At 40.0% G+C, this 144,179-nt stretch overlaps 1 protein-coding gene across 2 annotated transcripts; it reads right to left on the bottom strand.

The window, feature by feature from the left end:
* Positions 1 to 27,636: 27,636 nt before the first annotated feature.
* On the bottom strand, positions 27,637 to 136,346 carry Usp25 (ubiquitin specific peptidase 25). 2 transcript variants are annotated; one of them, XM_085832213.1, is made up of 26 exons: positions 135,918 to 136,346; positions 113,152 to 113,229; positions 109,477 to 109,621; positions 98,648 to 98,771; positions 96,499 to 96,661; positions 91,804 to 91,890; positions 87,682 to 87,819; positions 83,461 to 83,537; positions 76,708 to 76,781; positions 74,009 to 74,157; positions 70,637 to 70,764; positions 70,258 to 70,353; positions 69,099 to 69,260; positions 68,435 to 68,661; positions 65,274 to 65,344; positions 63,857 to 64,085; positions 61,587 to 61,787; positions 51,887 to 52,026; positions 47,832 to 47,945; positions 45,836 to 45,931; positions 36,852 to 37,030; positions 35,642 to 35,720; positions 33,225 to 33,304; positions 30,547 to 30,670; positions 29,331 to 29,526; positions 27,637 to 29,020 (listed from the first exon to the last, which is right to left on the bottom strand). In XM_085832213.1, the coding sequence occupies exons 1-26, from the start codon at positions 135,960 to 135,962 to the stop codon at positions 28,848 to 28,850; spliced, it is 3,375 nt and encodes a 1,124-aa protein (XP_085688339.1). In that variant the 5' UTR covers positions 135,963 to 136,346; the 3' UTR covers positions 27,637 to 28,847. The 2 variants fall into 2 exon arrangements, with proteins under 2 accessions (XP_085688339.1, XP_085688340.1); XM_085832214.1 differs by lacking the exons at positions 45,836 to 45,931; positions 47,832 to 47,945 and having other exon boundaries at positions 27,638 to 29,020; positions 135,918 to 136,345.
* Between the last annotated feature and the right edge of the window lie 7,833 nt (positions 136,347 to 144,179).

Raw genomic sequence — 144,179 nt, 5'->3', positions numbered from 1 at the left:
CCAAACATTCTGTGACAAGAAGCTAGTGTGCTTTCTGGTAAAGAATTTTTTTGGTCATTCCAGAATTGCACAATTTGCTTAAACCTGTCTACCATTTAGTAGGTTACAATTTGCCAAGCTCACAAAGGAAAGGTTTGTTAAGGAGGGAAAAAAAGTCCAGCCTCTCCTCCTTTAGCCTTCTGTATCTTGTCCAAAAGAGACTGGCCAAAGCCAAATGTTTAAGGGTTGGGCTCCATTGCTCTACTTTAAATAGGAGTCACAAATAAAACTGTCAACCAGTAAGAATAAATGCAGTGAGCATCCTGCCCACTGTGGTAGACTTAGTCTAGCCAGCATTGCCAGAGCAAATACATCCATAGAGCTCAGTCAATGACTGGCAAATTTTGACTCAAACCCAACCACAGCGAGTGGAAAAGCAATTAGTCCTCAAATCCCCTCAGTGAGGCTTCAGATGTGTTAAGCACTGCCTGCTATTGCAACCTAAATAACATTTCTGACATGTTTGCTTCCCTGACATCTGAAAGTAGATCTAATCACATAGTTTCACGTTAAGAATAAAAAAAAAAAAAAAAGGAAACAATCAATTTTCCTTTAAAGCTGGACTCTCAACAGATACACAAAGACAGCTTGAAAGCAAACATGTTTAGGCTCGAGGGAGGACACAGTTTACTTCAAACCCGTGAAAAGGAAAAGAAACGAGATTCCTTTAAAGGAAAGCACATTGCTAGCCAGTAAATTTCAACTTTGGTGGTCTGAGAAACCCAAGGGTGTTTAGAGTACAACAATTGCTTCAACCATGGAAACGTGTGGTTGTGTGTCTCCTCAGGGGAGTGGTTTTGACCTGGAGTGTGAGGATTATCTCTGATAACAAATGCCTACTTCAGACTAAATAAACCAGAAGTTCTAGGAATAAGCCCCAGGAGACTCTCAAGTCCAACCCTGTAAGCTGAAGCCTTCCAACAAAGAGAAGGTTAAAACATTGTGACGAATGTTCTCCAAATTGCCTGAAAATTGTTTCTCTCCTAGGACACCTAAAGTACACCTAAACTTATTGTGTAACAGTCTACAAAAGAAATATCTGGAAATGTATGATTTAATACTATCTCAAAACTCCTTGTCATTAGGGACCCAATGGAACATTTGAGTAAAATCATAAAATTTTTTGCAGGATCCATAGGGATAGAAAAATATTATTTAATCTGAGCTCTAAATTACAAGAACAGTCTTGCTTAAGTAAGGAAAACTACATGAATCAAGGCAGGCTTTAAAAGAAACTCCATCTCCCCTATTCCAATTTAACTTATAGGAAATCAGGAGAGCCATAAAAGGTTAAAAAGCAGGATGGATGCTTAGGCCACAGTGCAGGAGACACAGAGTGAAGAGTGAGAATGGGATTGGCATAAATTAAATTTTCTTGTGCCATCCATCATCTTTTCTTAAACCCACTTTTCGTATCATATGATAATCTCTGTTTGTCTATGTTGTGGTGTTGAACCAGATTCCAGAGCATCTTTCTAGTAAGGTCTCTAGCTTCACAAGCTCAGATGCTCACAGAAATTGACCATGTAATACCACATAAAAAGACCTGGAGGGCATTATCCTGAGTGAGGTAACCCAATCACAAAAGAACTCACATGATATGTACTCACTGATAAGTGGATATTAGCCCAGAAAGTTAGAATACCCAACATATAAGATACAATTTGTGAAACACATGAAACTCAAGAAGAACGAAGACCAAAGTGTGGACACTTTGCCCCTTCTTAGAATTGGGAACAAAACACCCATGGAAGGAGTTACAGAGAAAAAGTTTGGAGCTGAGACAAAAGGATGGACCATCTAGAGGCTGCCATACCCAGGGATCCATCCCATAATCAGCCTCCAAACGCTGACACCATTGCATACACTAGCAAGATTTTGCTGAAAGGACCCAGATATAGCTGTCTCTTGTGAGACTATGCCATGGCCTAGCAAACACAGAAGTGGATGCTCACAGTCAGCTATTGTATGGATCACAGGGCCCCCAATGAAGGAGCTAGAGAAAGTACCCAAGGAGCTAAAGGGATCTGCAACCCTATAGGTGGAACAACATTATGAACTAACCTGTACCCTGGAGCTCTTGGCTCTAGCTGCATATGTATCAAAAGATGGCCTAGTCGTCCATCACTGGAGAGGCCCATTGATCTTGCAAACTTTATATGCCCCAGTACAGGGGAACGCCAGGGCCAAAAAGTGGGAGAGGGTGGATAGGGGAGTGGGGGATGGGTATGAGGGACTTTTGGGATAGCATTGGAAATGTAAATGAGGAAAATACCTAATAAAAATATTTAAAAATATAATAAACCATTACGTGCATCTTTTTAGATAGCTACATTGCAGTCAGTCACTTGAGACTACATTGCTATGCTGGCTAGTTTTATGGCTACTTGACACAAGCTAGAACCATTAGAGAGGTAGGGGCCTCAACTGAAGAATGCCCCTATAAAATCAGATGTAGCATTTTCTTAATTAGTGATTAATGTAGAAGGGTTCAGCCCATTATGATTGGGTCATTCCTGAGGTGGTAGTTCTGGTGTCTGTAAGAAACTATAATCGGCTAGACATGTGGAACAAGCCATTACCAACACTCCTCCATGACCTCTGTATCATCCTGCCTCCACTTACCTATTTCCTTAGTCCCTGTCCTGACCTTGAATGTTGAACAGTGATGTGGAAGTATAAGCCAAATACAGCCTTTTGTATCCAATTTACTTTGGTCCTGGTGTACCATCGCAGCAATAGCACCCTTAACCAAGACGATTCTTCATTACTTCCTTCTTGAAACACTGCACTGTTGTTCCTGAAGCATTCCTATAACTGACCTGGACTCAAAGAGTGCAAAGGTGCATTTCCCCCCAGAAGACTCCATGACATTAGTGGCAACAAGCATCCTGGTAAGTAACCAATGTTCTACGGATATCTGGAGGAATATGGTAGCTCCAGTAAGGCATAGTGGTACCAGGGATCATTTGGTCAGAAACACAAATGTACATGCTACCAGGGAATGGATCATTTTCTGGAATAGATGTTTTAGGATGTGGAACAGGTACAGTATTCTGATTCTGGGGATAGAGGAATCCCTTCTATTCACCCAGGGAAGGTGCTTTTCTTCATTTGAATGGTGCCACTTCAGCAACTGACACCTTTTGGGCTTGTCTTAATTACTTGCCTATTGCTTTGAAGGGATGATGTATTAGTCCGGGTTCTCTAGTGTCACAGAACTTATTATGGGTAGTCTCTATGTAGTAAAGGAATTTATTGATGACGTACAGTCTGTAGTCTAACTCCCAACAACGGTCAGCAGCAGCTGTGAATGAAAGTCTAAGGATTTAGCAGTCCCCCAGTCCCACAAGGCAAGTAGGCAGAAGAAGATTGGGAGTGAGAGTAAATCTTCCTTCTTCCAAAGTCCTTATGTAGGTCTCCAGCAGAAGGTGTGGCCCAGATTAAAGGTGTGTGCCACCATGCCTTTAATCCCAGATGATTTTGGACTCAGTGATCTCCCTGTCTTAGTCTTCTGGAATTCATTGCCACTATGCCTCAAGATCTCCATGTCAAGATCCAGGTCAGAAATTTGTATCTCCCAGACTCCAGATTAGGATCACAGGTGAGCCTCCAATTCTGAATTGTAGTCCATTCCAGATATAGTCAAGTTGACAACCAGGAATAGCCACTACAGATAACAAGGCAAAGGTAACTTATAAAATCAATTACAGTTTGAAAGGGTGAGTCTATGTCCATTATGGTGGGGGAGCATGACAACAGGCAGTTACGCATGGCTCTGAGAGCTTACATCTGATCCACTACACTTGGTGCATATGTGCCACGCATACATACATATATACATACATACATGCATACATAAATACACACATACACACAGAAAGAGAGAGAGAGAGACTGAGAAAGACAGAGAGACAGGGAGAGAAACAGAGAGAGAGAGAGAGAGAGAAATAGAGAGACACAGAAAGAAAAATTGCATACACTAGCAAGCGTTTGCTGAAATAGCTGTCTCTTGTGAGACTAGGCTGGGGCCTAGCAAACACATAAGTGGATGCTCACAGTCAGCTATTGGATGGGTCACAGGGCCCCCAATGGAGGAGCTAGAGAAAGTATCCAAGGAGCTAAAGAGATCTGCAACCCTGTAGGTGCAACAACATTATGAACTAACCAGTACCCCGGAGCTCTTGACTCTAGCTGCATATGAATCAAAAGATGGCCTAGTCGGCCATCACTAGAAAGAGAGACCCATTGGACATGAAAACTTTATATGCCCCAGTACAGGGGAACGCCTGGGCCAAAAAATCGGAATGGGTGGGTAGGGAAGTAGGGGGGAGGGTATGGGGGACTTTTGGGATAGCATTTGAAATGTAATTGAGGAAAATATGTAATAAAAGATATTAAAAAAAAAAGAAAGAAAAAGAAACAGAGAGAAATACACCCAGATAGAGGAGAAAGGAGAGACAGAGAGCACTGCCCGGAAATGGCATGCGATTTTGTAATCCCAAATCTCACCCCACATCTTCCAACCAGACCATGCCTCCTAATCTTTAAATATATAAACCATGTATAATATATATTACATGGGGGTTTTCTCACTCCAACTACCATAATGCTACAACTTGAAATGTATTACTTTCCTGGGAAACCACAAGGTTCTCATATCTTCCTGGACTGACTGTTGGTCTAGAGTCTCACTATAAATCAGGTTCAAATCAGTTAGCAAGAGCCATACAACTGCCTGGATTCTGTGCCTCCTTGAGAAAAAATTTTAATTACATTTTTATTAAGTATTTTCCTTCTCACATGATTTCAAAACATATTTAATTGCTTATATAAATTATTACTTAATCAACTTACTTTTTAAAAATTTTACTTCTTTTTACTTATTCACTTTGCATCCCTTTCACTGACTCCCTTCAGTTATCCCCTCTGACAATCCTTCCCCCATCCTCCCTACCCTTCTCCTCTAAGCTGTGGGGAGCCCTGGGTATCACCCCTCAGATTGGCACTTCAAGTCTCTGCAAGGCTAGGTGATTCCTCTCCCACTGAAGCCAGAGAAGGCAGTCCAGCTAGTAGAACATACCTCATGTAGAGTCAATAGCTTTTAGGGTAGCCCCCATTTCAGTTGTTCAGAACCATAAGAAGACCACATCAAGCTGCACATCTGTTACATATGAATAGGGGAAGTCTGGGTCCTGCTCATGTATTTTCTTTGGTTATTAGTTCAGACACTGAGAGCCCCAGGGTCCCAGGATAGTTGACCCTTCCTGTGGAGTTCCTATTCCTCTTTGGGGCTGCAATGCTTCTTCCTCTTCTTCCATAAGAGTCCCCAAGCTCCATTCACTATTTCCTTATAGGTGTTTGCATCTGTCTGAGTCAGCTGTTGGGTGGAGCCTTTTAGAGGGCAATATGCTCTTGTCTGCAAGCATAGCAGAGTATCATTAATAGTGTTAAGAATTGGTGCTCGCCATTGGGGTAGATTTCAGGTTGGTTCGGTTGTTGATTGGCTATTCCCTCAGTTTCTGCTCCATCCATCACCCATGCCTGCGTTTATTGAAGACAGGATAAATTTGGGGTTAAAAGTTTTGTGGGTGGGTCGGTATCTCTATCACTCCACTGGGGTTCCTGTGTGGCTACAGGAGATAGTCTCTTCATGTTCCATATCCCCAATATAGTTAGTCACAACAAAGGTCACCCTCATTGATTCTTGGGTGTCACCCTTATCCCAGGTCTCTGTCTCATCCTGGAGATGTCCCCTACTTCCTTATTTCTGTCAGTTGCATATTTCCATTCATTTTCATGGCCATTTAGCCATCTCCTGTCATTCCCCATATCTGATCCTGAAACCCACATTCCTCTCTTTATCCCCTCCCTCAGTGTCCTCCCTCCATCTGATTCATGACTATTGTATTCTCCTTTATAAGTGAGATTCAAGCTTCCTTGATTGGGCCTTGGTTCTTGGTTAGCTTCTTTGGGTCTGTAGAATATAATACCTGTATTTTATGACTAACATCCCTTTACAAGAAAAACATAATAATGTATGTCCTTTGGATCTGTTTGTCCTCACTCAGGATGATATTTTCTAGTTCTATCAATTTGCCTGCAAAATTCATGATGTTCTTGTTTTTATTGGCTGAGTAGTATCCCACTGTATAGATGTACCATATTTCCTTTAGTCATTCTTCCGTTGAGGGGCATATATGTTGTTTTCAGTTTCAGGCTATTTCGATTAAAGCTGCAAGTGTCTTTGTGGGATTATGGGGCATTTTTTGTGTATATGCCCAGGAGTGGTATAACTGGGTCTTAAGGTAGAACTATTCCCAGTTTTCTGAGAAAACACCAAATTGGTTTTCAAAGTGGTTGTACAAATTTTCACTCCCTCTATCAGTAAAAAGTATTCCATATCTTCACCAGAATGTTCTATCACTTGAGTTTATATAGTAGCCATTCTGACAGGTCTAAGATGGAATCTCAGTGTTGTTTTGAGTTTCATTTCCCTGATGATTAATGACTTTGAACATTTATTTAAGTGCTTCGTGTCCATTTGAGATTCCTCTTTTCAGATTTTCTGTATGGTCATGTACCCCGTTTTTTAAATTGGGTTATAAGTGTTATTTGTGTCTAACTTCTTGAGTTCTTTGTAAATTTTGGATGTTAGACCTCTATTGGATGTACGGTTGGTGAGCATCCTTTTCCACTCTGTGGGCTGTCCTACTGACAGTGTCCTTTAGTTTACAGAAGCTCTACAAGCTTGTGAGTTCCCTTTTATCAACTGTTGGTCTTAGAGCATGAGCCATTGGTGTTCCGTTCAGGAATTTGTCTCTTGTACCAGTGCCTTCAAAGTTATCAAACTAGCCCATCACATCTAAACTCAGCCCCCCTCAAAATCTGAAAGCATTGAAAAATTACCACAAATGTTTTTGTCAAACTGTGTAACAAATAGTGGTACAAATAATTTCTAGTAATTTCATCATTAGCACAGTCTTCACTGTTTATAATCTTACATATAGTCTGGTCTTCTTCATCTCCCCCCCCCCCCGCCCCAAATCAGAATTGATCACTAATCACCACTCGTAATAATCTAATATTTTTCTTCCCTGATTCTCCACTTTTTTTCCAAATTCCTTTCCACGAAGGAGTGCTAAAGTGTCTAAACAACAGAGTTATCAATAACTGTCTCATTACAGGTAGCAATTTTTACGTTATATAACTTTGGATTACTGTGGTAATTTATCTGAAACAATCAGCTTACCAAGAGGAAGCTTCAGTTTTGTATACTAGTTTGAAAGGCATCAGTCCAGGATAGTTTGTCTTTTTAGCCCTGTTGAGGAGCATACAGTCATAGTGAAAACTGTACAGTAAAGCACAGCTGCTCACCTTCCAGCAAACAGAAAGCAAACACTTAGAGGAAGGAAGAGGCCAGGGTCCCAGTAAGGCTGTCCAGGGCCTGCTGCCAATGACTTACTACAGTTTGCCACACTTCCTAAAGCTTTCATCACTTTGTCAAAGCACCATCAAACAGAAGTCAAGTCTTTAACAAATCAGTTTGAGGGGACAGTTAAGACCCAAGCCAGACATGGAATAAACACAGTATCTTCTGACATCCTTTGGTGCAATTTGAGCAAATAAAAAGCTGTACAAGATTTCAAAATCCCAGCATGGATGAGAAAGAAGCCAGACATGGAATAAACACAGTATCTTCTGACATCCTTTGGTGCAATTTGAGCAAATAAAAAGCTGTACAAGATTTCAAAATCCCAGCATGGATGAGAAAGAGGGTCCCAAAGTCCCTCTTTCGAGGAGGAACATTGGCAAGATGGATGCTGAAAGATAGAGAGTCTGATTTCCTCAGGAATATGGCTCTTAAGAGTCCACGTATGTCTTAGTAGATCCCATACACACATGAACATACAGCACTCAGTGGATTTTAAAATGAATCTATGAAATTGGAAGAGATGGTAATGGAAAGGTTCAGGAAGGAGTGGAGGGGAGGGACCATGGGCAGAATTTATCAAAAGAGCTATATGCATGTATGAAATTCTTAATCAAAAGTCATTTTTATTAAAAATTAAAATAACTACGAATGGAAAAAAGAAGCAACTGCTGACAGCTTATTTAGTCTTTAACCTTCTTAATCTGCAGAAATATTTATTAATATTTTTGTGACTGGGTGTTACTAAATTCAAAGCTATGATTCCAGTTGCAAGGGATTACATATGAGTCTGGTCATGGCATTTTTTGAATATGTATATGAAACATATTTTTATGAAGCAATATGATTTTGTGACATGTTAGAGTTTCATTGAGGGTTTTACTATGCATAGTGTGTTTTACTGGTTTTCCTAGAAAAGGACTCTCTTGAGAACAGTAAACTGCTATCTAAATCGCTACTCACCTGGGAGAGAACTTTCAGTCCAAGAACTCGGCAGACAAGATCGTGGGAAGTGAGAATTGCAATTTATATTTTCTCTGAGCTTTCATTTCAGAACAATGTGTATCATCTTTCAGGGTTTGCAGAACAGTAAACTCCGTTTAGTGTTTTATTAAGGCTATATTTTTCTAAAGGCTGGAGGAAGGAATGTGAGTGAATTTTCCTACTGTATCATAATGAAACCACTCTACTCAACACCTGAGGCACCTGAAGCTAGGTGACTAATCCGGTGATAGCACCCTCCCATATCATGGGTACCAACACTGTTAATTCCCTGTGTTTGTGTTCATTGCCTGTCCCATGCAGGAATGGCATGAAACGCCAACTAGCATATGCTTTTCTCCTGGTGCTCACCAAAACGTGTTGCTGTGAAGTTGCTGACCCTCAAAGTTCACAAAACACAAACCTTGCCAATGTTAAGTACTGGGGTTGGGAAGAGCTACTTGAAAGGCCACAGAGCGAGGACAGGCAGCAAACAGGTGAGGAACCACCAGGAGTCACTGTCATGACAACCATGATGACTGTGCCTTCATGAAAAGGAAACCATGTGGCAACACAAGTGTGGGTTGGACTTGGCAGTGCAGTTTTATGGAGAGACATTAACTGAGAAAGAATTAAACAAACAAACAAACAAACAACAGCAAAATAAATGGACCTTGTTTTCCACAAGAGAGACACAAGAGAGACTATTTGATCCCAAACAAATCTTAACTACACTCTTACTTTCTCATCAAAGTTTTTTTTTGCCTTTTCATTTATAGTTAACGTTAATTCTTTTTTAACACAAAGCTTTTATTGTATTTTTCCACAATCTGCTTTTTTTTAATCAAAAGCTGTATAATGACCATAAGGAAATATGCCAATTTTGTTTTTCAAATGGTTCCAAAACGATAACAAAAATAAGAGTTGAATAACTTTATGTATTATTATAATTACCAAATAATAATATAATTAATTATTACCAAATAATAAGATAACTTATTATTAAGTTAAGTGTGTGTGTGTGTGTGTGTGTGTGTGTGTGTATTCATCAGGGGCTAACCCTAGGAGCTGAATGAAATATGCTATCATACAATAAACATAGATGCTTATTTACTGTTTTAGCCAGCGATCTGTGCAGAAATAACTCATCCTGCATTTGCAGGTTTCGCTCCTGAACCTCCACATATCCTCTTCTGTGTTAGTCACACTTCTCCTATTATGCCGAGAGACAAAAAAGCCCTACAAGTCATAGTGACAACTATAGAAGCTAGGAAGGACCTTCCTCCCCGAGTGATAGGGTGGAAAAGCCCTAATGAACCATTCACTATGGATGGTATGAACCAAAAAAGAAAGAAAGAAAGAAAGAAAGAAAGAAAGAGAGAGAGAGAGAGAGAGAGAGAGAGAGAGAGAGAGAGAGAGAGAGAGAGAGGAAGGAAGGAAGGAAGGAAGGAAGGAAGGAAGGAAGGAAGGAAGGAAGGAAGGAAGGAAGGACTTATGTCTAGTGAATACTAATTCTGTTTATTACCAGAGACTGATGCATCCTAACACAGACCCAGAATTATGTTTTGTTGTATTAAATAATGGCTTCTATTCTGAAAAGCTGACAGCTGCCTGGATCACACGGGACATACAACCCTTGTGCTTCTTAGATATCATTCAGGAGAAAGCTGCCTTCTGTCCTGCAAAGACTCCTGTTGCATGCTTTCTCATTGTGCTATCATCAAACACCTCCTGTCTGCAGATTCAGAAACATCTATATTAAATAAGCAAAATGTTGTGAGTTCCTCATGAAATGCACCTTTTTAAAAAGAATCATTGTGGAAGAGACTCAAACACTATTGATGGGATATTTTGGAAATAAATTAATAATGATTAACTGGGAAGGTAGCAAAGAATGCTAACAAAGAAAAACAAAAAATGAATGAATTTTGTGTAGAAATTCAAGTGAGAAGTTAGTACACTGCTGCTTATGCTTTGGACTGTTCACTTCCCAATCCTCCCTGCTCTTGGGGTTGGAGGTGTGGTGGCACAGTCAACAACACAGAGCCTGGGAGCAGGTGAGAAATACCCAACAAACTCTCTGAACACAGCAGCAAGCTCCCTTAATACCCTCCACCTGCGCCCCATTGGTCCCAAGAAAGCGTCTCTTCTAAACAGCAGTTCTTGATTGGCTGGCATTGCTTACACCAGCGATCCTTGGTCCCTTAGGCGGTCCTCAATTAGGTCCTCCTGCAAGAGATGCTTTTGCAGCTTGCAGCCCCTGGCATTTACATAGAGGTGGCCCAGCCATTCTTGCTACAGTACCCCATGGTTTTTGCAGATCACCGCCAAACCTAACACAGGTTCAAGAACTGCTTTATCTGTCAGGGTTCTGCACCCACAGTATCGAGACTATGCTCACTCAAAGGCATTATATCCTTGGGATACCAAAGAATTTAGTCAGTACACACAGGTTAATTGAATGCCTACCAGATGGGATACTTCAAGCTGCAGTAAAAATCAAATAATATCTATATTTTTCCCAAATATAAATTCTTTGCAGAGACATGCCTCCTTCTTCAAGCATAGCCCACCATAAGATGGTCAAGGAAGACAGTCCCATTGCAAGTTTCCATCACTCTCCACAGATGTTCCCATGAATGGATGGCTGATGTGTGCAAAGATGAGTGTGGTTTCCCTACAAAATTGCTGGAAAGTTATTGGTACTCTGAGCCTTTCAAGTCTCGTTGTGACTTAAAATATCCTCTGGGGAGAGTATTCATGAGCTTTCATAATGCAGAACTTTCAGGAAAATGCTGACTGTTTGGACCTTTTCCAGCCCGTGCCTCCCTCCTTAAACCAAAGCAAATGAGCACATAGTCAAATCGTAGACTCAGCTTGATTGAAGAAAGTGTCCTGATTAGCCATATTGAGGACATTTCAACACTGACCCTAGGTTGTATGTGGGAGCCAAAAGTTTTCTGAGATCACTTTTTCCTGGTCATGATCCTGGCTGTAAATATCCATACTACTTCATGTCTCACTGAGCTAAGAGAGCTGAAAGAAGGAGAAAACGAGAGCCACATCCACAAACCATAAAGATGGGAATCGCTGTTTCAATGCTAGGTCTTGGGAGAGCTTAAACACCAACAATTCTAATGTCTCCCTAGAATTTTTTTTTTTTTTTTGTAAAGCAACTTGGTTTACACGGATCAGGATATCTTGAGGTTATAAGCAATTGTGTCAAAGGAAATCTTGGTGCTCACAATTCTGACAAAAGTCACAAAGTTCTGCTGTAAAGGGAATTTCTGGCAACACAAAACTTTGAGTTTCTCACACTCAATACTGTAATAAAAAAAATGTCAACTTGGCAGCATGAGTAGAGAGAAAACAAGCCAGTTAGCAGTGATTGCTTAGCACATAAGCACAATGCACACAGGGGCACACTTTGGAGCTGGTTCTACCTAGAAGTTCTGTAGAAAAATTCAATGAGCCATTTCTACAGCTTCCATCAGCGACTTGCCAAAGAGTTGGGCACTCTTGTCCCTTCATCTTTTGGAGGGTAGAGGGATAAGAATGCACATGGAGGGACCGTGTAGCCTAAGCTGGAAAATGCTTTTGGGGACACATAATAGGTATGAGTGCCAACACGCAGTTTCACCAAGTCACATCCATCTCTACCTAGAAGGCCTCAGGAGTTTACATTTCGATCTGCTTTATTTCTTCTGTCTTCTTTTCTTCCTCCCCTCTCTTCCTCATGCTGATCTTTCTGTCACTTCCTTCTGTCCCACTACCACTTAGAAGAACCTTTGCTTTTCCTTCACACCGTTTTATTATTATTATTATTATTAATCTTGTGTTCAGAGTTACCATACATGTAATTTTTGACAGTCTCTTACACTTATGCCATTGTACTTTGTTATAATTTGTGCTTCTCCCCCATTCCCCTTCCCTATTTTCTCACCCCTCCTCTCTCTGGTCTTCCTCTTCATACTTAGTAACCTCGATCTCACCTCATGTCATATTCCAGTTTTCCATGCCCACCCTTACTAAAATGTCTCTCTGCCTCTGAGATCCCACTTTTAGTTTCATAAGTTATATCCACGTTTACATAGGCATATAAATCCAGATTCGGTACAAGAGGAAACATGAAGCATTTGTCTGAGTTTGGCTTCTGTTAACACAACGATCTCCACTTCAGGGGGATTTTCCTTCAAATGACATGGTTTTCTCCTAATGTACCAAAACATCTTTCTTAGGTTAGAGAAATGAAGGAGAGGTATCTCCCCTCTCCCCCATGATGTTCAGTAGTGACTCTAAACACATATGTACAAAAGACAGTAAGAAATATCAGGGATAGAAAGAGATTTTAAAAGTCAGTGAATGTGAGAGCCCAAGTAAGACTGTAGTAAGATTATTTGTTTGTGGGGAATTGCAGGCTGGTATCCAGTCAAGCTGAAGTCTGAACCCCCATGGTCATAATTCACGTACATGACACAGTAGGCGTTCCCTCATGCTCCTGGAACTCTAGCCCCTGCCTAAGTTACCGCCCACCACAGACCCCACAAGAGAAGCATGGTCAGTAGTCACATAAGCAATGGCCCAAGCTTCTGACCTTCAGGCTAAACTCCTCCCCAGTTACCTAACAATAGTGAAGACCATAAAAGGGGCTGTTAAGCCCCCACCTCGCTCTCTTACTCTCTTGCTCTTACTCCTTTGTTCCTTTACCTCTCACTTCTCTCACTTCTCTCTCTCCTCTCTCTTTGTCTTCTCTCCTCTCTCCTTTCTCTTTGCCTTCTCCTCTCCTCTCTCTTCTCTCTCTCTCTCTCTCTCTCTCTCTCTCTCTCTCTCTCTCTCTCTCTCTCTCTCTCTCTTTCTCTCTCTTTCTCCCTGCATTTCTATAATAAAGCTCTTAAACCATAGAGAGTCTCTGCTCCATCAAGACCTGATGCACACTCTGGTCAGTGTTGGGAACTTCTTCCCCTATTCCCTCTCTCCTACAACCCTGGGGCTTTAGCAAGGTAGCTCCACGGTCCCTGGTCGGGGGCTGCCCCTTCTCCACCCCCCACCGAGTGGGGTCAGCCTTAGATGCTCATCCGGGATGAGTGGAAAAGTGTTCTACAGCTCTGCCTAAAGTCCACCTGCACAGAGCACAGGAACTCTGGCAAGACGTTAGTCCTCTTTTCCTCCCCACTTTCCCCCAGCCCCCCCCCTTTATTTTGCATATATTCAAGACTCAAATTGACGATGCCATTCAGAAATGCTTACAACCATCAATATAATAATGCTGTAGCAAGGCCTGCTTTTTCCTGTCCACAGGATCTGGAGATGAGCATCCTAATTTACAGTAGCTCAGTTCCCAAGTCCTTTCCAGAACAAGAGTCAGTAGGAATTCTCACTTGACCAGCAGTAAGAGGCAGTTCTTTGTAAGCGACTCTTCTTGTAATAGGTCAAGGAATGCCAAAGGGAATTAGGAAGTCTAGCTCCATCCAGCTCTACTGATCGCCACACAAATCTGTTGTATCCATGCCGTCTGGATCCTGGCATTCCAAGTCAGTTCTGTTGTAATGAAACCAATAAATAAGACAGAAAAGTGGAACAAGAAATTACTCTGGATGAAGAAGATGACCAGCAGAAGAGGGAAGAAAGAACAAGAAAGCATGATAAAGAATAAATATGGAAAAAAATTTCATAATTATGAAAATTTTTCATTGTCAAAATAGGCATGACAATGTTAAAAGGAAATTCATCATTTTATACAGCGACTACCTGAAGATAACAAGAACCAACATGAAAAAGTGAGAAAGGGAGGGAAGGAGAGAGGGAAGACAAGAGGAAAGAAGGAGGAAGAAAGGAAAGGAGGAAGGAAATCCCATTGGTTCTCTCTGATTCACCTAAAGAGGGCCTACTAGGGGGTTGGAAATTTCAACAATGCCTTTCTCCCAGTCAGTGTTAATGCTTGCTCTCTATGAGGATGTATCAGGCAAGCCTTCAGGCCAGAAGGTGTTAGAAATGTTAGAGCAGGATAATCTAAGTTCCTAACTGCACCCTTCAGTAATGCAGTGTCCCCTTCCCAAACACAAACTTCACCTACCTGAAAGAGAACCCAGATTTCAACTCTCACCTTACACAAAGGAAGAGCTGGTCTCAAGGTCCTCTCTAACTGCAGAGGTTGCCTGCTGTGATGCCTACTCTTATAACAATGTGTACAGAAATGCTCAAGATACAAAAACTCAGATTAACAAGAATTAGGAAAATCTGAACCTGAAACAGTAGACAAATACTAACATAGTGCAAATGTTGAATTATAGATAAGGAAATTAATAATAATTCTAGTTTAGAATATTTAATGGAAATATTGGTTTCTCAGTGCAATGAGGTTGCTCAATTAGAGGTTACTAATAAACAAAAACTAATATTCTATAAAGCATGTTTATAAAACAGTCAAACATAAGCAACTATTAAAAAAAGTTAGTGGAAGCAATTAAGAACAGCCTAAAGTGAAAGAAAAACATGTGGGCACTAAAATATCCATTTCACTTCATTTACATACCTGATTTTCAACTAAAGTATAGATAGGGTTCATTACTCACAAATACATATTTTTCCTTAGCACCCCTCTAACTTATACACAGTTATCCCATAATCACTGTAAGTGCACTTATTATAAGTTCATACCTAAATGCTCACAAATTAGTATTACTCAAATCCTGTCAAGTACAATTATGCCCATTATTTATGGAACCTACTAGTTAGTGAAAGTAGTCAATCAAAATGGAAACTTAAGTAGTTTTCTGTCTAGCTTGAACTACTTTGCTTACTCAAAGGCTCTTCGGGTCTTTTAACATCCAGTTCCTTTAAAACAAACCCAAATTACTTAACTGAGTTTCACAGCCCTACGATAATCTTTCATTAAACGCTCCTTTTTCTCTCTCCTTTCAAGTCACTTTTATTGGGTCCTTATTGATGAGACAATGGCATGACACAGGGAGTTAGTTTTCTTCCCCTGAGAATAGATGATAAAGTTCCTTGTAAACTTTTCCACTGTTAAAATCAGCCAGTGGCTGAGCCCAGTATGGACTGAGCCCAGTGTGGACTGAGCCCAGTGTGGACTGAGCCCAGTGTGGACTGAGCCCAGTGTGGACTGAGCCCAGTGTGGCTGAGCCCAGTGTGGACTGAGCCCAGTGTGGCTGAGCCCAGTGTGGACTGAGCCCAGTGTGGCTGAGCCCAGTGTGGACTGAGCCCAGTGTGGACTGAACCAGTTGGCTGAGCCCAGTGTGGCTGAGCCCAGTGTGGACTGAGCCCAGTGTGGACTGAACCAGTTGGCTGAGCCCAGTGTGGCTGAGCCCAGTGTGGACTGAGCCCAGTGTGGACTGAACCCAGTGTGGCTGAGCCCAGTGTGGACTGAACCCAGTGTGGACTGAGCCCAGTGTGGACTGAGCCCAGTGTGGCTGAGCCCAGTGTGGACTGAGCCCAGTGTGGCTGAGCCCAGTGTGGACTGAGCCCAGTGTGGACTGAACCCAGTGTGGACTGAGCCCAGTGTGGACTGAGCCCAGTGTGGACTGAGCCCAGTGTGGCTGAGCCCAGTGTGGACTGAGCCCAGTGTGGACTGAACCCAGTGTGGACTGAGCCCAGTGTGGACTGAACCCAGTGTGGACTGAGCCCAGTGTGGACTGAGCCCAGTGTGGACTGAGCCCAGTGTGGACTGAGCCCAGTGTGGCTGAGCCCAGTGTGGACTGAGCCCAGTGTGACTGAGCCCAGTGTGGACTGAACCCAGTGTGGACTGAGCCCAGTGTGGCTGAGCCCAGTGTGGACTGAGCCCAGTGTGGACTGAACCCAGTGTGGACTGAGCCCAGTGTGGACTGAGCCCAGTTGACTGAGCCCAGTGTGGACTGAGCCCAGTGTGGACTGAGCCCAGTGTGGCTGAGCCCAGTGTGGACTGAGCCCAGTGTGGACTGAGCCCAGTGTGGACTGAGCCCAGTGTGGACTGAACCCAGTGTGGACTGAGCCCAGTGTGGACTGAGCCCAGTTGACTGAGCCCAGTGTGGACTGAGCCCAGTGTGGACTGAGCCCAGTGTGGCTGAGCCCAGTGTGGACTGAGCCCAGTGTGGACTGAGCCCAGTGTGGCTGAGCCCAGTGTGGACTGAGCCCAGTGTGGACTGAGCCCAGTGTGGACTGAGCCCAGTGTGGCTGAGCCCAGTGTGGACTGAGCCCAGTGTGGACTGAGCCCAGTGTGGACTGAACCAGTTGGCGTCTTACAGACCATGACTCTTCTCCTCTCTGGATGTTTCATCTGTCGGTGTTTTCTGAAGTGAAAAAAAATCTGAATGATTAATTTTCAAAGTTAAATGCAAGTACTATAAAGTTACCCATTTCCCCTTCTGTAGATTTTGTTTCAAGGTGCATTGACCTTGGAGATAGGTCTTATGAGTAAAAGGGGTTTCGGTTTTATTATTAATATAAACAAAGGAAGGAAGTTCCTTTTCTGTAATATTTTTCGTAATCCTTTTTTGTTCTAATGTGCTCCTGCACTCGGGAAGAATTTTATCTGAGAAAACAAATAAAATCCTCTACCATGGAAATAAGAAAGACTACCCAAACCACAGAAAATTAAACTTTATTTTTGCTAGACTCCATAGTATCGAGATAAAAAACAAAAGTTATAATTATTTCAAAATTAGTAAATCACAAAAATATAGGGAATGTAAGGTTACTTATATGCAACACGAAGATAACATTTATTTCATTTGCCAGATATTTTATTTTAGAATAAATGTCTGGAATAGTCAGATAACAACTCTATGACAAAAACTTAAAGAACTCGCCACGGCCTCGTCTGCTGGTTAAATGTAGACTCAGAATCACACACACGATTAGCTGTGAAGTTTAGAAAACCCAGGGCATCCCAGTGCCTTAGCTTTGATGATGCTTACTTTCCTCTTCCACTTAAATTACAGATTTGTTATGCATGATTTCAAAACATACAGAAACTGCTAAACCTTTGAAAGTAAAATATGCGATATGGCTGAAATCATAGGAAAGCTCCAGGAATCTTACCATAGCAATATACTTACCCTCGTAATATATTTGTTTTAATTTTATGGTTGTTAGATTTTTTGAGTAATACATTGGTGGGGGAGCAAGTATTGCTTCCAGTGAATTCTGCCCTCATTGCTTTTGTAGCTACCACAAAACACACCTGTGACAGTAAGAATTTAGAACATTATGAGGGCCCTATCCAGAATACTGGGTTTCTGCAGAGATGCCTAAGAGGTAACAGCTGTGTGAAGTTCTACTCATACCAAGATCAACTTCGGAAACAGTTCTTTTTTTTCCCTCCAGCCGACATCTAGAAGCTATTGTTTTATGTAAATCTCTATACTCATAGAGACTCACCATTTATATTTGTCCTGCCTATGTATGGGGCCTTACTCAGTCACTTCAAGGGCCTTTGAGAATTCTCTTCACAAACAGAAGGGAAAATTTTATGGGAATTAAATGGCACTAGGAAAAGTAGAGCAAAATAGAAATCGTTCCGGAATAACTTTCATATGTTACTTTACAGTGCATTATACACGCAAACATAACGGGTGGCTTTTTCCTTACCCAATCGGACCGGGTTAGCATAGTCCTGTGTCTTCGATGATGATTCAACAACACAGGAAAGTCATCTTGGCCCTCACTCTGCATATGCAATCTGAACTCAATTTTGAAGAAACCACAGATTTTTCCTTCAGGGGAGGGACTGTTTGTGGCTTGGTGGTTTATTTTGTAAGAAAATTATGCTTCGGCAGAACATTTTCACGGGCTGAACATGAAAAATTACGACACTGTTTCTGATTGGAACCTAAATATTTCAAATGTGTGTTACAAAAATGAGACATTAACTATTTCTTTTTTTTTTTTTCACAGTTTAAGAGCATACCTAGCAATACGTAAATTGGCTGCCCACCAACTGGTATGGCTTGATTTATGAATCGGTAGATTCCATGTCTTGCCAAATCTTTTCTTTTTATAGGGAAACTAATCTCACTTGCCTTTGCCAGTTGTAAATTGACTGCCTAACAGATCTCACCCCACCCTCCCCTGCCCTGCTTTTGACACTAGAGATGAACCTTGCAAATAGCTTTCCTTTGACAAATGGTAGATTGCTAAGTGTTGTGAAGAGGCCGCTCTAGAGGTCAATCTAGGGGGAAGAGATTTTCTCCCTGCTTGGTGAGGCAGTGCGCAGCATCTTGGACTACACGAGGACCTCACCCTTCAGTTCTGCTGCATGACAGGGTTTCTCAGGTATTTTAGAAACCGTCTTCCTAACACTTCAGCCCCTTAGCCACCTTCCCAGAGAATTATACAGTGTAACACTTCCTGGAAACAGTTCCGAGACATCATAGAAAGTAGCCGCCTAGCAATTTCTCCTGGCAATGTGTCATGGCGAACTTCTCCCCCACCGAATAGACTATGGTCCTAACAGGCCGTGGCTGTGGTACTCCAACAGCTGGAAGGAGTATCGGATTATTCTGTCCTCAGCTGCTTTGCCTTAGTCTTAGAGATAATGGCTATTTACTCCATCTATGATTCGGAATCGTTTAGAACTCTTTTCTCCATTGGTGGGTAATGTGTATAGACTCTACTTAACAGCGTATGCTTAACTCTCTCTTTGAAATTATGTTAATGGCCCCTTTCTATTGATTGGTTCTTGAATAATGTATGCTTTCAAACCACTATAAATCCAGTAAGTACAAATCTTATCATTTAAAACATTACTTATAAACTATAATAATGTCCAAATTGTAAAACATTCCTTTCAAAACTTGCGGTGTCTTCTCATGGAAGTTGAGATTAGAGTTGTGGTAACCGGGCTGGGAAAAAATAGGGAGGAAGGAGGGATGGGCAAAAGATTGACCAATAAGCCATCCTTTAGAGTCACAGAGGAACGGGAAGCACCAGTGTATGCGTGCACACAGCTACACTGAGCTGTGCACTCCAGAAAGCTGGACAGAGCAAAAGGAAGTTTTAAAAAGCATTTTGATTTTTTTTTTGACTTTTAATTTATTCTTCTTTCATATATTACATCACCACTGCAGATTACCCTCCCTCAATGTCCTCCCCCAACATCCCCTATATCCTGAATCCAACTGCCTCTCCTCAGGCCTTCTAAAGGACATCAAGCAACCAAATATCACCTAACAAACTACAATAAGACCAGGCACATATTCTTACATCAAAGCTGGATGAGACTACCCAGCAGGAGAGAAAGGGGTCCAAAAGGCAATCAAAAGAGTCAGCGGCAGGCACTGCTCTAGCTATTAGGCGTCCCACAAGAACACTGAGCTATACAACCATATTGTATACACAGAGAACCTAGGTCGGACTCCTGCATGCTTACTGAGCTCTGTGAGCCTCTGAGTCCTAACCACTTCTTGTAGTGTCCTTGATCCCTCTGGCTCCTCCAGTCCTTCCTCCCCATCTTCCACAAAGGCTTATTACCATAGAGAGTTGAGATAATTCACATTTATGCTGATGTAAAAGTTAAAACATACAATGGATACATGTGTCATAAGTATTATATGTAATGACATGTGTGTCTATAAATATATAACACATTTTCTAAAAATTTAGTGCCCGGTAAAAACAAATTTAAACAAAAAATATTGTCCCACAGCTTTTAGGCAGACATTATTTTAAGTGTCTGCTTAGTTAATAATGCAAATGTGCCACTCAATATATATTATGTATATATTATATATAATAAAATGTATAATATATTACTAAACTAATAAATTTGTCTCCTTTTGAAAGCAATTTAGCTTAGTGAAAAATTGCTATAATGGTCACACAGATATAGATTATTAAAAATACTAAGTTAATGGCATCAACGTCTTCAGTTGGGAAATTAGACCCAGGCTTTTGCATATGCCAGCTGGTTCTCTGCCACTGGGCTACATCCCTAACCTGTCAAATAACTGTGTATCTTTAAGAAGTAAGCTTCTCTACATTAGAGTATATATATTTTTAATTTATTTATCTTATGTGAGTACAGTGTCACTGTCTTCAGACACATCAGAAGAGGGTGTCAGATCCCATTACAGATAGTTGTGAACCACCATGTAGTTGCTGGGAATTGAACTCAGGACCTCTGGAAGAGCAGTCAGTGTTTTGAACCACTGAGCCATCTCTCCAGCCATGGATTTGAAAGCCAGGAAAGGAGGGTTTTACTGGGATGTCTCATGAAGTATTGGGAGCCATCCTTGGACAGAGATTGTGAGAACAGCTACGTGAGCCCAAGCAATGGATTGCCAAATGGAATCAAATGGGCTTCGGTAATATTAGGCCGAATTTTATATCTATATTCAGCTGAACTACAAAGAGTGGCATTGCAGCATGGTCAACCATTTTTTTTTTTTCGTGAAGACAGTTGAAAAACAAAGCCACAAATGAAAAGCATTCTGCAAGCAAAATAGAGGTTATGCTAGTAAGAACAGCAGGTTCGGCTCTGCTGTTTTATTTCCAGGACAGGCACAGTATCTTTTTCAGCTACAGCTAAGAGGCATGGGCACAAAAGGATCATGGAAAATTGTCTCTGTTAACTCTCTTGCTCATCTTGTTCTATTATCTAAGCAACTCTTTTTTTTTATAACTCTTGAGAATAAAGGAACAAAAATACATACAAATATATATAAATATGATTGAAATGTAAATTAAATAAATACACATGGAATTAAAATGCTCATGGGTTTCACAACATAAAAACAGAACGACTTCTGAAAATAAAAGCACACACATTTCAGCAAAGATAGGCATTCTCTCTTCCGATTTTATTTTACTATTTAAGTTCTCAAATGCGGTATTCTAACACCACCTACTGGGAAGTGAGAAGAAAACAGCTCAGCTCTCTAAAGAACTCAAACTAGAAGCATTTAAACAGTTAGCATTGAGAAATTTAAGGAATGGCCAACATATATGGTGACGATGGCCAGAGATGACAAATAGCAACAGGTTGCCATCACTAACTAAACCCCTCACGGGTCTTGCTGCCCCCTTATTTTGGTTTTCTCTTCTGTTGTTTTATGGAGAGGAGCGTTTTAGTTCTCCTCTTAGCAGTGTTTATTAATTAGAACACAGCCAGGTTTTTCTTCTGACAGTGAGAAAAGTTTGCTTTTTTCCCTGGTACAGTGATGGACTGACTCTGTTTTAACATTTTTTCTCTAGCGTCTGAGGCATCTTGCCTTCTTGCTGTGTGCCCCGCAGACCTGTTGTAACTAACTCTCTTACACCCCCTGGACTGCTGAAGCCACTGCGTCCATTCTGCCTCTGTTGTCACAGCATCTCTCACCTCAGTGCTCTTACTCAAGGGTGTCTGTTCCTAAGTTTAAAAACAACAACAACAACATACAAACAAAAAAACAAAAACAAAAAAAACTTGTTCTTTAAAGTAAACATCAGATCTTACCTACTTCATTTGACACTCTGTATTTTGTGGGTTTCCTTCAAACATAGGCCTGCTCTTTTTCTTTTGAGGGTTAATATAATCATCTCTCCCTTTCCTTTCCTACCCATAAAACCCTCCTTCCCTGGCTTTCAAATCCATGACCTTTTTTTTTCATTAATAGATATTACATGCATGTATGTATATACATAATATATATACCCAAATACAACTTGCTCAGTCTGTATAGTGTTACTTGTGCGTACGTTTTCAGGGATTACAATTTGGTATTGGATAACCAATCAGTGTGTTCTTCTCTGAGGGAGACTGTTTCTCCCACTCTGAACATTCCTTGTTTGCCTGTAGTTCTTGGTTTAGGGTTTTAGCCTTCGAATGCCCTCAGAGCTCAGTTCTGGCCCTGCACTTCTCTGTGTCATCATATTAAGTTACAGAAAATATGCTTAGTGCATCACAGGACTGAGCCTTCTTTTCTACTCCCCAAATTGGCAGTGCCCATTGAAAGCGTGCAAAATAAACTTTTAAAATGAAATCCCATACTGGAAGCAATCCCGAAGGACTCCAGATATCCCTTTCAAATCACACATCACCCTCAAATGGAACCATTTCCTGAAATGGCTGGCCATCTTTATGCACCTTCCATTTTTAATTTAGTTTAACCATCTGTGAGTGCCTTCTTGTAACTTGGCTTTAACTTGGGTTTTGGAACATTTAATACATGAAACTATACTGGGTACGCAATTGTGCGGCGTCATTCATTCATGGTTTCTTCCCATTGATATAAGTGGCTTCAGTGAGCATGCTTTTAATTCTATGTAATAATCCACTGCATGCATATGGTGCAATTTGTCAGTTGACTGCTGACAGATGTAGGTTGTGTCCAGATTTGAATATTATTTCTAAGAATTCTTCGGACATATAAACTGAGGCATGTGTTTCTCAAATATATTCAATATATTGGATACAGAAGAATACATAGGATCTGCTGAATGATGTACTATTAACTTTAAATATTTTGGTTGAGAAGTGATTGCACTACTTTAGACATTCACCGACATAATATGGTGAGCTTACCCTGTGTTACATCCTTCTGCAGCCTCTGGAAGGGACAAAGCCCGTCGTCAGTCTTAATGTGTTTGTAGCTTCTCCCTTGGTCTAACTGAACCCTGATTGCTAATGAAGTTGGCTATCTTCCAGGATTATCATTGGTTGGGTATTTCTGATTTGGTGAAACGCTGCCCATGTACATATATATGTACATATATACACACACACACATATATATATACACACATACATATTGCATATACTTTATTTTTAATGATCAGGTATTTTCAGAGATTTTAATGCATTTCAAATCATATATGCATTTTTCTCCTTTGCAATTTACTTCCTTTGATGCCCCTTTGTCTTCTGTGACTTACAAAGTCTTTCAAAACCACCATCGCTGCTTGCAGTTTGGCACCGTACTCTTTCATACTTTCTGAGCTCTGTGTTTCTATAATCAGTTTATTGACTCTGCTAAGTCACAGCTTGGGAATATCTCAAGGAACATAGCATAATGATCTTACCCAATGCTAGCTTTCACAGTCTTGTTATCTGGACACAGTCCTCTTGCACCTTGCAAATATCTCTGTTGTGTACGTACTTTCTGCGTTCCTGATCTGTAGGGAGTCTTTTTGTTGCTGCTCTGCAGTCCTGCAGATTGAGTTCAGTGCTTCGTTCCCAGAAGCATACATCTCTACTGAGTCATACCCCCAGCTCCGGGGACTTTTTGCCTGAAGCTGATGAGATGCTTCGGCAGATAACAATCCATGCTGTTCTTGCAGAAACAACACACTTGCCAGACAACTGCCTGCAACTTCAGCTCCAGGGGATCTTACACCATCTTCTGGAATATGTGTGTACTTGCAGATATACACAAATCAAAAATAGCATCTTTTAAAAATATCATTCTGGATCAATTTTGTGTGTGGAGAAATTCACTGTACTCTAAGATCTTAATAGTACATTGCCATCTAAAAGATTTCTATGATTTAGCCATCATGGAACATATTTCTAAGAAGCCTTTCTGTCACAAATATAAATGTAGAACTGAATGCAAATACATAGGCAACCATCCTGGCTGGTTTGTGTGCCAACTTGACACAGCTGGAGTTAGCACAGAGAAAGGAGCCTCCTTTGAGGAAGTGCCTCCATGAGATCCAGCTGTAAGGCATTTTCTCAATTAGTAATCAATTGTGGGAACCACATAGACTTATACGGAAAATTTCAATTATAAGCACATTTTAAGACCCAGAGATAATACACAAATCCCTGCATACACGTTTTGGAATCAGTTTCAGTATAAAAAAGGATCCTTAAAGGAAATGAGTGTACAGCTCTTTACCTAGTTTATCTGAGCTGTAACTGTGCCCTTCTGCTCTAGGCTCTGGGTGCTGAGGCTAGACCTCTAAGCTTCTGTCCTCAATTCCTCAACTTATTTCAACGTTGCCTTCATTCCATTTCAGGTTTTGCCAATTAGTGCTATAGGAAAGTTGGAAGGTAGGAAAACCAAGTCTATTTCCTTCTCGTCATGCTGATTCTATCCATGTTGAACTAAGAACATAGTTCTTTGTAGTTTCGAACAACTCTCAGGACTTCCAGAACAATCCAAATGATGTGTCCAAACAGCCCAGTTGTGAGTTTCTGTAACGTGTTTGCCTTTAGCTACTTTAAAAGAATACCACTTAGTCACTCGGGCCGTATTTCAGATACTCAGTGGTATCAAATGACTTGTGGCCACTATATAAATTTTTTACTATATTCTCATTTAAATGATGAACCATCAGCTCCTTAGTATCACTGGACTGTCTCTGACCCACCTGTCCCAATAACAACCCAGAGACTTACTACTATTTATCAGAGCTTAGGTCTTAGCTTGCTAGCCCATACCTAGCTCTAACCTGACTAATTCTAGTCCTTGTCTTGCCATATGGCCTATTGCCTCTCATTCAGAACTGGTTTCTGTCTTTTGCATCTCTGTGCCACAATAGTCAAATCCCCCATGCCTAATTCTTTCCCAGAGTTCCTATATCAGCCTAGAAGTCTTGCCTTTCCTTTGCCCAGCAGTTGTCTTAAGGGTTAGAAAAGTTGCAAAAGTGAATCAGAAAAGTTCCCAGATATTTTAGCAGGTACTTGAGCTATTAAAAAAAGCATCATCTCCCTTTAGAGGAGTCCAGTCCTGCCACGGAAAACACACACATGAAACCAGCTCCATAGGAAGGTCACCAAGTCACAGTGTGAAAGGTGGAATGTAGGAGAAAGCCAGGACAGGAGGCTACTCTTCAATAAATCCAATAGTCCAAAGGCAGAGTTGGGCAATAGTCATGAGATTCAGGAGCTCCCTCGACAACACTTGGCATTAGTGAAGATAATATATACATATATACTGGATTTCTAGACTTATATCCTTCACTGAAGCAGAAGAGCCATCAGATCCATGAAACAATGAGGAGTTTAATTTGGATTAAAGCTGCCAGGTTCAAGCACCTTTGAAATATCCAGGAATATCTACAGCTTTATGGCCATGAACATGCCTAGCTTCTCTGAAATACCCAGCTCTGAGAAGACAGACAATAGGAATACACCGGTCTAACACCAAGAGGAGTTTTCAGTCAGAAATCACTGGCTTATGAATAACAAAGAATACAGGTAGGAAAAGAGTCAATGGAAGAAATGTTTTAGGAAGTCACAGACCTTGGAAAGCAGAGCAAGAGTAACTAACACCAACAAACTGGAAAAAAAAAAGATGGAGGACAATAAATTACGTGTGCAAACCCTCTACGTGCAGCATCAAGTGGAACACATGGCAAAATAGGCGTGCTTTCTGTCTAGGGGAAATAGAACACTTTCAGGCCCTGCTGTCACTGAAAGGCAGTAATAAAAATCTAACTCGTCCACGCTCCTTAATTACCCAGTCTGTCAAAGTAGGATTAAAATCAATCAACAACAACAACAACAACAAAAAACAACAACAACAAAAAAAAACGTGGAACAACTATGTAATCTTGTGTATTGAGTCAGTTCTCACCTAAGAAGCATTTTAATAATACAAAGATACTCAGCTGAGGGAAGAGGCTTATTGATGCTAGGACATCCTGGGCTATATAGAGTGCTAGAGCTGGTTAAATAGAAGAGCCTGTCTCAACTAATATGACATCAGCACTTAGTAATTAAAAAATAGTGGCTTTTATACATTCCTGATGCACAAGTTAATACTACCGGAGAAGCAGTAAACAATTCGAGAACAAAAGATATTTTTAAAGGCAAGCCCAAAGATCTGAGACAACTCTGGGGTGGAACAAAGAGCAAGCATATGTTTGAAGCCTCGATGGAGATGAATAAAGATGTACAAGGTCACGAAGATGGGGTCTGCCTGAATGTAGGGTCAAGAATTCCCTGTGCTAACATGATACCAGATAGGTTCAACAGTGCTCTGGAGCCAACCTCTTGAGAACTAATACCCTTAAACACAGTGTCTGCAAACTCGGGACTTAAAGGATGAGCTACTGCCAGAATATCTTAGGTTTATTCATGGTTTCTGGTCCCCTTAAGCTATGAATATTTAAGTCTTAGGTTCTTTCTTAACTGATTTATATCCTGAATATTTCAAAATGTAAAAGGGGAATAGGAATACTTACAGGAACCAAAATGACCCTGTTTGAATGTTGACCCCATCATGGATAACTGTTCTATGAAGCTCCATGTCTTAAGTCACAAGCCACAAGTTACACTGAAAACTCAACAAGTCACATAAATTCCAATGAGACCTAGACCTTGAGAACAGAGGAAACGGCCTCAGGAAAACATGTTGGATGTCTAGGTGTGGGTGAAGCTCACTTATGTTATAACTAAGCTGTTTCAGGTCCAATCCTAGGGATGAATACACTTGCTTGTGAGATTCCGTTTCGTTATTATCATCAGCATGTCTGTGTGTGTTCCCAGGACAGCCTGTGAGAGTCAATGCCCTCCAGCTACCCTGGGGGGTCCCCGCACTGAACTTGATTGCCAGGTTCGGTGGCAAATTCCTTTGCCCACTGAGCTGTCCCACAGGATCAAGAGCTAGTTTCTTATGAACTAAATATACTGCTTACCTCATGCCTAAGAACCACATAATTCTTTGGATTTGCTTCTTGACAGAATAATGTCCACCTGGTATTTGACTCCTTTTGTGCCCTGGCAGGCAACTGCATACATCAATATAAAGCAGTTCGCCATTTTAATAGGATATCATAACATGTGTAATAACTAGCACAGAGGCAACCACAGTGACAAGTTTCTAGATCTTTAAAAGGACAAGGACTCTAAACCCAAACACACTTTGATGCCCACCATATGCAAGACCTCATTTTACACAGGTCGGGGCCCCATGAGTCCTCCTGGCTGCCTCACTGCACAATATTCCCTTGGCAAAATGATCTCACAAGTGGCTGTGTTAGCTTTCTCTAGTGCATCGGCTATCAATCTGTGGGTCACGACCCCCTTTGCAGTCATAATCTGATGTCCTTCATATCAGAGATTACAATTCATAGCAGTAGCAAAAGTCTAGTTATGAAGTAGCAACAAAAGAATTTTATGGCTGAGGGTCACCACAACATGAGGGACTGAGCTAAAGGGTCCGAGCAGCAGGAACGTTGAGAAGCCCTGGCTGGCTGGGCTGTTGGATTCTTAGTGACTGGCACTTGTAGAGTATATGTTTGGTGACGCTACAAGAAACAATAGACACATAGCATAAGGATATATTTTACTATGCTAACAAAGTATCAGTTATAAAGAATTTTTATAAATTCAAAAATAGATCGGTGGTAACATGATTACCTTTAAAGCATGAATCTAAATTTTCATTCACAACATCACTTCATTGATCTTAAAACAGTAGTTCCATTCATAAAATAGTCTACGTCTTTTACGGGTTTTTTTGGGAAAAAAAAGGAGGCAAATAAAAAGTTAAGATTCTTATAATTCCTAGTTGAACAGTATCAATTTCATTTCACAGCATTGATTAGTAGAGGACATTTCTCAATTAAAGTAGTATATAATTTACAAAAATAGAATAATTATATAATGAAAAACATTGCCCTCCATTATGAAGAATACATGTATGTGCATGTATGTGTGTATATGTGCACATTTTTTTCTTTTTAAATTTCACAATAGCCCTTATTCAAGTACTTTTTCAGGTTTCTCTTGAAATAATCACCTTGTATTATTTATACATACAGAAAAGAACAAACGTTTAATCTAAGTAAAGCTTGTAAGTTTCAGTGCAGTTTGACTTAAAACCCAGTTGCTCACTTTAGTGAAATCTGACTGAACATAACATGTTTAGGTCCAAGAACTCAGTGGATATAGACACAGTGAAGTGCTAAATACTCAGTACATTTCCAATATGGCTCCATTATACTAACACAAAGGGCTATTACTGTATGCATCATCCAATGTCCACCCATGGCTAAACTCATGTATAGAACTAAAATACACACCATTATACAATATACCTGCTTACAAACACTTAGGTAGCCAGAAATAAAACTTTATTCTTTGATTTCATTTACAAGCTACCAAATATTATGTATCATAGACAGTGCTAAACACTTAATGGCTTAGTCTTGGAGGTTCCAGACTAAATGGAAAGCTGTTCGTAAGGAAAACTGAGAGGCAATACTGCAATAGAAGGCAGCAAAAGCATACTTTTGCCACAAGAAATCAATTCACTTGTAATTATACATCGGTTTCGGATAAAACAAGGTGAGTGCCATGCGATTCTCGGGTTTATTGTTTGCAGTCTTGGCTAAGGTCGGCATAGTCGTTTTGTCTTTTGCAGTTATTAAAATAAAAAGTTAAAAACTCTAGCAGCAGCAAGCAATCCTCGCGGCAGGAAGCCGCGGTGAGAACAGAGTTTCTGTGGTGACCCTGGGAAGTCCTGGCGGTTTATCTTCCATCAGCAGGCGTACGACTGAGGGACAACATGATCCGGGCGAATCGCTCACAGAGGTCGTGCGCAGAGTAGGAAGGTAACTTTGGTGGCTCGTGGAAACCTTTAATCTCTGTAGAACAATCAAGCAGTTTTGGCAGAAAATCCGTCAGCTTTTCTTGGAGGTTTGCTGCAAATACAAATAGATTTTTCTCAGCACAAAGAGAGGTGAAAGGGGCACTTCTGCAGGCTTCTTATGAGAGAGGAGTCAGTGGCAAACACATGAAATTTCCTTCATTTGGGGATCTGAGCTTGGCTTTTGTTGATTTTTACATACATGGCAACGGAAATGTGCACTTGCTAGCTTGTAAAGGAGGGAGGGATGTGGCCATAGAGTGAAGGAGGACGGACTCCAGAATATCAAACCAGGCAGAAGAGGACAAAGCCCTCTTCTGCTGCCGAGCCCCTCCCTGGGGCCTAATGGCACTGCTCAAACTTACCTTCCATTTCTTGCCCCAGGTATGAACACCAGCGATTCCTCATGTCTTCCACAGCAAGGATATCTTTCTCTTCCATGTCATCCACCAGCAACAAGGGCAGAAAGGGAACGATAAACTCATTCATAATAATTAAGCCATTGTTCACGTCTCCGTCCTCTCCAGACTCGAACAGCTCGGCCGCTTGCTCGTTTAATTTCTTAATGGAACAAGAGAAGAGAACACATTTTGCTTCATCACAAGTTAAGAAAGGAGAGCCTGAACATGATGATACTGCAGACAACCGCATCAATATGTTCAACGAGTAGCAGAACAAATAGCCATCAGGTATAACGCTGCTAATATACACACCAAACACACACCTCTCTCAGAAAAAGCTATGTAGATAACAGAGACAATAGAGAAAGAAAAGAAAGTCAGTATCTTTCAGTTGTCTGATTGAAACCTGTGAAGACAACACGCCACACTAAAATTGATGTAAACTGAGTCGTTCTAATTTCTAAGAGAAAATATTTCATGAAAAGATTCACTTAAAAATTCTTTCCCTACATTTAATGCATATAACAACACTAAAGAGGTTTTTCTCATCTTTCTTAAACAGGGAAAACAATTGTTACTCAGTGGCTTACCTTATAGACGGGAGCAAAGCTGGCAGGAAATAGTGAGTTAAACGTAATCAAATACATTGTGGGGGAATTTGTAATTCCATCTGGGAGAGCTAGCTGATTTAGTATGCATTAATCAAAGTCTCTATATATGTAAAGTTAGGTAATGGAGACTAAAAACATTTTTAAAGTAACTTGAAAAACAGCAATAATAACAATACTAGTGATAATTTAGAGAGACAAAACGATCTGAAGAAAAACTATCCGTCTCCCACTGCAAATAGAAGCTAGTGTGTTCAAGGAAAGTTCGCAAGCTAAGTCCAGCATGATTTACTACTCTCAGGAAACTAATTGTTTGCTGTAGAGAATATCTTTCTTCATGACCTAGTCCTCCCTTTAGAGCAAAAGGGGAATGGCAATATGATGATAAAAATCTGCAAATACAAGGAACACAGTGTTGCATTATTAAATCAAGGAAAGTGTTTTATCATTAAAAATACTTTATGCAGATATCATGATTTTTATCTGACAGTGTTTACAGTCGATTACCTATGTGCAAGCCTGTAAACTGTGTCTAACATAGGAAAATGCAAACACCTGCAATTTACACTCACCAGTAAGCACTCTCTTCTGTAATGTGATATCAGCTCCCCATCGTGGCCTCTGTACGGACCCTTAGACAAGAGCTCTTTGTTATTCTGATAAGCACAGAGAAGGAACAGCAAGGAGTCTATATAACTTGAAATAAACACACAGTATTAGTATTTCAATATTATAATTTCCAATTATAAGACAATCTAAGTGTATATTGAAATGTCTATTTTCTACAACACAATAAGTTCGGCGCATCAAATGAACAAACACACCATTTCAACAAGAGCAAAGCATGAAGGCAGAGGAGTAAGACAGAAGAAGGAAAGAACTCGAGAGTGGCCTCAGCTACAGCACTCAGGAGTCCTCCTGCTGTCTTTGTATATCGGGGTTTGATGGTTTCCACTTAGGACCAAAATTTAACTCTGATGTGAGACCAACAATGTTTTTAACACAATATTTTTCTATAAACAGATTATTTTTGTTTACTTTATAGTTACATGGATCATTTGGCCCATGCAGTGACTGTTAAGTCAGGTTTTTGCATGAAGAGAAAATTTTCTGGCCTCTGAGAAAAACATCAAAGAAAAATGCCCAAAGGAGATAGTGAGATGGAAACAGAAAACATACTTCCAATTTGGAAACGTATTGGCATAAATTAAGAATGGTTAAACTGGGAAGGGCGAGTGAGGGGAGGACATAGGAGCTGGTATGGGGAGGGGTAAACACCACCAAAGATCATTTTAAAAAGATATATACTACATAAGCTTAATACATACATGCATGCATGCATACATACATAGATACATCTACACACACACACACACCCCTTAAAATAGAGTTACACTATAACAGGTCAACAATGCCTCTACTAGACACCAGAAGAGAATAAATGAAAAGCTGAGTGCCCTGTCTGAGTTATTTCTTTTGGAACTGTTGACCACTGAGTTTTCCACAGACCCCCAAACATTACAAGCTGCACTGTCTTTAGTAACACTTGACTTGAGGGCAAGCTCCTACTGCTGAAGACAGCACAACTACAAAAATGACTAGTTTGGAAAGACAGGCCCACTGACAACAGCAGCACAAGCATTATGGGAGTGGCTGACCACTCGGATAGTATTTACATACCCAGGTACAAAACCAACCTCATAAACGGCAGGCAGCATCAGTAGGCTAAGGGGCTGTGGCTAGACGAGGGTAGGTCCTCAGCAGAAACTCTACTCTATAGAGTGGGCACTGGTCATAAATGGATCAAAGAATGTGGCCAGTACTACTAAGAAACTGAATCTATACCTACAGAAACTTAACTTGTCATTCAAGGTTAGCAGTACCTTGGACAGTTGGACAGTTACATCCTGGAAATAAGTGCCTACTTGTCATTAAAACCACGCCATTGCCTTAGTGGGAATTTCCTACAGTTTATTAACGCGAACAAAGGAAGCAATAGGTCAGTAGTCATTTTGTTTGGCTTCAGAAAGACACCGCATTGAAAATAAAGCAGTCTCTTTTAAAACAATGACTAGGTTAAGTATTTTGATACTAAGTTAGAAATTATATAATATATGGAAAAATGAATATAAGCTAGCAAATAACAGAAACAAACAGTACATGAAATGTTTTCATAATACAAGTTAAAATACTGATGTTTTTATTTTATTATTTTAAGATGACTATTTGTATTATATAACAGAAAGAAAGGGTATGGATTTGGGTGGGTGGGAGAGTGTGGAGGGTATGGAGGAGGGGAACAGGTAATTATATTAAAAAATCTACTTTCAATTAGAAAAAGAAAAAAGTTAAAATAACAAGTTTATACATTGAAAATTTAAAATTATCTTCAATTTAAGATGTATCATTTAGAAGTTTTTACAGAAAAACTTGGGTTTTTTTGTTTTGTTTTGTTTTGTTTTTGTGGCTGTGCAATGGGACTAAACCTTAGGCCTTGTGCATACCAGGCAAGGATACTATCACTGAATACCTTACATTCACAGAGGCTCTGTTTATGGTACCTGGGGATTCAGATGATGACACAAGGCTGGCCTCTGATGTAAGTCAAACTTTGATGAGGAAGAATATAGTCACCAGTGATGTCCCAGGTTCACTGTAGGGAATGCAACTAGTTATATATGCTGGGCCCCTTTGTTCCCATATTTTATGGATGGGTTTCATACAAAACTTTCCATTATAGCTCTCTAGGCTCTAAAAGGCGTATCCAAGCTCATGGTCACAATAAACCATGTTTTAACTCAGCTCTGGTCAACTCAGTGGGCAAGGAAAAAAAGAAAAAGAAAAACAAAACCAGAAAAGAACAGACATGAATGCTTGTGGGAGCTTGGTGGGGCAGAGTTGCAGAGGTCAGGGAGGGAGATGGGAGAGGGTCAAGGGTCAATATGACTGTGAACATGCAATGTGTACATGTGGGAAACTATTGATCAAACTTTAACGAAACAAAAAGAAACTATGAAAAACAAAAACACAAATGCCAACCTTTTGGATTTAGAGTAAAAACAAAATATACTTTAGAGTGAGAATATTTAATATTGTACTAAATTTGAAATATTCTATCATTTAAAGTTGTTTTGAGGTAAAACTTTCCCTAACGTGTATTCTATGGATATTTTGCATCAGATGTGAATTACTGAATAGAATTCATGATAAGGACAAACATTTTTTTCCATATTCATCCTCTCTGCCTTACCTTTCTCTCTGAAAGTTTTCTAGTCCAATTATGAGATACATAGTTGTTTCTCTGAATTTCTTATAATCTGCATGCCACTCCTATATATAAAATATTAAAAATGAAAAGAATAAAACTATGGTAAGAATATAAAACAATGCACTGTTCTGATAGATATGCAGACAAAGAGAAATGAATTTAAAATGTAAATAACTTAGCACACTACTTTTTAGTTTAATAATAACTATAATTATAATAATTATAGTAGTAATAATACTTATCAGGCATTTAGTCAGGAGTTAGAAATTAATATTACTAGAAGGTTAAGAATATATGGCATAAAATAATAAAATGGCAGGATGACCAAATTTTTTTTTTTTCCAGAAGACATTCTTCAGTATAAAATGTAGTTACACAGACAAAGTTTGGAGCTGTGATGAAAGGATGGACCATTTAGAGACTGCCATATCCAGGGATCCATCCCATAATCAGCTTCCAAACGCTGACACCATTGCATACACTAGCAAGATTTTGCTGAAAGGACCCAGATATAGCTGTCTCTTGTGAGACTATGCCGGGGCCTAGCAAACACAGAAGTGGATGATCACAGTCAGCTATTGGATGGATCACACGGCCCCCAATGGAGGAGCTAGAGGAAGTACCCAAGGAGCTAAAGGGAACCCTATAGGTGGAACAACAATATGAACTAACCAGTACCCCGGAGCTCTTGTCTCTAGCTGCATATGTATCGAAAGATGGCCTAGTCGGCCATCATTGGAAAGAGAGGCCCATTGGACTTGCAAACTTTATATGCCCCAATACAGGGGAATGTCAGGGCCAAAAGAATGGGAATGGGTGGGTAGGGAAGTGGGGGGGAGGGTATGGGGGACTTTTGGGATAGCATTGGAAATGTAATTGAGGAAAATACGTAATAAAAAAATATTAAAAATTAAAAAAAAAAAGAATAGTACAGACAGGAACATTCTATTGATGCAGTTCTTCCCAGAGCTCCAACTTGTTGCTTGATATAGAATTTTAAGGAAATAAAAAATGTCATAGTTCATTTATTTATTATTAAATATGGGGGAATTTCAATTGTGTTGCCAAGTACTCTGTTGACATACGGTGAAAAGTAAGCCCCCCTATCCCACAAGCAATGGTAGGCAGGGACACTCAGGGCCAACAAACAACAGCAACAGCAAAACCCCTGATTTTTAAAGGATGTTTAATAAAAATTAGTTAAAAAATAAACAATTCAATATAAGGTTTATCTAAAGAAAGTTCCACCCAAACTTGTAAACTTGCTCCGGCTCCGTTCTGACGGGCAAATAGAGGAGGGCACTCTCTACATGGCCCTTCACCGAACACACAATTTCAATCCTTGCAAGTCATAATTTTGATACTATGAGTTGATAACCATAAAAAGGTAAAATTCTACAAGATCCTGTTACCTATTCTGAAGTTGCCTTAGAAACTCTAAGCAGCAAAATAAAAAGTTTGTAAATAAGACCAAAGATTAATGAAAGACATACATAAAAGTAAAATTTTCAAATTTAATTTTAAAAGCACAAATAGACACTACATTTCAAATTTGGTAAGTTAAAATATATTTTCAAACCAATGTTAACAAAGGATTTTGTATACACCCAGACAGATCTCATTAGTCATGAGACAAGTGTGCATGCACACACTCATAGACAGCACTGTCTGAGGATCACCATGTCAGACGCCACGTGATGGCTAAAATGATTGTTTAATGTCTTTCTAACATATAGTATGGATCAACGGGAAAGCAGAAAACATAGCAAATAATCAGAGTAGACAGAACGGCAGTTAGACTTGTAGGTTCTGTCTGCTGTCAGAGAGCGGTAAACTCCTACCTGTGAAACCTTCAGCCAGTTCAGCTCCTATCCCTGTGCCTCCTGTGCTCATGTACAGACCAGTAATAATAAAACAAATAATAAATAGAAAGCATGTACCACCACATCTGGCTGTTTTTAAACATTCTCTTAAAAATTTATTTGTGTGTGTGTGTGTGTGTGTGTGTGTGTGTGTGTGTTGGCTGTGGGGAAGAGAGAGACACGCTTCCCAGGGTAATTGTGTGGAGGTAAGAGGACCACTCTGTGCCATTGTCCCATGGAATTGGAGGCTAATATCTGGATTAAATCAGTCAATACACCCGCAGTGCTTAGGAGAACGTTCAGCAGGCTCTTCATTTGCAATTTCAACATTAATGCAGTAAATTGCACTTATTAAGCTAGAAAAACTATCTATAGAAGTAATTGAGAACTAGTTTATGAAATAAAGAGCACTTATAAACATAAAAACCAAAGGTTTTCTTTAAAATACTTTAGCCATTTAAAACATTTTGTTCCATTCTCCATTATGACGTATGCAATGTGTCAGCTAGAGGTCAGTATTTCCCAAAAGCACACTACCTCATATTCTTCCAAGTTTACTTCTTCAGGTTTGATCATTTCCAGTTTGGCTTGGGCAACTTTCATTATGTTGTGACACCTTCAAATATAAGAAAGGCATTTCTAAATTAAAAACAAAATCCATAAAAACCATAAAAGCATGTTGCATAAAACTAAATTTCCAAACATAAAAACAAAATCTCCACAAGTGCTAGTGGGATGACGCAAATGTTTGGTGGCCTGATCACTGTCAATCAGAAGTTCTCACAAGTGCCTAGAGTGGTCCTCTGACCTTCACACATTTACCACAGGAGGCATGTCTCACCCCCTTCAGCACCCCAGCAACACACACAAGTAACTTCACACATATACCATGTCAAGCATGTCTTACAACCCCCAACAATGCACACAAAAATGAACAAAAATTTTAAAGAATTAAAAAAGGGCTGGATACAGTGGTGCACGCCTTTAATTCCAGCACTCAGAAATCAGATTTAAGATCTCTTTGAGTTTGAGTCTATCCTGGTCTATACAATGAGTTCCAAAAGACAAATCATGGTTATAAAGTGTTTCAGGAAAAAAAAAAAAAGTAACATTTAGTATCTTGAAATTCTATACTTGGAGTCTTTTTAAAATGAAATTCAGACTAACAAGAAAAAAAAATAACATTAGGAGTTTTATAACAGATTCTGCCAAAACATAGTTGGCAAGTGAAAAAAATAACTATTTTATGTCAAAATAGGAATTATCAATTCCTATTTTCTGTATGCACTCAACTTTCTTCATGGATTGTCTCAGAGAAGCAAACTCACCTCCAGCTTCCAGTGGCTCCTGGGAATATATGGGAGATGCTTGGGTCTTTCTAACCCAAGAGACTGGCTTCTCTCAGTATTGGTTAGAGTTGCTGCTGTATCTGATAAGCCACATGGAAGCCGGACAATAAAATTACCTAGCCTAAAATCTCCACAGTATAGAAGGTAAAAAATCACATTTTCTTCCATAATTTGAATTATCCAAATTACTTTTAGGTAAAACTTTAAAAGGCCATAGATAGAAACTTTAAGAGAAATGGAAAAGCAAACAATCAAATTAATGGGAGGTAGGTTTATGCTATATTTGTTATAGTTTTTGTGCACACAAAACACTTACACTTGAGATTAGCAAAGCCAAACCAAACCAGAATAAGACAAGTATGAACACATGAAGTAGATGCTTTGTGTTTTTAGGTTACCTTTCATCAAAACTCAAATTTCTATCTCCAAATTGTTCGAGTAATGTCTTCTCAATTATTTTCTTTGGCGCCTGGTTCTGGATAAAGTAGACCAGGACATGATGTAAACGATAATCTGTTTCTGGTGGAGTATCTTCTTGGGCCAACTTAACCAGCCTTGAATACTCTAATTTAATTGCCTAGAAAACAAGAGCAAAGAATTTATTAATTATTATTAATTAACTTAAACTTCATCACTGTTTTAATGTTAATTATTTAAATGTTCATTTTTACCTTTTAATGTGTAAGTAAACTGGTTCATGTAAGTGTCCCCAAATTCCATACTTTAAAAGAATTTTCTGAATGATCAACTACATAGGCCCTTCATTATCCCATCATCTTCCAAATGTCCTTATGTTACTACACACAGAAGTGATGACGCAGTGTATCTGCATATGGTGTGGATCACTTTGTGAAATTCAGACTTCTGTGCAAGAGCTTTGCCAAAGTCTCTCTTGGGACATCACTAGATGTGTTGTGCATCTGTGTGCATTTGCCACACTAGATTACATACCAAGAGTTCCAGAGGAGTTGAACATTCCTAGAGCACCCAGACCTGTACAAGAAAGCGGGCTCTTGCGAGCAGTTACATTAACACAACTATTTCACCAGCAGTCACAGAAAGGTGCTTTGGGTCCTAGTCACCACAAGTGACTATGACTGCTATTACAGTATTTAGATTTTATGACGATAGTAATAGTGATGATAGATGCTATAGTATCACTGGTTTCTTTAATCATAAGATGCTTCAAACTTGAGAACTAATAACACAAAATATTAATATATTTTTCCACATATGAGCACAATCTAGATGATATATAACTGAATATTTGTAGACTCACATATCTAATACTGATGAATTAATCACATGAAGCCCACATGATTAAAAATAACACATTCAAATTTTCCCTTTATTTTTGTGTCTAAGTTGTAGCTCTGCTAGTCATAAAAATACTTGCATGCAACACACATTACAAAAATTTCATTCAATTTAAAAGGTTTATTAGTTTCTTTCCTTCACTTTCTTTTTGTTAGTAACTTCAAGTAATCCTATAAGCTATGTTGCTATATTTTAGAGGGAAAATAACTAAAACCATGGGTTGAAATATTTTATTTATTTTATAGTATTATTAAGTAAATAATACTTAAGGTTAGTCAGTCCCTTCTACACGACAAAGCATTACAAATAGAAGATGATGTTCATTTTTTATAGTGATAAGATTTTCAAAAATACTCTCCCCGTGGGGGAAAATGACTTTTCCCCTCCAGATATACTGTCAAGTCTTATTGCTGTGCTTAAAGAGCACAATAAAAATAAAATGTATTTTGACATTTAGGATTATCAGGGCCACTGCATATTTAAGTAGCACATATAAAGTTTTCACAATGATTTCTTTTAAAATCTTATTTTTTCAATTTTTGGTGAGGAGAGCTACATGTACTTTTAAAAACCAATGTATCCTAATCACCATTAAAAAGTTATATGCCCCTGCATTTTATATGCTTATCTCCTGGATTTACTCAGTGAGTCTCCTAATTTTCCAAGGTGACTCCAGTCACATCGCTTTTCCATGTATACTTTCTCAACTACTAACAGAAATGGACAGATTTCTGTGCTGTTTCTTCTAGCAGAGTTGTATACAACTGCCACTGGATTAAAGCGAACATGATAAACTGTCTCAAATGAGTCTCTATCATGTTTCTGATTATATGTTTCATTATTTTGGCTGTCTACATTGAGAAATATTTTAGGATAATTATTGCAGATAATGTGAAATATTATAGTAGTCAATAAACCTGGTTGACTCTAAAAGGCCCAATGTCTACATTCCAGTACTAATTATAATAAAATAAAGCCTTCAACTACGAACTTGATAATGTGTTACTAAATAAATGAATTTCTTACCATGACTCTAACATTAAGAATATGTACTAAAGTCTATAGTCAACATGATAAAACCAGATATTTTTATATCACTTAAACAGATATTATGAAAGTAATGAGATACTTTTGGGAGAACAGTTTAATGATATAATAAGCGACTACACTGTAAATTTGTTAAAAAGCATAGGATTATAATAAGATAAATATTCTAAAATATATTATCCTTGTTCATCCTAACTTGCATGTACCATTTTGTAACAAAAACATTTATGCATCTAAGAACAATGTAAAATATAAGCTATTTACCTAACAAAATGATGAAACCTCATAAAAAGACATAGCAAAGGATGACAGATTGAAAAGCCATATCTCTGTAACTTTTTAAAAATAATCCAATTATTAAAACATAATTTCCAACTTCATCTTAAATTAACACATGAACTCAAATTCACTAAGAGTTCAGGGGAAAAGTAACAATTCTAAAAATCATAAAAACTGAAAAAGTTTCTTGAAGTATTTCATTTATAAAAAATAAAAATGAGGTGTTTTTATATAAAACATCAAATATACTAATAACGCATGAAGTAATATGTTCATTGCTTAGAAAAATACACCAGTAGAATACAGAGACACATACAATCCTAGTTGCCAATGGAGAATTATTTATTATATGATAAACATGGGATTTTAAATCAGTATTAAAACATGGATTAGACAAAGTTTTTTGGAAGTATTAGTTTTCCATTTGAAGAAAGTTGAAATCCTATAATCTAAGTCAAGGTTCCAAGCATGAAATCATAGGAATGAATGATTTCAGTAGTTTTAGCAGTCATAAAGACTTTTATATTTATAAAAAAGGTACGTATTAAAGTTCTTACCACAAAGAAGTATAAAATACAGATTATAAACCAGAAAATACAACTGGAAATCTACTGCTGAGTTATCATATCTCACTTACCATAAATAAATGTTTATTCATATATTTATATTTACATATCTCCTCAATATAAAATGAACGAAGACAGTTATGTTAAATACCAGTAGGCAAAATATTTCTGCAAAGACACTGATGCTTAACACAAGCCAAATAGAACTGTCAATGAGCTAAATTCCAATAAAGTGAAGTAATATGACAGTCATTTGACAGCACTTAAAATTTGCAAGCATTTTGGCTTCATAATTCTAGTCTCCTATATTTGTGCCAAGTATTTAGTGATAGAATAATGTTAGTAACTGGAAATGGCCCAAGCATCTAGCAACAAAACTATCAATCACTTATCACAACCAACAATCTCAATTTGTTTGTGGCAGATACTATCTAAGAGTTCCTCCTAAATAGATTATGTATTTGATTTTATGATGTCTCAATGAAATCACCAAGAGAGAAAACTTGGATTTAAAACTAGGTTCATCATCACAGAGACCTTGCACCCACTTCTTAACCTAGAACAGGAGTGAGCTGTACGAATGCTGAGATTGTGGTTCCATGGGCTCCTCAGTGTGTCACAGACATAAATAATGTGGTAAATGCATGAACTATGGCTTAGGTAACTGCTCACCATACTATGGAAAAATAACTACAGGAAAAAATAAGGTGAGGACACAGAAGAATAATCCTACTCTAAGTTTTTAATACAGTAAATAAGTTTAGGGATAGAAAAATTATAAATATATGGCTAAGTTTAAGTAAATATAGCTAACCCCAGAAGGAGATGGAGGAAACAGCTGATGGAGAAAATTATTCATAGTTTATACTTCCATGAATGTGTTAGTTGTTTAAATATTACTTCCTCTAAGAAGATCTCTAGATACCAACTCAGTCTTTTATTTTATGTAATCCCTTCTTAATTCCATTTTCCTTTATCATATATAGCAATCTAATAAATGTTTTCTTCCCTACTAGAAATCTAGATTCACTCAGGAAGAAGTCCAACCCAAAACTATACTAACGGTATCCACTGGGTTTAGGGCCATGCCTTTTTTTTTTTCCTTTTAACAAAATGCTTTATTAGATATTTTCTTTATTTACATTTCAAATGTTATCCCCTTTCCTCATTTCCCCTCCCAAAACCCCCCTATCCTACCCCCACCCCCCTGCTCACTAACCCATCCACTTCCGCTTCCCTGTCCTAGCATTCCCCTACACTGTGGCATTGAGCCTTCACAGGGCCAAGGGCCTCTCCCCTTATTGATGTCCCACAAGGCTATCCTCTGCTACATCTGCACTTGGAGCCATGAAGTCTGCATGTATTGGTGGTTTAGTCCCTGAGAGCTCTGGGGGTACTTGTTGGTTCATATTGTTGTTTCTCCTATGGGGCTGTAAAGCCCTTCAGCTCCTTGAGTCTTTTCTCTAGCTCCTCCATTGGGTGCCGCGCCTTATAAACCGTTAAATCAATCAAGTGCCTTACAATGGAATACCATTATGTCCACATGGTATACTACAAACTACAGGTACATTCAATGATACAGAATTCTAAACATGCTACTGAGACACACTAAAAAGAATGAAGAACAAAGTATTACAAGTATATAAGGTACAGTGTCACACCAACAGGAACACTACCAACAGAAAGGCATGGCTACAATTGGTCAAGAAGATTACAGGGAGGAGCACAGAGGTGAGTCACCCAGGAGCACCTCGGGAGTTCCACTTCATGGCCTGATTGATAGTTACATGGACATCTGTACCTTATGTGATAATCTATTGGGGTGTAACCTACTACCACTGGACTTTTAAGTCATTTTATAAATTAAAATAAGTTTACTTTCCATATCAAAGTTAAAGAAAGGTGCAGCAGTGGTAATAGGTATGAAGGTGCAGAAGGAAGTGACCATGTGGTATCAGCTTGGAATAATTACTGTGAGGCAATGATACCCTATCGAGAACCTTATTTCATAATACAGAAGTCCACTTATCTCACAAAACCCTGAGTACACAACTGTAGGAGCTACAGACAATAGTTTCTTTCTTAAAAAAAAAAAAAAGATGTTTTACGTCTTTCAAGGAAAATAAGAAGCTATTCTCATATTACCGTATGGTCTTTTCATCCAGCGTGTACAAATACTTAATAACAGCCAGTCCTTTACAACTGTTCTTTGATTTTTAATCTCTCTTGGATATTAATTTTTCTCATTGGAGCAATTTTAATTTGCCTTTTTGGGGAACTTTCTCTTTAAACCATTTCACTTAAAGATTTTCTTCTTCCTTTTTTTTTTTTGTATGTGCATGTGTGTGTTTGTGAGTGCATTTCCATGCAGCATGTGTGATTGTGCGTGTGTGTGTGTGTGTGTGTGTACAAATGTATGGAAGCCAGACATTAACCCAGGTGTCGCCCTCACCACTACTTGATTATTTTTGAGACAAGATCGTTCACTAGAATTCATTCACTAGGTTGTCTGGCCTGTGAGCTCCAGGGATCCACTTGTCTGTGCCTCCCCATTGTGATTCTTGTGAGCTAGCATCAAAAGTATGGACCTTCATACACTTTTCATGGGGTCCTCGGAATCAAACTAGAGCCTCATGCTTGCACACCACACTTATCTACTGATTTTCTCCCAGTCCCCAGACAGTGTCTGGTTTTGTTCGTTTGTTTTGTTTTTGTTTTTCAATTTTTTATTAGGTATTTTCTTCATTTACATTTCCAATGCTATCCCAAAAGTCCCCCATACCCTCCCCCCCACTCCCCTACCCCCCCCACTCCCACTTCTTGGTCCTGGCGTTCCCCTGTACTGAGGCATATAAAGTTTGCAAGACCAATGGGCCTCTCTTTTCAATGATGGCCAACCAGGTACATATGCAGCTAGAGGCACGAGCTCTGGGGGGTACTGGTTAGTTCATATTGTTGTTCCACCTATAGGGTTGCAGACCCCTTTAGTTCCTTGGGTACTTTCTCTAGCTCCTCCATTGGGGGGCCCTGTGATCCATCCAATAGCTAACTGTGAGCAGTGGTTAGTTCATATTGTTGTTCCACCTATAGGGTTGCAGACCCCTTTAGTTCCTTGGGTACTTTCTCTAGCTCCTCCATTGGGGGCCCTGTGATCCATCCAATAGCTAACTGTGAGCATCCACTTCTATGTTTGCTAGGCCCCGGCACAGCCTCACAAGAGACAGTTATATCTGGGTCCTTTCAGCAAAATCTTGCTAGTGTATTCAATGGTGTCAGGGTTTGGAGGCTGATTATGGGATGGATCCCCGGGTATGGTAGTCTCTAGATGGTCCATCCTTTCGTCTCAGCTCCAAACTTTGTCTCTGTAACTCCTTTCATGGGTGTTTTGTTTTATTCTTAAAATGGAAACGGGTCTCAACAAAAGAAGACAGCTTGAGAACGGATCTGGTAGAATACCTTAGCCCAGTCTGCCTGCCTATTAACTCTTTCATACTACGTACATACAGTAGACTCCTTAGTGGGAAGGCCTTTGTGTGACTCTAAGTCAAGGTTAAATCAAACCAGTTCACTACTCAAGCCTATTTCTTGTAAGATGACATTCCCACAGGATAATTTCCTATTATCCTATAATTCATAAGGTAATCACTGCCAATCAAATATATCCTTTGAAGACCAATGTGTGTGGTGAGATGTCTCACCAGATAAAGGCACTTGTGCTATAAGCTTGGCATCCTGGGTTCCATTCAGAGCCCACATAAAGGCAGAAAGAGAGGACAGACTCCACAAAGTTGACTTCTGACTTCTACATGTGAGTTAAGGTGTGTGTATCCTGCCACGCACACATGCATTCTAACAGTCAATAACACAAAAATTGGTCTGATGATAACGCATTAGTAAGTAAAGCTGAAAGTACTTAATCAAGCTCAGAGTTAAATTTTATTTTTCTCACAATAAAAAAAGTTCTGTAAAGTCAACTTAAGGTTTTTCTGATAATGTTAAGATACAGAGAAAATAACCTTTCCTCTCAAGTTATTAGATATTAGGCCCTGAAAAGAATAACATGTAGAGTATATAGTTCAAGGAGCACAGGTAGGGTGGAGAAGCCATCATGGCCAATACTAGGTTTTCATCCTGGTCAGTGGCAGCTCATCCTTACAAGTGATGTGTGCACGCAGAGCTGATGAAGAGTCCCAGGGAATTGTGGAGAGGCGGATGTATGTATGGGTACGGGAAAGAGACACCGGAGAATTCTAAATATAATAAAGGTCACAGGCTCATATGTTAATAGCCACTAGTGAGTCTTCAAACTGCCAGTTTTCTGTAATGATTCCCGAAAATTCTTACTAATCTGGGATTCAAAGACTATTAAGTGTGGTATTTACTATATTTTGAAAGGCAGATTTATTGTATTTTAAAAGGTAGAACTTACCGAACAATCTGTCTAACCAATCCCCACTTCAGAACCTCACTTCCCATTCTCTTTCTAAGCTCTTCCTTTCATTGTACATTAGTACCTGGTACTCGAGGAGGCGAGGAATGGATGAAATATAGAAAATGCATCAAGTGAACATCCACGGGAACAACAATAACAGGTTTCAAATCAATGAGCTGTGCATGGCTAAAGGTAACCGAGGTTCCTATTGCTCTGAGAATACAAAATTGTAACAGCAGGCTGGAGAGGTCTCCGTGGTTAAAGCACTGGCTGTTCTTCCAGAGGACCTGGGATCAATTCCCAGCACCCACATGTTGGGTCACAACCATCTGGGACTCCTGTTCCAAGAGAATCTGATGTCCTTTTCTGGCCTCTGTGAGCACTGAATAAAAGCTTCAATTGAAGAAATGCTATGTAACAGAAATGTATGCAAAATATCGAGTGACAGAAAATAAAAGTTAAAAAGCATTTAAAATTGGTAAAAAGAAAGTAAGAGAAGACTCAAGCAACTGGTAGAGGGAGGAACTGGTGTCAAATACATTCAGTGTATGGGTGGGGGGCAATTAGAGGGAAATGAAAGGTCCAACAGAGGGAAGGAAATAATACCATCTATAGCTCCAGCCACCCATAAGGAGCACAGCCAGCAACACATGCACAAGCTACTCCAGTCTCCTTTCTCTACCTTTTTTCTGGTGGCCCTGTCATCTTTTTTTTTTTTTAAGGAAGAGAATTTTTTTTTAAGTTCTTACATTTGATCTTAAAAGGCTGCTCAATTTGTTCTTTAACCATAGTAACAGAAATTTGCAACTTAACACTTCAAGTTGGATATTCAAAAAGGCCAGGGAATATCAGTAAAATTGATACTTTCTAACAAATCCATAAGGACTTATTGAGAAGGCAAATTAGTACACCGCTTCTGTTCTATACACTGTTCAGAGGGTCTGGCTTCTGAGGAAGAGAGTAGGTGATGACAGTGTAGAGGTGATGACAGTGTAGAGGTGATGACAATGTAGAGGTGATGACAATGTAGAGGTGATGAGAACGTATAGAAGGTGAAGGAAAAGCTTTAGGGTATTGGGGTAAACGAGTGTGGGTGCGCTCACATGCACACACGAGGTCTTTGGTAAATCTCAGAAAGTAATGCCTTGGACATGATGTTGCTTATCTTTCCAATGAAAAGGACACACAACAAGGCTCTGGAGAGTGCACACACTTAAAAGGAATGCGTGGGACAGTGAAAGGAAGCAACGGGACGCTCTCCCATTTCTTGAGTTGAGGAGAATATTTAAAACTCAGAATAGATGCAAAACAAGGAAGATGAAACAAAACCTAAGAACGGAATCAATACTTTTGAAAAACAGAACTAGTTTTGAGTCAACAGGAAAATTAAAGGGAGCATTTGCAATACTGACCTGCAGTGTGACCTCTACACAAGAAATAAACTGTGACCAGAGGCAGTTCCACAGCCCATGTCACTGTTTTCCGGTACCCTTAATGTCTTGATTACATTACTGGCAATGAGGGAGACACACGCTACTGCAATAACTCAGGTGAAATATTTTCATTTTTTAAAAATTATTTGCATAAAAAAAAAAAGAAATGTTGGATTCTTACACACAAGCAGCTCCTAGAATACCAGATTGTCATAATTCAGACAGGAAAACAGAAATTTCTTTAAAGAGATAAGGTGCTAGAAGACAATACATTAAAAAGAAAAAAATGAAAGTGGTAATAGTAGTACCTTAAAGAACCCGGCTTCAGGGCCACCCCTGTCATACACACTCCTGGATTTACCTATCGCCATGATAATACCTTGCATACTGGGTGTCATCATGATCTGCCAGAGAGATTGAAGGGAAGCGTTTCTGAACGGTTAACAGGAAAATGCAGACACAAAGGCAAAAAACCTTTAACAAAATGAAACAAGCTGTTTGCATGCAACTTAAAAGCCTTTGTTTTCTACCACTTATGCATTTATAAGAGAGCAAATGTTTTCTGATGTACGAGTCAAAGCACCATTCAGTCCTCTGGGCAGTGGCCCAGATGGCTTACAGGATGCCCCTGTCTGTACAAAGATCAGAAAGCATTCTCTCTAAAGTGCAGAATTGTAAGAAGGCGCCCCCTTCTGGACAAAGCAGAAAGTGAATACTTCTCCAAGAGAACCATTTCAAAACTGGCACCAACACTTAGTAAATAAATGAATAGCCTGAAAACTCCAGTTGAATCTCATTCCTGCTCCCAGGCTAAGGCCCTTCGTACAACTGTGCAACCAGTGTATCTGTAAGCAACCGAGAGTCTCAAGGCACATGCACTGTTAGGCAAGGATGCCAACAGAGTACATCCAAACATACAGCTCTAAGGGCAGAAATTTCCCCACCAAAGGTAGTATACTCAATAGAGAGAGTAGTCACAATTCTTTCACAAATGCCAAAACCAGCTCACACTGAAAACAAGCAATTGGATGCTTTGTAATACGTGAGTACTTTCATTAAGTTGGATGAGTTTGTATAAGAGCAAACACGGAACAATGTAAGGTAGTATTATATATACTATAGACAGTACTTACGTTCTAGAAAATGGCTCATCCCTGGCTGCTTGCCTTTCCAATGTCTTAGAAATAAGTACCACAACGCTGTCTCAGTGCAGTTAAGAGTCTGTGGTCACTCCCTCGCGTTCCCTGAAACTGTCCCTCATTCTTTATTCTAGATCATACATGGAAGGTTGCACGTGTCCACCATTCATTGCCTGCTTACCCAAGTCCTTTGATCATTCCCTCTCTCTTAAATCTAGCCTGTCAGTAGGCATGCTTTCTCATAACGGTACAGTGATACTATGTCTTATAATACTTCCAAATTTGATGATTAATTTTTACATAATCATAATTAAAATTCAGGAATAAATTTTTCAGGAATTAAGTATATTTCACACACATTCAGTTCTTATCCAAAGATACAACCACTAAAAAGCTGTGGTATCTCTCTGACCACAAATCATCCAAGCTTCCCCATCTCTTACTTAAAAAATTGCTTATCTGTCCTCTCTCAAACACAGAAAAGAACCACCTAAAGAATTTCAAGGGGAAAATACGTCCAAAGTAATGAGAGAGAAACAAAAGATCTCAGTTTTTACTGGGTGGAAAAGAACTTTATCATGAGAAAGAACAAAGCTGGAGGCTGGTGGAACAACTCAGTAGCTAAGACAATCAGCAGAGAAGGAGGAAGATGGGATGCCCACAGAGAAGAAGGCACTGGCAGGCATTCAGTGATGCCCACCAGGCATCCTGTTTGTTGTTACAGCATGAGTCAACAGCAGCAAGACTATCAATTACCCATCTTGCAGCCATTCTGTAGGGCTTTCTGGTGGTAGGGAATGATGGACAAAGTCTAAAGTAAAGTATACAAGTAATTTAGTAGTCTGCTAGGAAAATATCAGTTATTTTTAAAGTAATATGGGCACTATATAATTAAGCAAATCTTACTCTAATTATCAGCCTGAGAGTAAACTGATGTTAAAAAAAAAAAATCATTCTTTTCATCTATTCTCTAAGCTTGCTGCTTTCATCTTATATTTAATATCCAGGTTCTGTTAGTAACTGGCAAGGCTTCACACCATCAAAGGCAAAGCTGTAGGTTATGCAGCAACAGACATGAAGCGTGTGGGTACAGTCATGCCTACTGTGCTTGTCCATATCTGCAAAGAGTGAGAGCAAACCGTGCCGAGCACTGCAACCAAGGTACCTCGTCATCGTACCCTCCCTCTTTTGACTCAATCACAAATTTCCCTAAGTGGGGAATCTCCACCTCTACACCTTGCTGGCTAGAAGGTGGTTGGCTTGTGGTGTTTGCAGGTTTCTGTAGGAGAAAACCATTGGCAAGCAGATTAGAAAGACAACAATGGAAGCAATCTCTTTACACGCAGAGGTTTATAATCTCTTTATATACTATCTCTATTCACTACATATAAAATGAAACCACCTTAAAGTAAATATTACAGGCAGGTTTATTAATCAAATTGTAATACGAAACCGTAGCCTTTCTTTTTGCATACCGGATACTTCAGGTAGCTTTCATCAAAGCATTTAGACTTAAAGTATATAAAAATACTAAAGACCAGAGTCACATTGAATGGTAGTATTTGAGGCAAACAGTCCTAGTTACCCCAGAAAGCTTTTTGTTGCAACTCTATGAAGTTAAGATTATGACCTACTCTAATCCCAGCAGTTTGGAAGGGTAAGGCTTTCACAGTCTTGTTTAACCAACAGGCTTAGAACTTGAATGCCCCCAATGTCTCAGTCAGCAGATGGCAACAGCGCAGGGAATATCTGGGCAGCTTGCTTCAGTCGTTGCAATGTGTACCAGAACTTTCTTAATCAAAAATAGACATGAGTTCAAATACAAAATATGAATAAGGACACTTACAAGTTTTATTCCTATTTGAAATATAAGTGAATTTTAATGTTGTACACATTTTCTTCCACTCTAGAAATATGTATCCAAATAGACTTTGGCAATGGAATCACAAGTAATGGTCAAGAACAGTATTTTGTCTTTTAAAAGAAAGGTTTATCTTAAGAGTGTTATTTTGTAACACATTTAGGGTGCTCTACTTATCTCAATTTTCATCATCTCCAAAGGAAATTCCCTGCTTTGTTGTTGTGATCTTGAGCTAATATTTAAGTATCTTGTGTTTATCAAAACACAAGATAGAACTGGTAGATATTGCCAGTTAAAACTGGTAGATATTGCCAAATCATTAAAAAATGATAAAACTGGTAGATATTGGTAGATATTGCCAAATCATTAAAAAATGTATACTGTATTTTAAACCAATCTTACTATCACACATATTTTATAGAGATGAATTTGTTATAATTAAGAACTGTTAGTACTTCTAGCATTTGAGACAACGTGTAAGATCTCCATTAACAAAAGTGAACTGTAAGCTAGTAAGTTGCAATCCATGTTGAGACTTCGATATTGACTTACTAGCAGCTCAATCTATTATTGTAAAGACAGAAAGGGGGCCTGGAGACATGGCTCCCTGATGAAGAGCACATCCTGCTCTTGCAGCGAAACTGAGTTCAATTTCCAGCACCCACATCAGGCATCTCACACTAACCTCCAACTCCAAGTCACAGGGACCCAATGTCCTTTTCTGGATTCTGTAGGCACTTGCACTCACATGTGCACAAACCTACATGCAAAGACTCACATACATAGGATTAAAGGTGAAAGAAAAGAAAAACCTTCATGAATATAGCTACAGGGACCCTGTAAAAGAACTGTCTGGAGGTGGCCCTAGACACCCTTTAAAAATAAGCCCTTTGTGCTACTGTTCAGTCTCAAAAGCATGATGTTGGTTCTGACAATCCTGGAAGCACAACAGAACTCAAACTCATGCAGAATATTTTTCATATAAACTAGTTGAAGGTGTACTAAAGTAAACACTTATTTTTAATGTCCTATTATTTTAAGCATAGTGAACAAATTAACACAAATAAAACAAAGGCTACAAAATTAGGAAGGTTTTCCGTTAGCATGATAGAAAAAAATTAAAATAGCCTGAAACTCACTGGCTGTATGATTTTGTAAAATGTTCTCATGGAAGGGATTGAGAACATGAGTCACAGGACTACAGAACTTATGTCTGACTAGAAATTCCTTCCAGGGTAAACTGTTTCTTTCAGTAAAACTGAAGTAACCATGAAGTTAATGAGTATGTTTGTGTTTTATTTTGACATCAGGTGTCACTTTCATGTTACCGAGGCACTGATATGGCACCCTGTTTAATAAGTAAATACAGGGACTCTATTCTAAGAAACTACAGAAAATGGGTTGGTCAAGTTGCCAGTGCCTGTGCACTGGCCAGCAACTGAAGCCAGGCACAGCATTTTCCTCTTGCCATCTGCTTTCCATACTCATAAATATCCTAAAGTGTTCACTTAGAAATTAAACAACTCTCTAGGAAAGCAAGCTGCCTCAACACTTGAAGGCTGCCCATATCTTCTGTAAGTCTAAGTTTTATGGGATGCCATGCCTACTCTACGGCTGGAACATAAGGTGCTGTGAGACGCCCAGGGCTGAGGGCAAGAAACCCCCACACTGACACCCACTATCAAAATGAAACAAACCAGATAAAACCCTCAGCGTTAACCTCAGAGGCACTTCAATTTTGCAGAAAAAAAAAAAAAAAAAGAAAAAGAAACCTGAAAGTCAAGTAACAAGTTTCCTCAAGATTGCATTTCTAGTAAGACATGAAGTGAATACCCCAAAGTCACGGCAATGGTATCTGAAGTCTGAAGACGCTCACTGTAGTTTCTCAGATATGCTAAGTATAGCTGGAAAAAAGATAACAGGAAGGGATGTAGAGTCCTAAGCAGTGGTCCTGAGACCAAGCATCACAAACTCATCAGATGGTAGAAGAAGCTCACAACTCTTGCACAAGTCCAGACCTCAGGGGCGACAATACAGGTATTACTTCAGGAGACAAGGAACGAGGAGAAGAGCCTTCCCATGGTAGTCTCCTGAGCTAATTAATAAGAAGGTACACAAACCAGGGAATCTGGGTAATGTAAATTTATGTGATGCCTGCATGAATTAGAACACTTAAGTAGTTGAACTGAGATGAAACATGATTCTATCTTACAAATTATGATTTTGGTTTTCTGAGCCCAGATAAAAGCATGATATATCTTAGGCTTTAATGACTCACAGCACCAATTTATGAAGAGCCCAAGTTAAAATTTTGTACTGGTAAAAGTACTCCCCCCATGCCAACTGTCAGTCCTTGTTTCCCGGGCTTTCCTGTTCCCAAGGCCCCCAAGAGCAGAGTTTTCAGTCTCATGAAACAAAGTATTTACCAAAAAGGTTTATAGATATTAGCATAGGTTCTTAAATGTATTTATAGAATCTAAGACATTTGCAGGATTTATAAGCCATAAAATATATTTCAATTAATTTTCATATTAAGAAGACTGTAATAATATTTTTCAAGCTAGAAGTAAAAGAATTTCTGCTTATTACTTAGTTCATTACAATATAACTTGTAGGATGCCTTATTTATTTGGAAACTTCGGTTAATGGGTAGTTTAAGGTAGCAGGAGGCTATAGTTGAGATCAGCATCACTTGCAAAGTACAACTTTTGTCCTGTAAATTTCTGAACTATCCTATGATCTTCAGTTCTCCAGGAAGAGACTCTTCACGTCTGGAAGGAGCCCCAGTCAGCCTCCATGGGGCTGTTTACATTAACTACAAAAATGGGGAAGGGGGGCTGCAGTACAGAATTCTTCAGGCACTGACTCAACCCTACATCTCTGGTCAATTTGTTCTTATAAAACAAACTGAAAAGCCCACTTACAGTAAAAATGATAATGACAATTTCTCTCCAGGACACACGCAAACTTCACGTAATATTTCTTTTCTATTAATATTCTCACTTTTTGTTAAATACTTTCCATGGAACATTGGCAACTATTCCTTAATTTCTCAGTTACTCCAGTATTGGCACATCACAGACCAAGGGAAAAAATACTGTTGAACTTTGTGCTTCTCTTTAAATTCCAAGCCAAATGAAAAAATTAGTCTGTAGTCTGAGTCTTTTTAGTCCTCTGACAAGAAACGTATGAGAGGATTTTATTTAAAATCACACACTGAGGAAATGACAGCCCGCACTCCCAGATCATGTTCATGGCCAAACCCCAGTGTCCACTGACTGCCAGCCAGGCTGCTTCTCCATTACATTGTGGGAATGCTGTAATGGCTATATTCCGAGAGCCAGAAGAAAAGTTCTTACCGACTGCAAAACTGTCTCTGGCCCTTTATCTTCAAGATCACGTGCCGCCTTGGCAATCACTTGGAGAGTTTCTTCTTTCCAGTGCTTTGACAAGTCACTTCGTGATGGCTGCTCTAGATAGTCGGCTCCTCCTGCTCGTGCTTCAGGAGAAAAGAATCAGTTGTGTATCTAACATAAACCACAAGGTACTATACACAAACGAGGAGCTTATTTCTAATTCTGAAGTTATACAGTAACCAAGTTAAGTTCGGTGCTGTAAAAATGCATCCTTCAGTGTACTTCATGAATCCAAGAAGTGACCAACAAACAGTATCCCAAACAGGAGAAACAAAACCAAGAGTATACAACTACTAAAGAACATACACACAGTATGTTTTATGTAAGCAAACTTTTCTACATGAAAAGTACCAGTCTCTTTTTGAAAAGTTATCTAGCTTTTGCCTAAAAGGAGAACTGTATTGACACAACAGTTTTGGTACAGGGTTCCACAATGAGTACAGGTTGGTTGGTTGGTTGCTAGTTTTCCCATTTAACAAATCCTAACCCTGAGTCAATCCTACCATCTCCATTTTGATTCTGCCCCTTGTAAGCTCTCTGAATGGAAATGACACCAAGTTGGCACACTGATGCCAATATGAATTTGTGACTTCAAATATCATTCAGGAAAAGAATTCAAAGTACACTTCCAACTCAACCTATCTTTTGAGTTCCACATAACAGTTCCAACGCTACTCTGAATAGCCAAGCCAAGCTTTACGTTACTGAGCTTCAGCATTTTCCTCCGATGCCATCCTGTGTTCTCTGCTCAAAATGGCCAGCACACTACCACTTCTGCATACATTAAGAGACGCTTGCCCTAGCTTTGCATACTCTGCCTATATGTTCTAACACTTTCTGGAAACTTCCTTATTCATTTAAGTATCAGTTTTAGAGCAGAGTTCCTAAGAACTTGTGTAATTAATATTATTTACATGTGGGTATTAATAAGTCTATAGTGTGTGTAGGGGAGGGGGGTATCTTGTGAACCCACTGTATCCTTCCTTGATGTAATCCCTTTGTCCCCTCCCAAAATATGAAAATGCAGAGGGCTCCATAGAGGCAAATAACTCTTGCTCATAGAGAAAATCACTAACAGAGAAGAACCCCAATTCTACAGACACACAAACTTGCCTTTTAAAGACTACTTTACCTCAATTATAGCTTAATGATTACTTTATTTGAAGCTCATATCCCCTGCCACCTACAAAAGTCTCATGAGCAAGCATGCTATTTCCCTTCTGCATTGCTAATTCTCCAAGGCCCAGCACAAATAGGAACATAATTTAATACAGCAAAGGAATCTGCAATTCTGTTAATGAACATGAGGAATGACAAGGTAAATTCTCCAAACTGCTACTGGAAATAGTGAGTCATTGAATAACTACCCTATGAGACAGACCAGAGCTACAGGCAGCCCCCACTTAACATTTTATTTTTTTCTTTTATATATATTATTAGATATTTTATTTATTTACATTTCAAATGTTATCCCCTTTCCCAGTTTCCCCTCAGAAAATCCCCTATCCCTTCCCTGCCTCCCCCTGATCCCCAACCCACCTACTCCCATTCCCAGTTCTGGCCTTCCCCTATACTGGGGCATAGAATCTTCACAGGACCTAGGGTCTCTCCTCCCATTGATGACTAACTAGGCCATCCTCTGCTACATATGCAGCTAGAGCCATGAGTCCCACCATGTGTTTTCTTTGATTGGTGGTTTAGTTCCAAGGAGCTCTGGGGGTACTGGTTAATTCATATTGATGTTCCTCCTATGGGGCTTCAGACCTCTTCAGCTCCTAAGGTCCTTTCTCTAGCTCCTTTATTGGGGACCTTGTGCTCTGTCCAATGGATGATTGTGAGCATCCACTTCTATTTGCCAGGCACTGGCAGAGACCCTCAGGAGACAGCTATATCAGGCTCCTGTCAGCAGGCTCTTGTTGGCATCTGCCATAGTGTCTGGGTTTGGTGGTTGTTTGTAGGATGGATCCCCAAGTGGGACAGTCTCTGGATGGTCATTCCTTCAGGCTCTGCTCCGAACTTTGTCTCTGTAACTCCTTCCATGGGTATTTTGTTCCCCATTCTAAGAAGGATTCTGAGCTTCTGGGCTAATATCCAGTTATCAGTGAGTGCATATCATCTGTGTTCTTTTGTGATTGGGTTTCCTCACTCAAGATGGTATCCTCCAGATCCATCCATTTGTCTAAGAATTTCATAAATTTATTGTTTTTAATAGCTGAGTAGTACTCTATTGTGTAAATGTACCACATTTTCTGTATCCATTCCTCTGTTGAGGGACATCTGGGTTCTTTCCAGCTTCTGGCTATTACAAATAAGGCTGCTATGAACATAGTGGACCATGTGTCCTTATTACATGTTGAAAGAGCCTTGAAGATATGGGGACATTTTATTTTTATCATTAAAATGTTTTCCATTCAAAATGTAGTACTATAATTTCAATATACACATACACGAATGGACATTCATTTCACCAATAAATTTTAATTAAACTCATGTGCGCTGGGTACAAGGCTAGGTACTAAGTCTCCAGGAGAAACAAAATAAACAGTAATGTCATCTCTTAGAATAAACTGTGGACAAAGTCACTGATGAAAAATTGAAGAATTTGTAAAAATTGTAACAAAGGGTAATTTAACTGAGAACCTTCATAAATTCATCTATTTTAGTGTTTGATCCTCAGTTTTTGCAGCTGTTTGGAAAAGATTTAGAGGCATTTTAGATAGACTTTAAGTTTTAAAAGCATTCTCCTCTCTCCTCTCTCTCTCTCTGTGTGTGTGTGTGTGTGTGTATGTGTCTGTGTGTGTGTGTGTGTCTCTCTCTCTTCTCTGCATTCTCCTCTCTCTCTCCCCCCCTCTGTGTGTGTGTGTGTGTGTCTCTCTCTGCTCTCTTTACCCTTTATTTCCTCTCTTTCCCCCTCCCCTCTCTCAAAGAAAACACAGAGAGTCAGCTAGATCACACACAGCATAGCAAACAGCAAAGGTACTAACAGAAGAAGGTGAGTGGGCAAAGCGTTAACCGTCTTGAATGCTATAAATGTTTTTAGCTAACCAAGAGGTTGAAAAGGTTCTAACACAATAGCAGCAGGGCAAGTCTGTCAGAAGAGAATCAGGGGCTATGCAAAGCGTGGCTGATATGCAAAAAAAGTCTCTCAGTTCTAGCTCTAGCACATACAGAAAATTATACTGTTGCATTTTGAATAATGAATTAAAGAAAGTGGAACTGAGGCCAAGTACTCTAAGTTACTTGAATACTGAGTGAGATGATTACACTGTCAATAACAGGCAGCAACAAAGGCACACAGACGTGATGAGATACAAAGAGTAGTTTGTAAGTCATATTAGGAATCAGAACTTGAACACAAAGGTAATTCTAAGTTTTGTCAGGGGCAACTGTGAAAATAGAGGTGATTCTTACTATAAGGAAAACTTGAAGTGAAGACCGCTTAAAGGATGTGTAGTAAGGAAGGAGGGAAATTGTTGAAAGACGTTTTTCCCTACTTGTATAACTATTTCCTGATTGGTGCTGATATGTTCAGTTTTCCTACTGAGGAGAGGGTGTAGACAGTGGAGTCTACTGGAGAGGCATCTCCCTCTGGATAGCTTCCTGCAGGAACCTTAAGCTTTATGCTTAGGGCTTAGGAACATATTTTCCTGTGTTTGGCACAGTTTCTTTTCACCATATGGCAAAAATAATGGCTGATAGAATAATGAGCTTAATACAATATGAGAAAAAAAAATCTGATCAGACACTAAGTTGCCTAAGAGTGAGAATAAGTATCCACTATAATTCATTAAGGCCAAGATGTGCCTCTATATAAAAATGTGATTCTAAAAAACTTTATGGGTAATATTAAATGATTTTGACTAAGTATCACACTTAGAACTACTTTCTCCAGCTAGAAAAAAAAACTAAGATAAATATTTATATATTCCAACTATTTTAATTTCCTACAAATTAAGATGAATCTAAGTATATTATTATAATATATTAAATGTAGTGATATTCATAGCCTTCTATGAACGAATTATGGACTCAATATACACTCTTCAGATGGTGTTGATTATTAAAGATTTTTTTGAAAGACATGGCAGCTGATGTGTGTCTTGAAAGACTTGTAGGCAGGATTGTTTTGGAAATGAGGGGCATCCAGGCAGAAGAAATAGTTTATAGAAACCATTTTAAGGATCAATAAAAAATTAATTAAAAATCCTGACAGAAATCACATTAATAAGCAAATCAAAATTAGGTACAACCTAAGAAGGGTAATGAAAAAACATCGCAGTGAAAACAGATTGAAGTGATCCTGAAAGGATTCATAGAGAGTTTGTGATATTTAAAGTATCTTAAAACATCCAAAGTCATAAATCATGTTAGCAGTGTCACTGTTGTAGCAAAGTCCCCTCTAGGTTAGAGCTATGAGGGATAGAGTTACAGTAAAAGAAGGGACTAACTAGTTTCTTGTAGCCATAGAATAGAAACCAGAGAATCACTCAATACACAAGGTACTCAGAGAGAGAGAGAAAGACAGAAAGACACAGAAACAGAGAGAGAGAGACAAAGAGAAATGTGTTTTCTAATACCCAAATGTAGGCACTACTAAGATTTTTTTCCTTTGGCATTTTCTATTTCAAGACATAACCAATCTAATAATTTTGTTTTAATGAAAAGACAAAGAATGGTTTTATACACATTTTAAAACTTAAACAGGAAGAGACATTTTCAGTGGCGTTTCTTTAACTAAGTTGCTAAGAATGAAAGGTTCAAGAAATCCACATGTTGCCAAACATATGGACAATTTCTGTATCAGGTCATGCAATCAAGAAGATGAAAGCTTGACATTACCCCAGCACGCTCCAAAGTAATGACGGTAACCATGCCACCACATAAACTCACACTACTGTAGGTCCTTATAAATACAAAGAATCTAATGGGCAAAAATAACGCATCCTTCAGATGCAATTTGGTGGACCTGGAGTGATTGGGTTTGCTTTCTTTATTCTTGGAAGTCTTTCTTGATTTCTATCACTGTTTAGTTGTTAAGTTTCCCAACAGCTCCTGTGTTGGAGATGTGTTCACAGGAGGATGGTGCTTTTGGCTGGTAGTCCAGTAAGTGGTCCTCTAACAGCGAGTAGCTCACAGGGGCACACCTTTAAAAGCCTACAGTGAGGAGCCCTTTTCTTCTCTTTCCTGATCAGCAGAAAATAAATAGCTATGTACACCCTGTGTACTATGCACCAAGATGTTAGAGCAAGCCACAGGCACACAAGGAAGGGAGCCAGGAAATCAATCTTTTCTCCCTTAAGATATTTCATCTAACATAATTTGTTTCTGTAAAGAGTTCCATTACAAATGGTTGTGAGCCACCACGTGGTTGCTGGGAATTAAACTCAGGACTTCTGGAAGTAATTAGTGCTCTTAACCACTGAGCCATCTCTCCATCCCCCTGGCATACTTTAAAGCTTACTTCTCTAAGGTTATAGTGGAACATTTAACAGCCCATGGTATTCTGCCCATTCTCTAGAGGATGGAGCGCAATGCTCATGCAACTGTGAACAGTGCTAATGGTACAGTGGATTATGAAAACAAGAAGACATAGTGTTAGGAGGAAGAGTTGAGGAATGGGTTGGACATGATCTACATACGTTACATCCATGTCAGAAATTATGAAAGGGCAATTTTTTAAAATTGTTAAAAAGCCTTCACTGAGGATGAGCACTGACAATGACATTATTGAAATTTCCACGAGGAAAAATACAATTTAGAAAGGATTCAAAGCCCATCTGGTATATAGTGTTTATTAAATTAATGATGCAGATATAAAATGGATAACACCCAGATCCTGCTATATGGGGACAGGACAATGCTAGGAACATTTGGATTCTAACAAGCCTTATTCTACTTCCTGTATTTTGAACCTGTAAGCCTGAGTTTATGGAAATGACCCAGCGAGGGGCTTTGACTGTTACATTTACATACATTTATGAACCTCTGAGATACATTTCTGACATTTCCAGTTTTGCATCATTTTCTACCTGTAATTTTGTTTCTTTTTCTGCTTTGCTTTGAATTGAAGTATATTACCCATGTTGTAAGGAATCAAATACTTTTCTTGATAAGGATTAAAACAAGTAAAATACTAATTTTGGAATTACCCATGTAAGGTATGAGATGCTTTTCTGGATGAGGATTAAAATAAGTGAGTATTAATTCAGGAACTATTTATTTCTCTCTGCTGTAGAATCCCAGGTCAGATGACAACAGCATATAACTATGATGCTTAAGAGGAACACCTCAGCGTTACCTGTGGATGCTTAAGAGTAAATGCCTATTTTGGGAAGAATGCTCAGGAAGAGAAGCTCCTTGGCTGAGGGCTCAGGGTTATGCAGATACATCATGAGGTTATGCCGTGTGACCCAATGCCATGCTCCTCAGTGGGATGTCATGGTTGTCTGCTCCAGAGCAGACAGAGACAGGCAGGGAATGGCTCCACTCCTGTCTTTCTCACTTCTGACATTCTTGGGTTTGAGCACATTCAACCTTCCCATTTCTTATGCCAGGCTGCTAACAAGGACCCACAAGGACCACTAGAGTTACCTGTGGATGCTTAAGACTATACTTCCAAGTAACCTGTGGCTTTTTACAATGCATACTCTAGATCCTCCCTGAAATTCCTTTCAGACTTAAGGAACTTTTAGGTAGGAATTAAAAGCAGAGTGTTTGGGTTGGCTTGCTCTGCAGTGGCAGGATTATGGGGGAAACACTTTCCCATTGCATATCCGTCATTTTCCCTTCCATGGGCAATGAATAGTAGTGGAAAAATAACACCACTAGATTTAGGAAACAACAAACAATAATTTGATTAATGTTGTATATCCTAATATCCTTAAGTAGATATGGGTTTTAATTGGCTCCTGTCTTGAATCTTTATTGAGAAAAGTTCACAAGGAAGGAAGAGAAAATCACCCTGTAAATTATCTGGACAGCTTTTTCGTCATTGTTCCTCCTAGTCACACACAATCCTAGGGCACACCGATTCTAGAAATAACGTAGAGGATTAAACAAATTATTTACATTGAAAACTATAAAGAGAAAAAGAAGGTGGTCAAAGTGTTAACATTTTCTGAACTAGTGATGAGATAAACAGTTGGCATGAGATATTAGCCTTATTTAATTATGATATGTGAACTCCTCTGCAGCAGAGAATAAGCCCCTACAGTATTAATATAATGTCACCACAGATTTGCCTAAAACCAGAAAATCCCAGCCCTGAGAGGATGAGGTAAACTCATCGCTGTAAGTTCCAAATCAGCCTGGACTTGAGGAAAACCTTGTCTCAAAAAAAGAAACATCAATGTGTGTGTGTGTGTGTGTGTGTGTGTGTGTGTATGTGTGTGTGTGTGTGTGTTTAAACTTTTCAGTCTTGTTCTTCACATTTATAGATGCAGCACATTTTGCTTGTACTCAGACAAAATGCACACTTCTTAACCAGGATGCAAAGCTTGTTCTCACAGAATAGCTGTTCTGAAACCTCACCCCAACCCAGAGATGCATGTGAACTAAAGATTTATAGTCTTTCTATATCCGTTATTTTGACACCCCTCAAACAATCTGTCTCCACTACTATCAAGTTTATTTTACACATTAAAAAGAAACATATTCAAGAATTAAAACGGAATTTCTAAAATTTCAAAACACACAAAAGTTCTTAGTAGGAAAGAAAGATCACAAAGACAGTGCATGGGTCACAGAGACATGACCTTTGTCATGGAGAAAAATAAGATGACAATGTATAAGGTGGGTGGGCTGGAAGATGAACAGAGGATGTGTATAGTTTGCCATGAAAATAAAATGCTACCCTTAAATTTAGAGTCTAATTTTAGAAAGACAAGATACAGACGAAGAAAATGTCTGAAATTTTATGTCTTGATAATCACAAAATGTAGGTTAATCAAGAAAAACATTGGAGGTCAATAAATGGAGAGTCGCTGTGCCTGCACACTTAGATTCTATCACTTGGATCAATGATGCAGGCCTTGCCTCCTAATAGTAAGAAAAATAATCACATGTGAATGGAGTATACATAAATCAAATTGGCCAAGTTCTAGGAAATGATTAGAATGATTTATACAAAAGACCAAGGAAGAAATTAAAGGAATAGAACTGGCACAAAAAAAAAAAATGATTGGAGCCAAGACATCCATTGGTAGTTACTGAAACTATAATGCTGCAAATCCACCTTGCTCATATGTTCTACAAGGAAGCCACTGAGACACCATCCTGCACCATGACAAAGCTCACTGGCCACTAATAGCACTATAGGGTCACACAGAGCATCCGAAACTTACATACTTAAATACTGGACTTTTTGTTGGTATAATATTTTTATCTTTGTCTTTTAGAGCCTCTAATTTATATAGTTCTTCAGTATCAATAAATTAACTGATCAACTTATTTCAAAATAAGTCTGTCTAGACCTGTGCATGCCTGCATCAGGCACAGAGCTGTAATGGAGTAGTAAATATTTCCTACCAAATAAGTAATTCTGTTTAATGTTCAAAGTGAGAAGGCTACAACCCACACAGAGGGTGCTACGTTGAAATACCTCTGTGAAAGATGAAGGTAAGCAAGCAACCCTCCCCAAATGATTCCTTTAAAACAAAGCCCAGAGCACGCAGATCCTGGGCAAGGGGCATGAGTTAGGGATAAACTTGTAGTCAGAGTCGAGACAGACAGACAGACAGACATATGTATCCCTTTTTTCCCCTAGTCTGCAGAGTTTATCTAAGTGTACTTTTTATTTTCTCAATTCCCTATCCAGTTCAGAAAAATGGAACTTTCACAGCAATGAATGTATGGCCCTAAGATAAATTTGTAATTAGTTTTTATAAAAGTGGTTAAAAGATATTTTAACTTCAATTTTCCTAAAATCTCACCATGTTGAATTTATCATTTATGTTGAATATTTTAATGGTTTTATCAGGTAATATTTAAGAATTACATTTTTCTAGTATTTATACTTTTTATACATTTGCCACTTTTATTGGTCTATATATACAATTTTTAACTTGAAAGATATTTTAAATGTTTACTTTTGACTAAAATCCTTCAATAGTTTTTAAACATTAGTTATTGATCACATGGCTCTAACTATACTGAACTAAACTCAAATTTTTGAAAAACCAACTGAATTGTTAATTCCAGTATTACACAATAGCTGTGAGTATATTAATATTGTCTGTTGAGAGCTGTTTCCTAATAGACTCAGAAAAGCCAATTTGTGTCTTTCCTAATCACAGTTATTACTGCTTCCTGTCAAAAAGAGAATAGACGACTCCAAGCACAGAGAGGAGTCTTAGTGTCTACAGTGATTAAGGAAACTGTGGCCTGTGGTCATCCTGAGAGTTAGATGTTTGCTAACTTCTACTTCTTCTTCATACTTGATTGTAGTTAAACTTCATGCTTTGATTTCTCACATGTGCCAACATTAATGGCCTATATACCATTTGCTTGGAAGAGTTTTAAATGTTTACTTTGACTGACATTATTCTTTCCTTTTTTTTTAAATGGGTGTAGAACACAGGGTCCTACCACTAAATAATAAATGCTATTACTCTCCAATAAACTATAACTTAATAACCAGACAAACCTGTGGTGGCCGAAGCCTCTGCTTCCCGCAGTTTCGGAGCAGCTAACAGCTTTTCTTGCAGTGCTCGTTGGGCAAGTTGCGTGTCCCATTCTTCCAGTTCCTTCTCAAAGCGCTGGTTGTCCTCCTCAACAAAGTCTCTCAAGTCTGGAGGTAAGGTTTCCATTCCAACAAGGGCCTGCCCAGTCTCTTTATTAAACTCCTCTGGAAATCATATTTCAAAAACTAGTATAAAATTAAGAAGTCACGGAAAAATGCAAAGTTCAAAATAGAATGCATTTCAAGTGGAATATAAACTATATACCATTCATTATTACATACAGTCACCATAGCAAACAATATTACCTACATTTTCTTAAAAAGTCTAAAAGTGCTCGGAAAAACAAAGACATAATTATTAGAAAAAAGAGTCGAAGGTTTCTGATAAGTTCGTAGAGTCTGAAGAGTAGCAAGGAGAGGCAATACAGAATTAATTAAAGTGTCCTGTGATTCTAACCTCACTTCACTATTATAAGAAAACGTCCACTCTCTGATTATGCAGGAAGTAACTGTTTCACCAAAGAAAGAAGCAATGCCTGACTTTGTTAAGCTCAAAGTAGAACTAAAACCGTTTTTCATGTTAAGGGATTAAATACAACATAAAATCACATACACTGTGAAGCTTATCAATACAGCAAGATGTTCTGAAACAATGTGTAACTAGTACTTAAATAGTCAAGGAGAGCTGTTGACGTTTGCTGCTAAATTCTCTACCCAAAGGGCTAGGCATCTGAGTAAATAATCACATTTACAAGCTTTTGTTATGCAAACCTTGTTCCTTAATTTAAAACTATTGGTTAAATCAAAATGGCTACAGCCAATTACTGGAGGGATTAGGGGTAGGCAGGTTTTTCAGTTACCTGGTTGAGCATGGGAGAGGGGGGAGAAAGAGGGGGAGAGGGGAGAAGACTCCATGGCACAAGTAAGTCAGGAACATGGCCATGAGGGCTGCCTAGATGGAACATGGAAAGTTATAACTCGGAGTTATTGATGGAGAGATAGATTTTACTAGATCAGAAGGTAGATTTGCCCAGATGTAGTGCATTGAAGGCTTATTACAAATATAAAAGTCAGTGTCTTTTATCTGGGAACTAAATGATCAAAAGCAGGGATAGAAACCCCACTGAGATTAAAGAGTTCTTACAACATTAAACTTTAGTTATAAATGGACAGCCTACTTAAGCTTGTTACACGGCTACATACAGAAGGAATATACTGGGTGTTTTCTTTATGCAAAGACTACATTGGGACAACATAAATAAAAAGACTACAGTATATTATCACGGGGATTTTTGGCTTTGAGCCAAAGAGATTGCAGTGTTCAAACCTAACCAACCACACAATTGTCTGATGGAAGAAATGTTTATTTTTTTTAAAACATATTTGTTTATTTTTTTAAAAAAAGATTTATTTATTTTATGTATGTGAGTACACCGTAGCTGTCTTCAGATACACCAGAAGAGGGCATTGGATCCCATTAAACATGGTTGTGAGTCACCATGTGGTTGCTGGAAATTGAACTCAAGACCTTGGAAGAGCAGTCAGTGTTCTTAACCACTGAGCCATCTCTCCAGCCCCGAAATATGCTTTGAGAAAACCTGAACTGATGTTTTGGGAAGTATATGAAAAAACTGTGCAAGAGGAGATGGCATGAAGCTCAAATGTCAGTGAAGTATATAAAGTTCAAACTGGGTGATGGCCATGAGGCTGGAGCAAATGTTAGAGGCCAGAAAACAAAGGCCCTCTGTGCTAGACTAAGGGGTCAAACGTTATCCAGTGTACGGCTGCGGAGCTAAGGAGCTCTCACTATGGGGAGCACAGTCGGATTTATGTTTGTTATTAGCTGTGAGTACAGTGTGACTGCCTGGTGTGGGTCCCGTTCCTGGAGTCCAGCTTAGCTTGTATCACCTCCCCATTCCAACTTTTCATGAACACTTCTCAGTGCAATTCTCCACCCTCAGTGAATTCATCACACAGCCAAATCATTACAGAAAAATCCTTACTCAAAAATGCCACACTGTGGGGTTGGAGACACAGCTCAGCAGTTTGCTGCTCTTGAATACCTGGGTTCAGTTTCCAACACCCACATGATGGCTCACAACAACCATCTCTGACTCTGGGTTCACACCTATCTTCTTGGGGTCAGGCACTAGGCTCTTACACAGTGCCCTTGCATACGTGCAGGTAAAACACTTATACATGGAAATAGCAGTGATGGCAGGGCATCGTCTTACCTTGTATTAGGAATTGTGCCTTGTCGTTTATGTACATTAAGCAGTATGCACTGGCATTTCTATAACCACCGAAAGAGTCCCTCACTAGTTCTTCCCATGAAGACTTGGTCACAGCAATATCATTATACTTCATCCACCGGCTTTCCCGGTGGTCAAAGATGTATGCCCAGTAGTGGCCAGCATTAGCCTGGCCCTCATGAACTAGGACGGCATGGAGGCGGTAAGGGACCTGGCATGGAAAGAAATGCAAAGTTGAATTGAATTATACTGTCTACTAAACCATTTCCCAAGGCCATCTGCAAACTACCTATTTAAGGAAATCTGGGGCACATTTTCTAAATAGAATAAAAGTCGCTGGGATTAAAGGTTTTGAGGAAAACAACAGAACAAATAAACAAAACATGCAAAATTATTCAGGGAGAAAATCTACGGAAGTTATTAAACTAAAATATATACAAACGTGTAAGAGAAAGTAATTTTCAAAACTGAAAATAGATTGTACGTGTTGGTGGCTGGCCCACTACTTCTTTCCACTGAACAAAGGAGTTACAGTGGACATTATATTACATTAATACACACAGTTTCTCTCAGTCTTCACAGTTGTAGTGGCGAAAAGACCAGACTGCATGATCAATGTATATCCAGAGTAGGCTTGCATGCTTGTTGCTCTCTGAAGACAGTTTCTAACTATGCAAGCCAGTTGGCCTGCCTCCCAAACATATCTACCTGTCTCAGCATCCCGACCTGCCTCAGCATCCTGAGCACTGGGGTTAAAGGCATTGCTACCACACCCAGAAAGAAGTTAGAGTTGAATTGGGCTTCAGAGTTTCTACCCCAATTATTTGCCTTTAAATGGTCCTATGCATTTTCCCTATAGACATATTTTTTTCTTAATGAATATGTTTGGAAAATTGCTTGTAAATTTTATTGTAAGATTTTAAAAAGGAGTAACTTAGGTATAACATGAAGGAAATCTGTTATAAAATTTTATCAGAATTTTTTCTCCTTAGTTTATACTATAATAGCAAATATATTGCTTATTATAATAAAATGTATTCAAGTTGTATGACAAAACATGTACCAAGAATTGGTGTGAGATAAATAAGATGAAGTGAGGATGGAAGGATAATTCAACAGCCAAGAGCACTGGTTGCTGTTCCGGAGAACCGGGATTGATTCTCAGCACACATGTCCAGCAGTCCACAACTGCCTGTAACTCCGGCTCTAAAGTCACCCTACAGCGTTGGCCTCCCAGGGCACCAATCCACACACAAACATACACAGAATTAAAAAGAAATCCTTACAAATAGCACCCAGGTGAAGTGGAGTGTGGCGACAGAGTGACAGGGGTGGGCAGCCCGGCTTTCACTTACTTGGATCATGGACTTGTCAGAGTACATAAGTTCATTTCACTTACTTGGATCATGGACTTGTCAGAGTACATAAGTTCAATCGTTCGATGGATTCTGGATATGCTTTCCTGCAGATCTACGGATAGAAGACGGGACGTGATGGATGATACGGTCACCTGGATTTCTACTGAGACTAGTAAGAGAGGCACGAAGGGGTTTTTGGTTTTGTTTTTTGTTTTTTTTTATAATCACACTAGCGAGGAAGAAAAGTTTTCTAAACTATTCTTTAAGATGCTATTATTGTAGTCTATGTGAAACGAGATGTTGTTCAGAACAAAGAGAGTTAAAAATACAGCAAAACAAAACAACTCAGGAAATATGCAGGGCCAAGAAAATCAAACTGCATTCAAGTTTGTACAGAAAGGTTTCAAGGAATGCTAACGCTCACCTCCCTATACATGTAGAGATATAATAGAGAATTTACGGAAAAATCGACTATGCACGCGACTGGGACACTACAATAGCTAAGTGAAATCTACAACGGAACTTCCATCTCCTATTATTTCTACTTAGAGTAGAAAAGAATTTTATAAAAGTCTTCAAAGAGTGGGTGTTCACAGCTACATTATTTCATAATTTTTAAATCCGAATAAGGTAAGTGTTGGTATCAATACATTAAAATATCACAGAATCGTAACGTTCTGTTAATCAGTTGAAAGAATCAGGAAGAAGCCAGAAAAGGCTACTACAAAGAAGTAACTTCAAACTCTGGAAAGATCTATTTTAGGCTGATATACAATTAAGAAACCATAAAAGATAAGTAAATGTAAGAGTACAAACATCTAAAACTAGTCAACATCAGAACACAAAAGCAAGGTGCTACAGATGGCTCAGTGGTAAAGAGCAGTGGTTGCTCTTCCAGACGACCTGGGTTCAAGTCCTAGCACGCACATGATTGCTCCCTAAACATAATCTGAGAGGGGGTCTGAGGCTCACTTCTGGCCTCCACAGGCACTGCACACAATGATGTACCATCATATACGGAAGCAAGTCACCCACACACAAATTAAAAATTAAAAAACTAACAAAAGTAAATAAAAAAACAGCACAAAGGCCAAATGACAAACTGTAAGAGTAATACCTATAGCATGCAATATAGACAAAAAGATACATGTCTAAATGAGGGCATTTTCTCTGAAGAAATAAAAACTAGAAAAATTGCTTACTATAAAAAAAATAGGCTAAAGACCCGCTTTACAAGTTGTTACAGGGAATAAGTAATATATATTTGTTTTATGGTATATATTAAACTGTCCAAAAATGTTTACAAAAGAGAAAAATAAGATAAATAAGACATTTTTTAAAATACTATCAATGCACTCGTCATAATGGTAGGCAAATTAAGACACTGAAATGTTATTTATCGCCTACCAGACTACTCCAGAGTAAATAAAATACACTCAGGGTCTGAGAGTCTCCTGAGAGTATTCTCTTTCAAACGGAACTATTTTAAAACATTCAAATTTTAAAATCTATATACTTTAGCCAGGAAATGGAATCTTAAGAAGCCTACTCTATTTATTTAAGAATATTCTATTCATATATGTATATATGTAATATATATACATATATATGTAATAGACCAACATTTTCTGCAGTTAATACATGAATATTAAATACATTATCAGTGCATTGGAATACTACACAATCATGTAAAAAAAAAAAATCAATGCTAGTATGTTGTAACCATAGGAGTTAAAGACAGAAAACAAGAATCCCAAGTAAGTCTTTCCTGATCTCCAGTATGATGTGCACAGAATCTTAAGGCCTGAATGCTCCCCAGGTTCATCTATCACAAATGACCAACTGTGATTTCATCAAGCTGTCTTTCTTTTCCAGGTAGGGACTCACAAGTTTGTCCATTTGAAAGTACATTTTATTTAGTATTCGTGCTACTGTAAATTAAGTGGCCCACTTGATTCCTCTCTCGGGCCTGTGGTCATTAACCTCCATGTGTCTGTTTTCTTTAAATATTATTTCAAACACTTTCATTTGTTTTCTCACTCTGTGCAATACCTGAATGTCAAAAGTTTATTAGCATCTACCCTTCTGAATTACAAATACAGTCTGTCATGTCCAGAAGGGAATTATTCAATACTCCACACAGCATTCAATAAACCATTATTAGCCATTAAACTATGTTTAATTAGTATAAGTAAGTTTTAATATTAAAGTTATTTAAATATGCACAATAGTAACACCAACCCTCTAGTTACTAAGAGGAACAATGCAAGTATCTACTCTACTAAACTGGACTGTTCTCTATTCATACTTCTCCATAAAGTGGCAACTTGGCTATCTAAAAGAAGACAGCTAGTGCTATGTAATGTAACCTCATCCTTTTAATATAAAATTACAATTTCTATATTCCTGATAGCTGAAGTTTAGAGTTAGTAGCCTATATTTTGACATGTAAAGATAATTATCATATAATCTACTGTGAAGTATCTTTTTAAAATGAAAAAGTTCATTTTAACAGTTAGAAATGGATTCAAAATAAAGTGTCTTCTTTCAAGAAAGAAAGATAGCTCAGCAATGCATGTGTTCATCCATACACACTCCCACACACCAAATCCTTATTTTGCTGCACACCTCCTGAAAATTTCCTATAGACTGGTTCTGGGTCCATGGATCATATCTGTAAATCTCTTAGACTAGATTAAACAATGAGGCTGTAGATGGGGTTCAGCAACTCTAGCATGATTCAATGTCCAGGTAGAAACAAAAATTAAAAATTCACTTTTTAAATGGTTATACCTAGAGAAAAACAGTTTTCCCCTCTTCATTATGCAAGCATCAGACGGAGTCCAGAACCAGTAAGTACAAATTCTGAGGCTCTACAACATTTCCCCAATGGAGTAGCTGTGAATACCAGTTTGATATAAATTTAGAACACTAAACTGGCAAATCAGACCATCTGTTACATCATTAATCAGCTAAGTAATCCAGGGAAACCCTTTTGGTCCCTGTGAATCTGACACGAAGGGCAAAAAAATAAAAAAAAAACGGGACAGCCAAATCAGTGTCTTCCACAAAATCTTTTCAGAAAAGATTTTTTTTTCAAGGAAAAATTACACATGTTTAAAAATGAAATCCAAACAATTTTTCCTTATCAGAGTACAACATCATCTGAAGCAACAGCAGCCACACTAGGAGAGCTTCTTACCTCGTGTGTCATTTTCTATTTCCGTCCTCCAGCGATGTAAACAGCTCTCCAGCACACACAGTTCTTCCTCTGTGATGTGCCTTGGTGCCGGATGCATGGGCAAATCTGGAGGTATCCGAGACTGAGTGAAGGGTTTGTGTATGACTGACCTCAAAGGCAGGGCAGCACCTGATGCAGGTGATGAGCTGGGCAGATCTGAAGCAGAGGGTCCCTGCTGTTCTGTTGTGCTGTGGTTTCAAAGCATACACGACTGGTTAAACTTCCAAACTGAAGCCAAAACTATAGATAGCATCCAAGCCCCTCACAATTTCAAGAGGAAATGATCTTAAGAAATACACAGACTGATCAAATATCAGACGAGACATTTAGTACAAGAGGACTAAAATCTTATAAGGATGAAATCGTGGCTTTAAAGTAAGAGTGCCTTCTTTGTAATGGAAAATCTAATGCATATTCTAACTAAAGATCTCTTGCTAATACCAACTTGCATTATCAGAAACAAATTCTACTCTAAAAGCATTATTGACACATTATATGACGTTCAGAAACTACAAACAAAAACATTGAAAAGTATAATTCTGACCAGCGGAAAATATATAGATTCTAACAGATAGACAAGACCTACTGAAGTGACGAGGAAAAGGAGCAAGGGTGACTCACTTACCTTGGTAATGACTGTGATGGTAGGGGGCCACTTGCTGAGGAACTAGCATCGATGTCATCAACAGGGGAGGTGCACACAGGTTTACTGGAGGCAAACTCCAATGCATACTGTAGAACATCTACCAATGGGAATCTTTTGGGACCGGAACCATAGCTTAAATATCTATTAATAAAATATACACGTTTTACCTATATTGTCAAAATAATTTGTGGCTTGAAGTCTTATAAAATTAGACTTTGCTTTTCTAATAAAGAAGGTGAAACTGAATATACACTTGAGAAATGGACTAAATGTTCTCAGAAGGAAGGACGGCAAAGCTGATGAAAATTACAAGTCATATGTGTGGCCTCGCCTAAGACGGTGTTCTAAACTGCCCCCATGGGAAAACAAACCCAGGACCATGCGCAAACATTCTCATCTCTGAATCCTGCACTAGCCTCAGGGTTAAGGTCCTCACTTTTATCATCTTTTACCCCGTGAACACTTTCCATACATGTACTGGAACTTATTAAGACTTAAGCTCCCTGGAAATATATGTTCACACTCAACATTGTATGTTATTAATGAGCAAATTAAACGTAACTCGGAAAGTTGTAGGTCGACAACTGGGATTAGTCAAACTGCATTGCAGCCTGTAGACTTATCCGGCCTGCAAGGCATTCACATTCCACATCTGATGGAGCTGAGAGAGCATAGGCACACTCAGCCCCTCCCTTCTGGTATGTGATAGCACCCACTCACTCCATGCACACTTCTATGAGCTGTGCAACCTCCCTTTGCTGCCCAGCTTCTTCCTGAAGGATTCACTGTGTGAAGCTTGGGCGGGAAGAGTTCAAATCCTCTCCGTCCAGTTCACCCTGTGCTCTGCGCTAGCCTCCTGCCTTCCACTTACTGCACCAGGAAAACAAGCTGGTGATAATTACATCTTTAATTTCAATTTCTAAGATAATCATCTACAGCCTAGTAGGGATGCAATCTAGATTCTAATGTAATTAATCAAAATGCAATCCGGAATGAATTATAAGCTTATAATATTATAATATAATATATGCTTATAATGGGTTACATTATAAGTTACCCAAAGCATGTTGAAAATTAATAATCTAGTTAGTCACCAGACACATGCTTTCCTGTCTTAAGCTCATGAAGGCTGAAATACCTTTCTAATCTTTGTTGTAATACTGTGAGGTAATCTTTAAGTCTCTTGATCTCTTCACGTTTAATTCTTGTTATTTCTCTGTTTCTGTGCATATACCTGTTAAGGAAAAAAAAAGGCCATCATTAGTGTTATCAAATATCTTGGAAACTTGTATGATATTAAATCTAACTATTACTACAAAAGGTCAACTGAAGTTTTATAAGATATCAGATATAAAACACAAAAATATTTTAATACTTAAGATTTATAACTATATATTTATAAGATAAAATGAATATACTCCCTTAACAGATAATAAGACGGAAATATCAAGCATTCATAAACCTCAGCTTCAAGGAAATAACAATTTTCACAAACCTACTACTTGCACAAACCGTACCTGTCCAGATATAAAACTTGGGGAAATTCTAGTTTATTGTGAATTTTTTCTGGTCTTCCCAATGCCTGGTTAAATTCAAATCTTGACAGTTCAAATGTTAATACCGGTGGCAATTCAGTGAACCAATGCTGAAAGAAAACGATAACAGACACTTGGTCAGCCTGTTAGATTTCACCATCACGACTTTAAGGTCGGGGTATGATCCTGGCGCTGACATTACTGTACTACAGCACACAGAGGGACTCTGATGGTTTCCTTACAGCTGAACTTCGGTCTGAAGTCCCCATAGCCTTTGTCCACATCAGAGGACAGAGGGAAACCTTATCTACACACTGCTAATCGTCCACAGTTGTAACATTCCAAATTCTCCCTAGGAGGAAAGGACTTCAGAGCCCCATCATCTTCTGTCGAATGCTGAGTGACACTTATTGAAAGCAAGCAGACTGTCAAATCCAAGACTTGACTCAAACGGAAGCAAATCTTTGTCTGAAACACATGCTCACTGTTCTCATCCTAAAACTGGAAAAATGTTATCTTCCTTCTCTCTCTCTTTTTTCTTCCTATTTTTACCTTGAATCTTACAACTATACATTATATTAATGTATGATAAAGATTTCTCATCAACAAAGTTTATACTTGTAAAAGTTTTCAAATATAAACTAGCAATCAATGAGTTAAATTTCTTATTGCTCTGAATGTGTCCTACCCACTCACCCCCCCCCCACACACACACAGTTTGGCAGTTGTTTAGTGAACCACGAAATTTAACATTTTCAAAAAGCTTGTTTTTTATGTAACAAGTTCAAGTTTTACAAAAAGGATGCTATTTGTTTTAAAGGATGAATATACATTCAAAAGCCAATAAGTACAGAGGTGTAAAATGATAAATATTTTTAAGTATTTATAAGCCCTGCAACAAGATACTATTAATCCCATGTTTCAGGTATCATAGCTTTCAGTGCCAAAAACTGGTACCACACACCCCTCATTGACTGCGCACAAACTTAACCTGAACCAAAACCAGGAATAACCATTGCAGGCTGAGGAAAATGGGCTGGGCTAGAATCTTGACGATGGCACCTGTCTCCAAGTGAAGCTGCTAAAGCTAAGTGCTGAGGTGTGGCTCTTTATTCCTCCCAAACACTAAGGATTACTGGCTAAGCAGGGGTTAAATTGAACATGAGTAAGATTTTCCCAGTTAAAATATAAGAAACATGATTTATAAGAGTCCACAAGACCTAATATAATAAGCATCTAAAGATGCAAACGAGAAAAGTCACATGATAGCATGTGGCATAGTTCTTTTTCAAGACTTATTTTCGTTTTTATTTATGTGCGTGTATCTGTGTCTTTGAACCTGTTCGTGTCTTTGTCCATGTCTGTGACTGACATGGGGCCTACGGTCCATCGGAAAACCCTGGATTGAATTCCTGGAGATGGGGTCTCGTGACGTGGAGCTTGGCACTCAACTCACAACTGGAAGAGGAGGGCATGCTCCTTTCTTTTCAGACATCTCTCCCGTCCCTACCCTGTACTTCTTTACCATATCTAAAGTTAGATAAAAATTAAAACATTGTCTCTGATATCTCATAAACAAAGTTCTCATTGATTCCTTAGGATAGTAGTCCCTGCACCATTTTGTGATAATCAAACTGGCAAATATAGTTTTAGAAGAGTAACTTCCTTATTTTACCTCAATACGTTAAATATCATCTTTATAACTAACTTGAGACACATTTTCATTGATGAGAACCTGCAGTGGCAGAGAAAAGTGAGGTGACCCAAACTGTGATAAGGAGGCTGCCGCAGTTTCTGTAACTGGAGAAAGGATGCGCACAGAACATTAGATAGCATGCCTGTATCGGGAATGCATTTTCTCTATCAGCAACAGCCACTTCTGTTCTACTATTAGGTGAAAAGATTTCATTATCTCTGTCTACAGCTCCTGGGGACAAGATTAAGTAATAATAATAATAATTAATAATAATAAAAAGACATTTCCTAAATACACTTTAAGGAATCATTAGTTGTGTACCTAGCCCTGAACTATTAGTATTTTTTTTTTTTTTTTTTTTTTTTTTTGTGGATTTTCGAGACAGGGTTTCTCTGTGTAGCTCTGGCTGTCCTGGAACTCACTTTGTAGACCAGGCTGGCCTCAAACTCAGAAATCCGCCTGCCTCTGCCTCCCGAGTGCTGGGATTAAAGGCGTGCGCCACCACGCCCGGCTAAACTATTAGTATTTTAAGCACAGTAGCATATAAATAGAATTTTTTTCAGCACAATATATTAATTTATTCCCAAAGAAACAAGTATCAATTTCTCGTTAATATAAATTAACATTATCATGCAATGCTTCTTTGGGGGTTGGGTATGGGAAGGAGAAGTGGTCAAAAGGTCTCAAAGACCAGGCTGTCTTGAACCCTGTATGGACCCCAAGCTAGCCTTGAACTAGTGATCTTTGTAGTATGGGGATTAAGAGCATGCACCGACAGCTCAGTACCACTTTGTCCTTCTTAAGCGGCTGATCAGTCACTGCAAATTGTTTTGTTAGAGTCTGAGAAATCTCCTATAAATTATGTCATTCAATTTGCACTTGTCCCTATCCTATCCACTAAAAATGTAACAGGAAATAACACTGAAGATTTATCTATCCTACTACATGGAGCATATGTCCAGATATCAATCAGCAATCGCTTCACAGTGCCTGATTTGGAAGACAATGATTTGTGCTGGTTTCTACAGTAGTGTGCACCTTCTCCAACAGCTGGATGCAGATGGATTGATACATGGATGGTATCAAAGAGAGAAGGAGACTGTTGGCTTTGGAAATTAAATCAGCAATGTAGATAAACAGGTTTGGGGTGTATTAAAAGTCAGTTCTTTCACAAAAAAGTAGGATCTTCCATTGTACCTTATGCAATGAAATAGCAATCTCCTAAGAACAGACATGTGTGCTTTGTAGGAGCCTGGCTTGCTCTACAGAAGCAGACAAATCCCAGGAACACGTGATTGTGAGAGAACATGTGCTGAAGTAAAAACTAACCAGGTTATTTTCATTTTAAGTTAACTACCACGCTGCTAATGACCACTACCTTAATGGGAAATCATAAAACATGAAACGACGTCCTCAAGATAGACAAAGAGACAAAGAGTAAAGAGAAGATAAAAATTTTGAGATTAAAATCTAACATAAATTACATATCAGATATTCTGTACAAGTTTCACAAATATGTCTTAGATTACTATAATTAAATGCAAATACATTTTTGAGTATTCTGTCCGTCATGCCCAGCTATGTGATCAGAACCTTATACTTGCATTAGGCCATGGAAAAGAGAGCAGGAAGGAGGAGGATAGACATGGAGCACTCACCTCCTGGCCTGACTTTCCTGAGTTATCCGAGTGTAAGGATTCGATCTCCCCTTCGATCATGGCGGCCTCCAGGCACTCATGCAGGTCTTTGAACCCGTTCACCTGAAGTGGATACTGACCGAACATTTCAGTGTTCTCAAATTTTTTTCCTATAAGATGGTGGGAGAAGCTAATTAATGTTCTTCAACTTAGCTTTTCAATTACAAAAAGTAAATGCATATATATGAGATATATGGATTCTTTCCCAAACCTGAAAGAGTACCAGTGATGGTGCTCCAGAGAATAATGGGTGAGTAGAACTTTCCTACCTCCACACACACAGGGAGGGAGGGAGGGAGGGAGGGAGAGAGAGAGAGAGAGAGAGAGAGAGAGAGAGAGAGAGAGAGAGAGAGACTAACATGCATGCATTTTTATGCATGTGTGATAATGGCTTACTAGAGCTTTCCACTGGCATATACATATAATGTGTGTGTATTCCTTCACACCTAGCCACAGACAGTAATTATAACTCATATGTATATAAGCTCTAAAGAGAAGACATTGTGCTAACACTGTATGTGTGTTTATATGCACTCATAAATGTGTGTATGTGTGTGGGTGTGAGGGTAGGTGTGTAATTCAGCCTCACTGGAAGACATCACAGACATCCATTTGCCGTAAGCCAACTAATGATTCAGTAAGACAATGGTTATGGATAAGAGAGTATAAAAGAGCTAACCTACTGTTAGGAACAGACAGTAGGGCAGTAAAAACTCCCACAGGCAGTTAACATTTAAACCGAGATTTGAACTTGAAGAGTGAGTAGAAGGTAACTAGGCCAGGTTGTTGGGCTGTGGACTCTTCTTGGGTAAGGAACAGCAAAGTCATAATATTAAGACTCCAAAACTTGGCATGTTTAAGGAACCAAAGAAAGTTAAGCACATCTTGGAGATGTAATGTAGTCAGGTGGGGAGGTCAAGATTTATAATGTCTTTCAGTCTTGCTTATAATTTTCTTACAGAACAATCATAGCCATGAAGGTACAGACTCAGGAGCCCTGTAGCATGCTTTGGTAGACACACATACTATATAATGTATATACATACATACATACATACACACACACACATAAAATGGAGCATGGACAGGAGCATGGACAGGGCTACATAGCTGGGTTGTACACAGGATGCAAACAGCATAACATGAAATTGAAGATTAGAGAGTCCCATATGGCTCCCAAGGACAGTGCATGGTTTCTAGGGACTGAACACATAAGTCTAGGACAACTTTCCCCCGCTGTTGTGCAGCAGTAAAAGCCACTGATTCTGGGTGATCGGGAGATTTCCATTTCAAGAGTTGAGGATGACTCTTCCCTAACTCCTTGCTTCCTAGAAGTGAAATATCCTGGTGGGGAATATGACCGCCTAGGGAACTGTAGAAAAGAAAGGGAGATCAGATGAAGCCCTGAGAAACCCACCTTCACATACAAGAAACATGCACATGCATGTGTGGCTGTGTACACACACACACACACACACACACACACACACACTTTCTAAAATGAATGTATTGTCCCAGAGGCCAGAGAACTTTCTTTTTAAGGAAGAAGCAAGATAAATAAGAGGAGAAAGAGTCAATCCCTAATGCATTAATAGATCAATAAGAACTAAACTGGATTTAATGAGTTTGCTCATAGGTAGAAAAATCAATAACTTCTCAAGATCTACCTTTGTCTGAATCATGGAGCCAGCTACTAAACCAAGGTGTGTAAAACATATAGAGCAATCAAGTGAAACCATGTCCTCACTACAAGGGGCATACATCCTTTTTAGTAGGAATGAATCAGTGCTTATCTTTTTACTTTCTGTAATATGGAGTAGCAGAACACACAGAAACACTTGAGGTGGACTACAGGGGAGAGAAAGAAGTTAAGGACTCAGAAAGGGAAGGGAATGAACTAAAGCTACCTAAGACCATGAGGCCCAGACTCTAAGAGCAGGAAGGGGTGGCTCTTCCATATTCTTAGGTCCTAAAGGGAAAGGTGGAAAGAATGTGGTGAAGGAGTGAATGGGTAGAGCTAATAAAATCTGCTGCTCACATACAGAGGGAATTATATTTTTCTAAAAAGAAATTAAGATGTTGGAATTCAATACAGAGTGTTGGGTAGACATTGCAGGCTTCAAAATAATTCCATGAAAATCCCTCTGAGAGAGAGAGAGAGAGAGAGAGAGAGAGAGAGAGAGAGAGAGAGAGAGAGAGAGAGAGAGAAAGAACTGGAGAACAGACTCTAGTTTTGCAGTTTTGTAGCGCAGGTACATAGAGTTCCTTCCTTTCCCTCATGGTTCAGAGTTCTTACACACAAAACATTACAGCTATCCTTTTGTGAACTCAGCAACACTCAGGTACTCAGTATCCGGAGAGGGGCAGTGAAGAGTTTCACAACAGTCAGAGAGGTGGGAGAAAGGCAGAATTAGGTGTCTTAATGGACAGCAGGAGGTAAGGGGAGTGCGAACAGAAAAGGCCTGAGAGGAGCAAAAGTCAGGTCACCAGGAGTGAAGTCCTCCAAATGCCGAGGATGCTTTGCAGGGATGTTAACGAAGCAGCAGCTACTAGGAGAGTAGACCCAGTTAAAGATGAAGAGCAGCAGCACACACAGGCAAATACAGAAGACCCAATAGGAAACATCCTGCCTTGTAATGAAAGCAAACGGGTGACTTTACCTTCAAGCACTCCCATGGCTAGGAATCTTCCATAGAACAGCTCTACCATAGGGTTCTTTGGCTTCTCTTCATCCCTAAAGCAGGTTTAAAAGATAGAAAAATGCTTATCACTTTCAGATCTCTAAATCATTGAGAATGCATCAAAGTAACCATTACATGGAACAATATATGGCAAGATGATGTCATGTGCATGGCTATCATGCACACAGCTCTGCTATTTACTGTGTCACCCTGGGCACAGCTCCTAAATGTATTCTTCAATGTCTTCACCTGTCAGCTAAGGATAATTTCAGTCATTGAGCATGCAGGATAGATATGAGGGCTGAATGAGTTACTGCAGGGGACCAGCACAGAAGAGAAGCCAGCTCTGCTCATAAGGTCACAGCTCTTCCTGTTCTCGCTGTCTATTTCCATCTCAGACGTTCAGGCTTCTATGGCACTGGCCGTATTGGGAAGAGAAGAGATTGCTCAATCCAAAGAAGTTTCTGGAAAGAAGCTAAGTCTTTCCCCACATTTACAAAGAGAAGTCATAGAAACCACAGCAGCGACTGTCACCAGTGAGGAACCTAATGCCGTGACTCTGAAGCAGAGGACCACAGTGTGGGTGTCCCTTCCTACGGTCAGACAGTTGTCCCAAGCTGCCCCGCATGAGATAGTTCCCTTCTTGTTTGAAGAGCAGCAGTCTTTACATTATCTTTTTAGTACCTATAGTAAGCATCTTTAAAAGACGCTATTTTCCTGGTCTGTATAAAATGTTGAGATGTATTCACAACTATATGAAATTTTAATTTTGTGTTTAAATTAATCAATCTGGCTTGTGAAGTTCTACTTTCAATGAGAGAAACAACCATCAGGTTCTTGCTCCCTATGTGTGACACATGTCATCCTTAGACCCATGTAAGGCTCACTCCCTCAGGCCTCACCGCAATCCCATCCTCTCTGTGCTTCTGTGTCTGAGGGTGACAACTTGATGCCTCATATGTAAATGACCTGGTATTTGTCTGTTCCATGATTAATTTAACTTCACTTAATGTGACTTCAAGGTCCATCCGTGAAGCACCAGAATATTCCATTTACTGGAAGCTGGATTTTGTTCACTTAATCAGTGGAGATTTGGCCAATGGGTATACAACTTTTGTAGCATGGGTATACAGATACTTCTTCAGACTCTGTTTTCAACTTATTAGTACACATGCCCACAAGTTAAGATGCAGATTTAAAGACTCTTCTTTTAATCTTTTAGAGAACTATCACAGTATGTTCTTGGCCTGCTGCTATACGATTTCTTATATCAACATTGTACAAAGACCCTGACGTCACATTGTTTGGTATCATTTATTTCAGCTGCCATAAGGGTGAGAAGTGGTCTGATGCAATCCACAACAAGGCATGTTATATAACTTGCTTTCACCAATACAATGGAGGCAAAAGTGGCATGAGACCTTGCTGGGCAGAAATCTTGAGAGTTAGTGTTAATTTTTACTGCCAGGTTAACATGGTGAGCTTATGCCTAGCAGAGGTTTCTGTTGCTCTGCAGCCCTAAGTAAGTAGAGGAAGGACACTGACTTACATGCTGGGGGCATGAAAGGGAATAATAGAAGTCATTAGTTTGGGAGTTGTCACCCACACAATTATATAGCCCCACCAGCTAACAGCTGATAAACTAGGTGTTTATATGTTATTGTTATACCACAATGACTTACTCTCTAGACACCTTTATAATAAATATTTGTCTGAAGTGTTGCAATCAAAGTTTCTGGAGACTGATTTGACACAGAAGAAAATATTCAAAAATCAAAAACTCTGACTCTTTGGATATAATTACTAACATGCATAGACATGTTCAGGTAGAAAATCAACATTCTGGGCCTCTCTCCTTTCCAGTCACACAAATTACCTCTCAGAAAGAATAATGACCTATCTGATGACTTTGACTTCATAATTTTGCAGAATTAGCTAGGAGTGAATGGCTATACTAATTCTGAATGCTTATTACTTGTTCCAAACTGTGTGTGTGAATTCTGCCATACTCTGCACTGAAGGATTCCACGGCTTTGCCTGGTATGGGATTTCAGAAATTCTCTACTGTGGTCTTCGTCACATCCTCCCAGATGCTCTTTACTCTAAGCCTCAGAAAAAGGACCTCAGACTGTGCTCACTTCAGTAGAAACAGGAGAAACACAACTGAAAGGAAACCAAGAAGGAATACAAAGTTGGAAGGTGGAGGAAATAAAACTTACTACCAAAGGCAAAGGGAAAAGAAACTTCGCTGGAGAGAGCACTAAGACTATCATTGGAGAATGAACGCCGCTATAACAGAAAGGCTACCACAGAAGAACACCATGTTCTGGAGCAAGTGAGTCAATGGTTGGGAAGCTCTGGTGAGTGTCTCGCTAGGTGTTTGTGGCCTCTGCCTCAAAGATAATGTATGTAGAATTGTGGGAGAATAGGTTAGTTTCTCATCAAAGAAGAAACAGGATCACTCCTCTACGTCCTTAAACGTTGGCAAAACCAGAGAATGTACTTCATGATGGGCACAGCAAAGCATCTCAAATCAGGTTAACATCACCAGAAAGAATTTAAAACTGCTCAAAAGGAAATGAGGAAATATTTCCAATAAAATTTAAGATGTAAACAAGAAACCAGGAGGGGAAAAAAAACTGTTTTCTGAACGTTTTAGAAAAAAGACAAACTTGGACATTAGTTTAGAAACCACGAGTAGGATCAAAAAATGTAATAAAAATTTAGTAGGCAAAAGAATGGTTAAGCAAACTGGATAGTGGAAGGTAGAAGGTTATAATAGATGAAAGGTGATCAAGCAGCGTGCTTTCGGATACATTCTATGATGGTTACCTGAGAGGAAAACTGGGACGTTCAGGGCAGGCATCATAGTACAGAGAACCTCCGAGAGCAATGGTTTACAATAAGGTACAGTGACTGCTCAATTCGGTTAACTTTATATTCAACTACTTTGGGGCATTGGAAGGCCAGCTTACAGAGCAAGAAGCATGAGATTTCCTAAGACAGAAACAAACTCTGAGGGAACACGGGCATGGAATGATCTCACACTTGGGAACACGATGATCTGATGGACCAGCCCATCTATTCCAGGACAGGACTGGACAAAGAATGAAACAAGAATGAGGGACAATATGGAGAGGCCAACTCAGCTTTCACTAATCTTCCCTTCAAGGAACCAATCAAGGTGTCACCAGAGGAAGACATCTGAACGACAGCAAATGTAAAAGGCAAAGAGTAAACAAACAGGAAGACAATATCCAAAACACTACAATTTAACTCAAGCCTTCTGTTTTATGTTCATTTCTGTTGATGCGATAAAATACCCAGACCAAAAAGCAGCTTATGAGAATGGGAGAAAAACTTTATTTGGCTTATAATCCTGAGTAACAGCCCAACATTTCAGAACAGTGACCAAGGCAGGAGCTTCAGATAGCTGCTCCCATCATATCCACAGAAAACCTACTGCCCTCATGTGCCTGTTTACATTAGCTAGCTTTCTTCACTGTTACACAACTAGGGCTCAGTCCATGCTATGGCGCTGCCCACATTCAGGGTAGATTTTCCCACCTTGATGAATAAGAGATCCCCACACCTGCTCACATAGCAACTGCTCTAGATACTTCTTCAGTCAAGGTGCTCTCCTCTGCAGAATCTTTAAAACTAACCATCATAAGGTCCTAAGAGAAGGAATGGGACAGACACACACAAACAAACACACAGGTATATGACACTTCAAAAGATGTAACATCAAGAGGCTGAAGATGGCTCAGTGTTTAAGAATGCTTCTTCTGTTCCTATAGAAGCCATAGGTTTGCCTCCCAGCATCCTCATAAAATCTAACAACAACCTGCAACTCAAGTCTCAGGATTTCAACAATGTCTTTTGGCCTATACAGGCATTGGGCCTTTACATGGTATATGCATACACTAATTTAAAACATTCATACACATAATAAGTCACTTAGAAAAAAAGATACAGCATTAAGAAATATATTCAAGACTTGGGACCCCCAAAGTAAGTCCAGAATCTTCCTGCAAAGGCATTATCTCCACTGGATGCTAGGTCTTAGGTCTCAGAAACATCAAGAGCAGATTCAGTGCTGAACTTTCATAGGAAGATTTGAATGCATAGCTAAGATGAAGCTAAAACAGAAACGAGCCTGTCTACAGTTAGCAGTTACGCAGCAGAACACATTCCGAGAGACAGTCTCAGTCAGAAAGGGGTTATTACAATCTGTTCAGCTGTGTTCTGATGATCTCAGCATCAAATGATCTCAGAAGAAAAATGCACACTAAGAGTTTGGAAGGACAGAAAGGGACACCTGATGACAGGGTAGTCAATGTCTTAAACTTCTACACAAACCAAAAAGAAAGCAGCTTTCAAATGCCTATACCTGAAACAGTTTGCAAAATGTTTAATTTTTTCCATCAAATACTACATATTTGGTGCTAAGTTAATTTTACTTTTTTATTTTAATTGGTTGTATGTTTTTATTAGCAATACAAATATTGACTATTTCCTTTTTAATTTCAATTTTTTATAATTTTATGTACTTATATAATGAATTTTACTTTTTCACTTCTCACTTACTGAAGCGCTTTCTCCTAATAGGTCACTTCCGACATTCAAGGCATGTTTCTGTGTGTGAGCCCCTGAGGATAACTAGAGTTTCCTGCCAGAGCATGACTAAGAGGTTATTTATTGAAGAAAGCAAATTATCAGATGCTACAGTGAAGAAAATGATGCCCTGTCCCTAACAACTGTTAAGTGCCAAGAGTCCCTCAATTCCCACAGCAAATCCACAATGAAATGTTCATGGGCCCAACCTTGTACAGATAAACAGCTACCTTGAGTTCTTGAGTGCAAAGGCTCTGCCGTGTAAGAAAGGGCCTTTTGTGCTGAGCATCTCTCATTCTCTGGACCTTCCACTGTGCACCTCCTCCTTGTATGCTGTGAACTGAACCTTGAAGAGTGGTAAAGCTCTCCCACTTAGTGCTGAGCACTTCATTATCTCTAAGTCTTAACACACTGCCCAGTTAATCACTACCTACAGCAGAAGAAGCTTCTGATTAAACTTGGCCCTGAAGTTTAATTAAACTCTGGGTAAGTTTCTCTGAGCTTCCTTTCCATTAACAGGCAGTGGTCTGCAAGCTACTCTCTGTTACTTGCTGCCATTCTGCAGAACCAAAACCATTAGGGGTTTTTCCAGCTTATGCTTCACCCTAAATTTCTGCCATTACTCTGAAAACAACTTAAGGTAGAATTACACTAAACTGTGCCAATGTCGAAGGCTCTGTGCTGGTGCTCACTGTGGACGTGCCCTAATAAACTTCTGAAATCTAAAACTAAGCATCCTCAGCGCAGCATCAGCACCGCTAGAGCATCACAGGTATTTAAGTGACAGTCCATCGCTGCAGGTGAGGTTACTATGGACCCACGGACACTAAAGGGCTGGGACCTTGTTTTTAGTATTATTAATTGATTTGTATACACAAGGCAAAGTAATCTAAATGGATTATTTAAATTATTCAGTCTTAAATTTCCAGGTATAACTCCTTTGAATTTTTCCTTAAAAGATCAATGAGATATTTCAAACAATTTAAGTTCACTGCAAACCATGGTAACATGAGGCTGAAAAAGTTTAAACAAAAAAAAAATTAATAGAAGGAAATTATTTTCGGAGAATGGAAGGAAGGTAATATTTTGAGCCTACTATTTCCACCTGCGTTCTACATATTGTTTAAAGCATGCTGCAGATCTCATGAGAGAGCCCTTGAGTAACAGTCTAAGTGGTTGTGTAAGCGAATACACAAAGATGGAGCTGGGGAGATAGCAGTGCTTGTGGCCCTTGCAGAAAACCTAGATTTAGTTCCTAGAATGCACATAGCTACTACAAACCACCTCAGACTCTAATTCCAGGGAATCTGATACCTTCTTCTTCCAATATGTCTACAGGCAGTGCAGACATATGTGCTCCACATACATACATGCAGACAAAGCACTCATACACATTAAATAAGCATAAAAAATCTTAAAATAAAAAATCATGGAAAAACACATAAAAGATCAGGAGTGTGGCCGCAGGAGGCTCAGCAAACTCCAAGCTGATGAGAAATCTTCCTTTTTGAAAGTGAGTGAAGGGCACCTGAGAACCAGCATCCTACTGATCGGTCCTAGTCCCCATACACACAAATCTGAGAACCAACATCCCCCTGACCAGTCCTAGTCCCCATACACCCCCCTGACCGGTCCTAGTCCCCATACATCCCACTGACCAGTCCTAGTCCCCATACATTCCCCTGACCAGTCCTAGTCCCCATACACACACAAAACAGCCAAGGCTTTGTGCTTAGATGAAGAATGAACAGGATTCTGGAGGTGGAATTGTTCATCCTGTCCTCAGGGTCACAGAAAGGACTTAATATGAAGGAAAATATTTTTAAATTTATGCCCAACTAACCCCTTCTCCCTCAAGAAATCCTGAATGCAAGAAAAACACAAGGCTGCAAGGTTAGTACTTTCGGGAATTGAGTTTTAAATCTTACATCAAGCCTGACAGTAGAAACTGACACTACCTGAAACTTGTTACTGCGGCTTCTAAACAGCCTTTTAATAATACAGATAATACTGGGACTCCCAAAAGTCTCTCTCGGCTGCACATTTGTACTGTACCAAGAGAAGAAAACGACTGTCGCTTACTCACTTCACCATCTGTAAACATCAGTGACTTACGTTTCCTCTTCAGCTTTCATTTGGAAGGCATCTTCCAACCAGTCCAATAACTTGTGTGTAAACTCACTCACATCTTGCTGTGGAAAGAAAAAAAGGTTGATTGGGACTTGATCCTACTAGCAAAGATCCTGGAGGCTGTACATGAACCCTTCCAGGTAGTCACTCCTCAGGAAAGGCTCATGTGGCTGTCTCATAAAATGCGATGCATTTCCATGATTTAACCAGGACACAGTATTATAACCACAAGGTTCTGTTTTAGGAAATACACACACTCAAATGTAACAAACGAGTTTATAAAAATAATTATATACTCTGACATGAATCAATGAAATGAACACTTTCTTTCACTGACTAAGTGTTGCTCTTAACACTCTAGTGTTACATAGTCAAACACGACTGATGTCAGGACAAAAATCTATGTATCTCCTTGGGAAAAATGGCAGCAAAAGAACATTTTACTCACTTAGAACCTCAAAAAGTGCCTTTAACTGATTATGGCCCTTTGAGAAATTCACCTCATGGTGAATTCAGCTCAGATAAAAGTGACCCCCAACCCAAGGATGGCCATCTACGTGGGGCACAGAACAAGAGAAACAAGGACACACATGAGTACAGACAGAGATCAAAACTAGCCTTTTTTGGGCCAAGAATACCAGAACAGGACCAGAGGCAGGGAGGACGCTGCTTCTGAGATTGAGCACAGCTCTGGTAAGCATTTTAACTCCAAAACCCGTGACCTCTGGGTCTGCAAATCATTTCCCATTGTTCCTGAGCCTAGAGATTTAAATTGATTTGTAAATGTTCACCTTTTTAAACAATTTTAATCTTGAAGATTGTAGCTAAAAAGAACCACCATTTTCTATTTATTGTGAGTCTTGCAAAGAATTATTCCCTGTCCTTTTATGTAACCAATAGAAAATTTACAATTACAGCTACAGTTACAAAGGTTTAGCAAAGCTCCTTCTGATGAACAAGTGAGGTCTTCACTGTCACAAAGCATTGTGAGCTGCAGGGAAGGGACAATGGGTACAATTCACAGAAGCCCACTCATCAAAGACTGGGTCACCATTCCAGACATGTCATATTCTGGGAGAATGTAAAACAAGTCCACGGTAATTAAAAACTAAGCATAATATTAATTATAAGTACATATTTTATCCACTCACTAATGTGAATGTCAGAAGCATATACTTTTAAATCCTCTAGAAAAAAAACAAAAAGCAACAATCATACAACTATTCTATACACGCAAAGGAGAGGCCTCACACGCACTATAGCATTTACAAGCACAGAGCAGCAAAACCCAAGCCATCTTCTTGAGGACTTTGCCTATCCGGAAAGAGCCCCACCTCTGTTCCACCTTTAAGTGGTAACAGACAAAAAGATCGGTGGCTTCTGTAGAAAGCAGAAAAAAAGTAAACTTCGAAAGCATACAGAAGAAAACCTGGCAAAGAACGGAAGTGAGCTTGGGCAAAATTAATTTGTATACAGAGCAGCAACTAGAAAGGACTGCCATCCATTCCCAAAGAGAAGGCTACAGAAATAAGTTATAAATGGATAAATGAAGAAGACAAGACATCTGGAAGCAAAAGTAGTGTTTTAAAACTGGCAGTTTGGGAATCGGGGAATACTATTCTAATTATTTTAGCTTGTGTTAGTGTTGCCGTAGTAAGAAAAAATAAGTTTGTTCCTACCAAAGGGTTTGGAAAGTACAAAGAGCACTTGGCTGTTTGGGGAAAATTTTTAAGAGGAAACACCACAATTGAAAATGTTCTGTGTCATGCTCCACTATGTTCATAGCAGCCTTATTTATAATAGCCAGAAGCTGGAAAGAACCCAGATGCCCCTCAACAGAGGAATGGATACAGAAAATGTGGTACATTTACACAATGGAGTACTACTCAGCTATTAAAAAGAATGAATTTATGAAATTCATAGCCAAATGGATGGACCTGGAGGGCATCATCTTGAGTGAGGTAACACAATCACAAAGGAACTCACACAATATGTACTCACTGGTAAGTGGATATTAGCCCAAAACTTAGGATACCCAAGATATATAATACAATCTGCTAAGCACATGAAACTCAAGAAGAATGAAGACCAAAGTGTGGACCCTATGCCCCTTCTTAGAATTGGGAACAAAACACCCATGGAAGGAGTTACAGAGACAAAGTTTGAAGCTGTGACGAAAGAATGGACCATCTAGAGACTGCCATATCCAGGGATCCACCCCATAATCAGCTTCCAAACGCTGACACCATTGCATACACTAGCAAGATTTTGCTGAAAGGTCCCAGATATAGCTGTCTCTTGTGAGACTATGCCGGGGCCTAGCAAACACAGAAGTAGATGCTCACAGTCAGCTAGTGGATGGATCACAGGGCCCCCCAATGGAGGGGCTAGAGAAAGTACCCAAGGAGCTAAAGGGATCTGCAACCCTATAGGTGGAACAACATTCTGAACTAACCAGTACCCCGGAGCTCTTGTCTCTAGCTGCATATGTATCAAAAGATGGCCTAGTCGGCCATCACTGGAAAGAGAGGCCCATTGGACACACAAACTTTATATGCCCCAGTACAGGGAAACGCCAGGGCCAAAAAATGGGAATGGGTGGGTAGGGAAGTGGGGGGGGGGGAGGGTATGGGGGACTTTTGGGAGAGCATTGGAAATGTAATTGAGGAAAATATGTAATAAAAAAATAAAAAATAAATAAAAAAAAGAAAATGCTGTGTCTGCGTATATTTTATATACAAGGTAAAAATTTAAAAACAGAAAAGAAAACGGTAATAAACACATTCTTTTTCATGCATCCTGCTCTAAACTTTCATTTCATGAACCCAAAATCCAAAGCTCACTACCCCCAGACAGGGCAGGGCCTCACTACCCCAGGGCAGGGCGGAGCCTCACTACCCTCAGGCAGGGCGGGGCCTCACTACCCTCAGGCAGGGCGGAGCCTCACTACCCCAGGGCAGGGCGGGGCCTCACTACCCCCAGGCATGCTGAACCTCACTACTTCCAGGCAGAGCTCCCCAGAACGTGGTACCCATTGGAGCACTTGATTGCTGTCATCTTTTTCAATTTTTATTATTTTCTACATCGATGTGTGCTCCTACTTGTATTCTTGGTCTCTCAGACTCTTCAATTAGCAATGCTAGTTTATAGATACCGACTGTTTTTTAGAAATAATCTCAAACATTGTTTATACCAAATGTTATTATAAAGGGACTATGATATTACCATTAAAAGCAAGAAAAATAACTAAAGCAGTGTTTTCAAAAAAAAATTCTTTTATAGGTAATTAAAATTACTCTCTATTAGCTAAATCAGGGTCAAGAAAATCATATGATTTTAGATTATTACATCTAGATTATTACAAGTTTGTTTAACTTGCTACTTATGGAACTGGAGTGATGACTCAGAAGTTGAGTACTGAGGACTCTTGCAGAGGATCCATATTCGATTCCCAACACTTACACAGTGGCTCTAAACCATCTGTAATGATCCAGGAGACCCAATTCTCCTCTAGCCTCCAGGCACACAGAAAACATGCAACACAAACTCCAGTCACATAAAATTTTAACTAATTTTTAATTATATGGATATTCTTAATTTTGTTCATTGGTTTTCCTCATCAACTCCCATCACTCTACAAATTACCCATGCACTATTTATTTATTTATTTATTTATTTATTCATTCATTCATTTATTTGGTTTTTCGAGACAAGGTTTCTCTGTGTAATCCTGCCTGTCCTGGAACTCACTCCGGACCAGGCTGGCCTTGAACTCAGAAATCCGCCTGCCTCTGCCTCCCAGGTGCTCGGATTAAAAGCGAGTGCCACTACTGCCCGGCTCCCACACATTTGTCTTTGTTTTGTTTTGTTTTGTTTTGTTTTTTGTTGTTTTGTTTTGTTTTGTTTTTCGAGACAGGGTTTCTCTGTGTAATCCTGCCTGTCCTGGAACTCACTTTGTAGACCAGGGTGGCTTCGAACTCAGAAATCCGCCTGACTCTGCCTCCCAAGTGCTGGGATTAAAGGCATGCGCCACCTCCAATTTGTTCACTCTTTGCTTAATTTAGATTCTCTCCCAAATAATAAAATAATGATTCAATGGCTTCAAGTTCAAGTTTAGTAGTGCCATCCTAACTCAGCGGACACCCTTGGAAAAGAGGATGAGGATTTTCTAAGGTTAAGTGAAAACAGGAAGAGCCAGGAAGCTACCTGCTGTGAGTCATTGGATTTGAAGGCATCCTTCAGAATCTCAACTGCTCTGGATGGATCAACATATTTCCTCTTGGTACCAACAAGAAGTGCAAACAGATACCTCAGTTCCCGCATAAAAGGCAAATTCCGATGTTCCTGCAGAAGGAAGAAAAAAGAAGAAAAGAAATGCAACCCAATAAAATCAGCAAACTCTTCACTCATCAACCGATACTTCAACAGGAGGCAGGAAGTTAAAGAGCATCTATTAATTAGGCCCTCTGTCTCATTAAAAAAGACTATCAGTGACAAGACTCGAAGACAAACCTCAAAGAGCTACGACAGAGGACCTCAAGCTAGCCTCACAATTTCTGCATAAATGCCACATATTCATAGCGAATTATGTCACTACGCAGCCAAGAATATCCACCTCATTTAGGTCTGTTCTTTAGACTCTTCCATTCATCAGGGTGCAGCTGCTTGTGACAAGGGGACAAGAAGAGTGTGTCAGTGTTCAGAGAGAGCTCAGCACACCAGGCACCATCTGAGCCCTGAGCGCTGGGCTCCAGGAATCCCACTGAAACAAAGGACCCTGCTCATGCTGGAGCGCTCCAGACTCACCAGGCAGCAGAGCCTCCAAACACATTGCATGGATCTAGTGCTCTAAATAAGGACGACCAACCACCACTCGTCATACAATGACCCTGATCACTGAACTAATGTTAAGGCTCTTGTCTAGTCCTTACAGAATGTCCTAATAAACACAAATATCCATTTATATATACTACTTTAGATTTATTAATAAAATTATTTTATATTTATTTTGGAAATTATAAGATTTAGTGTAAATGTATTTTAATTACTGCATTTTTTTTCAATTTAAATGTTTAGTAAGTATAATGTTAGCAAAAGCATTAGTCAGATCAAACCCAAACTTGAAATCTTAATTTTATTCTCATTATGATTACACACTTCTCAATGATTTCAACATATCTTTTCTTTTCTTTTCTTTTTTTTCCCACACAAAGCAGGTTCTCAACTCTAACTGGTTGGTTATATCAAACCTTCTGGGACAAAAAGCTTTTAGTCAGTATTTATTTTAAAGCAAAAACAAAAAAGAAAGAAACCATTCTTGAAATGATTTTATTAATGCTTCAGGGCAGAAATTCAGCTCTCATAATAATAGTCTTTACAACAGTAATTTTAGGATAAATCTTAAAATACTATTAAATATGGGAAGGTTTTTAGTTTGCATAATTGGTATTTCTTTAACAATATCAATATAGATAATTTTATATAACTGACATTCAGAGTAATAAAACCTACATAGAAACCATTGTTCTCTCAATGCACTACGAGGGGAGTCCTGAGAAAGAAGTAGAAATTCAAAGATTTACTTAACCTCCAAACTATGTACACCATTGAAGCATTCTCACATAGTGCTAATCACTAATGCTGAATACCATTTCTGACCCATAAAGAGCTGTAAATAACACCTACTTAAATATAATATGTTCTATCAGCAGTAGTAAAAGGCAACACACGCACATGAAAACTTTTAACTCTTTCAACAACTGCACTATATAAGTTAACTTTTAAAAGTAGAAATACTATAAAATTTAGTCTACCCAATAATTTCCCAAAATACCCTGTTTTCTTGACATCTATTTCTCCATTATCATTCCACCTATGACAAATGAAGGCAATCCTTATAAAGTATATGGATGTAAGCAACATTTTATTAATCAAAAGACATTCTGCCAAGATTATTTGGAAAGTAAAATACTATGAAACATTTGTCTCAGCCCATAACTGCAGCTAGAAAAATCTGACTATCAAAAGGCATCACATCGCTCAGTATAACAGAGCAGCTGCTCTATTGACTGGATTATGAAAAACCAAGCACACATAAAAACTTCAGCACTCTTTTTATTTACTTTTGTAAACAGGCTTGTACTGCGCATGAGCTATAGCACAAGCCAGTGGTACTGCACTGTAGTTTAAATACAATTTTACCCAAGATGCTGGTTAGCTGCTGCTGAAAATAATGTCAAAATTCTTGTGAAGACACACACTTTCATCCTATTATAAAAAAACTTCAGGGGGCTTGGAATATTGTCAACTCAAAGATTTTCTCTACGTGGGATGATGATCCATCAATTTTCAGATACCAAGTATTCTATACCGGAAACTTATCAACAGCTAAAGTAACTGTATACAATTCTATTCTAACCTTTATCTAAAATATGAACTGACTCTTAATGAATCCTGTCTCTTATTTAAAATGTACACAAAGTTTGTGGGAAGCTTTATTTTCTTAAAAAGATCATTTTACCAGTGCATGCTAACGACATCTCTGTAATAAAATTAACCCAACCCCTGGTATATTCTGTATTTTAACAAATTGGTTTTTAGGTTCAATGTAATATCAACCTGTCATGTGGTCAATGCAAATTCACTATTTAAAGAAAATGGCGAATGTTATATGGAAACCTTTAAAGCAAAAAAATACCTTTCAGTATCTCAAATTGAGTTAACATAAATCTATGACTGACAATTCACCATAATTGTGACACTGGTTTTCTGCATAAGCGTGTTTCAAAGAATGGAAACTGTGACTCTCCTTCCACTGCAAGAAATAAACTTCTCTCAGATGGGCTCCTTCACACTCGTGTAGCGTGTGCTCAGGCCGCACGCCCGTAGCCTGTGCTGAGTGGCCCAAAAGACCTCTGCTATAGAAACACTAAGAATGCCTAGCTTTTAAATCAGGTTACCTAGTGTGCTTGGTTTTATTCAAACTGTGAAAAATAAGAGACTGAAGTCTTCACAGTAAAATGAAAGAAATAAAAGGTAAACACGACACACACACACACACACATCTATAGTTGCAAGTAATTCTAACTAATGACATATAAATTATGCACGCCTTCTACCAGGACTTGAGAAGGGAGAACGGATGATACTAACGTGATACAGACAGGCAGCGGTCCAAGAGTTCCCTTCAAAACTGGTAACACTTGAAGAGCTTTGCTTCATTTCTCTAGTAGGATGGACCTGACAAACCGTTCTGATTCCCCTTTAAAAAGCAGTTGTTCTTTAGCCTGAGCCGACCCAGAAATTACAGCTTAAAAGTTGGCTTCACCTCAGGCTTTCTTTCCTCTGGTGTGCATTATAAATATTTCATGTATTTGCAGAAATAAATGGTTTTAAAATTTAAACACTAAAAGGAAAATGTAACTAAATAATTTATCACTGTAACAATGGGTCACACAAAGTTCATTACATCACTGAAACCTAAAACTTCATCTCCTTTGTCTCTATAGCCGGTGTCGTTAAGGCCACTGGCTCCTCATTGGAGGTTACCTGATGCCTGCACCACACTAAATCAACCCCCTACACAAGGCTTTTACTCATTAAGTAGGAATGTATGCATACAAACAGTCCAATTTTTATTAAAATTAAAATTTTATAAAATTTATATTTATTTTTAATATATTTAAATATTTTATATTTATAAAATTAAAACTTTCTTAACAAATAGCTGACAAATTGTAAGTGCTTCACATGTTTCTTGATTAATCTGCTCAGTGCCTCTGTTGTTGTTACTGTCAACACTACAGAGAAGGAGCTCCCAGAAAGTAGCCTGACTTGCTTTAGGGCCATAGCTAAAACCCAAGCAATCAGACCCTGGAGTCTGCTCTCTTAGTCAGCCTCAGCTGCTCAACACTACCCTCCAATTCACGAGGGATACCTGTGCCCATCAAAGAGCACACAACCCAGGTTTAAAGGATGGTCTGGATGATCAGGTGAAAAGAAACGCTGATGCTGATGAGAGTACTGAGGAGTCAATTAAGGAAAGACCTAGATAGGAGCAGGTCACCTCTGAATGTCTTCTCATTTGACAGCCTGAAAGGGAAGGGGTCCTAACCTGAGCATCTGGAACTGCTATGCTACTGTGACACACAGGAGAAACTTCACATTCATGATACAGAAAAGGGGATAGGAAGTTAATGTAATAGAGATAAATGGCATAACATGAACATTTGAACAGTTTCAGATTTAATAAAGAAGATCTTCCAAAATACTTAAAAAAGAGCATGAGGACCGTAACACTTGGCTTTTAAAATCTTGTATAATTTTTACCTTTTGGTTTCGGGGTAAATCTTGAGCATTTGATGGAGGCTTGTAATTCAGAACTAATCTTCTAAATTCCAAAAGATTGAATAATGACTGAAAAAGAACAATTTAAGACACCTAAGAGAAAAATTCTATTAATGGAATTGTGAATATCAATGTTCTCAAGGCTCATTCTTGACAATTCTACTACTTATAAAAAGATCTGTTGCAATTAGCACAAGGATATCTTTTTTCATGAGAAAAGTCTTTTTATATATTCTAAAATAATATTCTCATTTAAAAATAATTTTGAATGAGCGTTTCAGGGAATACAGTGTAAGTGTACTTCTTTCTGAGTCACATTTGATATAGCATATAAACTGACACGATCAGCAACAATGTTTTAACTTTTAGGAGATATAAATTGAATTACTTTATAGAGCATAAAAGTAGCATCACAAATCAATGATTACAAATTATTTTAAGTAGATAAATTTTGGTAAACCTGATTCACCACTTGTCTAAAAACACAAAGACAAAAATAAAACAAAACAACAAAAACAACAACAGAATGAAAGAAAAACCAGGAGCTGGGCAAATAGAAGCCCTGGAAAGCTAATGACAAATGGCCAAAAGCACTTTCTAGCAGAACCTATAGGACACCAGACGGGATCTGTGGATCTGTCTGTCACGACTTGCAACCTCCCTCCTCTTTCCTTGATTCCTTCTTTGTTTTTGTTTTGTGGAAGTTTGTAGTGCATAGCCCTGGCTGGTCTGAGACAGGCTGCATTTGAATTCAAAGAGATCCACATGTTTCTGCCTGCAGAGTGCTGAGATAAAGCCCTGTACAACCAATGCCCAGGCAAGTTGTGTTATTGTTGTGGGTGGTTTTTGTTGTTTTATTGCTGTTCTGTTTTGCTTTGGTTTTGATTTTTTTTACTGTATAGCCCTAGCTGTCCTGGAACTCTAATTATAGCCAAAAGAGTGGCCTTGACCTCAACAGATCTGCCTGCCTCTGCCTCCCAGTGCTAGAATTAAGGGCATGAGCTACCATCCCCCAGCTTCCAGCAAAGATGTTTTAATTACATATTATGAGCACATAAAAGAATTCATTTTCTATTCTTGTTATTTTTGTTCCTCTGAAAAGGGATCTTGCATGCCACCCAGGATGGCTCTAAGTACTAAACTCTAATGATTCGTCTGAGTGGGCCATTTGAAAAAAATGGGAGCCCAGGAGCATTGTGCCTATGTTGTTTTTCCATACATTTAATAAATACTCACAGAATACGCATGGCTTGACGCATGCTACAGGGCAAAGAAGGAAGGGCACCTCGTCTTACATGAGGTGGATCACTGTGGACTAAATGGGTGGCAGGAGGAGCATGGATCAGAGAGGAAAGGAAAAGAGCCTCAGGTCAGAACCGAAGCAGAAAGGAAGAAGTTTAACGCCAGAGTTTAAACAAATAAAAGGTTTTGGACGTAGTAGCAAGAGTAAGGCAATGAAGCAGCAAGGAGAAAACGGGAAAGCCGAGCTTTCAGACGTGCAGGACATCCAAGGAGAAAAGGGCGAACATCGGGACCCTCCACAAACAGAGTGGAAGACGGGTGCTCAGCAGGGACTTGCTGGGATGTTTCAAGACTACAGAGATTTGCAACAATAGCACGCTCTGTCTAAGGGGACACCAAGATGGCGGTCTTGAGAAACAGTAGAAGAAGAACGCTATGGAAAAGCTTAAGGTGGAGGGAGATATGAACTACTCGTGCGGAATTGTGAGGACACTGCCAATGAACAATGAGAACCCAAGTGCTGTGCTTTGAACTTCCTTTGGAGTGGGTGTAAAAGAAACTGTTCTCTACATTTTATAAACATTTCCTAAGGAGGGACTTGTAGCTGGCCGGTTCCGTTTCCTAGCCTGTTAAAGGGCCTATCACCCGGGAAGCAGCGGCTGCTGTGTGCTGCTCTGCAGAGGGGACACATCCACCTTCATCTTCTCACATAACTCTGCAAGCTGAGTGAGCTCCAACCCTGAGATGTTGGGAACTGAAACTGCGGAGCACTTATCAGTTTGAAGGAATTCCCACGGACTTTGTGAATTCCAATAAGAGCTTTGAATGTTAGTGGAGGCAATTTTAACTGAGAGTTATATTTATAAGTAAGTAATGACATCTCAGCTCACACCTAAGAATTAAGCAATATCAGAAAAAGAAAAATTAAAGATTAAAATTCCTAAACATCAAAATAAAAAGCCCCTCAAAATAATGGTGAACTTTGAAATACAGTTAAAAATACAACCTTACGTGAACTTGTGGCATTTACTACCTACACAGATTTCCAACGTGAAGACTTATATTTTTCCTAAAAGTCACTTCTATTAGGTTGTGACAACCTAACCTTCTAAAGGTGGAAAGTTATCTGTATGGGGAGTTTAGGCTTCTGCTAGAGAAATCAAATATTCTTCAGTAGCTAACTTGCTATCGTGGGTATAGTCACTACTAAACTCAAATAAAATATTAAAACTAATAAAATTACTACTTTCTATGAAGGAAAAATGAGTCACTTTTTTCCAGTGCATTCCCTTTACACACACACACACACAACCTTGATTGTCTAGTGAACTTAGGGTAGGTGGATGGTTTCTTTGTCACATTAAACTAAAATAGGAAAAGAATAGGAAAGATAGAGTTTCCTTGTCTCTGTTAATTTATTACTTCAAATGGGAATAAATGGAAATTTCCCATGAATATTGTCAGAAGTGAACAGCATTTATCTAGCTAACGAATGCTGCTTGGAGGACTTCATCCCCTTGACCGTCTCAGTGAAAATGGCCTGACCACGGAGTCACGAGCATTAGTGTGCACAGTGCTGTGTAGAAGGCAGGCAGGCAGGCCAGCACTTTCAGAAACACTCAGACCACAGCTTTACATCTGTTCTTCTAAACTATGCCACTGCTAGACAAGAGAAGAGAAGCCATCTTAAAGACTATCCTATCCTAAACAGCTTGTAATGTCTACAGGACTCCAGAGGATCAAGTAAATGTTATTGCTTTGGACACACATGAATGAAAATTTCAGAATGCAGCCTATTGTCAAAGAATTGCTAAACATGCATAGATATCCAGATATTTCTTAGACTATTAATGCATTAGAAAAGCAAGTGATGAGCCATTTTCTTTATCAGTGTCTATTCCAGCACAATGAGAATGAGGCGTTAAGTCCAGAAAACCAAAGGGAATCTACTTAAATTGCTCGTGTGTCACAAGCAAAGGGGGTGGGGCTTGAAACCTATACTACACTTTGTTGAAAAGAAAGAAAGAAAAACAAAAAACATTAAAATCACAGATGAGTCGCCTAGCAATGACAGACAAACTAGCAGAAAATGAACGGTGTGAAATACTTCTGACACTGTGTGCAAGCGGAAGCAATCATAAAAACAAAACAGACTCGGGAAGCTGCAAAATAGTCTTTAGAGCAACAAAACCAAAGGGCACATAGCATAGGCCCAGTGATTCTTATTAGGAATAGTAAGACAAACCATTCTAACTCTCCTATGAAACCTAACAAAATATCTAGAGAATATTCCCGTAAATTTGAAATTAAACTACTCATGCCAACAGAGAATGAAAGAATTATGGCAATCATCATTACTACATAAGAAGTTAGAAATCAGAGATCACACTAAAAATATTACAAAAAAAAATTATTCCTTGTTGAGAAGATAATGGGTATGTGTATTTACAGACATCTCCTATTTTGGAGAAAGCTAACAAAACATACCACAAGAATTTTCTATGGTAAAAATAAAATGTGTTAATCTTGATTTATCAATGTTTATTCTTTTTAGAATTCTCACATATGTCCAGTAATATATTTGTACATCAACACCAGCTTCAAACAAAATGCCTCTTTAAAGAATCAATTTGTAATTATGTAAACATGTAGTCATGTAAAAAATATGACTATTTCCCTTATATATAAATAAGCCTGATCTGAGTGACAAAAAGTGAACTCTAATTTCCTACCTTGGTTATAATTATTCTCTATACTTTCAGAGAGATACCAACTTATAATTATTCTCTATACTTTCAGAGAGATACCAACTTATAATTATTCTCTATACTTTCAGAGAGATACCAACACAATTATCTTCTTTCTACCTCTTCGGGATCAATAAAACTGCACCAATTCCTAACAGCAAGAAGCCAGTAGAAATTAATCTTATATAACCGGAAGGAAATAACTTATGTTGCACATATTGGAAGCTTCATGGCAGGTATCGTGCTATGCACCTGTAACCTTAGTACTGAGGCCAGCCTGGGCTAAATAGAAAGATCTTGTTTGAAAATTAAATTAAAAAAAAAAAATCTTTTTAAAACAATGAAATCTTTCTTTAGCCAGATGTAATATCTCATACCTATAACCCCTGCACTCCAAAGCTGAAGTAGCAGGTTTTATGTTCTAGGCTAGTCTGCACTATAGAACAAGAACCAGTCTAAAACAAAGAACAGGAAATAAAGACAAACACAAACAAAAAAAGGACAACAACAAAAGGCACACTGGGAATTTTAAAGACAAGACAGTCTAGGGGATACTAAAATCAAACTACTTTATGCCACATCTATGAAAACCCTACCTGAGTTTCTACTTGAAATGTAACAAGAAACATCACGCCCACCCCTGATGCTCCTCAGGCCCCCTGACTGAGAGTCAGAGCTTCACCCTTACCTGAATAACTGCACTAAACCAGCAGGTGTTGCCGACGTTCTTCAGACCGACTGGAGCTTTCTCTTGTCTTTTTCTGTCATAGGGGTTTCGAGAATCCCTCCAAACTTCTATAGGCGTTCTCTTCAAGCATGCTTTATTTTCTGCTATGCTGGCTTCAAGAACTCTTAAGAAATGAAAACATGGTGTTGAAAAAGAGCTACGCTATTACAGACCCCTCGAAGCAGCAGCATTCGATGGATTTGTTAAACATCTCTAATATGTTCAATGAAGTGATATGTGAAAATGACATTGCTCGAGTAGCCATTGGATGTGATTAAGAACATGACAGTGGCCAATACATCAAGTGAAGTAAAGATTATTTCCTAAGAAGATTCAAATATAATGTCTCAATGAGGCTAGCAATATAATCACAATTACCTAAACACAGACACACACACACGCACACGCACCCACGCACGCATGTGTGGTGAAGATTAGTCTACATATGCCACTGTGGTTCTAAGAGAGTACAATACAGATGAAATTTCCTTTGCCTAGTGGCCTTGTAACCCCTGTGTTACAGCCTAACACTAGGCATGTTTGTGTGATGATACAGTATAAACAAACTTACTGTACTTCCAGTCCTTAAAACTACAGCAACTGCAATTATAGACAGCTGGAGCAACTATGCTCTCAGCACTCAGCATCTACGACACCACGTTTATACTTTCAATATGCTACTACTACATGCCCATCAGTTTATAGTACCCCAACTCATTACACGGCATGCTGTAAAAGGAATGCCACAGTAGTCTGGCAGCCTGGAAGTCTCAGGTTTGTCTCTTGCCTGCATCAAGGGCTGGAGCTGTTGTTAACCTAAGACATGACATCTAGGTTTTTGTAATCGCATTCTGATGAAATTGTCTATTCACCCCTTTCTTAGAACTATCCCAAAGCCAACCAGTTTGTAACTTCAATATTGTATTAGTTAGAAAACACTGACAGGGGCTGCAAGGATAGTGTCATTTCGTTGGTAAGAGGAAGTACTGACATGCTCAGTGGCATGGTTTTCACCCTCAGTTCCCCAATACATAGATAGGTGATAAACAGACAAACAGACAGACAGAGACTGTCACTCAGATATACACACTCATAAGGAGAGGTCGGAGAAGTTCGAGCCAACATTGGATACACAATCAGACCCTGTCTCAAAATTTTCATGAAATAAACATGTAAAGAAGCAGCAGGGATTCCAAGTGGAAAGAAAAAGCATACCCTAGTAATATGCATTTGCATGGAGGCAATGTAAATATGAACCCAATAAACATGCAGACATTTTCAGGACAAAAACTAAGTTCACAACCAAAGCAAGAAAACACATGACACAGAATTATAGATAATAATCTGGGATATAAAATTCTAGATAGTTTCATATTAATATGCTAATATAAACAAAAGTTTATGTGCAGTTTTCATTACATTTTTTTGGCAAGTATAACCTTTATTTTATAACGTATCTCCCACATCACATTGCTGAACCCAAGGTCCCAGGGAGAGACTGTCTCATCACAAAGAGAACCACACTCATAGCTGCCTTTAGCCTCCGTACACAGATACACATGACCACGGCTTACGTGCATACAGAGGCATTAAAGAGTATCACTACCCAACATAATTACATACCATATGTCCAAAAAAGCAAAAACCTCAACTCATTTACTACATTTCTAAAAGTGAACTGGAAAGTAGATTCAACCAACTACAGAAGGAAACAAAAAAAATTATAAAAAATAAATTTGTGACAAAATTATGTTTCACAATTACAAAATAAAGTTTCAGAACCAAATGATGTTTTATTACATAAAGCATAGAAAGAACACAGGCACATGTTAATGATTTATTCAGAATAAAGTATATCTTATTGATTTTTTTTTTTTTTTTTTTTTGAGACAGGGTTTCTCTGTGTAGCCCTGGCTGTCCTGGAACTTACTCTGTAGACCAGGCTGGCCTCGAACTCAGAAATCCACCTGCCTCTGCCTTGGTTGTGAGTGCTGGGATTAAAGGCGTGAGCCACCACACCCGGCCTTATTGATCTTAAAGTTAAAGTTTATCTTTTTTTCTGGAATATAGAAGTATTCACACACTCAGGCTTGGTACAAACTGTTCTTACCTACTGATGGCCTGCTCTTCATCGGTTATGCCAGTCTCCCTGAATGCCCTGTTTGATTCCGCCAAACTCAAAGCAATCGCTCTCTGAAGATCATCTTTGTCATCTCCAGTGAGATCAATTACATCTGAAAAGAAAATTATCTTTCTCAAAGTTAAGTCAAACAAATAAAATGAACCCCTATCACAGAGACTTCATGCATAACAAGCCTTGGCAGGCTAAAAGCCAGAAGCAAGTTAATTGTCTAATTTTGTAAGTATGTATATATCCTTAACAATGCAAACATAGCTACTATCAACTACTCTCGGTAACTTCAGTTTCTTCTAGAAAATCTAGAAAAGCCTTGGTATTTGTTGATTAACTATGCAATGTAGGAGAGGGAGCTATAAGGCGCTGCCACTTCATTCTTTACACTTCAGTACCGTGTGATTACGTTAGGGCATAAATCCTTCCTTTTTCATTGAAAACAAGAATTTTACTTACACAGACATATGCAAATGAACATATTTCCCCCATTTCTTTTTTTTTTTCTTTCTTTCTTTTTTTTTTTTTTTTTTTTTTTTTGGTTTTTCGAGACAGGGTTCCTCTGTGTAGCCCTGGCTGTCTCCCCCATTTCTTAAGAGAACTTGAATATTAGAAGTTCTACTTCTACATCCAATGAATAAAACCTGCAGCTTTTATCAACTTCAGTAAAATATGCTCAGTGCAGCTCTGTAATGTGTACTGGTCAGTTTCCTTGACAGAGACGACGCTGATGATGGATACTGCTATTACAATTTAAGCAGTAAAATGAATCAGTCCAATGAGAAAAAGAATGGGTAATCAGAATTGTTTTCATGTTTTGGACATAATATATACTCATATTCCTTAAACCTTAAGTGTGTTTAAAATATTACACAAGAAAAAGAAGAGGAAAAAATGGGAAAAGCTGCCTTAATTTTAATCACTGCATTTTAACAATTACAAAAATCTCTTTTTATTGTTACCTACCACTTTTTCTCCAAGAGGAGCACACAAGAACTTTTAAAATATTAGACATAGTTGCTGTGGAAAGGGTTCTTTAAATGACCTCATATACAATGAAACCTCATAAAATACAGTAAGTTGTACTACAACACATTTAATCACAGCTGGAAAGATAGGTGAAGCATACAGTACAGAGTCACTGTACCTGGGTACAGTACCTGGAATGATGGGACCTCTCACATGCCATCAAGTACCTGGTTTCACATGACTGAGCACATGGTCCTCAGGACACAGCTAAGGAGGCTGTGGCTGTAAAGAGGAGCTATGTGGAGAATGGCGCTATAAAGAAGATGGAGCTATAAGAGGCCAGAGCTATAAGACAGCAGAGCTATAAGAAGGTCAAGCTTCCCAGTCCAGACTCAATAATGGAAACAAAGGGGTGCGGGTGGGGGTTCTAGGTGGTATGAAATGCATCACAAAGCAAGAGCCAAAATGACTAGAACCCGGAGAGTGACGGAGAGGAAATAAATTTGAAATAGGAAAGTAGAAAGTCAAGCTCTAGGAGCAGGATCAATTAGTGCATGGATTCCATTCCCCCATACTTCTATTGTGTTTCCCTCACAAAACAAACAAACCTGTCTTCCATATTCACTTGTGAAGAAGATTATGAATAGAATTCAGGTCACATCAATACCATTACTAACAGGAGACTATGGAGGTAGAAGCAACAGAGTGACCATGATCTTATTGCTGCTGCTTTTTCCAATCTTTAATGGATGTGTAGATGTTGCTCTATAGTAGCACTCCAGTAGCCAATGTCTACCTGTATAAAGCTCACTCATAGCGTGAAACCAGTATTTTCTTAGCATTCCAATATCCAGTTGGAGCCACGCGGAGGTTAAGCATCGAGCTTTCTATTCACTAAGCCAAAGCTATATAGTAAGAAGTATGCACTTGATCTGAGCCACCCTACAGGTTGTTCTCCTGGTGTGGCAAAGGACTTAGAAACACTTCGAGGGTCAGTCCTGCAATGATCTGCAGTCACTACCTAAAGCCGAGCACAAGACCCCTCCCTCAATTGCATGCAAGATGTTTTTAGGTCACTTGGACTAAATTCCTTCTCTAAAAGTATAGACCATATTGGCGGTTTCATGGCTAACGGACTAGAAGACTACTTAGAAAGGCACTAACTTACACATGTACTCTTCATGATCTATGAATTGTAGTTGAATTAACACAAAAGTAAGCCATCAGAAAGGACAGCACCGTTAGACCTATCCCATAAGTGTAAGGATAAGAGTGGCACACAGGCTCCAAGTCTGAGTCTTTCATTTCTCACATCCCTCTTTCCCCACAATCAATGCTTCAGGCGTGACCTATTCATCCGAACAGACACTTTCAAGAAGAGATGAGGAGTCCTGACGGTAAAGACTATGATCATAATAATATGGATGTGTAATCCATCTGCTCTTGTTGATATTTGCATTGCTGACGCAGAATGATAGGAGCAAAGGATTGCATCTTAACACAAATCACAGCACCAGACCAGAACCAATGTGAAATTCCCTTTATTGGGTTATAAATAAACACAATTGATTCTTTTAGAAAAATCAGCTTCTCTTAAGAGTTATAACTTTGATCCAAAAAAAAGGTAATTTTACTAAACATTGAGTCTTAATTTACAAGGTTCTTAAATTGTTAATGACTAAAAATTCACAGAGCACGTATGTCAAAGCCTCCTCTAAGGGCCTGTCCAACGCTGGAGTTGTGAACTTAGTATGCTTCATACCATTTTTAGTTGAAAGAACAAATGACATACTACAAAGTATGAATGCCAAACTTCAATTTCCCCCATCACACACAGTAACTTTAACTGTTGTTAATAACTGAGAAGAAACTTTCATCCAAGCTCAGAATTTTGAAACAAAAATATGTTTCAATTAGTATAATTCTGATAGTGTCTCAGAATCTAAAGGCTTTTCTGCTAATGCCAGTTCATAACCTGCTAAAAATTTGGTATTTTAACATAGCAGTCTCTCATAATACAGACAGAAGTGCAATTATCAACTCAGTCTTACAGAATCATGTATGGGTAAGAGATCCATTCAAGTAGGAAGGTAGTGGTAGATTTTAATATAGAACAGCACCAGAGGGAAAGCAATTAATGAGTATCACAGACATCAGTGTGACTGTGGATTCGCACCACAACTCACCCTTCAAAAATTAAGAACCACCGAGTTTTGGGATAGTAAACAAAATATCCGTTACTATTTGAATAGTCAGTTAAACCCCTTCCCTTTTCCAAATGAACATCTGCATAAAACCAGACTTTCCTCACATAAAGAGTGCAGAATGCAGTCCCTCCAACCCGATCTGAGATCCCAGCTCTTCTCTCACACCACACATAGAAACACTTTCAACAGAGGAAAGCACGTGCCCTTCCACTAATTTGTTTCAGAAATATACTTTATACAAAATGTTTATATAAACATAATAGGTTGCTGTTTGGGTAAAAATTAATTTTCTAAGCTTCTCTGAATTTTAAGTTATAACTCAGAAAATAGTTTATTTCAACAAAAGCACTTGGAAGTGTACCATAAATTTGTGAGTTTATAGGAGTCCTGAGATCAAAAGTGTGCCTTGTTATTAAATACAAACATGTCCTCCAATACTTTTGGCTGGATAGGGTGTGAGCTTGTGTAATCTGGCTTTTACAACTGAGTTGAGAAAAGATAAAGTGTAGTCACCTGATGAATGTCAGCAAACGTTGCTACAAGCCCTATGTGCCAGGCACCTCTGTGATGAGGCCAGAACATGGCAGCAAGGCAGCAGCTCTTGATCGACGCTCATGTCCTCCACACTGTGGCCTAACCCAGTGTGTCCTGCTTTCTCATTCTTATCTACACACATGCATACTGTCTGCCTTGCCCCGACAGCATCACAAACAAAAGACACTTGTTCCTTCCACTGGTATCAAAGGCAAAAACTGCCTGAGCTCCCAGGACCTCGCTCAGTGCCTCCTGCTACCCTTCTCTATCACCACATCTCTAATCCTCCAGGAGTTGGACAAATAGGAACAACTGTAACCCAGACGGGAACTGGAGCCTGCCTCGCCTGGTATTAGGCAAGAGAACATTTTAATGATGGAAAGGGTTAGCTGAGATCAGATACCATCAGGCCTTTACTGAAACATTTTCTTCCAGCAAAGGAAAAGTTCTCATTTGTAAAGCCACTGTAATTACAATATTCTTCATGGTGTTCCCATTATTCTCCATAAAGCTGCTTGTCTTCTCCCATGGTTTTCTAACACTGTGGTCATAATGAATTTTATGACCTAAGTACATACCGAATTATCTAGATAAAAGTATCATTTTATTTAATAAGAAATTAGTAAGTAAAATACAATTTTTTCTATAATTCATGCATAGTTTTTTTTTCCTTTTGTGATGGCTATTTTTGGTTATCAACATTACTACATCTGGAATTAAGTAAAACAAATCAAAGAGGCTGGGGACACCTGTGAGGATTTTTATTTTTCTTAATTAAATCATTTGAATCGAGAAGATCCACTTTGAGATGGAATGACTCATCTTTAATCTGGGCCACACCTTCTGCCGGCAGCCTATTATAACAGACATGGAAGAAGGAAGCCTACTCCTTCTGCCTGCTTGTTCTTGCTCTTGCTAGCACACCTACTCCTTCACTGGCATCGAAGCCAACTTCTTTTGAATTCTGGCATATACTGAAGAACAGCTGAGAAATCCAGTCTTGAGCCTCACTGAACTTCCTTTTCAGGAATTAGTAGAACAGCAAGTATATTAAATGCTAGAGCTAACAGTTGTAGAATGAAAACTAGCATTTTCCGTATGTTTAGAAAAAAAGAGCTCAGAACTAATTTGGCTATAAACAATTGGTAATTGGCAGAAGTAAGTTTAAAATTAATAGCCTTGGGGGGAAAATCCATGTAAATACCAGCACACTATACCCTTATGTGTGTGCCATGGTAAGATTTCAGAGAAATAGTGCAAACCCTTTAGCTACCTACTGTCCCTGCACTCTCACTGTGAGGACAAGGCTACTTAGTAGACAGGCTGGTTGGATACCACTTCAGTAGATTATATCATCTTCCGAGGAGGTACACACATTTGTAAGATTGTCTAAATTAAAATAATTTCATAAGTCACAAGTACAGCACATGATCCTCACACTTATAAATGTTTACTCTCTAAGAAATTACCATGAAATTGATATACATATTATGTATACATATATGTTTCCCTGTGTCCCAAATACATGTATCCTATGGGATTTTACACACACGTTCAGTCCTTGAATGGTTTGTAATTCACTTCATCATGAAAATACATTTTAAAAATTAAGTTTGTAGCTGGGCTTGGTGGCGCACAACTTTAATCCCAGCACTCGGGAGGCAGAGGCAGGCGGATTTCTGAGGTCGAGGCCAGCCTGGTCTACAAAGTGAGTTCCAGGACAGCCAGGGCTACACAGAGAAACCCTGTCTCGAAAAAAACAAAACAAAACAAAAAATTAAGTTTGTTTACAAGTACATCATTTAACCCAAAGTCTAGTTGAATGACAATGCATAGATTTTAATCTGAAAAGGAGAAATGAATGTTTTCATTATGTCTTTATCTACATAAAGTTAAGTCCAGAGGAATGTTGTATTTTGTGTGATAAATGAATTTTATATTTGTCACCAATAATGACTCCTAGGCTCCAGGTGGACAGCTGGGAAGGAACTTGAGGAGACCTGAGTGATACAAAGGCTATTAGAAGGCTGCCTCACATGTGCTAAGGCCTGGGGTTTCATCCCAAGGACTGAGAGGGAAGAAAGAAAAATGAATCTGAGGAGAGTTGAAGCAACAAGTTGGAATGCAAATCCAGAACTGTACATTGCACAGCTTCTTTTCGGGGAACCCCAAGGACGGGAGCCCTCTAAGACGGGAAGGCATGTAAGAGCACAGATGAGACTTCAGGGAATCTCCCAAGTCCAGCTTCAGCACCTGCTGTCACTGTTCATCCCGTGAGCCAAACCCAATTTTGTCACAGCCTGGGCTGGCATTCACTTTCCTCACACGGCCCTGTGACTCCCTTCCTCACCTCCCTCAGGTCTCTGTTCAAATGTCACCTCACCCAAGAAGCCTTCTCTGAGGACAGAGCCTAAAATAGCAGCTCCTGGTCCCAACCACAGCCACACCCATGTCGCCATCCTGGCCCAGCAATTCTGTTCTTTGTCAACTTCTGAGACCTCGAACTCCCCTTCCTCACTACCCTCCATAAGCAGACATTGTATCTTTCAACGGCTTACAAAGGTCCCCAAAATTATTGAAAATCTGTATATATGTACCAAAAACACATGAAATTTAACACCCAAATATGAAACAGAATTTTAAAAGTGGGCTATGTGTAGTGACGATAATAAGATATGAGTATATGTTCCCATTTTCTACAAAGAGGACAGAAAAAGCAATACATTTACAAAAATACTTTCATATAAAAAGACATACACTCTCCAGTTCTTCCCTACGGTAATGTACTGTAATGCTTGAGTACTGTACCAGCCTAGAAAACAAAAGCTGCACTTGAAACAGAATGCAATGAATTTAGAAAGTTATCCAGGCCATTCCACAGTCCACATCTATTAGAATATACCTAACTGGCTCTAAGCACGCTGGTGGAGCTAATCAGCTACATCTTCAGACCATCCTAATCTATCCCTAACTTTGGCTGTTGGTGAAGAGCCAGTGTAGTTTCATGCACCAGAAACTTCTAGACAAGAGTTGTAACTTCCATTGAATGGATTTCTTGTTCTCCTACCTAAAGTGGCTTTTTTTAAAACTGTGAGGAATGGGAAAAGGTAAGTGTCCTTAGAGGTGAGAATACAAACTCTGCTCCCACCACCATCTAAGCTAGAAGCAACCTTGGCCAAGCAACGGACAGTTCCCTAAGTTCCAGGGTACACAGTTCAGCTTGTATAAAGGGAGGGCACCTACAGCAATTCAAGTGTTTGAAGAGTCTAGTATGGTACTTAATTAGAACCTGTGTCAATGTATTGTGTCAGTTTCTCTAAGGGTAAATAAAGCCAAATTACTTTCTACGTAATGATTACCTACCCAAATCCCTCTTATCTTTTGATCCACATTTTGATTACTCAACTGTGGTACATCTTGCTCTGGTGGACATATACTGTTTTTGTCCTGTTTATAAAAAGTTTAAACAATTTAATAGTTGTGGTATAAAAGTGTCAGTATTAAATTTCAAACTGGGCAAAACCCTTTGTAAAAGTCATGGCTAAGACAGTATGTGCCAAGACCCAAAACCATGACAGTTACTCTTTGGACTTTTACGTACAATTATAATAGCCAATACTGTGCACTGTGGTTTAGTCTAATTTAGTTGTATATGTGGGAGGGTCAGAGGCACATGTCAGGTATACTCGCCAATTCCATCCCAGGCTAGTCCCTAAGACAGGGTCTATCATTAAACTGATCTAGGCTGGAAGCCAACAAGGACCAGTGATCCTCTTGTCTCTGCCTTCCACAGCACTGGAATTACACAAGCTTTGTATGTGGATTTGGGGATTTCAAACTCAGTCCCCCATACCAGTGCAGTATACTCTGCAGCAGTAGATGATACTGCCATGATCTCATGGAATTTCATTCCCAATGTAAGCTAGAAGCTGGAGGCATTCCTTTGACATTGTGCATGCTAACGTGGGTCAGGATTATCCAAGTTATGAATAGGTCTAGAGTTTTTGCTAATTATATGGCAAATAACTTGAGCCTTTTCCCAGAACACACCGCAGTTTTAAATTACAATAGCAAATGCTACCAATGGGCACCCAGTTCAGTAACTCTGAAGTTCAGAGTATAAGTGTCCTTGAAATTATAATTTTTTCACTCAAATATAAAAGGTAAAACTAGAACTATGAGATGGGTCCACTTTTAAAAGAATTGAAAAGGTAAATTAATTCTTCAGTATAACAGAAATGGGCCCAAATATAATTGTTCTTCATACCAAGGAAGATAACTTCGAATTGCCTTTGTTTGTCAAAAGATGCATAACTAAAAACTCAATACTAGCACCAAGTGAGCTGGCTGAAAGCATCACAGTTTCTTCTTCTCTAAAGGAGGGACTAGAGCGCACGTGGTTATATGTGCACTGGTATCAAGGCAGTAGCATATGCATTGAACTTAGGAGTATTTAATACAGAGTAAAAAAAAATGTTTGCCAGTACTGAGGCCAGTAGGCTGGGAACATGACTTGATTTACACTCAAGCTTTGGCTAAGGAGAAGGAAGAAAGTAATAATTTACTGAAAATAAAACCTCCATATTTAAAACAAACTATGGGAGAGTTTCAGACACCAATGTACTGCAAAGAAAATTGAGAACATGCTCAAGAATGAAGCAGTTCAGTCCACATCAATGCCTGAGAAATTCCTCACTCAGAGAAGTCTGCACTTAGGCTCTCATTTGGAACAATTTCCAGTCGTGCATCTTTTCTTTCATGCATAAGCTTCCACTCCATAAATAGACACACAGACACAGACACACAGACACACAAAGACCCTTCATTTCTCAGCAATAAATTCAGAGTCAAACGTAAGCATCTCTCTACGTAGCTCAAAATCTCACTAAGTTCACTGAATTAAGACTATTTCCTAATAAGAGCTATGCTTTCAATACGTTTACAAAACAGAGTACAAACGAACATTGCTACTAGGGTCATTTTGCAAGCACACCATTAAATTTCAACAAGTCTGAGTCTCAGTGGTCTCAAGTCTAGGCAATGGCCACACTACCAAGTGAGCTTCCAGCTTAACACATGCGTTTTATAATGAAACCACAGTGCAAACAAGGCATTCAAAATGATAACCAGCTGAGGTGTAACCAGAAACTTCAATCACCTATCTTTTACTCCAAGTCACACAATATTTTTCTAGGGTTATACATATGCAGTGGGGCATGGAGTAGGTGCTTTATCAGGAGCATTCAGCCTTGTGAATGTGGGCTGTGTTCTCTCTAAGGGAACCTATGCAGGTCACCATTGGTGTCCCACAGCGTTTGCACTGGCCCTTGACAAATGTCTTGAACAGGTGTTACTGCTCGGCTTACGTAGTACTTTCTCCTCTTGCACAGCAAATAAGCCTTCCATTATTTATGGCAGTCTCAGGATTCCACTTTTGCCCCTTTGTCCATTGAGCTTTGTTTCATAAACATAACATTAACAGCAAGAGTACACAAGTCTCCTTCTAAAAATCTTACCTCCCCAATTACAGCACGGAACTGGACTACCTGCCAGCTTGCATCTCTAAGTATTGCCTTTAGTCAAAACCAGATGTTTTTCTCTTCCTTCCATTTTTTTTTCTTTTTTAAAAACTAAGTAATTAGCTCCTTTTGGCCCCATAGAACTGGATACTAGTCTCCACCACACAGCCTTCCCATACTTAGAACCCTATCTTCTCTCCTCCTCTCTGTCTCTTCTAAAATTGATAAGTTTCTCAAGTTTATTCCTTTTCTTAGTCTTGAGATTTTTCTACGCAAAATGTAGTAGCACCACTGTTCGTCCAAGTGATTTCCAAATGAAGGACACCCTGGATGCAGGAAACACAGTTGTTCCAAGCAAGAGGACAGGGAAAACGTTCTTGACCAGGTAGCTGCTGAACTCTTTAAGATGAAAATAACCTATATAGAGAGAGAAAGGTTGAAGATGCTTCCTAACTGTAAGAACAGCAAGAGCTCACCCTGAGAGAGAAAGTGGCTCCGGGTGTGGGTGCTGAGAACTTCAACTCAGGTTGTGTCATTGTCAGAGTGTAAAGGAAGGGGAGAAGCAGAGAAACAGAGATGAAGTGGGGCAAACCCTCAGTCTGTCCGGAACTTGACATAAGCCAGAGCACCTCACTCATGCAAGCAGCACGGCTCCTATCGCCTGTTAGCTGCATGGAAAGGAAGTGAGAGATGGGCTCTCCTGCTGCGTTCCTAATTATTACAGCCTCAGAATGAAACTAGAAGTGCTCCTCAAACATGCTAGTGATCTCGTGTCTCCAATCTAGAACGCATGAGAATAAATGCCTATATTTTATATACACCAGCTTTGTGCTTTGGGGAGCCTAATAATAAAACCATGGTCAAGCACATACTTTAGCCACACCACCAGTTCAAGCACAGTTAATGAACCATAGCAAGGCTTTGGGAATATGAGCATACACTGGAAACTGTGAGTGCACCATGACAATATGCACATGATCAGGATAGGCTAGAGCCTTGGGCAAAGTCTCTCATGCACCTTGACTTAAGTGTGAGAGTCAAAGGGTGACTCTTTCATGTGTCTTCACTGAGGTGCACATGAGAGTGGATGGGGTCTCCCAACAACTCGCTCAAGCTTTTACTGTGCCTTTCATTTCGGATAATGAAGGATCTTGATTACAACATGAAGAGCTTCTCTTCAGATCTTTATTGTCAATGTGGAGTGAGGGAGGAAAGTTTTATAATATATTAAACATATTCTCATATAATATAAACATAGTCTCAAAGCAATACTCAGCTTCTACTGAAAGCTGAAAAATGCAAATGACTGCCCTCCTAAAATTCCATACTTTATATGAATATGATTCACACAGTTCTTTCATATTTCAAAGGCATGTAGACTACATGAGATATTTAAAACATAATAGATAACATAAATAAAATTATTTGTCTTTAACCTAGAAAAACTATGTCACTAATAAAAATTTACATTCATTTATTTTTGTAGTTATGCTTCACCTCGCTTAATGAGTAAAACTATTACATTGTCAACCAAAAAAGTTTAATTCGTATCAATAAAACATTGAGAAGAAAAACTTACTTGCATCTGCCTGGCTTCCCACGCTGATGTACCTGTCGTTGCCTGGAAGCGCTGTCTGGTAATAACCTGTCTCCTCCTGTGGAGGCGTCTTGGCATTCTTTGCAGTGAGGAAGGCTACTGCTAATTCCAAGTTTCCGTTACTATCCTTCAAATATCAATAAAGGAACACGCAATGAATTTCGAATAATGATATATAATCACACAAAATGTGCATAATTTTATCCATAATGTTTTGTGGCAAAATCATTTTGATTTGAAATTATTTTAATACAACTCTAACTTAATAGTAATATTTCATTATCCATAAATTATGATATTCATTATTAAGACATCTAATACAGTCCTAAAATCAATTGTCTATTTTCTTAGTTTTCTATTACTTTCTTATCCATTTAGAAAAGTCAAATCATGAGCTTCCAAAGTGAAACAAATGAGTAATCTAGATTGTCGTGTCCAACCCCCACCCCCGGGGGTGTGTTCCATAAGAGTGAAAAGTGTCTAATTAAAATACAGCTTCTCCAGCCGGGCGTGGTGGCGCACGCCTTTAATCCCAGCACTTGGGAGGCAGAGGCAGGTGGATCTCTGAGTTCGAGGCCAGCCTGGTCTACAGAGTGAGTTCCAGGACAGCTGGGCTACACAGAGAAACCCTGTCTCGAAAAACTAAAATACAGCTTCTCTCACACGGATACTGGACACACAGCTAGAACAAACTGGAGCAAAATGCCAAGGATTCATAGGATGGAGAGGCAGGGAGAATTGCTAGGCAGAAATAGTTATTGCCATCAAGATGACAACTATGCACATGTCCGCATACGCAGGCACGCGCGCGCGCGCGCACACACACACACAAACACGCACACACGTCACTGCTCATCAAAAGCACAGCTAACCAAAATATGCAAATGTTCATATAGAATTGGAAAAAGCAAGGAGAGGAGGGAGGGTTGCTCAGTTTTGTCTTCAGAATCTCGAAAGGACTAATGATAGGTAAAATGTAACACTATCCCAAGGCAGCTAACTGAGACAGCACAACGAACTCAGAGATTGATCAAGTCATCTCTGTATCAGAAGCTACAATGTAAACACCTCACAGGTTTCTTTGTTTGTTTGTTTTGTTTTGTTTTTAAAGGCAGTAGAGCACTTTGGACATCGTATGATGTTCATGTTAAAAAGCTTGTGCTGGCTTAAATTAAATGAATTAAATGAATTAAAAAGAAAACTATAGAAGCAAAGTCTGACGAATCCCTGCTAACCTATTGAGGAGAAGAGAGAATTCTGGGATGAAGATAATTGCAAAATAACCAACAGCCAAAAGAATGAAGAAGCAATTCCTGCCCCAGACTCATTCTAGCAGGGAGTTGAGGAGAGGGTGGTGGGAAGGCAAAAACACAGCTTCACTGTGAGATGCCTTTATGTACATTATGAGACCGAGTGACTCTTCCAAGATCCACTGTTAGGCAAGTACACGGCTCACCAAAGGAACTGCAGCTGAGACTGAGGAAGAATTTACTGTGTGTCAAGAAACCTGCTAAGCGCTTCAACCCAAACACAGCAGGGATTTTACAACCTGGTGGCTATTCAGCCTGTATGACTAAGTATAGATTCTTGTTATGGTTTGGATCTCAAACGTAATTCACAGGCTCCTGAGTTGGAAGAGCAGTACCCAGCTGATGGCAACATTGGGGAAGCTGAGTGACTTTCTCAGGAGTCAGACTGTGTAAACACAGTGAAGTGTGGACGGGGAGGGTCTCCCAGCTCTGCTTTCAGGTCTGCTGAGGTGTGAGCAGGCACCCTCATGCTCCTGCCACGGTGAACCCCCACCATGAGACAGCACTCGTAAACTCAGCCAAAAGGAATCCTTCCTCCTCTCTTGGCCTTTTGAAAGCGATGTGTGTGTGTGTGTGTGTGTGTGTGTGTGTGTGTGTGTATGTGTGTCTGTGTAGGTGTGTTTATGTGTACAGGAGTGCAGTGCCTGCAGAGGCCAGAGAGGGGATCTGACCCAGTAGAGATGGAGAAAGCCAATGATGTATTAGGAACCAAAATGCAGTCCTATGCAAGAGCAGCCAATGCTCATGGCCTTGAGCCACTTCTCCAGCCATCCAAGTTCTGTTTGTCAAGTATTTGGGCAGGGTTAAGGGAAGTAGCTAGTAGCATGTTAAGATTACAGTGATGAAGACAGTAGCTGTGGTTCCCAACACATGGGACTTCTTGGTATGCTGGTAAGCGAATCAATTCATTACTAAATCCCTTGAGAAATCAGAAAGGCTATCAGTTGGGGTTTAAATGTCCTATTTACTCTATCACCAAACTTGAAATATAAGTTTGTGAAGAAAAAAACCGCTTACACTAAAGGAATATGGACAAAACTTAATTGAACTATACTTCTCAAATGTAAAACAGGGAGGGGGTTTCCTCCAAATACACAATAGCAAAGTGATGGGCTACACCCTCACCCTCACCCTCACCCTCCATCCTCAGCGATCTCCTGGGAAAGGCATTTTCTGGAAATAGACTTGGAATGGGTTGGTCACGTATTTATCAGAATGAAAGAAAGACATGCTCCTAAGAGCTGAGGGAATACACAGTGCTTCCTCCAACGACAAGATGCACAGCTCTGCATAAACACCTGCCAGCATCCATCTGGCAAACAGGACAAAGCAAAGCTCCCACCAGAGCATCAGACACAGCCTTAGTCAGGCACCGGCCGATGGCTGCTGCAGCTTCTGTTAAAGCCTCTCCACACGCCGCTGTGTGATTTGCGGTGGGTTACTTAACGGTTCAGGTTTCCTCATCTTCAAAGTGGGGAAATGGACGTATTTGTCTCTTGGAAATATAAGACTAAATGAACAAACCCACACGAAGAACTGAAACGCAGGTTGTTGCTATCATTGCTGATATTTGCTTATAACCATCAACAACTTTAAAATGGTAAACTATCTCTGGAAATTAAAGCTCTCTAGCTCAGAGTCAGGGACAGTTTTGACTTTTTTTTCTCATGGATGAGTTACAAAGGCTCCGGTCTATGCCTGTGACTACGGTGATAAAAATGTTCCATACAAATGAGCTCAAACTTCACTTCTATTTCAAGCATATACTTCATTGGCTTGATCCTTCTCCCTGTGAGCAAGCCATGGGATTTGACTCATCTGAGCAGCTCCATAAGGAAATGAGAGTGTATCTAGGATACAACCAAATGGCACATTGGCTTTGATGCACACGCTACTGAAATTTGAGGTAGAATATCCTTACGGCATGCTTACCTAAATAAAGTTATCATGAGCCACATGATAGCTGAAAGCAATATATATTTCTCAGTCTCAGAAAGAAAAAGAGGTAAGCTGTGGACCCTATTGCTTCTCTAATTTGTGTTCCTTCTTCACATTGTATTTTAACCCATACACTGAACCGCAGTCATATACTAAATCATGGTTGAAAAGCATTATTCATGAGCACTGAAATTACGCCCTACCATTCTGCAGGAAAGTATCTGCTATAGAGGGGCTACACATCACTCCAAGGTAGCAGGGATTACTTGTTTACAATTGCAACTCACAAAATGAGGCTCTCGCTTTAAGAGACTGCTTTCCTGTCTCTACAAATATATGGTTTAACTAATACAGTACACAAGAGTGAGAAAAGTACGCCGCAGATGTAAGCTGTAAGTTAAGGCCATACCTTCAGGGCTTGTTGGAGTATCTGGGCATCATTAATCCCAGTAATTTCTCTCAGCTGATTCAAAAATGTCTGCTGGTGCTAGAGGGCAGAAAAGAAATCAGAATTATTACAGTAGGAACAATGAACCTATTTTTTTTTCTAAGAAAAAAGAGAAAAAGAAAGAGGAGAGAAGAGAAGAGGTAAGCCTTGGAAGACACACAATAAAAACACCACTCTTTTGAACAAGGAAAGACACCTCGCATCAGGGAGCCCAGCTGCGACTCTCGCATTTCTCCACAGCTGGCTTCTTTAAGACAGGGCATTACTGTGTAGCCTTGGTTGACCTGGAACTCGGTGAAGACCAGGGCAGACCTTGAACTCCCAGGCATCCACCTGGGATTAGAGGTAAGTGCCACCACGCCTGGACTCTCGTTTTTCATCCTCAGCTTCCACAGTTTCCCAAGCAGCTTCAGAGCTCACAGTTTTCAGCCTGTCTTCATCGTCTCAAGATTATGCCTCCCCAAGAATTTGAACCTGTTTGAGCTGGGCACACCTCCTGGGATGGTTAGGAGATGTGCATGTATGTCACAGGCTGCCTAGGAAACCAGCAAGTACATCTCAGGGTCCAAGGATGCAGCCAATGACAAGAAGACCCCCTGATCCTCCAATCTCACTGCCATAAAGCAGCCTCAGTAGAACTGGTCTGGTCCACTTCAGTCACTTCCCTCCACCGTCTGTGAGACTAGGGAATTTCATAACCTGAACAGCACAAGATTCTACTACCAATGCCTGCAAAGATCTTCTATTAGCAATTCCCACTGGATGTCCTTCTATTTTATTTCTTAAAACCTGATCCTCTCAAACTGTGGAACAGCACTATGAACTAAAGTACAGAAAAAGTAAGACAGAAAGCAAGCCTCATTGCTACAATAATATGGGTCTCCTGATTTATTACTTCAAAATGGTTTATCCCTTACCCTTTACCAACTCTGATGGGAATTTGTGGGTAGTCTTAATTAACTACTGGGCGAGAGTATGCTGAGAAAAGGAGTATTTACAAAATTTCAATCCACAATGAATAAAGAGAAAAAGTAGCTCTGTACTGGAAACTAGCAAGCCCCCTCCTTAACCAGGACATCTAAGTTACTATGACTGGTGACAAGACAAAAATGGCAGTATGCACCTGCTGACACACTGCAGCCTGGAGCTGTGCAGGTTTGACACAAGTACAAAACCTGAATTTAATCTTGAAGACTGATCAGACAACCTCAAGCAAGCAATCCAGAGCAAGTGAGTTGTTCGGTCATCATTAAGATGTCTAGACCACCAAAAGCAAAAAGTGAGTCTCTTCCAGAAGGGAAATCCAGAAGTACTGCCCCACAATGCAACAAGAGAGGCTAGCTGGGTGCCCTGCAGAGTGTCAGTGGCGGTGACTGGAGAAGCAAAGGGAGCTGCTCAGTGGATGACAACATATTAGTCATGTTCCTGAATTGGATTATAGTAGGGGAACATCATTTTTCCTTAGAAAATACCCGTGAAATGTTTAAGTGACAGACTGGTAAAGTGTACGGCACCCAGAGGTGATTCTCAGATGCTTCAGTTAAAAAAAAAATAAAGATAAAAAATAAAAGCCATGGAAGTTCTTTGCATTAATATCTCCAAATCTAATTTCCCATAAGAGTTCTAGAAAACCCAGCCTGACATTAAAAAGCTCTTTAAGACTTCTTCTGCTTGCCGAGCAGTGGTGGCACATGACTTTAACCCCAGCACTCGGGAGACAGAGGCAGGCGGATTTCTGAGTTCAAGGCCAGCCTGGTCTAGAGAGTGAGTTCCAGGACAGCCAGGGCTACACAGAGAAACCCTGTCTCAAAAAAAACAACAAAACAAAACAAAACAAAACCCAACCAACCAAACAAAAAAAGACTTCTTCTGCTTAAGGTCTGTGCAGATTAAAGTGTCAAGCCACTCACCCATTCAGGAGTTCAGAAAATAATTTTCTGGTAAGCAAAATCCATTATAAAAGTGAAATCAGAGATGTATGAATTCTTTCAAAGAAAAGAGAAAAATCAGCAAAGAGAAGAAGCACTACATCAAATACTGTTGGGCAGTGGTGGATTACTCATGCCATCTAAGAACTTCATTTCCATAAAAATCTTATTAAGGAACCAAGACGGCAGCACCTAATAATACAATAGATGTTAAGATACAAAAGAAAAGAATGTAAAGGCCACGAAGTACACAGAGGCTTCATGAAAGCATCAAACTGACAATCTACAGGTTGCAATAAGAAAAATCATATTTCTCTTTAAACCTCTCCTATTGATTTGTATTTGAAAAACTGGAGTAAAACTGACAGTGGAATCAATACCAAAGATTAGAAATTAAGTATATATTTTAAAAAAACATACAGGACTCTTTTCTATAATGTAAAACTTAGTTTAGTAACTATAACATGCTAAGAAAATGCCACAAGCCTATTTGCAATGTACAGGGCCTACAACCTCAATATTCTCTTTTCATTATTTTTTTCAGTGGCAAATTATTTAATCATGCATCTCAGAAAAATTATTGAACATCCCAAGGAAATTTAGATATTTTGTAAAAATGTTCATGTCCTTGAACCAAGAAAGCGGTTGTCACACATTAATGTTAACAAGATGACCAAATATGCATGGAACACTATAAAGACCAACATCCCACCAGAGACTGATTCCAGGAAAAATGTGCCTCAAATGACTATGCAAATCAACCTAGATGCAGTATGAACAAGGTAAACGCCCTTTTATTTTAATAACAAATGCAATACAAAGATGCTAGGAAGGGCACATCCCGAACAGTACATAAACACCTCGGTGGTACTTCTTCCTTCCTTCCTTCCTCTAAAGACCTATTTCCCTGTGGCAAAGAAGGTAGACATTCATCAGCGGTACGATCGAGGGCAACACACAAGCAGAAATGGGATGTATTTAGAGGGTTGGAAGTGCCTTATGGTTCCACAGATGCCTCACTAGAAGATTCGGGGAGCCCACTTAAGCCCACCCACCCCCCTGCCAAATGGGGCAGATGTAGAAAAGAGCCATTCAGCCTGCCTGTAAATCAGTGATCATGATAGCACCGTCTTGGTATGCAACCGAATACTAAGGTGATTTTTATGGTACTAGTTGGCCGACGCAGAGTTCATTAAGAAATGCAGAGAAATCACGCAGAGGACTTTTGCTGTATATCATAAATGTTCAGGGTTTTCTTTTTCTTTTTTTTTTTTTTATGAGCAGTCAATCTGATACACTGCCAAAGAGCCCTGTTCTACCATGATTCATGATTCACAAATTTTGACTGGGAGTGAAGAAAAGAGGAGATAAGGGGGTGGAGATACTGGAAAAGGGGAAGGAGGTGAGAAAAAAAGCCACAGACAAGGTTCTTAGCTAAACTGACAAGAAATAGAGAAGAGATTGGGGATGGGGGTGGGGGGGTACAACAGAGAAAACTCCAGGAGAAGTCGCCTGGTTGCAATGCTGTCCTCTTTGTCATTAGCCCACAAGCTGTGCTCTCATCTTCTGTAGCTCTGTCCATATTGCTGATATTTCTGCTGTGATCATGATCCTGGTTAGTCTGGTAAGGCCTGGACCTTCCTTCCTGTGAGAGTTATCTTTTCTGTCAGCCTGACTGGCTTTAGAATCACCATGGAAACTAAATCTGGGATGCCGGCGAAAGATTTTCCATATTAACTTAAATGAGGTGGAAAGCCTCACCCTAAATGGGCAGTGGGCACCATTCCATGGGTTAGGGTCTTAGACTAAATCTAAGAACGAGACAGGAAGCTGGGCATAACGTCTTCTCCGCTTTCTGACTGTGGACACATGTGACCAATCAACTCCTCTCCTTGTCATCAGACCTCCTCTGCCATGATGAACTGAACCTCTGAATGCTGTGAGCCAAAAGAACCCCCCACCCTGTGCCTTATGTTTTGATGAAGCAGCAAGGCAGGTAACTCAGTTACCTGCACTTCACACTTCCCAAATTAGTCTCTGATAAACTCTTTCTTCTCCTCACTCCAAGCATCCTGCATAGGAACCTCTGCTGCCCTAGCAAGTTCACATGCAAGGTGGACTCGCTCCAATTTCCTATTTCTGGAGCCTATTATTGAGTCCCAGTGGCCTCCTCTGTATGGATTTCTTAGGTGCTATAGAGCAGAACATAGCGGCTTCTGTTTGTTCCCACCGCTGGGCCAAAGAGCAAAACAGAATTCAGTAGATTTGGTGGTTTGTGGACGCCACAAAAATCAATAAGCGAAGATGCCAAAATGCACACACACCTTCAAGCTGTCTCCTTTATTTCCACTGCCCAATGACATCCTGCTTTTCTACAACTGCAAAATATAGCAGTTCCAGGATAAGGAAGCAAGTCGGTTTCAGTACAAATCCTTTACTTCACCAGTAGACTAGGGAATGCCAGGCTTTTTTCTTAATGTTTCAGACAAAAGTGGAATCACCCCTGGAACCTACCTATGGGGAATACGGGAGCCAGAAGAGAAAGGCAATAGACACTGGTTAAGTATTACTAAGTATGGATAGGAACATGCTTGTAGGACTCGTAGTTCTGTGTTAAGCTTTACTTGGTTACATCTCTGCTGTAAATATCCATCTGATGCTCTTTGAATGAGTAAAACTACAGAGAAGAGACCAGAAAGGCAGAAGCCTCCCTTAGGGTTATCAGTCTCAAGAAGCCTTGGCTCTTAGAAACCAGAGAGATGACGTCACAGCAGCCCAGCTTTCCTATGCTTTTTACGATTACTCTGAGAATACGACAACAGCTGCAGTGTGACCAATACAGCCACTGCTGCAGACCTGCTCCAGGTATGAGCACCCCAGTCTGCCCTAGCCTCGGAAAGCAGCACTCTCTGAAAAACTAGCCTTCTGTTAACTCAGGCACTGACCCCAGAGCCATTTTCATTCAAACCAGGGAGGAATCATAAGCAGACAGCTTGATTAACACAGATGTCAACTTGCACTTGCAGGAAACACAGTGGGGCGGACACCTTGCTACAGAGGGCCAGCAGATAACAACTAGGCTTCCCGGCTGCCTTCCTGAGTGAGTCCCTCTCTGGTGCTACCAGCTGGTGTGGCTTGAGAGCCCTTAACAGGGCTGGAGTTCTCGGAGCAGTGGTTCTCTTTGAGCCGCTAACACAATGTGGCGGCAGCACGAGAAGGTCGGCTGCAGAGTCCCAGAGAGCAGCCAGGGACAGAAACTAAGTGAGCAGAAGAGGCCAAGACAAGCCGCAGTGCAGTCGCTGCTCACTGGCGGGATTCCAAGGAGATGGAAGCTTTAGGAGCCAAGAATCCCAACACCGGGAGCCCGAGGGCTGTAACACTACCAGCAGTCAAGATCCAAGGGTCCCAAGACCATAGGTCTCGGTGCTGTAGCGGGAGCCTATTCGGGGCCTGAGGACCCACCATGCACAGCCCGCCCGAGAGTTCTCACACTGGCAGGCACTGCCTTCTGGTGTCTGCTTGTTCCGCTCACTGCAGCTGAAAACGAAGGCTTACAGCAGCTGTCAAATGTTGGAGCCACTCGTGCTTAAACCAGAACTGCAGGCCTCCAACCTGCATTTTTAAAATTAAGAAAAAAAAAAAAAAACCGTTGGGTTTAAAGCCTTTGGGTTCAATAAGCCCTAGCTCTCAGGGTTTATAGTCTACCAGTGTAGACTATGCTGGTCTTGGGTACTCAAGGGCTAGGGGCAATTATCACTAGAAAAGTCTCTCTCTCTTCACTGCTCACATCTAGCAGGGTGGCCCCAGTCAGCTCCCCAGTAACTTAAAGACACCTTAGTTAACATCGGTATAACTGCTGAGAATGCAAAAGTGGGAATGGCTAGCGGCAGAGGGGGTGGGTAAATTGTTCACTGTGCCCTTGTTAGACAAAATATTGGTTTCTAAATGCCTCCAGTTCATAAGCTTAGCATGTGCTCTCTTCCCCACGAAGTTATTCTCATGGAAGCTCCCTGAAGTCTCTTCAAGAAATTAGCACATGCAGAGACAGGAATAAAAACTGGTCTTGGAAATTCAATAGCTACTGTCTTTTCCAGATTTTTCTCCTCTCAGTCATTAGCAATGATGTGAAAAATGAAGACTCTGTGCTTAAACTCCAGTTATGCTCACATGAAATACTCAATGATAAGATAATGATAAGATAAAAAGCAATACAGACTACGGCAGGAAAAGGATTGCACTAACAGTTGAGTGACTCTTTAGTCAGCCACTGCGTCTGTCAACTCAGTTTCCAAAATAAAGAAAATTCAGGTTAGTACAAAGAAAAGGAACTCACAGGTCAGTGTCCCCTCAAAGGTGGCTGCGGCCAGCAAACTTTAAAATGACCAGTAGAAAAAACAAGTCTTCAGGTTTTCTGAGAATAAAGACTCAAACCTCAGATTACGGGCCAGCCACTGAGTGGGAGGCTTCTAGCTTCTGCTCTACAGACCCCTCAACTCTGCCACTTTAGGGCAAGGAACATGAGTGTATCTCCTCTTCATATGCATTCTGCATCTGCTGATAGCTGCAAACCTCCATAATGGGATTCTGGTGGTAACTAAGAATTCACTGAAAGAATGTCAAACACATAACATGGCCTCTGGGAGGGTAAGGGAGACTTCACCAGAACCCTCCAACGATAACTCAAAGCTGTCAAAGGTGGCTTAAAGAAAGGAATGGAATGGAAATACTTCTGTGAGACTGAAAAAGGTACCACATGATGAAAGTCTGCCCAGGTGGGTGTACAGATTTCAGACTTCAGTCTAGGCCACGTAAGGATTAGGGAGGGGAACCTGTCTCAGAGAAGGAAGAAAAGAAGGAATGCTTTCTCTTCCCAGCAGCAGACCACAACTGAAGTGAAGCAGAAGAGATGAACGACTCACAAATCTACCTACTACACCATGGACTTGGACCAGCTGCTGGACATGCCTTATGAGCAGCTGATGCCATCACACAGCCTTAGCCAGAGATAGAGCCTGGAACATGCCAGTCAGTGGAAGCAGCACTCACTTATGAGCCTGAGAAAGGCCAAGAAGGGGAAGCTATCCATCGAAACCCTCAGGTGGCCTAGAGTCCCCTGAAGGACACGATCAGCCTGCCAGAAATGGTAGGGAACATGGTGGGCGTATATAATGGCAAGACCTACAGCCAGGTGGAAAGTAAACCAGAGATCACAGGCCACTCCCTGGGCGAATTGTCCCTCACCTAAAAGCTACGCAACACCAGCCTGCTATGGCTGCCACCCACTTCTCCTGCTCACCCCTCTCAATTATTCCCTGGTCAATAAAGATTCATGTGTAGTCCCTGAAGAATAAGGAGGGAGAGGAGTAAAAGAAAGAAGGGAAGGAAGAGAGACTGGGAAGTCATAGGGGCCTGGACTCTGTCAGGACACAGCCATTGGTATGCCACTTTCCGAATGCCAAACCTTCCTGTCTTAAGTCCAAACTTTTCTCTCGTGGACACATAGGAAACACAGAGGAAAACATTAATCGTCCTTTCCTGAGGCTTTTTAATAATGTGTCAGTCCTACTTGATTTCCTTTTCAGAGCAGTCCATGTTTTATGACTTCTACAAGGAACTTGTGGCAAGTCTTTTCTGCAGCTTTCAGTGCTCTTTAAACTGTTCACAGTTCGGAAAGATGGGATTTTGAGGCCTCTACCTGTACCTCCAACCTTACCCTAGACCCTCTGTTTTCCTTTCTTCTGTCTCTAGGAATCTTTTCTAATGCAAACATTTTTGTACTTTTGTCATCTATGAAAGTTACAATCTTTTTCTTCAGATTTACATAAATTCTAGTATAGAAAGGTTAGTCACCAGACAATGAGTTCAAGTAAGAGAAAGATCATTTTGATCATTGCTGTACGCCTGGTGCCTAGTACAGGGCCTAGCACAAAGAGGCTCAATGTTAATTAATGTTAATACAGCAGGGCTAATATTAACATACATTAATATTGATTAAGTTTATTTTAAGATATAATATTTATTTAAATTAAGTAAGAATATTAACTAAGATTAACATAGCAGGTTTGCAAAGATGAATTCACGTTCGAGGGAAGAGGGACTAATGAGATAGTAAGCAAATTTTCCAACTCTTAGATCCTAGAACACTGAAACTTGGCAATAAAGCTCTCTCCATCTTGTTCTGCTCCCTCCAGAATGCACGCTTCACTCCGTGAGTCATCACACTGAACACTAACAAACACACAAACTCTTTGAAGCACTTATTTAATCAAAGACAGCTCATACAAAAGCAGAGATTAAAAAAAAAAAAAAAGGAGGTAAAAAAGGAAATGCAGGCTCAGAGTGGCATCCTCGACTTATGTGGTCTCTCCTGATGCAAAAGCCCCTTAGTTTATAAGTTTATCAGCTGCTTCTGAAAGAGCTAAAAATCAGTTTTTCATTAATATGGCCATTTGCAAGGTAGTTTTTTTTGGTTATTTGTTTGTTTTGTTTTACTTTGTTTCTTCCAAAGTCTTGCAAACCAAGTGAGGCTGGGGTAATTTATGACCTAAACTAGTTTTGTCTGCGATTCTTCTGGCCATTTTTATTGACTTTAAAAAATAACCCCCATGGTGATCCTCAGTGCTTCAGGCAATGCTGTGTTTCCTGCGTCCCTTCATCCATGCCTTCACACAGAAATCTGACAGTATCCTGGGAAGCAGTTGTGGAACGCAGAAATAAAACAAACACCAAGAAAAGAGATGAGTTGACCTATAGGAAATCACCAACACCAGTAAGAAGTCAGGAACATAGCTAGTCCTAGATAAATGTAAGTTTCCATCCTTCTCACCCAAGAATTCTTATCCGCACCTGTCACCCAGTCCCTCGGTCCTATCTGCAATACTCCACAGCATTTCAGAAACTCTCCACCCCTCTAGACCGCAGATAAAATAATCATAAGTCGGAACTGTCAGTGCAAGTCTCCCAGTCAATGTTATTACACAGCACTAAAACCAAAACTCCTACCAAATTTTGGTACATTTTGAGGCCAAATACGAACCCTACAGGAACAAACATGGTTTCCATGGGAACATCATACATATTCAGTTCTAAAAACCAAACTGGCAAAGTCTTTTAGTATACACTGTGATTTTAAATTAGAGTACTTACATTCTAGAAAACACGTAGGTAAACAAAATTTGGAGAATCAAGTCATATGTGTTACCTTTCGTATCTGTGGTTTAAATAAAATAAGCATTTAGCTAGTTCTGATGCAAATAAAGTTCTCCCGTTATGTATGTACTTCTAATTTCTTTCTGTGCTTGGCTCATTGTTGTTTTCTTGTTTTGTTTTGTTTTGTTTGCTTGGTTTGGTTTTTTTGTTTGGTTGGTTTTGTTTTTCTTGTTTCTGGTTTTTCGAGACAGGTTACTCTTTGTAGCCTTGGCTGTACTAGAACTTAACTCAGTAGACCAAGATGACCTGAACTCAAGAGATCTGCCTGCCTCTCTGCCTCTCTCTGCCCCTCTCTCTGCCCCACTCTCTGCCCCTCTCTCTGCCCCTCTCTCTGCCCCTCTCTCTGCCCCTCTCTCTGCCCCTCTCTCTGCCTCTCTGCCTCTGCCCCTCTCTCTGCCTCTGCCCCTCTCTCTGCCTCTCTGCCTCTCTGCCTCTCTGCCTCTCTGCCTCTCTGCCTCTGCCTCTCCAGGGCTGGGATTAAAAGCTATGTGCCACCACTGCCTGGCTTGTATCTCTAATTTCTGCATTACATTTTCATAATTAATTTTCAGTGCAAAATTAAAGTCCCTTATACTAATGAACTAAACATGCTTTGGACACTGAGAGAGGGTTCAGGGCCTAATCCTTGCCACCTAGGCATGAGGACCTAAGCTTGGTGGTCAAGTACCCAACCACAAAGGCTGATGCGGGGACCTGGACCTAGTGCCAGGGAGGAGGAGTCAGGAGAATCCCTGGGGTGGCCAGCCAGCCAGCCAGCCAAGAGCCGTCAGTAAGAGATCTGCCTCAGGAAATTAAGTAGAAACAGAGGAAGATAGCTCAATAATAATTGTCTAGGCTTCACACATGGACACACAAAGTGAAGAATCAATTTGTTAATCAAAACCCTTGCCCTAGTTGTTCTTCCTCTTCCTGTGAGAAAATATCCCATCAAAAGCAAGTGAAGGAGAAAGGAGCTTATTTGAGCTCACAAGTCCAGGTTATCTTCTATTGGTGGGCAAGTCAAAAGAGTAGGCATTTGAAGCAGGGAGGTGGTCACATCCAGAGTCAGGAGGAGGGAGAGAAAATGGATGCATAGATATGCTTTCTCCCCTCGTACACAGTCCAAGGCCCAAACACAGGGAATGCTGTGACTCATAATGTGTGGGCCTTTCTCACCCATCTCAAAGGAATAAAGATTATCCCCACCCCAAAGACATGTGAAACAGGTCAACCCTCAGTGAGACTCTCTTTCCGGGTGATTACAGATTATGTCAAGATGAAATCAAAACTAACCAACACAATTTTCAAAGCAGAACTTTCAAATTAAAAGTGTCTCATAATTCCTCACAGTTTCATGTCGCAAAACAATTCCTTAAAGCAAATCCAATTTTTTGTCCTATTAATGACATAATGGCTAACTATGTACAGGCATAATGTTACTGTGCACTGTGTAAAGATTATCCTTGTATCATCCAAATGCTAATTTCTATGACCACCACGCCCCACCCCACCCCACCCCACCCCCAAAAAACAAACATCTCCTTGCAATCCTTATTCTGAGAATCTCTTGTCTCAGTGTTGTGTAAGCATTGCTCCCAATTATTCTCTGACTTATCAATATAGAAGCTGGTAGAATAGGGCTGGACTATTCCAGCCAGAGGAGGAGGGGGGAGACACAGGAAGTGCAGGTTCCCTAAGAGGAGAAGGTCTAGGAGACACCATGGGAATTCACCTGGAGCAGAGAGAGCCAGATCGACAAAATGCCAGTATCTCTCAAGTATTTTGGCTGGGAGGTAACCATTTTAGCTAATACTGATCAGTTGTTGTGCCTTAAACCTATTAAATACACCTAATAGTCATTTCAATTACTTGGGAGCTATCTGAGTTAAGAGAAAAGCTGCAACCCAGAAATTTGCACTAACATTTTGCAGCCTACAGCAGAGGGTGCTGGATCTCCTGGGACTGATGTTATAAGCTGCAGTTGAGGTGCTGTGAATTGAAGCTGCCCCTGAAAGCACTCCAAACTCTGAGCCAGTGAGTCTTCTCCGAAGCATCTCTTTTCAGTGTTGCAACAGGGTCTCACTAAGTTGCCCACACTTATCTTCAAATAAACCTGTAACCCAGGCAGGTGTCCTGCTCCTGGTCCCACCCCCTGCCTAGCTGGTCTTATAGATCCATTCCATGAGCCCTATCTCCTCCTTCAGTAACTCTTAATCATACATCTGTTCTTGATGAATTATATAAAACCTTCCTTATTATAATTTTTGTGTTCTCTCCCTTTTTTTTGTCCTGGTTGGCCCTTAACTAGAAAATGTTCCTGACAGTTTTTTAAATTATTACAATATATTGTTATATATTTTTTTAAGAAAATAAATCTCCTCTCCAGCAGCCGAGCAAGATGCCCAAAGGGAAGAAGGCCAAGGGGAAGAAAGTGGCCACAGCCCCAGCCGTCGTCAAGAAGCAGGAGGTCAAGAAGGTGGTCAACCCTCTAGAACTTCGGCATTGGACAGGCCATCCAGACCAAAAGGGATTTAACGCGCTTCGTCAAATGGCCCCGCTACATCAGGCTGCAGTGGCAAAGAGCCATCCTCTACAAGCGGCTCAAAGTCCCTCCTGCCATTAACCAGTTCACCCAGGCGCTGGACAGGCAGACAGCTACTCAACTGCTTAAGCTTGCCCACAAGTACAGGCCAGAGACAAAGCAAGAGAAGAAGCAAAGGCTACTGGCCCCTGCTGAGAAGAAAGCTGCTGGCAAAGGCGACGTCCCAACTAAGAGACCGCCTGTCCTCCGAGCAGGAGTCAAATACAGTCACCACCTTGGTTGAGAACAAGAAGGCTCAGATGGTGGTGATTGCCCATGACGTAGACCCCATTGAGCTGGTGGTTTTCCTGCCTGCCCTGTGTGGAAAGATGGGGGTGCCCTACTGCATCATCAAGGGAAAGGCCAGGCTGGGGCACCTGGTCCACAGGAAGACATGCACCACTGTTGCCTTCACACAGGTTAACTCAGAAGAAAAGGGTACTCTGGCTAAGCTGGAAGCTATTAGAACCAATTATAATGACAGCTATGACAAGATCCGCCACTGGGGAGGCAACGTCCTGGGTCCTAAGTTTGTGGCTCGAATTGCCAAGCTGGAAAAAGCAAAGGCTAAAGAACTTGCCACTAAATTGGGTTAAATGTACACTAAATTTTCTGTACCTAAATATAATTACAAAATTTAAAAAAAAAAAGAAAAAGAAAAGAAAAGAAATCTCAAAAGAGTTAGGAGGGGAAGGTTTACCCTTGAGAGCACAAATGCCTACAGGAAACACAATCTAAGAAGGTTAACAATCCGCCGGGCTTGGTGGCGCACGCCTTTAATCCCGGCACTTAGGAGGGAGAGGCAGGCGAATTTCTGAGTTTGAGGCAGCCTGGTCTACAGAGTGAGTCACAGGACAGCCAGGGCTACACAGAGAAACCCTGTCTCAACAAACAAACAAACAAACAAACAAACAAAAACAAAAAGAAGGTTACAATCTAACCATGTAGGTTGAGCACTCTCCTACAGTAGTATTAGGCACTCGATTCAAAATATCCACGGGCTGAGCTTTATAAAGGACCAGGTAACTAGTGGGCAATCATTGCCCACTAGTGACTGAACTCAGCCTGCATCCTCCTGTCCCTTCCCCGGAGGTTGCAGTGATATACCAAATGTCCCAACCTCGAGTGACACTGGTTAGTTTTTCCCAGGCAACTCCCATCCTGAAGCAATGCAGACTCTTCAAGCACCATGAGTCATCTTCCTAAGGTTAGAAAAAAAAGTCAATTCAAAGAGTTTTCAGGACTCTGTGCCAGAAAGCAAGGGAAAAGACAGAATATTTGTTTGTTATTCTGCCACAGTTCTAGTCCAGCTATTTGTAGTAAACAAATAATATCAGATCTATTCAGGTTTCTTTGTCCTTGCTCTTCTCTCTAACAATGGAGGTCTCTCACGTATTTGTCACGTTCCCTCCACTTCAAGCCCTGAGTGCTGTCTCCTCCATTTTCCCTCAGCCTTTGGCTTATCATTTGGGCTCACACCCCCACAGGCTACAAGTTTCTCATCTCCATAAAACAGAGGAGGAAGAAATGAAGGCAGTCATGACACTGACTGGTAATTGTATATGCACAAAGCAGCAACCAACTGGAACCAAGAACTGAGCTGAAGATGTAGCATGAAGTTCATTTTGAATATAGAGACTTGGAAGCCGTGGTCCTAAACTATAAAACACAAAAGGTCTCTAAGATGGAATCCACAAAGTAGGAAGCAGATAGGTTAAATTTTAGGAATGTAATGAACAGAAATACACGCACATGCACACACACACACACACACACACACACTTTACAGGCTCACCAAATTCCTATCCAAGAGCTAAGAACCTTGTTTGCTGTTTTCTTCCTCAGTTATTCATATTGAGAAAAACAACAATCCCCTAGAAACTTTAATCCTTGAACTTTCACTATAAAGAGAACAAAAAGGCTCAGTGCTAGGGCATGGTAACACATGTCTATAGTCGCACCACTGGGGAAGCAGAGGCAGGCAGATCTTTGACGGTTCCTGGCCAGCCAACCTGGTCTATATAGTGAATTCCTATGTAGAGAGAACCTGCCTCAGAATAAGAAAGAAAGAAAGAAAGAAAGAAAGAAAGAAAGAAAGAAAGAAAGAAAGAAAGAAAGAAAGAAAGAAAGAAAGAAAGAAAGAAAGAGACGGAGAGACAGAGAGACAGAGGGAGACAGAGAGGGAGGGGAGGGGAGGGAAGAAGGCAGGGCCAAGTAGAAGACAGACTCTAGGGAGGAGATACCTGAAAAAGGACCTGACTTCTTCCACTCTCTTTCTCTTCTTTTCTGCCCACCGTAATCTGAGTGGCTGCCTTGAACAGGCACTCCACCATGATGTGCACTAGCCCAAAAGCAATAGGGCCAACCAACCATGAACTCCATAGAGGAGCTGGCCAAACCCGCCCTTCTTTTCATGTGCTTGGCGTTATTCTGTTAGAGCAAAAGAAAACAAGCACGCGTAAACGCTGGACTACAAGGAACACCTTGAAATCAGACGAAAATAAAGAGAAGATGAAGAAGAAGAACTTCACAAGCAAGAATCAGAACGCTCAATAAGCACTGGCAAAGATGAACAAATAGATCATTAAGCTTCAGGATCTCCTGAAACACAAAGGATGGCCACGGTTTCACCCAAAGAGTCACAGGCTAAGCACTGAAGAAAACATTTCCAACCTCACGAAATATAGCTTTCAAAAGAAACTGTGGCAAAGATTACATTCAGTACAAGACAAAGCATTCCCGGAAGAGAATGAGGAAGAGTGCAAGAATTTCCAAGTCAATGTTTTCAGGAGACTCCCGAGAGGACAATAAAACAATAGCAAGGAAGAAAAATAATCACAAACACACAAGCACACACACAAGGAGACGCACGCGCGTGCACGGAGAGAAAGAGAGAACAGAGAGAGACAGAGAGAGGGGGGAGACAGGAGACAGGAAGGGACAAAGTACAGACTATTAGAACTAGTGAGATCATTTAGCAAGGTCACAGGACATAGGTTATGCAAAAATCAATTATAATCTATCTGCCAAAAAAAAAACAAAACACAAACCTAAATAGCAACAACAAAAAAAAAATGCCCTCTAGAATAGTATCAAAAAAGTCAACACTAATAAATGATACATCAGGATCTAGAAATGATATATGCTATTAAGAAATTAAAATCTAAATTAACGAGGAACTGTAGAATGTTGTTAGATTAAACGGGTCTATGCACTCAGAATTGATCTCTATAATCAACACATTCCTACTCAAAACTCCTACCTTCATTTCGGCTCAACTGTACAAAGAACATTAGAATTTCTCATGGAAATGCAAAAAAACAGCAAGAATAGCCAAAACATTCTCTCAACAAAAAAGAATGCCAAAGACCTTCCCCAACCTATTCCAAAATATGTCCTTAAAACACAGTGCTTGTGACATTATATAGAATAAGAATAGAATGAAGGCAGGTGAGAATATCAAACCTCCTCGTCGATGGTCAATTAACATCAACTCAAATATCAACTGTTATCCTTTCACACAAAGATGCTGGAACAATCACATATCCACATGAAGTGAGCCTTGAAATTCTGTGTTTGTACCAAATATTAGCCATACAAATTTTACTAAATTTAAAACATACATTAAATTTTATATACTTCGGAGCACACATACAAACAACTTCAAATAGGTGATAGAAAACATCCAAGCTAAAACTAACTTGGAAGTAGAGAACCGGAAAAAGTAAACGTAGTTAAAAGGGCTAATCTAAGGGAAATGACATAAAATAGAACATCAAAATTTAAATATTTTTAATTCAAAGAAATTGGTAAGGATATTAAACCGTCAGTCACATCTAACAAAATACAGAAAATAGGCAAAGGATTCTTAAATCCCAATTTAGAAAATAGAAAATAAGTGAGTGAACAATTTGACAAATGGGACAAGGAGATGGCTCAGCAGACACAGATGCTTGTCCCTAAGCCTGGTAACCTAAGTTCTGTCCCCAGAATACTGACAAGAAGAGGCAAGCACTCCTGCAAATTGTCTTCTGGCTTCCTCATGACATGTGTGCCTACACACACACACACACACACACATACACACACACACATACACACGTACACACAGGGAGAGAGAGGGAGGGGGAGAGAGAGAGAGAGAGAGAGAGAGAGAGAGAGAGAGAGAGAGAGAGAGAGAGAGAGAGAGAGAGAGAGAGAAAGAGATTAAATTAAGATACATGTAGAAAGAAATAGGCGAATAGAAAGTTCGCAGGAAGTAGGGAGGAAAAGGGAGAGAGAAAGAAGTGGGAAAGCCCCCTGTCTTTGGATATTAATAAGCTTGCAAACCTCTACCTGCTTCCCCAGTCAAGGAAGGAGTACAAGACACACTACTTACAAAGCCTTTCACCTGGAATGCAACATCCTTTTCCCTCCAGATCTGCAGATCATGAGGTTTGCCCAAGCCAGCCCCAAGGAAGCTCAAGCTAGCCCCAAGGAAGCACAACATAAGCTAATGGTAAGATCCAACTAGCTACCTGGAGCCACATCACATAGGACAGGACTATGTGACCAAAGAGAGTCCTGTCCCTGTCTCACAACACAGGCAGTCCACAGCTAAGGTTGGCCACCAAGTGACCCGTTTACACCAGCCTAGTGACAGCTCTCTAGAAGCTCAGGCTCGCTGCTGTTGTCCCTCTAATGCCAGCTACCCAAGGCACCGACACAACCCTTCTAGTTCTGCAGTGCTATCATTGTCCTGTAGCTGATGCTCCACTAGGTGGGAAACTGGAACGTTAGTTTAGAGACTCTGCTTGGGGCACAAAGTCTGCTGACTCTAGGCAAACTATGCTGAGCTGCAACTTCCTTCCAAAGACACAATCATTAAAGCTGTTTCTAGTTTACTTTTCATCCTCTTTCTCAGAACTCACTGTTCCACTTTCTTATTTTTATTATTTTATTTGTTTACATTTCAAATAGTATTGCCCTTCCCCCTCCCTGAGCCCCCAACATCCTCCCCTCTCTCCCTTCCAGCGCCCCCACCTCCTCCCCTACCACCACCCTCTCCCCCTTCCCCTCAAGGCTTCAGGGAAAGACTTGCCAGACTTTTTAGCTGACATCTCCAGACCCAGCATCAGAGGAGGATACAGAAACCTCGGAGCTCCAGCCCTAACTGGTTTTTACAGCACTACCTTAAGGATCTCAGGCATTTGATTCTGCATGTACACTGTCATGAAATTAAGCACTATGTTTTACATACACCTCTGTGCAGTCGCTGTCCCCATTGGTGTTAACAGAGCATCCAGTCTTTCCTGGTCCTTCTCTACATATTCCTGTATACATCTTTCCTGCTTCAGTGGGAACTTAGCTCTCAGTTCGGCAGACAGTTCCTCCCTGATGCCTAAAGCCCTTCATGTTTCCAATCCTTTTCCACTGAAAATACCAACAGACACAGTAGGGTGGGGGTGGGGGTTACAGTTCGAGTCAATCATCTAAACTCATCCTGTATCTACCATTTTCCTCCAAACTTCATTGTTTCCAAAACTTCTTCACCAACTAAATCGGATCAAGTGGCTCTTGTTTGGTTTTGACAGTGGTAGTTTAAAAGAGGCTCTCACTATGTAACCTAGAGTGGCCGTGAGACTGCGTACATGTGGCAATACGTCCACTATGAAAACATTTTATACACTGGTAATAAAATATGCACTATGAAGATTTCTAGAGTATATGTACTATCAATAATTAAAGAGATAAATTGAATATTTGACCTGAGGCATGACAAAGAAAATGGTTCCCAGTTTTCAGCACTGACGCTTTTTTTTAATTATCAGATAAGTCTCTTAAGAAATAAAATGGATTGTGCGACTTCATTTTACAAACACATTTATACTTAGTATTTAGCTCTAATAACATTTTTAACATTTCAGTTGGGAAAAATAGTCAGCTGTTGCTATGACTTAACTATGTCAAGGGAAAACTGGGTATATATTAAAAGTGATATTTAAAAGTTATTCAGAACATAATCACCCATAGAAGGCGCAAACTGTTAGTCAGAAGGAAACACAAACCAATATGAGTTTCCACTAAAAGTGGCTAAAGCATCAAAGACTAGCAAGAGCAAGTCTAGAGGAAATTATAAACCAACTAGACTTTTCTGAAAGAAAGTATGGCAGTCTGGGTCACAATTTCAGAGTTTATTTTAACATTTCTGCTCCTATGTATTTGTCCAAACAAATACAGATTTGCCTGCCTACTCAAAGACTTGCTGACAAAATTTGATTTTATTTATATATACATATATATGAATCTTTGTAGCATATATTAGATATATATATTGTAATATATATACATATATATGTGTATATATATATCAAAAATTCCTAATGAAAAACTAGGAAGAACCAGAAATATACCGATGTCTCCATGTTGCCACAGCCATGGAAATATTATTCAGAAACAAACTGAAATATGGAAGATGTTTGAAACTCAAAAACATTTTAATAGCAAAAACAAAACATTAAAAAATAGTCTATGGTTCAAGGTGAAAAACCAAGATTTGCCCAAGCTAACCAACCCTAAATCATAGCTTACCATGCTCAAAACACTTAAATCTGTTCTTCAATCAGAAAAAAATCGCCCCCAGTCTAAATGGTACTCTACAATACGGTGCTGAATATCTCACATAACTTAATATCTGTATCCAAAAGTCAATTGCAAAGAGCAGCTCATTTCATTTTGAGTGACAGACGGTGAGCTATGGTTCACTGCTGCTGTCCCACATCGAATGACAGACATCTCCCCAAACCAGAATCCTAGCCTGGGAAAAGAATTCAAACTCCAGTTGCTGCTGAAAGCATATCTCATCTGCACTGAGCCCTGGGGACTGTTGGAACTGATCAAACAGGCAACAGGTCAGCTGGGTAGCTGAGCAGGTAAGAGCGCTTGCCTTTCAAGCCAGGGGACCTGGATTTCATTTCCAGAACCCCTTGCAAAGGTGAAAGGAGAGAGGTGACTACAAAGTTGTCCTCTGACCTTCAAATACTTGTTGGGACAGGTGTGCCTGCGTTCACACACACGTATCATGTGCACATTTGCTCATGTAATAAATAATAAGCTGGTGGCCAATGCTGGATGCGTTCCTTAGTCACTTTCTCCTGTAGACTTGGAGACTCTCACTGGACGCGATGCTCACTCCATCTTTCTCTCTTCCCCGTGTTGGGTTCCAAATGGGTGCTGCTGTGTCTGCTTCTCACATGGGTGCTGGAGACCGAACACAGGTTCTCATGTTTGGGCAAAGGGCATTTTTAGTGGCTGGCCTAGCTCTTTGGCCCCCAGGGCAGTATTTTTTTAGGGAACTGCTTTACTGCTTTTGAATTGTGGCATGGTGTGCTTAGAAAATATGATTGGTAACCATTATAAAAAACTATAAATATCTTTTTTTCCTTTTCCCCTCCTCCTTCTCCCTCTCCCCTACCCCTCTTCAAGACCACTACAGTTTAACTTGCTATGTAGCCAGCTGGCCTAAAATGAGAACGTTTCTGCCCCAGCTTTCTCAGTGATGGGCATACCTGGATACTTATGGCAAAACTAATAAGATTTTTTTTTTTCTGACTACTTTTTTTTTCTTTTTTTGGTTTTTGGAGACAGGGTTTCTCTGTATAGCCCTGGCTGTCCTGGAACTCACTTTGTAGACCAGGCTGGCCTCAAACTCAGAAATCCACCTGCCTCTGCCTCCCAAGTGCTGGGATTAAAGGTGTGTGCCACCACACCCGGCTCTGTTTTTGTATTTATACACAGAGCAAACAATGATAGCACTTTTTGAATAATCTGTTGTCTTGACTCTTTTCAATTGAAGAGGATATTTATGCCTCTATATATCCTCATACTACATTTAAAAAAAATAATAAATGCCCGCTTAGACCCGTTTAACACTCAGATCTGAAGAAGTTTCTCGTGTCTACAAAGTGTAAAGTTTTCTAAGAAGACTTAAGAGACATTTCATGAGTTGCCCAAGGTCACAGAGCACAATTTTGATCTAATCCACGTCCTGTCTCATTCCTTCTACCACTTACTTTCCTGGATGCTTGTCAAGCCCTCATTGTTTCTCAGGAACCAAATGTCAGTTCTTACTTAGGGATCTAAGTAGTCACTCTACTTGCTTTCCCTCCAACAACCATTCACATTAACTATTGACTGAGTCCTACTATGGGACAAGAACAGTTCTAAGTCCTCTTGTGCAGCAGAACAGGTAACTCACTCACGAGGCTGCTTTCCTGGTGAAGGGCTCAACTCTTAAGTCACCTTGATTCCTGGGAGGAAGTTACCAATCCTTCCCTAATGAACTGGGATTTGGAATGTGAATGTATGTATCTAGTTTCTTCTAAGATATAATGATCCTACAGCAAGGTAAATAGCAAGCACAAAGGATGAAGATAGAAGGTCAAGAAAACAATAACCGCAAGTTTACCTGTACTCCACACACTGCCAAATCCTCTCCTGTAACATCTCAAACTCTGCTCTCTCTGCTCTCTCTGCAAGTTTCCAACATTTCCTAACTCCCGGTTGGCAAACTTCAGGAATTAAGCAGAAACTACAGGAAGGGAAGACACAGCCCCTTCGAATTACACTGTTGCACGTTACTTAGATTTACACAAAAAAAAAAAAAAAAAAAAGAAAGAAAGAAAGAAAAGAAAAGAAAAAAGAAAGAAAGAAAAGAAACCCAAAGTTTTGCGTACTGTTGCTTTAAAAAGATACTAATCTTACAGCTCTTTACAATAAAAAGGAAGAAAAATCTTGAAAACAGAAAATCATTTCAACAACTATAATGGTCATTTACTTAAAATTTGTCAACAGATCTGCACACTTTTTAGAGAGGAGAAAAAAAAAGAAAAGAAAAGAAAACTGCTAAAATTCTATCTACACAGCAGCCTGCTCCTGATAGGCCCCTCCTTTCCCTGACAGTCTTTGAAGCTTCTAAGTGAAATTAGTTTCACTTTTGTTTCTTCTTGAGTCTAGAGTTCACTTCCTACTTCTTACGGCAAAGTATTAGCCCTAGTTTCTAGCATCATTTTAAAACTTCAACTTTGAGTTCCATTGTTTCAAAGGAATTTATAACCATACTGTTTGGCCCTGTTCTAATACTGGTCACAAAATAACAGTGGATTAACAAAGCAAAGGAACACATTGAAGAAACTACAAGTGTAGTTCAGTTGGTAGAGTTCTTGGCCAGCATGATGAGGCCCTAGGTTCAGTCCCCAACACCATTAAAAGTAAATGTTCTGGGTGTACAAAAATATATGATGTTGCTCTAAGAGCATTCACCATTGAGTATATTTAATATACTCAACACATGCTAAGAACAGCATCACAATGTTAATATTTTGAATTAGAGAATATTTTCTTTGGGGAGAGGAGGCTTATTAAACAGGAATATTGCACTAGAAAACAAAGATAACTTTCAGTAATTTGATTCTTGTGTATGTACACAGTTCTGAGCCATCAAGGTAGTTACTGTCTGACTATGCAAAGAAGTGGTTTAGTCAAAATGAAAGACAAAACCCCTAAAATCCTTGCGATCTTAAAGTTTAAGAGAAGCAAAAAGACAGCAACTTTCCCAACTTTGAGATAAAGAAGTTTTAAAATGCAAAATGAGCATAAAGAAAATGCTACTGAGCCTATTGCTTAGCATGCCGAAGATCCCATGACCTTCCAACCAAAACTACAGCACACATTCAACAGCAACATCTAAAGATAATACTGTTCTAGGAACAACATACAGAATTGGGAGGCCAGCTGTTTTCTTCGTTATTGCTATTCAGTCTTGAATTCTTTCGCCACATTACAAAATACCTTAAGGTTCGCCAAATCTTCTCAATGTGCAAGAAGCATAGACTAAAATAAGCTCCAAACCCAACTTTAACCGAAGTGTCTAAAATAACAATGCACTATCCCTACTTTCCAACATTCTCTGACATCTTTGGTTATCTCAAGGAACATAAAATTCTAAAACTATTTTAATGACAAAAAGAAAAAAAGGGGGGGGGCTGTTTGAAGGTATTGGTCTATTTTTTAGTACAATAGGCCTCACTTTAAAGACAAGCACAGGTAGGCTTTACAGCAAGTACCTAGTGTCAAAACTACAGCAGGGTGTGGCATCCATTACTCACACCGATGAGCCAAACGAGGCTCTGGCTGTTCACTGTATACCTAATTGCTCCTACAATTAGAACTCAACTAAGCCAACATTTCCCTGGTGCTCAAAATGCTTTTCGCACCAATAAGGGGGGAGGGGGGAGGGTAGAACAAGTAAGGACCATCTACTCTTCAGGACATGGAGCAAGCTATGCTGTAGCTTTTAAAGATTCTTAAAGTAAAACCTAGAACTAGCAAGATGCTATTCGAGAAACAATATGTGATGACCCCCCCCCCCCCCAACTCTGCGTGAAACTGATTCTAGAGTAAAGAATGAACGAACAAGAGAGCAAGGTCAAACTTAGGGGACAAAAGATTTGAATAACAGCCATAAAGGTCTCCTTATGCGCGAGATAGTTTCTAGATTCAAGAGAGAATAAAAGAAAAAAAAAAAGAAAAACCAACTAAACACTCTACTTGTACAGATTCCACCCTGGGTCGATGCGATGTACCTGCCCTGGAAGACAGACAGGTAATTCGTTTTGGGGAGGTCCATTTTTTTTCCCCAGAACAGCAGGCCTGGCACAATAAGACCTCCGAAAGAGAAACTGTCCAAAAGGGGTGACAAGTGACATTCTTGCAGAAGAAAAGGGACTGGAAAAGGAAGCGGAGGAGAAGAAAGTTTAATTACAAAGCCTGGCAGAGTGAGTACTGGAGGAATGCGGGGGTCACTCTGGGGACGCGGCGCCGTCGGTTCTGGGAGAGCAATCCGCAGAAGGGAGTGGACCCGAAGCCTCTCACTACTGCACACCCCGCTCCGCACGCAGCCCCGCGGGACCGAGCGCGACGATCCCGGAGTGGCCCGGCCGGCCCGGAGGCCACGCGGCCCGTCGAGGAGCGGCGGCCAGCCCGCGCCTCACCTTCTGCGCCGCGCTCTGCTGCAGCACATTCTGCTCCACGGTCATGGCCCCCGCGGCGGCCCCGCCTGTCGCGCTCTACCGGGCCCGGGGCAGCGACGCGGACGGCCCGGGAGGACGGCGCCCCCGCCAGCCGGGCGCGAAGGCGATGGCTGCGGGCGAACGCGGGCCCCGCGGGCAAGCGGCGAGACGCTACCGGAGAGCGCCACCTCGGCCGCCTCAGGTCCTCTGCGCCCCGATCCTCAGCGCCGCTGAGCCGCGGCGGCCCGGCCCATGGGCGCAGGCGACGGAGAGTACGATCAAGCCGGGCGGCGTCACGCGTTCGCACTCAGCTTCGCCTGACCGCTCCGGGGGGGACCACTGCGGGCGGGCGGCAAGCGGACGGAGGGAGCGGCCACCCGGAATGGCGCTGTTCTCCGGCCGCCGCGACTCCGCCTCCAGCCCCTCCCTCGCCGCCGTCACCGCCCCCGCCCCGCCCTCCTGCCCCGCCCCCGCTCTGCCCCGCCCCACCCGTCCTAACCCTACATTGTGACCCGCGGGGGCTGAAGGAGGGGCTGTGTTGCTGCCCCGCCCCCTGGTGGGCCCCGCCCTCCGTCTAAGCTCCTCTCCTCGCGCGGGCTGGACAGCCAGAACCGCCCATCCTGCAGGTTACTGTGCACTGTTTAAGGCTCTTGCTAAACTCTGACATTCCGACACCTCCGACCCCAGTCGAGGCTAGAGCCATAGGACAGTATACCAGATCACCTTCTTGTCTAACGGTCTCCAAAACAATCAACGTCCTTCCATACCTGTAATGTCCCAAAACCTGGGCGGGCCCAGAACTCCAGCTACTTCCAATGTCACCCACGCCTTTCTAGGAATTTCACAAGCCATGAAAACCTGCTGGAAGAAAAAAGTCAAATAAGCAGAACGCTGTTAGAAGTCCTTCTGGACTGTACTTTTCTCAACTATTCGTTACATACCTCAGGACTGACATTCTGTGTTTATTTCATGCACTGGAATGTGTGACAGTCACTGCTAGACTGGGGATTTGAGGTTTATTTACTGAAGAGAATATAAATGAATAGACATAAGGCAAACAACATTATGAAAGAATCACTGCCTAGATGATGCATAATTCTAATATCCCTGTTGCCAAATTAAACAAACGATTAACTACCGTATGTGGAATAGTCGACTGTAAACGGAATTGGAGGAAAAGCCTAACAGTAAGAAACCTGGAAGTAAAATATCTTCAATTGCACCAGCTAAACTAGGGACAGAGTAAGAACACGACCCAGGGCAGGTAGATTAATGAGCACAGGGTTACAAAATACAATAATACAGTGCACATACAAGTTAGGGTGTAATTTAATCCACGGCAAGGAAAGCAGGCTTGGTAAAGAATCCATGAAATACCAGGTCTTATATAATCATAGTAACTCGGAAAAAGCCTTGTAATAACTCTTTGTACTTTATAACCACATTTAATCTTCCTTTGGGATGTCTTCAATCCTCTTTTGTGATTCCTCCCTTGTATTTGTCATGTTCATTTGACAAATTATAAATTTTGACTTCATTTATGGTCCTAAATCCTTGAGTAGAAAGGTTGTGAAATGATTGGAGGTGAGGAATTTTATGGATACTGCAAGAATTCCAGAACACACATTGTTGATGAGAACACAGACCCGCCCGGAGAGCATGTGTCTGAGAATGGACTTCAGGGCTACGTTTCCACAGTTAGAGACCGCAGCGCTGTAACTTCTCATTCACAGAGTAGCTTTGTGATTCTCCGCAGGGGAGAGAGTTTTACAATGTCATTTTCTTCCATTCAAAAGTACAAAAGTTACCTGAGATTTGAGATACTTCTCAGTAGTAGTAAGCATGGATGCGCATGGCTATACATTTGATCTTCAGGACCACTACTTTTAAAAAGTTAAAAATTTAATGTGAAAAAACTATAACAATGTTTTTTTTAAAAATCTATTGCCAGATATTCAACTTTAACTTCAGGGATTTGGTAGTACAATGGTCCCCAGAGTTCCATTCTTTAGTCTTAGTTTTAAAATCTCTAGTACCTACCTAGTAGATAAGTTTAATAGCCCACCTAGAGATTTAATTTCCAGCTCATTTCTGAAGATTTCTTACTCATTCAATGATTTTTAGCACACTGTCAATTGTCCAAGTATATGATTTTGAGACAACTTATTTGTAGGTTAACTTATATGTGTTTCTTTTTTAAAAGATTGTAATTGGAATAATTGGAGAACAGAAATTTGTGAATTAACAAAAATTAGTATAAAAGCCCGTTTTTGAGAACTTGCGTATCTGTCAGCTTTACTTCTCATGTATTTAGACCTTTGTCATGTATTTAGAGGCTTTGTTAGACCTGGTAGCTGGAACTGTAGATTCACAGAATATTGCATATGAACTCCTACCCTACTACATTACTCTACGTGATTGATATTCGGTGAAAAGATATATGTCCTGTGAAATACAAATAAAGTGTTTACTCATGATATAATCTGAGGATTTCTCAGGGCATACTGACTTAAGGTCCACAGTGACTGGATTGGGAATTGGGGCCTCAGGAAAGGTGAATAAGGTGTACAAATTCTACCATCGTGAATTAATAAATAATGAGTGAATTATTTAAAAAGTATTATGAACGAATAAAATCCTTCCTCTTTAGTCACATCATGTGCATGCGCGTCTCACACATATACACACACCTTCTGCCATGTATGGTGCATCCCAAAGGTCCTTTGTAAATGTAGGCTGAGCCCTGCATCCTAGACTACTTATACACTGGGACTATATTAATTATATGCCAAGAAATCTGGCATATAACTAATGCACCAGTCTTTGGTGCTCTACTTTGTGAGAATCAAATAAGCTAAGGGAAAACCCCCAAATCTACTTTTTCAATTGAGAAAAGAACAATATTTTTAATATTCACTATAATCTATTTTGTGGACACATGTGGACCAAGAAACTGTTTTCTGTCTTAACTATACATTTGACTTTGTTTAGAAAGGCTTAAGATCTGTTTCTGCACACTGAGAGCCTACTAGGTTGCCAAAGATATCTTAAGACATTTAAAAGGATAAGAGATCAGCTCATAGTGTAAATTCGAAGTTTTGAAAATGACAAAGGCTCAAATCTACCTAAAGTATCGGAATTATTTTCCCCCTTTACATGCAGTGATAACCTAGAATAATTTCATCTCCACCTAAAGAAAACAACAAGGGAACTCGAAAAGAGGAGATTCTATGATGTCACAATGATGCTGTTGGCTGATAGAATACTCATAGATGAGGAGCCGTCAGAAGAGTCCAGCTAACACAGGTACACATGCTTGTTAAACCACATGAGCTACTAGGAAGCTTAGAGATGTTCTGTGGTCCTAGCCATAACAGTCTCTATGACAAATCAGGTCGCTGTTCATATCTCTAGCTATCAATAGCACCTCCCTTGGTACTAGGTTACTATACTAGATTTCACATAACAAATGACCACAGACTGGGATTCTTAAGATTTCTTTATTGTTCTGGGGGATAGAAATCTAGGAGAAGAGATCAGACTAGGTATAAGTTTGTCTTGCTGTTTCTCTTCTTAGCTTCCAAATGGCTACTTTCTTTGTCCCACTGTACATATAAGCCTATCTGTATCTTTTCCTAAGAATATTGGTGATATTGGATGGTCCCTGAAAAAAAGTCACAGTCACCCATTTGATCTTCTTTATAGAATTAGATTCTGAAGTATGAAGGTCCAGTATTTCAGTGTGTAAATCTTCTGGAAACATACTCTAGTCTAGCACAGCCATGTTCAATATATTTTCCTTATCCCTACACACCACACCCTGGTGCCTTCCGATATTCTTTGGCTGTCCAACCCATAACCTCTTAGATTGCTAAGAGTTGCTTTGCAACATAAAAGGGTAGTAACTCTACACGTGCTCTATCACTATTGACATTCCCATTAAAATAGTTTTGCTGGAGACAATGTTCTCTGAATTGAAAGTTAATATAAATATGAATCAGTATAACCTGGACTGGTTGCATGGCTCAGTGGATGTAGATACCTGTCTCTAAGCTTGTTGACTTGAGTTCGATCCCCAGGATGCCCAGGATAAGATAGAGAGAAAGAACCAAGAGTTGTTTTCTGGCTCCATCCCTACATACCTGCACACATAAATAATTACACAGCTTCGCCTAGTTCATATAACAATATAAACTATTGGTTACAAAGTATTCTCTGAAAGCAAGGTCAGCACAGAGAAAAGGCTGCATGCATCTTATTGATCATGGATATAGATGGTTTTACCTCACCTTGAGCAAGCCCCAAATGGTGCTCTCACACTGAAGATGGGTTACAGTCCTCAGACCCTTTTCTCATTACTTTTCTTCCAGATGTATAAAAAAATGGCAGGCATACATTTTTTAAATTATCCTATTATATATATATATGTAAATGAAACTACATAAGAAAGTAATTTCATTTTATAAGCCTTATTTCTCCACTTTCAGAGTACAGTGTGTGTATGTGTGTGTGTGTGTGTGTGTGTGTGTGTGTGTGTGTAAAGAGAAAAATCTTGTGTATAGACATGAAAACTTTAGCTCTACCATACCATCTGGGCCAAGTTCTGTAAATCGTCCCAACTATCCATGCTCCTTTCAGATTCCTGGGCTTTGTGGAGAGATTAGGCCTGCACGTACATGCCCTCAAGTCATGTGACTTCAGCATGTCTTTGGCTGATGCCCGGGTAGGTGGCCCACTGAAGCGTGGGAGAAATGGAAAGGTTAAACTAGGCTTCTCTCACCTCCAGCTTCATCATGTGTGCGGCACCCCTTACACAGTATTTGCTGAATAGTCTTAGGTCTTATCAGACTCACTTCCTTAGGTTGGGAGTTCCTGCTAAATCAGGTTTTGCGACATACAAACTTTATCTCTACTATTTATTCTGCCACCTTTGAGACTGTGAACACTTTATGTTTCCAGTAATACCACCACCACCCAAGAACCACTCTAGGTCAGCCTCTCGTTCTCTCCAATATTCGATGGCTACTCAGAAATCATGCCTGCTTTGCTCTTAGCTTAACAGGAGTTAAGCTAAGACCAATTGATAACCATTACCCTAATGAAAAATTCTGCCCTCCATCTGGTGTAGTGGCTGTCCTCTTTTGGCTCTTTACAGAGAAAGCCCATCACTTGGGACCCCCTCAATATTTATGGACGGAAGAAAGAGAGGAGCCACAGCAAATATATAATAATCCCCTGGGGGTAGAACCCCTGTTACCCAATTCAAAGAGCTGCCCCATCATCCTTGCCCCCTCCCACATAAGGGACCATATGCAACCTATTTAGCCCTAATAGAAGTCACTAGGCCCTTTCATACCCCCACCCCCACCCCCCAGCAGCATGTATGCTGTTAATTTGCTCCCCTGGCTGTCAAGATCCTTTGTCAAATTAGACACCAATCTGCTTCCACTTCTACTCACACGGGTTTCCACCCTTTTATGGGAAAGAGCCACTCCCTCTACATGCAGCATACCAGAACCCTCAGTCCCCTGCTCAGTCTAATATCTTAGGAAAATGCCCTCGCCGATCAGACCGACCGCCTGGACAGGAATATACACAGCCTCCCTTGCACAAACAGATCAATTTCACTACACACACACACACACACACACACACACACACACATACACACACACACACACACACACACACACACACACATAAAGGGGCTTCTTGACTGTTTCCTCTACATCCCTCTTGCTCCGTCTCAGAGGATAATAAAACCATGATCCTCTTGTGCATCCCTCATTACTACCCCAGATTTACAAACTATGGGCACTCGCCCCTGAGGTCTCAAGTCCAATGCCCTACGGCAAATTGATGTCACCTACATTCCTTAATTTGGCAGACAAAACTATATCCTGGTGACCATTGGCACATATGTTTTGTATGGCCTACAGCCCAAACAATAGAAAACTCAAAAAGACTCATTCACCATATTGTCGACACCTTTGCTCTCATGGCCATTCCCCAACATATGAAAGCTGACAATGGCCCTGCCTTTACCAGCTCCCAATTCAAAATCTTCTGCTCACCGTGAGAAACTGCCCACCACACAAGGATTCGACAAAAACCCCAGGGCCAAGAGATAATAGAAAGAACACATTATACCTTAAAAGGGCTGCTTACAAAACAAAAGGCAAATGCCTACCCCCAACGTACAGTTAGTGATGACTCTGACTACCCTAAATATACTTAATATCTACAAAGGTGCCAAATCGTCTCCTGTCTCCCTCCATTAGCACACACCAGGAATAACCACTCCCATCCTAGTCCGATGGCGCTATCCCTTAGACAGGATTTAGAAGGGACCAGACCCCTCTCCTTACAACTACAAGATGTTTTGTTTGTATCTCTCCACGGGACCAGCCTAGGCCTATTTCATCATCCCACCAAACAAGAAGATAGCCTGCTTCTTGCTTGACAGATCAAGGAAGGAGGAGGTGGAGGAGATGACAGAACAAGATCTACTGAAAAGACATCCACGGCCTGGTGGCAGGTGCCCAAGCCATGTGCTCCCAATACCCTCAACTGGAGTCTTTTTGCTAAAGAGACCTACGACGAACACAACAAAATCATAGGAATCCAGGACTCCCCACTTGAAGGATACTGAACTAGGATGGAAATTACCTCTACACCCCGATTGCATCTCCACTATCCCCAGCCCATTCCTCTGCTTTCCTTTTTGCACTACAGGTGATTGCCTCCAGGGGGGCTCTGTACATGGAGGTTGCAAACACTGGAGATGTAGAATCGAATCCACCAGACATGGTGGCACCATGCTCGACCATCTAAAAACTCGTTTTCACCTTCCCATCGGCGATCCCTGGGAAAAAGGATTGTGAGCAGGAGTTGTGGGTAAGCTCTACACTAATAACTATGCTAAACACCCTGTAGTTGACCTACATGTTTCTCTCCAGCTTGACCCTGCCTCCAAGTCGATCTTTACCCACATTAACCTTCTTCAACAGGAAAGCCAAGCTCAGGAGGTCCAAGCCACTCCCTCCTGGCTGCAGTACATCCAATATACAGCTGACCTCCTCCCCTTAACCACCCACCCCAGTCCCTCTTAGTGCTTCTTCTGTCTTTTCCTCTCCTGGCCACTACTGGCAGCTGTTTCCCATTAGAAGCTTGCTCCAAGAACCTCATGGAGACTTATTCACATGAAAGTCACAAAACATTCCTTTCTTCGATCTACCCCTACCATTTTGTCTTATAGGACCCTCTTCAAGATCCCATCCTACATGTCCTTGTGACATCACTGTCACCAAGCCAATATGTGCTTGCTAATCCCCCCACTTTCTCTGGTGCAACAACACTACTGGTTCCTGTATTGTACCCCCTTTTAAAGGCTTCTGCACCCCCGTGATGACAGCTCCCCAAGTTTATCTCTATGAGCCTAAAGCACTTGCTTTAGAGCTGGGAGGTCTAAAGAAAAAAGTTTTTCATCCCTCTGCTCTTGGGACTGGGTCTCACCAACTTATTGGGCATTCCTGGAGCAGCCAGAGCAGCCCACCTCCAAACATACCATCTGGCCAGTGACGTCCAGAATAAGCTTGGCAAGGCCATGGCTTCCACCACAGACAGTCTCGAGTCCCTCCAGTGACAGATCACCTCCCTGGTATGGATTGTTCTAAAAAACTGGAGGGCTCTGGACTTAAGACTGTTGAACAGGGGGGTGGGGGTTGCATTGTGTTGGGGGAAGAATGTTGCTTCCATGTCGGTAAATCTGGGCTGGGGGAACCAGACATACATATGCTCAAATGTCTCAGGAGAGATCTCCGGGCACATTATGCACCCAACACCTCTACCCCATTGTACTCAAACACTCTGATAGATTGCCTTCTCCCCTGCTTTGACCCCATACTGGCCTTTCGAGCGAGCCATATTCCTCCTGGCACCCTGGCTCATCCAATTTCTAAAACAGTAGGTATTAGCATTGCAAAATAACTGCCAACTGGGTTCTCTTTCAGTATCAAACCATTCCCTACATAGAAGCAAATGTCTATGATAACACCTCTCCCCCACTTTGTAAAATAAAAATGGGGGGGGGATGTGGGTCAAATGCCACCAGGGGAATGAGCCTGGAGCAAGAAAAAGATCAAGATAGTTTCAAACCCTGAAATTTTACCTTGAGATTAGCAGGAGTAAGGATGTCTCGCTCCCTTTTCTGGGCCTGCAAGGCCCTGGGAATGTAGCTCTAGG

This window comes from Mus caroli, unplaced genomic scaffold (genome assembly GCF_978045245.1).
Source record: "Mus caroli unplaced genomic scaffold, Mus_caroli_1 scaffold_17, whole genome shotgun sequence".
Taxonomy (NCBI): Eukaryota; Metazoa; Chordata; class Mammalia; order Rodentia; family Muridae; genus Mus; species Mus caroli.
Note: the sequence above shows the minus strand (reverse complement) of the source record. Positions and strands in the feature narration are given on the sequence as shown.

Excerpts from the sequence above, each read along its gene's own strand:
- Usp25 (XM_085832213.1), bottom strand. The coding sequence starts at position 135,962 with ATGACCGTGGAGCAGAATGTGCTGCAGCAGAGCGCGGCGCAGAAG. Across the intron at positions 74,158-76,707 it reads AGCCATGGGAGTGCTTGAAG|GAAAAAAATTTGAGAACACT; the intron begins GTAAAGTCACCC and ends ACCATCTTATAG. Across the intron at positions 37,031-45,835 it reads CTGAAGCCGGGTTCTTTAAG|GCAATTAAATTAGAGTATTC; the intron begins GTACTACTATTA and ends CTTGTTTTCTAG.